The sequence below is a fragment of the Mustelus asterias genome, chromosome 12, assembly GCF_964213995.1.
Source record: "Mustelus asterias chromosome 12, sMusAst1.hap1.1, whole genome shotgun sequence".
Taxonomy (NCBI): Eukaryota; Metazoa; Chordata; class Chondrichthyes; order Carcharhiniformes; family Triakidae; genus Mustelus; species Mustelus asterias.
In genome coordinates, this window is record NC_135812.1 from 90248282 (window position 1) to 90353034 (window position 104753).

The following is a 104753-nucleotide window of genomic DNA, read 5'->3' on the forward strand; positions in this document are numbered from 1 at the left end:
TCACCCTGTGATTTTATTTTCTGAGTATTTATCTAATTTTCTTTTGAAAGCTATTAAACTTATTACTATGCACAGATCAGGAGGGAAAATCCTAATGAAATCAGAGGATGCTGTTCAAGGACCCGGCAACAATTTTTCCTTATATAGCACTTTTATCATAATAAAATGCCCTCAAGTACTCGACAAGACCATTATAAAATTTGACATGGAGACACATGTGGAAACATTAAAACTGGTAATGAGTTAGGTTTTAAGGAGCTCTTTAAAGGCACAATGAGAGATAGAGAGAGAGAGACTCAGGGAGGGATTTCTGAGTTTAAGACCTTGTCAGCTGAGGGAGCGGCAGCAGTTAAAATTAGGGAAGCTGACAGGGACAGAATTGGAGGATCAGAGATATTGGAGGGTTGTGGGGCTGGAGGAGGCCGGGGAGGGGTTGAGGCAATGGAGAGATTTGAAAACAAAGATGAATTTTTTTAAAATTGAGACATTGCTTAAGCTCTGTGGCAAAGGGTGAATGGGACTTAGTGAAAGCTGGAACACAAGTAGCAGAATTTTGGATGATTGCAAATTTACTGAGAGTAGAGACAGGCCAGGAGCCTGATGGAATTATCAAATCTGGAGGTAACAAAGACATGGATGAGGATTTAAGCAGCAGATATGCTGAGGCAGGGTCATGAAATTCTACAGAGTCATGAAATTCTACAGAGCTGGAACTTGGCAATGCTGAGGACATGTGATCATAAGTCCATCTGGGGGTCAATTATGACAACAAGGTTTTGAACTGGGCGGCACAGTGGTTAGCACTGCTGCCTTACAGCGCTAGGGACACAGGTTTGATTCCTGTCTTGGGTCACTGTCTGTGCAGAGTTTGTGCGTTCTCCTCGTGTCTGTGTGGGTTTCCTCCGGGTGCTCCAGTTCCCTCCCACAGTCCAAAAATGTGCGGGTTAGGTGGATTGGCCATGGTAAATTGAGCCTTAGTGTCAGGGGGATTAGTAGGGTAAATACGTGGGGCTATGGGGAAAGGAGCTGGATGGGATTGTGGTCGGTGCAAACTCGATGGGCTGAATGGCCTCCTTCTGCACTGTGGGGATTCTATGAACTGTCTGTTTCAACCTGAGACAGTTCCCAGGGAATGGAATGGAATTGGGGAAGAAGGAAAAGAGTTTGGAAGGGGGAACCAAAGAGAATGGCTAATTGGAGAACATTTCTGCTCATCCAGTATTGGATGCTGGACAAGCATCCTGGTAATTTGGAAACATTGTCACGACAGGTGATAGTGAAGTTGAGCAGGGCGTTGTCAGCACACCTGTACACTGTGTGATTTTTTAAAAGTTTATTTATTAGTGTCACAAGTAGGCTTACATTAACACTGCAATGAAGTTACTGTGAAAATCCCCTAGGCGCCACACTCCAGCACCTGTTCAGGTACACTGAGGGAGAATTTAGCATGGCCAATGCATCTAACCAGCACGTCTTTTGGACTATGGGAGGAAACCGGAGCACGCCGAGGAAACCCATGCAGACACAGGGAGAACACGCAGATTCCGCACAGACAGTGACCCAAGCCAGGAATCGAACCTGGGTTACTGGCGCTGTGGGGCAGCAGTGCTAACCACTGTGCCACACTGCCATCCTTGTCCTCTTGTTTAACTGTTGCACAGTTTAAATTTAACATTACACTTAGCACATCAGATGTACAAGTTTCAAGTATCATTTCAAACAGTATACTTGTTCAAAGGTATCCAAATGCAGTCTACTTTGTTATACAGTATATTTACAAGCGCTTGTCACAGTGGATGTCACCAAGGGACAGCAAGTACATGAGAAATAGAGGGCCAGGATAAATGGTTAGTGTCTGCTCAAGAAAATGATGCAAGTACAAGAAGAGGAGCCACTAAGGATGATTCTTTGGCTCCAAAGAGATAAATAAGAACGTGTTATATATTTAAGTAATTGCATGATTGCTTCGAGAGCTGGTCACATGATTTGATGTTGATGTTATTAGGGTGTTTCACAAGCTGTTATTTAGTTTCAGTTCTGTGCAGAGAACATCTCTTTCAATAAACGTGTCATGTTTTATTTTGAATCAATGTGTGCAAAACAAATCTTTTTCTTTTTGCTAAAAACACACAACCCCTAATATAGTTAGGGCAAAAAGAAAATTGCCGAAGAGGCAGGATATTGTTTCATCAAGCACATCAAGAAAAGATCTTTAAGTTAAAGAAAAAAACACCATGGGTCCTCACACTTTGAATATTAGAAGGTTTGGGAATATCAACAACAGGATTAAAGATTGAAGAAAAAAGCTCTCTGTGTGGTTTTAAAAGACGGGGTATTTCCAATCAGAAAACGTGAGATTTCAGGCAGTATGTGGCATATTTGAATATTAGAAGAGATGCTCTACTATACGCTGGGTCATTTGAAATAAAAAATACATCAAGTCAACGGTCTCCAGGGTAAAAAGGGGAGTACCCAGAAGACAGTGAAAAAGCAATATGCTGAGCAGTCTCAAGTCGTTAATGCCTGCAAGAGAAATGGTGGGTCAATTAGGATCCATTCAATTGAGAAAATGAATCACGGAGTTCCTATGCAGAGCATTTTCAGTAATTGGTACAAGTGAATAAAATAGCAAAAAGGTTGCTGGTACCAGCTTTTCTCAGTACAATAGGAAGTAAAACCTTCAATTTGCTCCAGAGCTTGGTTCATCCAACAAAGCCAATCTATATCAGCAAACCACATATTTTTATTTTTGTTTAAATCCCACAGCCCCCATCATAGTTAGGACATTGCAGCTTTAAACCAGGTGAATGCAGTCCCACCTTGTTCAAAGGTATCCAAATGCAGGATGATGGTGGAGAGGCGTTGGAGGAGGATGGTGCGGTCACCCACATCAGAGGCTGCAGGCAGGTGACAACAAAGGCACAGAGAGTTTAACTTTGTCAGTCACATGGGATGCATTTTGTAAATTTGATAAGAGCTGCTGTGATACTGTGGTGGAAACCGGATCAGAACAAAGAAAAATTACAAAGAGCGATTACATTACATTAAATTACATTAGAGCGATTCAAACATGGAGTTCCAGGAAAGATAGGCAATAACTTGGGTGAAGACATGCTTTTGACTTTGGAGAGAAAAAGGAGCTTGGAGGTGGGGTCCACCCAAAACGTGTTACTGAGAAAAGAGAAATGAGGTGGTAATAAAAGGATTTACACACACTCAATAACTCGAGACAATCACTTCCCAATGGCAACTTCTGTTTCCCTGCACCCCGCCTCTCCCGCACCAACCACTGTTTGTTCTAATGTGTGTGAGAAATTATAGATTTTACCAAAAGAGTGGAAAACAATTTTCAATTGATCCTCAGAACATTTTCTGGGGAAATAATAATTTCAAATCATCCTATTCTGATTTGAGAAGTTGCCCGAGTTACTTGAATAGAACGAAGAACAAAGAAAATTACAGCACAAGAACAGGCCCTTCGGCCCTCCAAGCCTGCACCGACCATGCTGCCCGACTGAATTAAAACCCCCTACTCTTCCGGGGACCATATCCCTCTATTCCCATCCTATTCATGTATTTGTCAAGACGCCCCTTAAAACTCACTATCGTATCTGCTTCCACTACCTCCCCCGGCAACGGGTTCCACCACCCTCTGTGTAAAAAACTTGCCTCGTACATCTCCTTAAACCTTGCCCCTCGCACCTTAAACCTGTGCCCCCTAGTAATTGACTCTTCCACCCTGGGAAAAAGCTTCTGACTATCCACTCTGTCCATTCCCCTCATAATCTTGTAGACTTCTATCAGGTCACCCCCTCAACCTCTGTCGTTCCAGTGAGAACAAACCAAGTTTCTCCAATCTCTCCTTATAGCTAATGCCCTCCATACCAGGCAAAATCCTGGTAAATCTTTTCTGTACCCTCTCCAAAGCCTCCACATCCTTCTGGTAGTGTGGCGACCAGAATTGAACACTATATTCCAAGTGCGGCCTAATTAAGGTTCTATAAAGCTGTAACATGACTTGCCAATTTTTAAACTCAATGCCCCGGCCAATGAAGGCAAGCATGTCGTATGCCTTCTTGACTACCTTCTCCACCTACACTGCCACTTTCAGTGACCTGTGTACCTGTATACCCAGATCCCTTTGCCTATCAATACTCTTAAGGGTTCTGCCATTTACTGTATATTTCCTATCTTTATTAGACCTTCCAAAATGCATTACCTCACATTTGTCCAGAAACTCTGAATAATTCAGAATTTAGAGTCACTGTAAGATTACCTTTAGGAATTAGAGGATTAGTTTGTCAATGAACCTCACGGAATCCCGATCGTCACTCACCTCCATGTATTCATTTTAGAATAGAAACATAGAAACCTAGAAAATAGAAGCAGGATTTGGCCCTTCAGTCCCGCTCCACCATCCATTTTGATCATCAAATTCAATATCCTGATCCCGGGGATGTGTCACTTGGCTTGTCAAAATGAAGACCAGACTAAAATTAATGTTTTTTTTGGTTTTATTATTTAACAGTTACAAATTTTTGTTATAAATCTTCAGTTTGTACCATAAGCCCCTTACCAGCAAAATGAAAGTTGAGAAATTAAACACAATGTGTCCTTGATTCAGAGTTCCCAGATTGAGATTCGGTCCGCTTAATACTGGAAACCGCTGCAAGTGGCTGGTTGTGTAACATGGAGAAGAATTGTAATGAAGATGAGGAAGCTCTTCTCAATTATTGCACATCGCAAGTGGATCGGGCAGAGACCCTAATGTTGGAGAACCCATCACACAAAACATCCCTGTAGCCTCAGCTCCTGATTGTCTTCTTTAGACCATCTAAGGGGAAGGATGTCGGCACAGTCCAAGGAGAGAGTAGAGAGAGAAAGAGAGAGAGAGAGAGAGAAGACGGCCTCCGTAATGCATGCAATATGTTCGTTGTTTTTCAGCTCTGTCCTTTTGGTGTTGAATGCTGGCTGTGAGATTACACCTCAGTTGTCAGATGATTGTCGATAATATTTCGCGGGGAATCTGGAAAAGAAATGAGATGGTGAGATATTTTATAACGTAACTGGCACCGAGTCCAAACCACTCACTGTGGTTTCACTGTTAGATTGTGTTTCACTAAGTAGTCAGAGATTCAGTGATAAAATGAATCTAAATTGTGGCCTTTCACTTCTGGAAAACATCGTCTAAGATATTATTGAAGTCTCTTCTCTCTGTTGACTATAACAACCATTTATTCACTCAGTGGGTTCATTCAGTCCCAAGCAGTCCTGATGCTCACATGTTTTAAGCACAAAACTTAGCTTGTCAGCATTCTCATTTCCAAAGGCTGGAGGTTTAGTTGGTGTGAGCGATGACACAGCTCACACAGACACAGTAGCCGCTGTTCTCACCGGTTGATTTCCGATACAGGAATCTTTCTTCTTCAATGATTCTGTGTTTTTTTTTTAAGTTGGAGAGGGACGGATGCTGACAGGGATGCTCAATGTGAAAAAGTGTTCCTTCAGCCCGATGAACAGGGAAGCAAACAACGTGACTATTTTATTAGATCTTTTCCAGTGACAGGAAATGTGGGATTGATTGGAAAGTTGTAGGCGACTGAGGTGAACCTGTCAGAATATGAACTCCCTGATTAAGGGCCAAATTGATGGGCCAATCAGGGAGCCTCTTGCTTTGTATTTAACCAGGAGTGTCAGTTCCTCTGGGACTCCTTGTGTAGACTGTTCACTGAAAACACTCTGTATGCTGTCGTCAGATTTGTAAATAAAGGGATTTTGGTGAAGGGACTTCTGCCTCCGAGGACTTGTTACAAAAATAATGGAAAAAAAACAAATATCGATATGTTCCAACTTAACAGGATTTCAAAATTATTATCCAGCAACTGTTACTTACACCAAAAATTCAAGCAATGTAACTTGGAATAAAAGGCCTGGTTTCCCAATAAGGAAACCTTCCCAATTCACCTTGAGCTAAGTTTCCAATGTGCTGCAATAGGACAACTAACCTCTTGTGGAAACCCTATCTCTGCTCTTTAAATAATCAAATACACGTCTGTGATAATATTTACAAAGCAGAAATGAAACAGCGATCATTTTTCATCCAGACCCTCACGACCCACAGTCTGCATTATAATCTCTGACTGTCTAAACTGTCCAAACAGTTGATCAAAGGAGAGGGTAACTGTTTCAGATAGACCTGCTCCCCAATCCTGTTTGGAGAATTAATTTTGATTTGATTATTGTCACATGTACTAGTATGTCGTGAAAAATATTGTTTCTTGCGTGCTATACAGACAAAGCATACCGTTCATAGAGAAGGAACAGAGAGGGTGCAGAATGTGTTACAGTCATAGCTAGGGTGTAGAGAAAGATCAACTTAATGGTACTTCCAACACCCTCAATCTCCAGTCAGGCTTCCACTTCCCCTTTTTCTTTTACAAGTCTCGTAGATTTGAAACAGTAGTTTCAATCCAAATATTTAAGGAGTACGCACGCAAAGTACACAAAAGTCTGTTGATTAAGAAGGGATGATGTGGAGATGCCGGCGTTGGACTGGGGTAAACACAGGAAGAAGTCTCACCACACCAGGTTAAAGTCCAACAGGTTTATTTGGTAGCAAAAGCCACAAGCTTTTGGAACAGACTGTCCCTTCGTCAGGTGGGTGGGAGTTCTGATTACAAACAAGGCACAACGACACAAACTCAATTTACATGAATACTGATAGCCAGGTTCCACACACATGAGGACGGCCTCAACCGGGATATTGGGTTCATGTCACACTATCTGTAACCCCCACAACCTGCCTGGATGTGCAAAATCTCACTAGCTGTCCTGTCTGGAGACAATACACATCTCTTTAACCTGTGCTTAATGCTCCCTCCACTCACATTGTCTGTACCTTTAAGACTTGATTAGCTGTAAAGGCTCGCATTCCAATCACTATTCATGTAAATTGAGTTTGTGTCTTTGTGCCTTGTTTGTAATCAGAACTCCCACCCACCTGACGAAGGGACAGCCTGTTCCGAAAGCTCGTGGCTTTTGCTACCAAATAAACCTGTTGGACTTTAACCTGGTGTTGTTAAACTTCTTAATAAGAAGGGATACAGACTGAGTGGCTGTTTCTACTCTTTCCAGTAGATGGAGTGCTGTTACCTTTCACAGTCTGAGTGCTGAGGGATCTGTTACGATAACCATGCATTTTTTCTACATTAACCACATTAAACATGGCTCTTCCAAATAACATGGGATTATAAATCACACAATGATCAAAGCACTTGCATAGACAACTAAGTTCAATTCATTATATTTAAAAAATCATTTATATATTACGGGTGGCACAGTGGTTAGCACTGCTGCCTCTCAACGTCAGGGACCCAGGGTTCAATTCCAGCCTCGGGTGACCGCCTGTGTGGAGTCACGTGTCTGCGTGGGTTTCCTCCGGGTGCTCCGGTTTCCTCCCACAGTGCGGGCTAGGTTGATTGGCCATGCTAAATTCCTTCTTCGTGTCAAGGGGATTAGCAGGGCAAATACGTGGTGTTATGGGGATGGGGCCTGGATGGGATTGTTGTCGGTGTAGACTCAATGGGCCAAATGGCCTCCTCCTGCACCGTAGGGATGCTATGATTCTATGATATTGTGCCTTTGATGACTACATGCAGGACCTCCCAAAGTACTTTAGAGCCAATGAATGTGCATTCATGTTTTTAATTTGGAAATGCGCAACTCCCACAAACAGCAAAGCGACAATGACCAATTGTAAACTGTTTTGTAGTACCTGGATTTATTGGGTGACAAAATATTGGCCAAGACACCAGGGATAACTCCCTTAGTCCTCTTCGGAATAGTGCCACGGGATCTTTTACATTCACCCGAAATGGCAGACGGGGCCTCGTTTTAATGCCTCACCCTTTAGGCAGCATCTCTGACAGTGCAGCATTCCCTCAACTGCAATGGGACTGTCAGCTTTGAATTATGTCCCCATGTCCTGGAAATGGGACTTGGAGCCACAGTCACCCAGAGGTGACCCAGAGGTGAGAATACTGCCACGTGAGCCACAGCTAAGACTAAAGGATAATAAAATTACGAATAAAGATACAGGAAATGGACATGGAGAATTATTCTTGGTAGTGTGGATGTTGGGGACGGACGTGGAATGCAGGGGGTAAGGAAAGAAAATTGAATACCCCAAACAAATGACATTAGAGGTAAGCAGCAGGAAGCAGACACCAGGTTCAGGCAGACATGTGGGGCAGAATTCTTTGGCCCCGTCACAGCAGAGACAGGGCTAGGAAATCCGTTCAAAACTCCATCGATTCCGGCGGGACTGGAAAATTCCGCCGACGGGAACAGCCATAAAATTCCACATTTGGGGCCACAACTGCGAGGCAAATCTACGATGAGATCTGTCGGCATAAATTATAAGCACAGGAAGAGTCAGGAACTGGAGGCTGGTGTGAAATTATGGAAGCATGACTGCTCCCAGTAAATAGCAACAGGTAAATTATGCAACGATTCTCAGCAGAATTAGAGCAGGCGAGAGGGGAGATGGTGTAACCTTACATGTCCCGGTCAGCTGGGAGGTTAATGATGCTGGGCCTGTGGGAGATGGACTGTTACAACTGAACTGCTCTTTAATGTGAAATGGACAATAGCACTATCCTCGACCACTGGTCAGAACAAGGAGGATGGATACCAGCAAGAAGGAGAGTTATTTTAGTGAGTGACTTTGATGAAGTATTAATTGGAAATAGCCACCCTGGTCAGGAGTGGGTCTTTGTAAATGCAATGGCTGACTGCTTCATGTAAAGTCATAGAGAAACCAGAAGAGAAAGTGCATGTCTTGACTGGGTGACGGTAAAGAGCACAGACAAAATGCAGGAAACAGCATCTACAACCACAGAACTGTCAAGTTTGACATGACCTCGGATCCAGGAACTTGAGGACCAGGAATTATTTAATTGATAAGGCTCGTTTCAGAGAAACAAGAGAACAGATACAGCAATTTAATAATACTTCAGTGGCTCGGAAGTGAAGGCATAATTTGGTGAATGGAAGATAAAATTGTGGTTGGGTACAGCAAGCTTACACTAAACAACGAGGCCTTAAATTGATGACAGTTGGTCAAATGCGAGGTGATGTATCTTGAAGCTGTGCCCCCTTGTAATTGACACTTCCACCCTGGGAAAAAGCCTCTGACTATCCACCCTGTCTATGTCTCTCATAATTTTGTAGACCTCTATGAGGTCTCTCCTCAGCCTCCGTCTTTCCAGTGAAAACAATCCTAGTTTATTCAACCTCTCCTTATAGGATAACATCCTCAAGACCAGGCAACATCCTGGTGAACCTTCTTTGCACTCTCTCCAAATCTTCCACGTCCTTCCGGTAGTGTGGCGATCAGAACTGCACGCAATATTCCAAATGTGACCTAAACAAGGTTTTATATAGCTGCAACATGATTTGCCAACTCTTGCACTCAATACCCTGGCTGATGAAGGCAAGCATGCCATGTGCCTTCTTAATCACCTTGGCCACCTTTGTTGCCAGTTTTAGGGAACTGTGGACCTGCATGCCCAGGTCCCTCGATATGTTAATGTTCCTAAGGGTTCTTCCACATACAGTATAATTCACACCAACATTTGATCCTCCAAAATGCATCACTTCACATTTGTCGGGATTAAACTCAATTGGATAGGTAATTGGTGGTTGATGCAGACTCAAAAGGCTGAAGGGCCTCTTTTTGTTCTGTAAAACTCTATGATTCTAACTCTCTATGACACACCCAACCCAAGTGTAATTTCTGTTTTCCTCACACAGGGTCCATGTTTGTAATGTATTTTGTGAGCTGCTATGCTGTACAGGAGGAGTCTGAGTGCAGAAGTGGACTGAGAAGGACCACTTCATATCTTGGAAACAACTGTCCTTCTCTCGTTTTAATTTATAGGCCCCTAAATATCACCGCTCAGCACCCACCCATGTCCACATGCCATTCAATACCCCTTCTTTGCCTCCTCAGATTGCCCATGCTCCTCCATGCCTCCTCAGATACCTTATGCCCTCTCAGATTCCCATGCCTCTCCAGGCCATATGTATCCTCCATAGCCACTCACCCAAATCCACTATGTCCAGTCATCAGAAGCCAAGCAAAGCAATGGGAATTATTTTAACTGTAGTTGAAAAATTTTAAACCTGTGACAATCTAATAAAACTTTCATACAAATACACCACCACTGATACTGAAAAAAACTGTCCTCCATTTGAAAAAGTTAATTCTTTAAAAGCCCATTAAGTTATGCAAACAAATTGCTATGAACACTGAAATCACACCAAAGGCAGAGTATGTTATCACAACCCTATAAAACAATCAAGTCATTTCCCTGAGCAGTTGTGTCAACAGACCTTGAGCATTTAGAACTCAGTCAAGCATTCATAATGGCCACAGCTATTAAAACGTTAACTTCCAACTCCAAAGCATGCAGTTGAAAGGACAGATGATGCCTTTCCCATTTTAAAGCAGATTGTCCATCTATCAACATAGAGGGTCGTGTCCTTGGGTTTGTTTTTAAACATAAGCTGGAGACTATTTATTTTCCCCTGCAGATCTGTCTGTCTAAATACATTCAAGTGCCAAACATGACAACACATTTACCAACACATTTCTCTACATTTCGAATGCATCGTGGGCACTTGCATGTCAATATTTATACAATGGGTGGATGTAATAGTTGACTCATCTTTTCTGGACAGAGCACTGTGAAGAATCATTGCTTTAAAAGCACATCTACATTATAACACAGCATCTAAGAGAGGCATTTGAAAAAGTGTGAAAACAATTTATACTTACCTGTCAGATTATTGCTGATTCCTCAGCAGGCTTTCCTCAGTGTGAATGAACTCCGCAAGGAGGTGCATTTTTTGTGGGGGGGCTTGAAGTACCCGGACCAGCACATTAAAACAGCATGCGGGAGGAAATACAATTTTCCTATGGTTCTCACAACTGACCTCAGGAGAGGTGCAGTTAACACCCAAAGTACACCTGACCGGTGAAACGGCCGCATGAAAATGCTGAGGGTCGGGCAGGTAAAGGAAAATAGTTTCCACAAAAAAAAACATGTCCAACATTTCACATCCCCATTCGCATCTCCACCGGCAAATGTACACCCAGTCCCTAAACTCAAATAGTGGACTGTAAACTCGACATGACTGGATGGGATCCAATTGCATCTTTTAATATTTTGATTCATGCATCTGAAACAGATGATTCAAATCACAAATGAATTTTGCAGCTTCTTTTTTTATATCCCTGCTTCTGCAACTTTCTCTGCGAGCTGCCAAAGATAATACAATCGCACTGCTGGTAAACAAGACCAAATTAGCCACATCTGCCAGGAAGCCAGTAATAGCGTTCTGGACAAAACAACATTTTTGTCTTCCTGATTGGACACACAGAGTTCCTAAACTCAAGCAGGATAATGCAGGGAGCATCTGATGTCAGAGGAAGCCTGTTAACAGTAAAAGGAGGGGAAACAAGATGGAGAGTCAATTGAGCACCCAGACAACCACCGAGATCAGGAAAAGGCAATGGAAATTCATAGAATCGTCATAGAATCCCTACAGCACAGAAAGAGGCCATTTGGCCCATCGAGTCTGCACTGATCACAATCACTGATCACCCAGGCCTATCCTCATAACCCCACTTATTTACACTACTAACCCCCTGACGCTAAGGGGTAATTTAGCATGACCAATCAACCTACCCCGCACATCATTGGACTGTGGGAGGAAACCGGAGCACCCGGAAGAAACACAGACACGGGGAGAATGTGCAAACTCCACACAGTCACCCAAGCTGGGAATGGAACCCGGGTCCCTGGCTCTGTGAGGCAGCAGTGCTAACCACTCTGCCACCGTGCCGCCCTGCTGGGGTCTAAACAAATGGAGAAACAATTACCAAGTAGAGAGAAGATGGGCATCTCCTTATACACATTTTCTTTTTACATGTGATTCCACACACCGTTTTGGGCGAATTACACTTTTACTTTAGAACTTTGAATTGAAACATCCTGATTCACGATGGGAGCTGAAACCCTCATCCATGCCCTGTTTGCTTTAAATTTAACAATGCAATGTGCTCCACTGGCCTCATTAGCTTTGTCTTCCATACACTTGTAGTCATTCAAAACTGTGTCCTAACTTGCATCACACCCCATCTCCCCTGTATTCACTGACCCACATTGACTCCTAGTGAAGCAATGCTTCAATTTTGAAATCCTCATCTTTGTTTTCAAATCCCAACTTGGTTTCAACTCTCCCTCTGTTCTCCCTCCTGTGGCCCTGCACCCCTCCAAAATAACTGCACCCCACCCATTCTGACGTCCTGAGCATCCAATCATCGGCAGCCATGCCTTCAGCTGCCAAGACCAGGTGCCCTGAAATCCCCTCTCTAAATATCACTGTCCGTCCGTCTATCCTCCTATAAGAAGCTCCTTAAAATCTACTTCCTTCACCAAACTTTTGATCCTCTGGTCTAATATCTCCTTCAGCGGTTTAGCAATGCACTTTGGCCATTTTGCGGCCATAGACAACAGGGTTGGCTAAAAGTTTAAATATTGTCTCATTTAAATATTTTAATTGGATGTATCCCAGCTGTTCTCAGTTCATATCAACATCTATCTCATAAATATTTCACAAAGTATTTCTTCACAACTCACATACGTGGAAAACCACAAAAACATAGTTTCAAAGATAAATCTTGTAAACAGTAACAAATTCTACATGTCTCCATCAACTTTATTTATTCAGAGCAAATAACTTGAGGTGTCCGGCTTGGTTCAGGTGTTGAAGTTTCCTCCCAAACTCAGAAGATTGTGCGTTCAAGCCCCACTCCAGAGACTTGAGCACATGGTCTACAATGGCACATCAGTGCACCACAGAGGGAGTGCTGCACTGTTATAGGTGCCATCTTTCAGGTGAGATATTAAACTAAGGCATGTCTGCCCACATGGGTGGGCGTAAAATGTCCCATGGTGCTATTTGAAGCAGCGTAGGTGAATTCTCACAGTATCCTGGTCAATATTTATCCCCCAACCAACATCATTAAAAATAAATGATCTAGTAATTTCTTTCATTGCTGTTTGTGGGAGATTTTGTGTGCAGATTGGTCATCGTGTTTTCTGTATTGTAATAGTAATACACACACGCGCACACACCACACGCACACACAAAAATACAGTGCCTTATGAATCCATAGGGTCCACTGCTTCATCTCTTAAAGATGCTCTTACCTTGGATGATGTCGTGCTAGCTCTGTACAGTTACAGCTTAGATGCTCTCTGATTGATACAGTGTGTAAGGTGAGCTCTTTCCTACCATATCGGTAAGTCAGCTTCGCTATCTGTGCAAATCAAAAAGAGATAACAATATCACTCCGTCCCAATGGCTTCATCCATTGAAGAGTTTGCATAAAGAAACACAAAGCATCACGTCATGCTGTAAAATAAATATTTTTATATTGAAACAAACCTTTGAAGAAATGTACATCTTCAATTCCATACACTTTTGCTTTGACCACCCTTTCAGGTAGTGCCCACTGGATCCACACAACACACTGCATTCAAACAAAATTCTTCATATCCCCTCTTGTACATCGGTTAATTATCTTACAATTGATCAAGGAAAATAATATGATGAACAGTATGCACAGTATGTGTGAGCTGGTTTGAACAGACACAAGTCTCGTCTCCTTTGTTCAGCTCGAGCACCAAGCTGGGTGAATTGCAAAACAGGGTGATGACAGTTTATTTAAACTTTATTTATTTATTAGTCACAAGTAAGGCTTACATTAACGCTGTAATGAAGTTCCTGTGAAATTCCCCGAGTCGCCACAGCCCGGCGCCTGTTCAGGGATCTCCATTCAGGGATCCATGGGATCTCCTTGGAGAGACGAAGGATGAGAGGTGACCTGATAGAGGTGTACAAGATGTTGAGAGGTATAGATCGAGTGGATTCTCAGAGGCTTTTTCCCAGGGCTGAAATGGCTGCTACGAGAGGACACAGGTTTAAGGTTCTGGGGAGTAGGTACAGAGGAGATGTCTGGGGTAAGTTTTTCACTCAGAGGGTGGTGGGTGAGTGGAATCGGCTGTCATCAATGGTGGTGGAGACAAACTCGATGGGGTCTTTTAAGAGACTTCTGGATGAGTACATGGAACTTAATAGGATTGAGGGTTATAGGTAAGCCTATATATAGGCCTAGGTAGGTCGGGACATGACCGGCGCAACTCGTGGGCCGAAGGGCCTGTTTGTGCTGTAGTTTTTCTATGTTCTATGTAGGTCAATGCACCTAACCAGCATGTCTTTCAGACTGTGGGAGGAAACCAGAGCACCTGAAGGAAACCCACGCAGACATGGGGAGAATGTGCAAACTCCACACAGACAGTGACCCAAGCCGGGAATCGAACCCGGGACCCTGGCGCTAACCACTGTGCTACCGTGCTGCCCATGGATACCACCCATGGACAGGGATTTGTTGAGAGTGGGAACTAGATGCAGGGCAGGAACTGGGAGCAGGGCAACTGGATTTGGCTCGGCATGGTATTGACTTGGTGTCGCTCCAGACTAGTTACTGGCTTTGCCATTTCACATGCCACTCCAGCCTGTGCTCTGAGCGATCTTTGACCCCTCCTGATGCGGCTTGACCCACTACCTGAAACTCCTGACCCAAAAGCCAGCAATATCTGAAATCCAGCACAAGTCCTCAGTTCTGAGACTGCTGGATTTGAGGCACTGCATTGTATTCTGTTATTTTGGAGCATGTGGAGTGGAAGTGTAGGGATATGCACACAATATTAGCCCTGGCACTAGATGAATCAACCCTGAGTGCTAGGCACCTGCTATGAAATAATGCAGTTTAACCTGTAATGCTGTCTCGCGATAGGGGCCTTTATATAGAGCATCCCTGTGTGGTAGGGTAGATAAAGGTCAACTAGTAGATGCAATAAATTTGGATTTCCAAAAGGCATTCAATAAGATTCCACATTGGTGGGTGGTAAGAAAAGAGAAACAGAATACTTTTTAAAAGGTGTGAAACTTTTAAATGTTGATGTTCGGAGAGACTTGGGTGCACTCATACAAGGAACACAAAGTTTAGCGTGCAAGTTTAGCAAGTAAATAGGAACAGTGGTTAGTACTGCTGCCTCACTGCGCCTGGGACACAGGTTCAATTTCAGCTTTGGGTCCCTGTCGGTGTGGAATTTTCCCGTGTCTGCATGAGTTTCCGCTCCAGTTTCCTGCCACAGTCCAGAGATGTGCAGGTTAGGTGGATCGGTCATGGTAAATGTGTCGGGTTACAGGGAGAGGGCAGAGGGGGGAAGAGGACCTGGGTAAGATACTCTGTCAGAGAGTCAGTACAGACTCGGGCTGAATGGCCTCTTCTGCGCTGTGGGGATACGAAGGCAAATGGCAGGCTGGCTTTTATTACAAGGAGATTGAAGTTCAAGAATAAGACAGTCTTGCTACAAAGGGCTTTGGTGAGACCACCCCGTGTACAGTTCTGGCCTCATTGTCTAAGGAATTTCTTCACTGCTGGATTGTGAATCTTTGGAATTGTATACCCCAGAGATTTGGGGATGCTCCACTGCTGAGTACATTTAAGAAAGAAATCAATGGATTTTTCACCTCTCAGAGAATCAAGGTGAGCAGGTAGGGAAATGGAGGCTTGATGTAAGATCAGCCAGGATCATATTGGATTGTAGAGCAGTCCAATGCGGCTGAATGATTTACTCCAGCTCCTATTTCTTATGTTCCTGCGGAAGGGATGAGTTGTTGCGACCTTACAAGCATGGAAACAGATTCAATAATAACTTTCAAAAAGTAATTGGATAAATACTTGAAGTGGTTAAATTGGTAGAGCTTTGGGAAAGAGCAGAGGCGTGGGGACTAATTGGATAGCTGTCTCACAGAGCTGGCACAGGCATGGTAGGCCCAATGGCCTGTTTTCTGCTGTATCACTCTCTGATGCAGCAATTTGCTGTAGGGACCATCTTAGATTCAGAAAGAGACTGTGTTTTCGACTAAGTTGCCCGGGCAAGTGAGATTTGAGCAAAGGAAAGAACTAACAAATGAAATTAGCTGAGAGCGGAGATGGCTTTAAACAAAGTCTGGGCTATCATGGGGGCTACCACCGTACGCGTTGAACAGAAGTAGAAATTGAACTGCTCATCGGGCATCAGGAGGCAGGCCTAATAAAGGGCAGGGCCTCTGGGGAGGGGAAATCCTGCTGTCACTCTGCGCTCTGGAGCAGCAACAGAGGGAGGGAGGGAGGCCATTGATCGAGGCTGGCCGTCGGGGTGGGAGGTGGGAAATTGGCCCGCTGGGGAGCAGGGGGCAGGACTGTGGAGACGGTGTGTCTGAGTTGTCAGTGCAGATTGGAGGGTGGGGGAGGTGGGCGGGGTGGGGGGGGCAGTCCTGCACACATCCACGAGGCTAGCAATCGGGTGGTGGCAAGATTGCACGGCCAGCGATACGGGATTGCAGGGCTGGCCAGCAATCGTGAGGCCGGCAGTGCGGGGCTACTGTGCATGCGGCGATCTCTGCTCTGAAAGATCGGCACATGCGCAGTGGCCCAATCAGCACTATGCTGCCGCAGAGACTGATAGCCAAGTTCCGCACACATGAGGACGGCCTAAACCGGGATGTTGGATTTATGTCACATTATCAGTAACCCCCACAGCTTTCCCCCTGGTCTTGCAGAATCTCACTAGCTGTTCTGTCTGGAGACAATACACATCTCTTTAACCTGTGTTGAATGCTCCCTCCAGCCACATTGTCTGTACCTTTAAGACCTGGCTGGCTGTAGAGATTCGCATTCTAATTAGTATTCTGTAACTTGATTTCTGTGTCTGTGCACTGTTTGAGAGCACATTTCCACTCCATCTGACGAAGGAGCAGTGCTCCGAAAGCTTATGGTATTTGCTACCAAATAAACCTGTTGGACTTTAACCTGGTGTTGTGAGACTTCTTACTGTGCTGGCCTCTCCAGCAGGAATAGGCCCCGCCCACAGATTTTAAAATGATGCACACACGGGCTCTCTGTGATATACAGAGTGCGGGATATTCATTTTGAAAATCCTGCTGAAAAAAACTGTTTTAACGCAAGTTCGGCGCTTAGAATTTTTGGGGGGAGAATCCCACCCCTCATATTTATTTCACCGTGGGCAACTTGCATAGGTTTGCATTGCCCAGCCTGTAGCTTCTTTAAATAACAGTGCGCTTTATTATTTATTAATTCTAAGTGCTAAAGGTAATCTGATTCCAGCAAAAATATAAAAACCTTTTATTTAAAAAAAAGTCAGTCAGTTAATACGGTCTAAATTCTGGAAATGAAATCCCCCTTTACGCACATCCAACATAAGCGTGTTCATTATAGAAGGAATTTTTCACAAAGCGCCAAGTTGGTGCAGCTTGGTCAATACTGAGTAGGTGTTGTGTACAAGTACAGTTATCAACAGTTCCTTTCATGTTTTTTGCCCCAGATCTTGACTCAGCTCACTGACTCAACTACCCAAATACATATTTATGTTCTGAAAGAAACAAGTGTGATCAGTTATTCTGCTGAATTCTTCACATTCTATAATTCAGGTTGTGATTTGATTTTTTTTTGGACCCGTTCTTCTCTTTTAGACACCATTGATGTCCCAGCCACTAAGATGTTGAATTAGTCCACACTGTGGCAGTTGGCCACAACTTGCAAAGGAGCCCCTGTTTCACAATGCTGAGATTTCAATTTTATATACTCTTGTGGCTTCTCTGTGAACAACTGCCAGTTTCTTCTAGTTTTTTTTTGCTTTAACCTCAATGCATTAAATTCTCACTTGAGGCTGTCCAAACTTGTTTTGCATTGAATTTGGACATTCATCAAAACAACTTTCAACAGACCTGGAGGTGTTACATTCACTTCCAAGCTCCATACGACTTTCGGCAATGCTGTAACCTACTGCACCATTAACCATCGCCCACGGTGCATTTAATCAAAGTGGTGGCATCAGTCAGTACTGCTCTCTCCTTCAAATCAGAAGGCTACGGTTTCAAGTCCTACTCCAGGGCTTAATGCAGTGACACTTCAGTGGAGTGTCCCATTGTCATGGGTGCCATCATTCAAGTGAAAGTAGGTGTAACTTATCTCATGGCACAATTTGAAGAATTGCTGAGAACTGAACTCCCAAAAAACACCATCAAAAGAGGTTAACTGGTCAATGGCCCGATTTATTGTCTGTGATATTTTGGTATCTCTGCTAAGTTTGCCTACAGAAAAACAGTGACTGCACATTTAAAAAACTGGTTGTGAATCACCTTGCGATATCCTGAAGTTAAGGCAATGTACTATATAAATGCAAGTTTTCCCTCTCAAATCACATTTTATTTATAATAGAAGCAAGACAGTTTTAACAAAAAAATCATTCACAGAATGTGGACATTGCTGATAAAGTCAGTATTTCGTACCCATCCCCAATTACTCTTAAGAAGGTGTTGGTGAGCCACCTTCTTCAGTACCACCTGAGTGGTTTGCTAGGTCATTTCAGAGAGCAGTTAACAGTTGACCACCTTGCCATGTATCTGGAGTTACATAGAGGCCAGACCGGGTAAAAACATCTGATTTCCGTTTTAAAGGATGCACCTTTTTTTGTCATTTTCTACAATTTCACTTAAAGTTTTTTTTCTAAGTTTATTTATTAGTGTTACAAGTAGGCTTACATTAACACTGCAATGAAGTTACTGTGAAAATCCCCTAGTCGCCACATTCCGGCGCCTGTTTGGGTACACTGAGGGAGAATTTAGCATGGCCAATGCACCTAACCAGCACGTCTTTCAGACTGTGGGAGGAAACCGCAGCACCCGGAGGAAACCCACGCAGACACGGGGAGAATGTGCAAACTCCACACAGACAGTGACCCAAGCTGGAAATTGAACCCGGGTCCCCGGTGCTGTGAGGCAGCAGTGCTAACCACTGTAACAGGAGACAGCCACTGACCTTCCATAGAGCTGTAGAGGTGATGCTGTCATCAGAATTAAAATGCAGCGCACTAACCAGCCTAAACACGCTTAAAATGTCCCCATTACAGAATATGTGAAACAACAACTTATGACATACCTGAAAGGGTTTGTAATTTGCAAGAGAAGGAATGCACTTATAGGTTCTGGTGTTACAACAGCCAGAGCAGCGCTGTATTTCAACACATGAAGGCCACAGGAAGAAGCCTACTGAAGTGGGGTCCACTTTGTACCGAGGTACCTCCACCGAAACTATTCGCGTTTTGCATCCAGCTGCTTTTGAATTTCCTTTGGTTGATGGGAAAAGAAAATAGTAAAATTACTGTTCACACTTACAATCTCACCTACATCTATGTTACACCTGTGCCCTTACCCCCGCTCCCCAGCCCACCAGTCTATAGAAATCAAATGTGGCAATAATAAAGGTAATAGAGGTCTATAAAATAATGAGAGGCATAGATCAGCTAGATAGTCAATATCTTTTCTCAAAGGTAGGGGAGTCTAAAACTAGAGGGCATAGATTTAAGGTGAGAGGGGAGAGAGATACAAAAGTGTCCAGAGGGGCAATTTTTTCACACAGAGGGTGGTGAGTGTCTGGAACATGCTGCCTGAGGTAGTAGTAGAGGCGGGTACAATTTTGTCTTTGAAGAGCATTTAGACGGTTACGTGGGTAAGATGGGTATAGAGGGATATGGGCCAAATGCGGGCAATTGGGATTAGCTTAGGGGTAAAAAAAAAAGGGCGGCATGGACAAGTTGGGCCGAAGGGCCTGTTTCCATGCTGTAAACCTCTATGACTCTAATAGTAGCTGTTACTTCCTCCAAAGGATGGTCCTGCTATCTGCAAAACAAGCAGTGTATTACAAGAAGACCTGCTTTTCCTACCAATTACAGTAAGAAGTCGAACAACACCAGGTTAAAGTCCAACAGGTTTATTTGGTAGCAAATGTCACAAGCTTTCGGAGCTTGCTGCTCCTTCATCGGGTGGAGTGGGAGATATCACATCTCCCACTCCACCTGATGAAGGAGCAGCTCGCTCCGAAAGCTAGTGGCATTTGCTACCAAATAAACCTGTTGGACTTTAACCTGGTGTTGTTAGACTTCTTACTGTGTTTACCCCAGTCCAACACCGCCACCTCCACATCATTTCCTACCAATTTCAGAGATGATGCTGTAACATATCTCAGCTCCTTATAACAACCATCCCCACATCGACAATTAACATTCCTACGCTTTTAAAAGAATAAGTCCTTCGGTTAAATCGCAGGTAGTCTGCAATAAAACAACTCAGACCTTATTATAAAATAAAACAAAGTAGTGGAAAATAATAAAAACACTGAAATTTATTTTTTTGAAATTAAGATGATTTTTGTGCATTAATTTTGGGGTAATTTTCTGACACTGAATTCCCAACAGGAAGTCTAAAAGCCCAGCAGCACATCTCAGAAACTGGTGAGTGCTTTGAACACAATCTTCCACGCACTGATGTTCAGAAACTATTATTTAAGGACAATATTTTCCATCCATACGAATGTGAGAACGTAAGAAAAGGGAGGAATGAGAAAGATATTTTGGTAATGGACAGCGCGGTGGCACAGTGGTTAGCACTGCTATCTCACAGCACGAGTTTAGAAGTTTATTTATTAGTGTCACAAGTAGGCTTACATTAACATTGCAATGAAGTTACTGTGAAAATCCCCTAGTTGCCACACTCCGGCACCTGTTCGGGTACACAGAGGGAGAATTCAGCATGGCCAATGCACCTAACCAGTACGTTTTTTGGACTATGGGAGGAAACTGGAGCACCCAGAGGAAACCCAGACATGGGGAAAACGTGCAGACTCTGCACAGACAGTGATCCAAGCCAGGAATCAAACCTGGATCGCTGGTGCTGTGAGGCAGTAGTGCTAACCACTATGTCACCATGCTACCTGGAGGGACCAGGGTTCAATTCTGGCCTCAGGTGACTGTCTGTGTGGAGTTTGCACATTCTCCCAGTGTCTGTGTGGATTGCCTCCGGGTGCTCCGGTTTCCTCCAACACTCCAAAGATGTGCAGATTAGGTTGCTTGGCCATGCTAAATTGATCAGTCGTATCAGGAGGATTAGCAGGGTAAATACATGTGGTTACGGGGATAGGACCTGGTGAGATTGTGGTTGGTGCAGACTCGATGGGTTGAATGGCCACCTTCTGCACTGTAGGGATTGTATGATGCTATAATAATTGAACACAAGGAGACCATATGGCTCACTCGTGACTCAAATAGGTATTTACTTACGAAAGACATACCTCGCCTTAGAGACAGAAACAATTTTTGAAGCTGTTTCCACTAATTATGAACAGTACTTTAACATTTCAAATAAAGAATTCCTCAGATAGTCTATAGGACTCTGCACTGTAGCTCCCATATGATGCACACTGTGTCATCAATTTTGTCATAACCATCCTCCAAGCTCCTTCCCCTCTTGTCCACTCTGGGCTGTGAACAGTGCAATCAGCTATATCTAGTGATGACATACATGGCCTTTACTTTCACTGGATCATTTTTCGGGAAGCTGAAATGGTCCCAAATTTACATCTTCAGGAACGCGTCTGATTGAGCCGAACGTGAATCTCCTTCCGGTTTTAATTTGAAGTGTTCCTCACTCCAAAAGTCATTCGCTTTCTTGGAAATCATGTCATCGCTACTTCTAACCATCATTAACATGCTTCTTAAAACAATCTCCACAGTGGCACTGTCATAACACTGGACGCTACTAATTGCAATGTTGAACGTCTAAAAATGTAGTGAGCCTTACAGATGTTGAAGGGGGAGTTAAAAACTCTTGATCTTGCTAACATTTCTAATTGCTTGAGCTACATTCATGTGGCTTAGCATTTGAATAAATCCTAGCCTTTTGAATCCATCTGTCTTATTCATTATTCTGGATGTCACTAGTACATCATTTTTAACTCACTAAGTCATTTTGATGTTGTAACATTTTCAACTAGTACTATATTGTAGCTTCATGTTCAAACAATGAGTTTTAAACCATTTCTCTTTGCCAGTTAAGCCTCAGTCGTGTTAACTGCAATTACATTTGCTGATAGTTTGGGTGGTTCGTATCAGGGACAGAATCTTCTGAATCTAACTTCGATCTTGTTTGTGAACAGGCTGACCTTTAGCAGAGATGTGCAGGAAATTGGTTGCGGTTATTTTTGGACACATAACCACATGATTGCAAGGACACACCGCAATCAAAAGGCGCAAGGCCTCCAGTAAACCAGGCCATGCTTCTACATACAGGTTCCACATGTTGCCTGAATAAATGTCAGACTGTCCGAGGATAGGTTCCTGAACAGGGACAGAGGGACAGGATGGCATCAAGCAGAGCGGGGGGCGGGGGGGGATGGCAAATATGAATACTGGGGAAACACATTGGTTCCTCCAAATCTAAACAAAACCTCGTCTTTGTTGGCAGATGTTCCTGGGTGGCACAGTGGCACAGTGGTTAGCACTGCTGCCTCACAGCGCAAGGATCCTGGGCTCAATTTCCGGCTTGGGTCACTGTCTGGGCGGAGTCTGCACGTTCTCCCCGTGTCTGCGTGAGTTTCCATAGGTGCTCCAGTTTCCTCTCTCAGTCCAAAAGACATGATGGTTAGGTGTATTGGCCATGCTAAATTCTTCCTCATGTACCTGAATAGGCGCCGGAGTGTGGTGACTAGGGGATTTTCACAGTAACTTCATTGCAGTGTTAATATAAGCCTACTTGTGACACTAATAAATAAACTTTAGAAACAGATGCCAAGACCATAGCGTCCACAGAAGAATCCTGAGTGGCACAGGTCTGATGCCAGATCATTTCCTGTTATGGGCCCAATCCACCTCATTTACCTATGTCAAAGGTGCCTGTTTTAGACAGCTGCCAGGAACACCTGAGAAACAGCCCAGCCCAAAATGAGCACAATGGGGGTCCAATATCTACTCCAGGATATCATGATCCCAACTAGGAAATTCCCTGCAAATCCACTCAGTTACTGGAACTTGTTCCAATCGAGCAAATTGTTTCAGCAGTTCTGTCCACATTGAGTTCATGCTTAATACTTGGAGTTTCAAAAATGGTGGATTGTGTATGTTACTGGAGAAATTTAGTTGGTGACAATCACACAGAGTCTCTGACACAATTCACATACTGTATGTTTTGTTGTTGAATGTATGTCAACTCCCGATCACATGAGCGGTGGACTAATAATGTGTTTTTTCTGTCATGGGATGTGAGCATTTATTGCCCATTCCTAATTGCCCTTGTTTAGAGTCAGCCACATTGCCATGGGTCTAGAGTCACATGTAGGCCAGACCAGATAAAGATGACAGATTTTCTTCCCTCAAGAGCATTATGAACCAGATGGGTTTTTACAACGATTGAAAATGGTTTCATGGCCACGATCAACCTTTTAAATTCCAGATATTGATTGAATTCAAATTTCACCATCTGCTGTGGTGGGATTCGAATCTGGGTCTCCAGAATATCACCCCAGGCCTCTAGAAAACTACTCCAGTGACAATACTACTGTACCACCACCTTCCTTTAAATATATTCTTCTCCATATTATAAAATATGATGCTTCCGCCATAACTTAGACAGTGTCAAAGACCTGGGAAGTAGCATTGATTAAGCTGACACCATATATAGGCAAAGAATAGTCATGTCACACATTGCAAATGGTGCAACATCCGTTTGCAACATTGTCAAGCTCTCTAATCCTGCCCCATTCTCCTAAAGACTGAGCATACACTGACATCCACTCTGCTGCTCCATCTACCCCATTATATATTTTCTGACCAGAGTAACTTGAAAAAAAGGTTAAAGTCCAACAGATTTATTTGGTAGCATGAGCTTTTGGAGCGCTGCTCCTTCGTCAGGTGAATGGTGAAGGAGCAGCACTCCGAAAGCTCGTGCTACCAAATAAACCTGTTGGACTTTAACCTCGTGTTGTGAAACTTCTTACTCTGCCCACCCCAGTCCAACACCGGCATCTACACATCTTTAAAAAAAGGAATGTCCATTGATGAAAATACAAGGGCTTGACTTTGCAATGTAGCAATTCTAAGGCAAGCATTATCACCAGCATCACTCCTATTGGTATTGAGAAGAAAGTTGACTATTAGATCATTGCCAAGGCAACTGATTTGCCATTTTTATAGGGAAGAAATGGACAGAATGGAACTGCAGAAGTCGTTAAAATCCCCGAATTCTATGTATTAAAGATGGAATTTGCTTTATCCATTCAGTGGCTCTGATTATTGCCCCTATTGCTTCTCGGAGATGCTTTTATCTCCACTCTCCAAAGTCTGCTCCTCATTCACCTCCAGAACCACATTCTCTATATTTGCACTCAAATATACTTTGAGTGGAATCAGGAATGAGAAAGGTTCCTGAAAGGCTGCGGCAATATTAACTTCCACTTCAGGAATCAGAAACTTAAAAGGTGCTGCCAGAGATCAAACCGCCACATATCTTAATTATGTGGCAGCACATAGGATAATGCTCTAAGCCAATACGTTTGTAATTGCAATCTGTACAAACATTGAAAGGAAAACAGCATGAGGCCCAAACAAGTTGAAGTAACACCTAGCTCACTCTCACCCAACAGTACTTGAGGAGAGAGGTGCTCCGGTTGATGAGTAGGATCTTGCTGTCAAACAGGGAATGGAAGCTGAGCATGAACTGGTAGTAATACTAGCAGACCTGCTATAAATGATCGCGGCTGAATCTGTGCTGGTGGTTCTCGCTTTACTGCTAGCGGAGAGGGCGAGCGTCCTTCAGTGCTTGCCACGTGTCCAGGGTGTTCATTAGGACCTTTGTGTCTCTCCTGCCTACGTGGCACACCTTAAAAAAAAAACACAAAGCACAAAAAAGCCTGCTCAGTTCAACAAGCACGCAATGCCAAGTCCAAATCTACCACCAGACGTCGTGTGGCTGTGAAAATTACTCAGTTGGCGACATGATGGGTCTGGGCCTGCAACCCCAGCCAGCCATGAAGTCAGGAGATTCCAGAGATTGCTAAATGTGATGCAACTTGAATGAGCAATACCATCAAGGAACCACTTTTCATGAGGCAATATTCCATAGAACTACAAAATAAGGGGTTCTGATTTCAACAGGAAAGTGTTCTCTGTTTAGTATACAAGGCAGTCGGTACACCATCAGCATATGTAATAGGCAATTCACCCATTGCACAGTGGACCATTCGCCACATTTTGGACTCTATAATTAGAGTCGGATATCTATGAACATACAGCTGATTACAGCTGGATTGAGTAAATCATTACATGTTTTTTAATAGCAGGGATGATAGTGATTAACAGAGTAAGAGCAACACATGAAGCTTAATGGACACTGCATATACTTTCATCCCTATTCATTGGAACAACAAAAAGATGGCAATAGCATCAAAATGGTAATATTTCTGATCATCTCCATCACTACATGAGTCTATGCGAACTAGTGATGCACATTGATATCAGAACTGCTAGTCAAGAGTACGACGACCCATGTGGAATATTTAGTGGAATAAACCAAGACCTTGAAATGATACAAGCATTAGTGCACAGGCTCATCGTCATCTGCTCATAGGCCCAAAGGACCATGAGCATCGCTCTCCATTAGAAAGAGAAACTGTCATTGGCAACTCACAGCTTGAGGGGAACCACTCTGGAAGCTCAGGCTAAGGTAGGGTGGCAGGGCCCCCGTGAAATACTACAGCCATTATGGGGATTGAAGATGCACTACTGATATCACACTTTAGCCATCTAGGCGACTGAGCTAACTGACCCCTGTACAGACACATAGGCCTGGGCTTTCCAGCCCCAGCCAGCATCATCGTGGGTAAGATGAGAAAATTTGGGGAGCTGTTGACTTTTAATAACTCTCCAAATTTCCCCATCTCACTCATGATGATGCCCGTTGGTGTCAAGGCTGGAAACTCCCACTCAAGTGGCTACAACTAACGTATTAAACCGCTTATTTTAAATGAAGTAATGCCCCTGTTGAAATAAAGGAATTTTGTATGATCCAATTATTAGGGATGGGCAATAAATGCTGGCCTGGCCAGCAAAGCCCACATCTCTTGAATGAATTTTTAAAAATTAAATGCTTAACAACAAATATTTATATAACCTCAAGGGTCCAACATCTACCAAATAGACCATCAGTGAAAACTTTTCATTAACAAATCCTGGTGGAACCAGGGAACCTCATTAAAGCTTTTTTTAAAAAAGAAAATCAGATCCCAAGCCTTAAGGAGATGTTTCAAATGGTAAAATTATGCGAATTTAGCTAATGCAAATTCCTTTTTAATGGAGCATGTTAAACGGGAAGCAGCTATACTTAACCTAATATTTACCAGTGAACTGAGGTGGTGAAAAACTTAGAGAATTTGTCACCAGTTATCGTAACGTAATTAGATTTAACATGTGATAAGAATTTTGATTAAGAGAAAGTAAAATGAATAAGACAGATTTCAACAGTTGTTTCTAGTCCTGAAAATGTATAGGAATTAGAGACGGGCAAAGGCACAAAATAAAATTGGAATGTTTTTTCAGAATATAATCAAGGTCGATCAGTATGGTGTGCCCATATTAAACAAAATAAAAAATACCAAAATGAGATTTCTTTGGTGTTAAGTGGCTTCAAGATGGCACACTTGACATTAACCGAGGAAGGCTTGTAATCTGATACTGGAGTCAAGAGTACATCTGTGCACTAGTGATGCTGCCAAACTAGAACATTGGTATGGCCTTAACAGACAGGTCTGTTAATGGGACTGAGATTCATCATACTGGACACCGTATTACCCTGCAAGTCAATGCTCTAACCTGCAGGGTGGTCCAATTGTGAAACATTTACCAATGCAAGATGTCAGTAAACCGCACAGTCTTAACCAAGCTTCACCCAAACAGAATCATAGAATTGTTACAGTGCAGAAGGCGGCCATCCAGCCCATCATGTCAGCACCGACTCTCCAGATGAGCATTATGACTTAGTGCCATTTTCCTGCCTTCTCCCTGTAACCATGCAAAATTTTCTATTTCAAATAATCATCTGCAGAGGGCAACAGAGGGCATCGCCCAACCCTTTGAAACAGTGCTCACATATGGGGCAGCACGGTGGCACAGTGGTTAGCACTGCTGACTCACGGCGCCAGTGACCGCAATTCCGATTCCTGGCTTGAGTCACCGTCTGCGTGGAATCTGCACATTCTCCCAGTGTCTGCGTGGGTTTCCTCAGGGTGCTCCAGTTTCCTTCCACAGTCTGAAAGGCATGCGCGTTAAGTGCATTGGCCATGCTGAATTCTCCCTCAGTGTACCCAAACAGGCACCGGAATGTGGCGACTTGGGGATTTTCACAGTAACTTAACTGCAGTGTTAATGTAAGCCTACTTGTGACACTAATAAACAACTAAAATAAAAACGAAATAAAATATCTTAGGTTTCAAGACTTTTGTATTATTATTCAATCATGGGATTTGCTGCAATGACAAGGTCTGCACACATTGCCCATCTTGAATTGTCAATGGGAGGATCGTAACGAACTGCCATCTTGAACAACTTCAGTCCATTAGTGAATGTACTCCCACAGTGCTGTTAGGTACGAGGTCACGGGATTTTGATGCAATGATGGTGAAGAAATAGTGATATATTTCCAATTCAGGGGGACTTGCAGATCATGGTGTGCCTGCTGCCCTTGCTCTTCTACGTGGTAGAAAGCAATGGGTTTGAAAGATGCTGTCGAAACCTTGGTTCCCGGAAACATGCATCTAAATTCTTGAGGCAGGCAATTGGATTGCGTCCCTAGAGATAAAGAGTGCGTAATCCATAATAAGCAAACAGGAGCTTGGTTTTGTGAATCACTACTTTGTCTGTTTTTGTGACTCTCCAGAAAAGTGATGGTTCTTGTGTGTTTGAGACTCTCAGCTGACCATAAAGATATCAGGGGTGCTTTAATATTCAGTAGGCACCAAGACAAGCCAAGACTTCACTGAGCATTGCTTAAAAAGTGAAGGTAGAATGATAGGATGCTCTTCCTGTCCTTTCTTGGCTTTTCCCTGGCTACCTCATGTCATTAGACAAATAAGTAACGTTATCTAGAAAGATAAAGAGGACATTTCTAAATTTCTTTGCTTGGCATCAATATTCCTACTGGGGCTAAAGGGATCAAGGGATCTGGAGGGAAGGTGGAATCAGGGAATGTGATGAACAGCCATGATCATAGTGAATGGCAGAGCAGGCCCAAAGGACCGAATGGCCTATTTCTGCTTCTATTGTCTATGTATGTTTCTATGTATATCAATAGTTGGAAACAAATGGCATCTATAAAGAAGTAAGTAAGTCAAATGTATTTGCTGTTCATTGCTCTTTACCTTTGTCTGAAATCGTGGTATTTGATTTTCTTCTCAGTTACATTTCTCTGAATCAAATTTCTTTTAGAATATCTTTTGAGGTGATCTGTTAGTTGTTTTTGTTGCTTTTATTTTCTGCCCTTGTCTTGTTCCTTCGCCACATAAACTCTTTTGCCCTTTTTCTCTCTCCCTGAATCACACTCATTCCATTCCTCCCGCCATCACCTTTTCTGTCAGTAATGTTTCCCTCTTTATCGAGTTTGAGTTGCTTCCCACTCTTTCTTCAGAGGTGCTGCTTGTGGCAATATTGAGCAGGATCAAGCAAGGGGAGCAGTTTCCACTGAAAGGGCTAAGCAAGTTTGAGCAGGAGACATGGGCCTAGCTCAAGAAAAGATTGAACAAGACTGGGCAGAGAGAGGAATAAGCACAACAAACAGTCAGCTATAAAATGAAAAGAACCCCAGAGCATTTTAATAATGTGGAGGTGAGTGTGAATCAAAGCAAACTAATCTTACTTTGACTTGGATTTTGTACACGCTGTTTTTGATTCTAAAGAATGCAAACACAAACATTATAAGAGACTGGTGCACTGTTGAATGACTGAAGAATGACTGAAGAAAGAGCAGTTTCAGAAGGCTGTGAAGCTGTTTCTTTGGATTATTATGTCAGAGTACAAGAGTAAATTATGTACATTTTTAAAATTAGATTCCTAGGTGCAACAGCTTGTGAAATTCTTGAACTGCCACATGCGTGTTCAAAATCAAGTTGACCATTGTCAGTCGACTGAACCAAACAACAAAGCCACCAGCAGATAATGATCCATTGAAACGTTTACAGAGAACATAGCTTTGCCTAAAGCCATAAAGAATTGAAGAGGCACTACAATGTTAAAAAAAGTACATTTTCGCACTTGGTGCCCAGCCATTCTCCTAGAATTGGTAGTTTTTGTACTGTTCACTGATGAATTTGTTAAGAATTTCCAGATTCTTCAATGGACACAATGAGGAAGTTTCTTTTTATTCATTCGCGGGACATGGGCGTCGCTGGCTGGCCAGCATTTATTGCCCATCCCTAGTTACCCCTGCGAAGGTGGTGGTGAGTTGCCTTCTTGAATTGCTGCAGTCCGCATGTTGTGGGTTGACCCACAATGCCGTTAGGGAGGGAATTCCAAGATTTTGACCCAGTGATTGCGAAGGAACGGCAATATATTTCCAAGTCAGGAAAGTGAGTGGCTTGGAGGAGAACTTGCAAGTTGTGGTGTTGCCATGTATCTGCTGCCCTTGTCCTTCTAGATGGTAGTGTTTATGGGTTTGGAAGGTGCTGTCTAAGGATCTTTGGTGAATTGCTGCAGTGCATCTTGTAGGTAGTACACACTGCTGCTGCTGAGCGTCGGTGATGGAGGGAGTGGATGTGGTGAAGAAGAAGGGATGATAATAAGGTAAAAAGGATAAGAATGAGGCTGCAATTTGCACATTTGTACCCAACAAAGTCCACACAAGAAGATGTATTTAAAGATCATAGCAACTCAAGCAGTTTTGAACACTTTTGATTTTTAGATAGCTGTGAATAATGTTCACTGAAATGACAAGTCAAGTAATTGGGCTGTCCTCATGTTTGTATACCATCCATTGGTTTTAGACAAAAGTCATAATATTGGGTTTCTTCATGGCATCCAAAGAACAAGTAATTTATATTCCGGAAGTCAACTTGCCTTGCTCAGTTCTGTCCATGAGATGAACATGGCTATTAAATGATAATCAGTAACTGGGCAGCATGGAGAAGTTGGGTCGAAGGGCCTGTTTCCATGTTGTAAACCTCTACGACTCTAAAATTCAATTGAGCAAGTCTTCATCACCTTTGACAAGGAAACACACACAAAAGTATGAAAATAAGAGACAGGAACAGACCAAGCTGTCCCATTCTCATAATGACTGGAGCATGACGGAAAGACAATGCCTGGACTCAATCATGCAACCTGGAAATAAACAGGGGAAAACACAGGGCCAACAGGAGGAATAACTGGCTGGAAAGCATGTTGTTATATTGTGGCTCAAAGATAAGGCTTGCGGCATTTGTCAACAACCGAGGTGGGAGCAGACACAAATTCTTTAGAAGCATCTTATTTTGTCAATCCACAGAACTCTTCTGCTGCTTCTGAACATCCTCGAAACTGCAGGGACTAAAGTCAGTCCTCCTCAGCAACATATTTACAAACAACTTAAGATCATCTGACGATTCTATTTGCACGATCTCTTATATCAGTAACTCCCTAGTGGGCCTCATAATTTTTCCATTGCAGGGTACTATTTAAAAAATTGTAACTGTTTACTTTCAATGGCACATTTCCAAACCAATGCACAACTCAGGAGTGCATGGAAAACTATTTCAATTGTATTAACATGATTTATTTTATAGTTTAACAAAACTTCACATTAATGGGTAGACAAAGGTGACATACATTTAAGCTTGTTTAAAAATGTAATATTGCCAGTGATATATATTTTTATTCTTTTGCGGGATGTGGGCATCACTGGCAATGGCCAGCATTTGTTGTCCATTGCCAACTGCCTGTGAGTTGCACTGTTTGCTATGCTATTTAAAGCAGCAGTTAAGAGTCAACCAGATTGCTGTGGGTTTGGAGTCACATGTAGGCCAGAATGGCAGATTGCCTTCCCTGATGGACATGAGTGAAGCAGATGGATTTTTACAACAATCAATGATAGTTATGGTCACTATTACTGAGGTTAGCATTATATTCCAAATTTCTTAATTTAATTCAAATCTCACCAGCTGCCATGGTGGGATTTGAACCCAAATCCCCAGACCCCTGGCCTGGGTCACTAGTCCAGCGACATTACCACTACACCATCATCTCCCCAAGTCTTGTATTGCTTGCAATTCTGCAGCATGGCTGTACGAAAATGGAGGCACCGATTGAGTGATTGTTCCTGTTTGCCTGTTCTGTAGATTTCGCCGAGTTTCTCATCAGCTAATACCAGCTCAACTATCTCTACTCGGAATAAGTTGCATGGTTACCTGCAGAGATTTTTGGCTGCAAAAAATGCTTTAAAAAGACTTTCCAGTCAAATGTATGATGCTTATGGTGCTGAATGAACAACTCAGGACGTCATGGGTTCATGATCCCACCATAGCAAGTTATGAAATTGGCTTCAATACATCTGGAAGCTTTCAGATTGGCCACAGAAAGTGATTATGTAAAAACTGCCAGATTGTGTCTTCAGCAATGGCCTTTCAGGACTGGAATCTTGTAATGACTTCAATCGTTGAGGTTGGCCTATTGGAATATGAACTCTCTGATTAAGGAGCCAATTGATGGGCCAATCAAGGAGCCTTTGCTTTATACTTAACCTGGAGTGTCAGTTCCTCTGGCACCTCCGGTTGTAGGCTATTAACTGAAAGCCCTCTGTGTTCTATTGTCAGAGTTGTAAATAAAGGATTTTGGTGAAGAGACTTCTGCCTTTGTAGATTTATTACAAATCTGCCAACACTACCTGATCTGTCCTATATGTGACTCCAATTCCAGACCAGGAGGGTGGGTAAGAAGTCCTGGTGGTGGAATTGCCAACTCTTTCATTTCAGGAGATAAACCAGTCGCTGGTTGGGATCAGTCGTCTTGTTAGATCAAGATCAGAAAAAGGACAAAAATACTCCTCATCCGTTGTTTCCAATATTATTCCGGAGTAAATAAGTTGGATAGGTTGTCCAGCTAGTGAATACTTGCAGCTAATCCAAGTCAGTTTCACTGAAGCCAAGAGTGACATCACAAGTTGCTTAGAAATGTTGCGCAAGCCCTTTGGCATTGTTAAGTAATACTTAAGGACTTTTGTTAAGCTTTAACTTACTGGCAATGGGTCAGAGATTTAGCTGCTGGGTGGATGGAATTCTGCCCAGTTTGATTCCAGCTGAGACGAATCGCTCATGCTCACAGCTCAAGTCACAAAATCTCGGAGAAGGGGAGATTTGGTTGCGTTTTTCTTATCTCTCCTCAGATTGTTCATAAAATTTAGATTAGATTCTCCAGATATCAGCATATTCCAATGCCAAGTCATTCATTCCCCAAGTGATTATTTTGACAGTTTCTCCTTTGGGTACCTTGTAACATGGTCATCCCTGGAGTCTGAGGGTTGACAAATTAGAAGCAATTGCATCTGTTTTTGGAGCAGTGAGTGCCCACAGAGCTCTAAAGTGGTGTCGGTGGAGATTCACAAGACTTTTGGGGAAAACCATGCCATATTCGTGAGGCCATTCAAGGAAGGAAATGAATGGCCACTGAAAGAGAACAGGGAGATTGTTTTGTCAATCAACATTGGATAACAGTGATGCTGTTTTGGAGCATAATGCCCAGCCAACACCTTGTCTTAACCTCGCACAGCTAAGCATACCTTCATCAACAAGGAGGACTTTCCAGCAACGCTATTTAAAGTGATCGCCAACTATTTATAGCTTAGTTGCTGGTTGACCTCCTTTGGCTGTTGTCTCAATTCTGCAAATGTTTCGTACTTTTCATAGTTGTTTCAAATTGCAGAAATTCTACAGGGAGTGATGTGGCAGATGCTGAAGGAACGTTTGGCAACATCAAGGCTTCTGCAGAAACTGTTGCTTCCAGGCATGAGTACACTAGTCACTATTCTCCTTGCAATATAACATGACTCGGAGAATGAGCAGAGATCACACAGAGCAGGACAGGCTGCTAGAAGAGGGAGAGGGAAAGGATGGGTTCTTAACAGGAGGCCATATCCAGCCAGGTTGTTCAGGGGGCAATGGTTCTCCCTGGAACAATGTGTGAAATGTCTGTGCTACAGTAAATACATCCTCACTGAAATTTGCACATGATGGAGCCATAACTGCACCTGCAGAGCAGAGCAAGGATTGCTTTGTCAGTGGCTATGAAGGGAACTGAGACGATGGACTTTTATGCCTCCTTCCAGGCTGGCGATATTTGCAACATCTGGCAGTTTGCCATCTATTATAATGTAAGGGTGGTCACTAAAACTTTCCAATTCAATGAGAGCTGACTAAACTGCATTATCCCTGGCCAGAGGGAAGGCGGCGAACAAACACAAAGCTTTACTAAGACTGCAGACGTCTCCATGGTGTAGGGGTCATTGATTCATGCACATTATAGGCAGAGCATACCAACTCCAGAACTGAAAACAATTCCACTCCTTTAGCATCCAGCTGGTGTAGGACAATATGCAGCATATATTGTGGTTCATTGCACGATATCCTGGCAGCAGTCAAGGATGCCTTCATTCTGTGCCAGTCTGCTGTGCCAGTCACATTTTAGCCAGCATTGACAATCCAGAGGGTGGCGACATGGTTACATGGGTTACCCACTAACAGCATGACTAATGATTCTGGTATGCAACCCATGCACATGTGGGAAGCATGCACTTAATGAAAGCCATTTGGCCACACGGATATGTGATAGAGGAAACCATTGGTGTACTGAAACAGTGCAGCGGCTGCCCCGATCGCTCTGGAGGAACCCTGCAGGAGTGGGCAGATCGGATGTTAATTTTGTGCCACATACTGCGCACCTCGCCATCATGAGAAGATGGCCCATGCCACCAGCCAAATGGAAAATAGCTGCTAAAGCAGGAGGGTGAAGAGCAGGAGGAAGTGGAAGGAGGAGGAATCTTAGACATCCCCTTTCTGTCCAGGCTGTCCATGGAGAACTCATCAGAATGCAGGAACTACGACCCAAATCCCCAATTCACCAACAGCCCCACACCTTGCTTCCCTTCACTGTCCCCTTGGCCACAACACAAAAATAAAAGCCATCACAAACTGAACATTCCAAATAAATGTACAAAGCAACTGATGCCACATTACACTCAAATATCAACTTGTACATTCCCTTAGTGCCTGTCTTCCATCTGTCTTTGCCTGGCCTAGTGATCCTATGCTGTGTTACCCCAGTGACTGGAACTTGGGATGACGGAAGGTTGTCTATTCAGCAGGGAAACTGCAAATGGTCTTGGTAAACCCTTGAGCAGCTCTGGACCTAGAAGGCCCAATTGTGGACTGCACCAACTCAGCAAGAGTAACAGCCACCTAGGCTGGCTAGCTGGCAAGAATACAAGCAGGGGTTTTCGGGGGTGAATGCTCTCTTCCTGAGAAAGGGCTGGAGATTCTTACTCCATGGAGTCACTGCTCTTTCCTGGAGTGGCACCTCAGAAATCCTGCTGATCTGCTGGAGGGGAGCTTGCTGCTCTAACCGTCAGAAAGCCTCTTTACACACTCTAATCAATAGCCGCAATGGTGGCAGTCTGAGTTTCCCAGAATGCTTACAATGCAGAAGGTGGCCATTTAGCCCATCGTGTCAGCATTGGCTCTCCAAATGAGCATTATGACTTAGTGCCATTCCCCTGCCTTTTCCCTATAGCCCCACACATTCATCTAATGCTTTCTTGAATGCCTCGATTGAATCTGCCTCCACCACACTTCCAGGTAGTGCACTCCAGACCTGAACTACTCATTGAGTGAAAAAGCTTTTTCTCACATCACATTTGCTTTTTTTGCAAATCACTTTAAATCCATGCCCTCTCGTTCTCAATCCTTTTACAAGCGGGAACAATTTCTCCCCTTCTGCTGTGTCCAATCCCCTCATGATTTTGAACATCCCTATCAAATTTTTTCTTAGACCATATGACCATAAGACATACGAACAGAATTAGGCCATTCGGCCCATCAAGCCTGCTCTGCCATTTGATCATGGTTGGTATGTTTCTCAACTCCATTTTCCCACCTTAGCCGCCTTCTCTCCAAGGAGAACAATCCCAACCTCTCCAATCTATCCTCATAGCTGAAGTTTCTCATCCCTGGAACCATTCTTGTAAACCTCATCTGCACTCTCGCCAATGCGTTCGCATTCTTCTTATAGTGCGGCGCCCAGAACTGTACACGATATTCCAGCTGAGGTCTAACTAGTGTCTTGTTTAAGTTCAGCATAACCTCCTTGCTCTTGTACTCTATGCCCTATTAATAAAGTCCAGGATGTTATATTCTTTGTTAATTGCTTTCTCCACCTGTCCTGCCACCTCCAATCATCTATGCATATATACATCAGATCCCTCTGCTCCTACAATTAAGAATTGTACCCCTTATTTTATCTTGTCTCTCCATATTCTTCCTACTAAAATGCATCACCTCATACTAAAAACCATAAGACATAGGAGCAGAATTAGGCCACTCGCCCCATCGAATCTGTTCTGCCATTCAATCATGGCTGATATTTTTCTCATCCCCATTCGCCTGCCTTTTCTCCCATAACCCCTGATCCCCTTATTAATCAAGAACCTATTTATCTCTGTCTTAAAGACACTCAATGACCTGGCCTCCACAGCCTTCTGCGGCAAAGAGTTCCACAGATTCACCACTCTCTGGCTGAAGAAATTCCTCCTCATCTCTGTTTTAAAGGATTGTCCCTTTAGTCTGAGGTCGTGCCCTCTGGTTCTAGTTTTTCCTACTAGTGGAAACATTCTCTCCACATCCACTCTATTCAGGTCTCGCAGTATCCTGTAAGTTCCAATAAGATCCCCCCTCATCCTTCTAAACTCCAACAAATACAGACCCAGGTCCCTCAACCGCTCCTCATAAGATAAACTCTTCATTCCAGAGATCATTATACTGAGCCTCCTGTGGTCCCTTTCCAAGGCCAGCACATCCTTCCTTAGATGCAGGGCCCAAAACTGCTCACAATACTCCAAATGGGGTCTGACCAGAGCCTTATACAGCCTCAGAAGTACATCCCTGCTCTTGTATTCTTGCCCTTGCGACATGAATGCTAACATTGCATCTGCCTTCCTAACTGCCGACTGAACCATTTCATCACATTAAACTTCATCTACAAACCATCTGCCCACTCCACCAATTTGTCCATGTCCTTCTGAAGTTCTACACTGTCCTCTTCACAGTTTACAATGCTCCCAATTTTTATGTCATTGGCCAACTTTGAAATTGTCCCCAGCACACCAAGATCTAGATTCCAGATCATGAATAAATATCAGAAGTCAGAAAGTTAATCTTGAAGGGCACAGTTTAAGTTCCACATCAGCTCACTAGTGTTTGTGCTGCAATAGTAGCTGTAACATCAGCCAACAAACATTGCATCATTGTCAGTGTGTGTGTGTGTGTGTGGGTGAGTGTGTGTGAGTGTGTGAGTGTGTGTGTGAGTGTGTGAGTGTGTGTGTGGGTGAGTGTGTGTGTGAGTGTGTGAGTGAGAGAGACGTACCAGCATTTCTATACTGGAAAAGTTTATTTATTCATTAGTGTCGCAAGTAGGCTTACATTAACATTGCAGTGAAGTTACTGTGAAAATCCCCTAGTCGCCACACTCCAGCACCTGTTCGGGTACACTGAGGGAGAATTTAGCATCCCAATGCACCTAATACTGTGCCAAGTTGCTGCTTGACTCCACCATACTCCTTCACACTTACCGCAGGCTTCCTGACAGGTTTCCCAATGCACCCAAGCATCTCTGGACATACCCATCAACATTCTTTTGTGCCCTGGTGTGTGATCTCATCCACCAGCGAGCTGGCACCTGTGAATTTCCTGCCCGCTGCTTTGGCCACATACATGGAGATAGAGTTTAATTTAGATAAATGTGAGGTGATGCATTTTGGTAGATTGAAGCAGGGCAGGACTTACTCAGTTAATGGTCAGGCGTTGGGGAGAGCTACAGAACAAAGAGATGGAGGAGAACAGGTTCATTGCTCCTTGAAAGTGGAATCACAGGTGGACAGAATGGTGAAGAAGGCATTCGGCATGCTTAGTTTCATTGGTCAGAACATTGAATACAGGAGTTGGGACGTCTTGTTGAAGTTGTACAAGACATTGATAAGGCCACACTTGGAATACTATGTACAGTTCTGGTCACCCTATTACAGAAAGGATATTATTAAACCAGAAAGAGTGCAGAAAAGATTAACTAGGATGCTACTGGGACTTGATGGTTTGAGTTATAAGGAGAGGCTGGATAGACTGGGACTTTTTTCCCTAGAGCATAGGAGACTTAGGGGTGATCTTATGAGGTCTACAAAATAATGAGGGGCATTGATAGGGTGGGTAGTCAACAGCTCTTCCCAAAGGTAGGGGAATCTAAAACTAGAGGGCATAAGTTTAAGGTGAGAGGGGAGAGATACAAAAGGGTCCAGAGGGGGCAATCTTTTCACACAGAGGGTGGTGAGTGTCTGGAACAAGCTGCCAGAGATAGTAATAGAGGCGGGTACAATTTTGTCTTTTAAAAAGCATTTAGGCAGTTATATGGGCAACATGTGTATAGAGGGATATGGGCCAAATGCGGGCAATGGGACAAGCTCAGTAGTAGAAACTGGGCGGCATGGACAAGTTGGGCCGAAGAGCCTGTTTCCATGCTGCAAATCTCGACGACCCTGGACCAATACCCTGGACTCACTGGGTACAATCTTTCCAAAATTGCACAGCGTGTTGGATCAGATGAGAAAAGCTGTGAGAAGCTCACCAGCTTCACAGAGACCTTTTCTCGCCAAGTTAACATCTCTCTGATGCTGGTGAGGATCACACAGCCAGCTGGAGAGGTGGGGCCTAAAAACACCAACAACGCCGAGATTCTGCCGATCTCAATGTTAAACTGAGTGGCATGGTGGCACAGTGATTAGCATTGGTGCCTCACAGCGCCAGGGACCTGGGTTCAATTCTGGCGTCGGGTCACTGTCTGTGTGGAGAAACATAGAAGATAGGAGCGGGAGGAGGCCATTTGTCCCTTTGCGTCTGCTGCACCATTCATCACGATCATGGCTGATCATCCAACTCAATAGCCTAATCCTGCTTTTTCCCCATAACCTTTGATCCCATTCGCCCTTTGAGCTACAGCCGCCTCTGGAGTTTGCATGTTTTCCTCGTGTCTGCGTGGGTTTCCTCCGGGTGCTCCAGTTTCCTCCCAAAAGATGTGCGGGTTAGGTTGATTGGCCATGCAAAATTGTCCTTAGTGTCAGGGGGACTAGCAGGGTAAATACGTCGGGTTACTGGGTGGGATTGTAGTCGGTGCAAGCTTGATGGCCAAATGGCCTCCTTCTGGACTGTAGGGATTCTATGATTCTATAAATTAAACCCCCCTCCCCACCAACCAACAGACATTGTCCCTCCCATGGACATGCCCCATGCGCGCGCGCGCACGCACGCACACACACGCGCACGCGCACACACAGGATATGCCCTCCCCACAGACATCGGGAACCCTCCACACAGACATGGTCCCACCCCACAAATTTTGGGACCTTGCCCCTCCCCCCTCTCCCCCTGCGGTGGATAAGGGGAACATCCCCCAAATCCCACATGCAGAAGAGGACTCTCCACCCACAGTCCCTCTTGGATAAGGAGAATACCCCCATATGGAGAATGGAGGGTCCCTTATGGTTACGGGGAATCTCTCTCCTTTCCTTCTCCTCCAGTAAGTTCCCCAGTACACAGTCTGAAAAGCTTGAAGCACATGCTTTATGTCCCAGGTGAGACTGGCAGCACCTCTCCAGTCACAACGCACCTCCCCTTTAAGAGGTGCAGACTAGCTTTAAATGGTGCTAGCCATATTGTTCATAGAATCACTCTAAGGCAGAAGGAGGCCTTTTGGCCCATGGAGCCTGCACTGCCATATTGTTCCCTGTTAATGTGTCCAACCAATTAACAATGTGGTTAGTGTTGGCTGGATTCTGAAGCCATTGAAATAAGAAGGCAGCATGAAGTTGGTTAGTTGCCTGTGGTGTGATGCAGGTTAATCACTGCCAGGATCCCAGCACTCATTTTTATCTTGATTGAATTTAGTCCCCACACATTTTTTCTGTTCCTACACTCTTCCCTGTATAAAGATGTGTTTCCCTCCCCATTTTATTCTGTTCTCTTCCTCAAAACTCGAGAGTAATTAGTAATTTGGCTTTTGTGCCTTGCCACCATCACCCATTCACTGTATTAAAGATCAGGGTGGCACGGTGGTACAGTGCTCACCACTGCTGCCTCACAGTGCCAGGGACCCGGGTTCAGTTCTGGCGTCGGGTCACTGTCTGTGTGGGGTCTGCACATTCTCCCCGTGTTTGCGTAGGTTTCCACCAGGTGCTCGTTTTCTTCCCATAGTCCAAAGATGTGCGGGTTAGGTTGATTGGTCATGCTAAATTACCCCTTAGTGTCAGGGGGACTAGCTAGGGTAAATATGTGGTGTTATGGGGATAGGACCTGGGTGGGATCGTTGTCAGTGCAGGCTCCATGGGCCGAAAGGCCTCCCTCTGCATTAGAGGGATTCTATGAAATTTTGGACATCTGTAATTGACACTGTTAGCAACGGGCTGCTTAATAGGAGACTTCTACCATCAATTTGCCAATTATAGAGGTACAATTTGAAACCAGCTGGATGTGTGATGGAACTATAAAACAGCTCATATTGTTCTAAAACCAAACTTCAAACACAGACAGCATAACATTAAAAACAAATCACACCATTGAATCTTAGTGCTAAATCATTTACACTATCTGCTTATCTGGACTTGAGCTTGAATCCAGATAATACAATTTAAACCTTCCCACCCACTATTCTTAAACAGACAATCAAACAGTATCTATACAAGGCCTACCTATTTTGAATGTGGGTCTGAAACGAGGAGAATCTGTTGAGAGAAAATAAATTTTAAAAAGTAAGGTGCAAATAGCTGGGACATATGTTTGAAAGATTATCACTAAAATAAATGCAGTCCAATTATGCATAAATGTATTTGAATAACGCGTGTTAATTTGTTGCAATGTAGCTTCAGTATGCCAAGAAGATCATTATTCATTGGCAGAGGATTTTCTCCAGCTGTAGTAACATAAGCAGGGGCATGACACATCTATACAAGTGTACACAAACGAACTTAGCAAAGTTCACACACAAGATTAATACAAAGCAAATGTCTGCATTTTAAAACCACACATAGTATTAATCCTCTGGGCAAATAGAACTGATGTGCCTAGCCTATCAAACAGTTCAACTTGTAATCTGACAGATAAAATATTAGCGAGCTTGTTAGAGAGCAAAAAACGAAACTAAAGTGAAAATAAAATATATCAATGACATTTCCAAGTGACATATTACACCGAGGTTCAAAAAATAAGTTTGAAGGGATTGATTTATTATCGGAGTGAAATGTCTGTTTCCATGTCATAAAGCTGATGCAACTTTGGAATTGTAATGACTGAACAAGTTTTGCGTTTAACCCCCACCCCCCCAGCAATGTCACCGCTTGGTAGCTCTATATTATTCAGATTTATTGCCCAATCTGTTATTCCCTCACCAAGGCAGGTGGTTCCACAGTAGACATTAATTATTAATCACTGATGTAGTTTCAATGCCAATGTCTACAATACTTAACCCCCAGGTATGATATTTCAGGCAACATCTAAAATCAATCACCTCACTCACACAGTGAGCACTTTCTAGAGGAACTGGTCGAATTTGTAAAACTTACGTGAAGTTAAAAGAAAACAGGATGAGTGCAATCAGGCTCCCGGCTCTGTCCTCAAATATGGACTGCTTGATGGAACTGAGCCTACATTAAGAGTAATTGGTTCAGGCCTGGGTGATTATTTCATCTTTTATCTGCAAATGGGGGTTGGAATTCAGCCAAGCTGTTTCTTTCACTGATTTGAAGGAGCCAACTGAGATCTTGTGGTTTAGATTTGGCACCAAGTTGTCTTCTTAACCCAATGGAAAAATGTTATTAAACCTGAAAAGTGTCCGCAGACTGACTTTCAACAGGGCTGGGGAGACACAGCCTGCAGTTCTTCAGTAATTCATCCTTTTGCGCAAGTGTACCGTTCTCCCTTCTCAATACATGTGGGATCATCCAAGATCTGACGAAAAAGAAGCTGCACAAATTCTTCCTCTTCTTTCCTGAGTCAATGTTTGCCATCTTAATTCAGTTCAGGAGTTCATTTTTTAGCCAATCACAGATTCATTCGCTAAAGTAAGCTGGCCAAGATTGACACATGGGCAAGTATTTTAACAAATACATCAACCTGTTTAAAAATAAATGGGTGAATAACAATGTCCGAATTGTTAACAATTTTGCCTAATTAAAGAAAAGAGAATGGCTTAGTAACAAATGGTGCATCAGCAATAAATGACTGACCTGCAAAATAAAGATTAGTTTCACAACAATAGACAACAGTTTCATGTGGCGTGGATTCGAACAACTGTCGTCACTTTCTATGCCCCAGGGACTTCTAAAACAGCAACAGACCAACATTTTCCCTTGCACTTGGAGCCTTGCTTGTTTACATCAAGTGTTACAGTATTTTATGCACGACATTCCTTTCATTTCTTGCTTGTTTTCTTGCTCCAACATCTTGTTCTCATGTTTCCCCCCCATCAAAAGTGACTGCTTCTTTCTCTGAGAAGCTCACAATGCCCCATGAGAATGTCGCCAGTCAGAATATTTAAAATCGCCATAAGCCCAGCACACTTTCAAAATGGACAACTTGTATAACACTCTCATGAATCATAACATTTTAGACAGTCTCTTATTGCTGAACTTATTTATGTAAGGGACTTTTATTAGGTGAACACAAATAGATACATTATCCCTTTTCATATTTCTCGCTTGAACAAAGTTCAGCATAATCTGAATGCTCCATTGCTCAAACAGGTTCATCACATTCCTCAGGTAAGACAGGCCGGAATTCTCCGTCCTCACCCCCAGCTGGGATTCTCCGGCCCTGCTGCAACAAACTGAGTTTCGGCTGAGCGGCAAGTTCTCCGTTCTCGCTGGCAGGAACAGACTAGATCGGAGAATCCCAGCCTCTTACTTGGAGCTCCCATTTTGCACCTACATTGACTTAGTTTTGGTAAAATTATCAAAGAAGAAATGTCTTCCCTCAGAATGCCTAAAGCAGGCAGCAATTCTATTTCTTAAAGGTTTCTGATATGAATGCTTACTCACCAATAAAGATAATAATTTCCCCTTTCTTAAAATGTTGATAATTTCTCAGACAGGCACAATTTGTTGCCTTTGCAAATATAACTTATGACAGTGGCATAGTGGTTACCACTGTTGCCTCAAAGCGCCAGGGACCTAGGCTCGATTCCCGGCTTGGATCACTGTCTGTGCGGAGTCTGCACGTTCTCCCCGTGTCTGCGTGGATTTCCTCCGGGTGCTCCGGTTTCCTCCCACAGTCCAAAAGAAATGCTAGTTAGGTGCACTGGCCATGCTAAATTTTCCCTGAGTGTACCCGAACAGGCACCAGAGTGTGGTGACTTGGAGATTTTCACAATAACTTCGCTGCAGTGTTAATGTAAGCCTACTTGTGACACTAATAAATAAACTTCAAATTTTAACTTCAAGGAACATGCGAGAGCTTAAGGCGTCCTTAAATTTGGATCAATGTGCAAGTTTCCTTGTTTGCACAAGTGACCGACATATTAGCGATATACAAACCATCCCATAAATCAATTGTTTAACTCTCCTACATGTAGACAAAGCTGTTGATAATTTATAATGTAAGGAGTCTAACAACACCAGGTTAAAGTCCAACAGGTTTATTTGGTAGCAAACGCCACTAGCTTTTGGAGCGCTGCTCCTTCATCAGGTGAGTGGGAGATCTGCTCATAAACAGCAAATAGGGCATATAAAGACACGAACTCAATTTACAGAATAATGAATAATGATTGGAATGCAAGTCTTTACAGCTAATCAAGTCTTGAAGGTACAGACAATGTGAGTGGAGAGAGCATTAGCACAGGTTAAAGAGATGTGTGTTGTCTCCAGACAGGACAGCCAGTGAGACTTTGCAAGTCCAGGCAAGTTGTGGGAGTTACAGATAGTGTGACATGAACCCAAGATCCCAGTTGAGGCCGTCCTCATGTGTGCGGAACCTGGTTATCAGTCTCTGCTCAGCGACTCTGCGCTGTCGTGTGTTGTGAAGACCGCCTTGGAGAACGCTTACCCGAATATCAGTGGCTGAATGCCCGTGACCGCTGAAGTGCTCCCCAACAGGAAGTGAACAGTCTTGCCTGGTGATTGTCGAGCGGTGTTCATTCATCCGTTGTCGTAGCGTCTGCATGGTTTCCCCAATGTACCATGCCTTGGGACATCCTTTCCTGCAGTGTATCAGGTAGACAATGTTGGCCGAGTTGCAAGAGTATGTACCATGTACCTGGTGGATGGTGTTAACCTGGTGTTGTTAGACTCCTTACTGTGTTTACCCCAGTCCAACACCGACATCTCCACGTGATAATTTATAAAACAGCCATCCTGATGAAATATTCACCTTCCATTTTGAACTACTGCCAGCTTTCCAAACAATAATAAAGTTAAATGTAAAAATTCTATGCGCAAACCTTTACGTTGCTCGGACGGGCACGTGCCCAACGCAGAAGCGTGTAAAATCATGCGAGAAGGTGTCGAGTTCATGTCCCACTGTCACCGTGGCCTCGCATGACAGGTGGGATTTTATGGCCTCATTCATCCCGAAACTGTAAAATCCCGCCCGAGGTCAACGGATGTTCCCAGTGTTCGCCCCTCGCCCACTCCGATTCTCGTGGGCGGCGGGGCAGTAGAATTCCGACCAATATTTCAGTCAATGGGCATAGAAGCGAGTCGGAATCGTGCCCACCGACAATCAAGAAGCCAATTTAAATTAATTGAACAGCAATTGACGGGGTTTTACATTGTGGCCCACCCATCTGTCTTTAAGGTCAGCCGATTGGCCCGGCAGCCTCCGGGCGGGATTCTCCGATCTCATCCGTACCCCACCCCCACCAACCAGCATGGAGAATTTGGCAGTCAGCCAAAATTCCAATGAGTGCAGTGGAGAATCCCAGCTGCAGACGAGGTCGGAGGTTTTCGGCATTTATCTTTGATCCAGGATGGGATGAAAGTCAGGGCTCAAATAAAATTAACAAGTGTGCCTGGGGACTGAGATCTGTGTGCAATAGTGCGGCCCAGACATTCATGGCATAGTTTCTCCACTGATATTTATTATTTTTTTTAAACAATAACTATCTGAGCTCCCTGAGACAGTTCCGCAGCAGATGACCCCCTGAGAGAGTATGTAGGAAGCGCCGGCCTGCACGTTCATTTTTCCCACCCCCCTCCCGCCCTCCCCGGTGGCACTCAGCCTTTCACAGAGCACGTTTCACACTGGATGGCCATTAGTTGACCAACCAGTGTAATATCGTGTTAACAATGCCATCTCTGTTGGGTTTCACACGCGCTTCTGCCAACTTCAGGCGTACTCTGAATATAAAATTCAGATCTATGAAAAGTTACATAATAAAACTACAGCAACATCATCCTGTCTGGAATACTTACTGGAAACAGTAAGTAATGTTATGCTAATGAAGAAAGAATTCAATGGTGCAAGCTTAAACACAACGCACTCAGCAGTGGTTGAGAACTCTCGGCAGAGGATTTTAAATGTACACAAAATTACTGAAACGTCCTTTTCATTAAAGATCCATTTAAGTCCATTTTGGAGTTTAAAAACAGGGAGGCTATGTTGCAGCTGTATAAGGTGCTGGTGAGGCCACACCTGGAGTACTGTGTACAGTTTTGGTCTCCTTACTTGAGAAAGGATATATTGGCACTGGAGGGGGTGCAGAGGAGATTCACTAGGTTGATTCCAGAATTGAGAGGGCTGGCTTATGAGGAGAGACTGAGTAGATTGGGGCTATACTCATTGGAATTCAGAAGAATGAGGGGAGATCTTATAGAAACATATAAGATTATGAAGGGAATAGATAAGATAGAAGCAGGGAAGTTGTTTCCACTGGCAGGTGAGACTAGAACTAGGGGGCATGGCCTCAAAATAAGTGAGAGATTTAGGACTGAGTTGAGGAGGAACTTCTTCACCCAAAAGGTTGTGAATCTGTGGAATTCCCTGCCAAGTGAAGCAGTTGAGGGTACCATATTGAACATTTTTAAAGCAAGGATAGATAGATTTTTGAACAGTAAAGGAATTAAGAGTTATGGTGAGCGGGCGGGTAAGTGGAGCTGAGTCCACGAAAAGATCAGCCATGATCTTATTGAATAGCGGAGCAGGCTCGAGGGGCCAGGTGGCCTACTCCTGCTCCTAGCTCTTATGTAAGTCTTCCCTGGGCATTTTGGGATAACACATGAGAATTTATTAATTTAAGAGTGAGGTTATTTCCATTAATAAATGTTATTTATCATGAAATACATCATTATTTGGCTTAACCACTTGTAATTTCTTGTTTCTAAGAAATAATACAAATTATTAGGTCTTTTCAAACTAAAATCTACTTTGAGAAATTATTCATCCTATTTTTGGCACCATCTTGGCTCAAAAAACATGATGTAATATATATTTGCAATCTGGTTGCATCCAAATCAGTATGTGCTATTTATTCCCTACCATTCCATTTTAATACCTTGTCATTTACCAAGCCACATATCACCCTCCTCACCAAGATGTTCTTCTTTAGTTGCTGCATTGAACAATTCCTCATTAAACAGCGATTTCAACTTGCACCTCAGACCCTCTAACACATGCCCCACTGACTTGGCCACATTCCTGTACTATCCCGGCTCACCTTTCTTGAGAGCTCCCTTTTCTCCCTGTGTTCAAGATTGTTCTAGATCACTGAATTAACCTTCTTCATCGGTAAGTATCTTGTGACCTTGTAAACATGTGGCAGTCTTTTCTAATCGGATCAAACATAGTGCTACTTTCCTCCTGCCTGGAGCTGGAAATCTGGTTTTGATTTTCAGTTTGTTACGCAAGTCCAGTCTGATGGTTAAGCTAAGACAGCCCTGAAGGACTATGAGAACAAGGGCATTGAATTTCAGGAAGTTCTGCGGAGCACTGCTCCCATATTCTGCTAATCGAGCGCACATCAAGTTAGCCAGAGTCTCAAAATCAGGGAAGAGAATGATAGCCAGCGTTGTAGTGATTTGGGCTGAATTATTAAATTCATAGAATCCCTACAATGCAGAAGGAGGCCATTCAGCCCTTCGAGTCTGCACTGACCCACAATCCCACCCAGGCCCCATCCCCACATATTCACCCTGCTAATCCCCCTGACACTAAGGGTCAATTTAGCATGGCCAATTCACCTAACCCACACATCTTTGGACTGTGGGAGGAAACCGGAGCACCCGAGAAAACCCACGCAGACACGGGGAGAACGTGCAGACTCCACACAGACAGTGACCCAAGGCCGGAATTGAACCTGGGTGCTGTGAGGAGGCAGTGCTAATGATTGTGCCCCCCCCCCATCCCCCATTCACTGAACACATTCAAACCTCATTTTCGTATCAATAACCTTGCAGCCCTAAATACACAATATCCCTCTGTGAGTTCTGTGGGCTTTATTGCAAACTGGTAACAGAGGAGAAAAAGAGATCTCAACTGCTTCAAACCTCAGCCAAGTATTGACCGCCATAAAACACTTCCACTGGCTAAAGAGTAAAACAAATGAAGCCTGTACTTTTTTTAAAAAGAAACAATCTTCTTTGTAAGGCTCAAATTATGTTCTTTTAATTATTCCCAGCTAGAGCAAGAAAACATTTTCAGAATAAAAATAGAAAGGGCCAGAAACAAATCTACCACAAGTTATGTTTATATTCTCATAAGATCCATACGGCAACATTTGCTTTCTGAAGCAAACTCGAAGAACCTCTTCAGACAACTGAAACATTGCATTGAAACAAATTGAGGATATTTGACTCTTGATTTGTTTTTAAGTTAAAGCCTGAGGGTTAGGCCCCTCAGCAGAATCCACCTCTTACTTTCAAGGTGAGCTCTGTCAATTGATTTTCCGCCACTGTTTCCCAAGGGCGCCCGTTTGAAAAGGCAACCCAGCAAGGGAAAGTAGCATTTCCATCTCTCCAGGTCCTGCTGCGTTTAACGGCCGTTGAAGGAGTGGCCGTGGCGGCAGCGATGGAAACATGCAGCCCTCCCAACCAAAAAGGAAGGAGTACTAATGGATGATAACTGTGGAAGAGCAGATGAGGTGGGGCGGGATATGGACTGCAGAATGCCTGATCTGCTAGACCCTTCCCAGTGGCACACAGTGGTTAGCACTGCTGCTTCACAGCGCCAGGGACCCGGGTTCGATTCCTAGCTTGGGTCATTGTCTGTGCAGAGTCTGCACGTTTGCGTAGGCTTCCTCCAGGTGCTCCAGTTTCCTCCCACAGTCTGAAAGACATGCTGATTAGATTCATTAGCCATGCTAAATTCTCCCTCTGTACTCAAGCAAGTGCCGGAGTGTGGCGACTAGGAATCATACCTGGAGTGAAACATCTTGTACTCACCCCAATGCCAAAATCAAATGTAAAAACTTAGGATCTAGGCTATCTTCATAAAACACCTTGGAATTCCAAGGTCATAACAACAGTAATACACGAGGGTTTCTATGGGTGAGACACTAATGGAGTGATGCAAACCTCACTTCCACATAGTAAGGAAGTATGTGAATTCTGGTAGCACAACCTCATTATCAAGTTCTGAAGATATTGGACAATAGTCGGGTGTGCTACAAATCAGGTTTGCAAGGCCACATACCCAATTCCTGAAACACCAGCAGGACCTCTTAAAACTCACTCCACTGTGTTTCACATGCTAGCTAATCAACCTTGTCTCATACTTTGCTCCTGGGTGGTCAAATCGAATCACCTGTACATCTGAAGAGTAGTTCAACTCACCAAATTATCATTTACTCTGCAAGGGTGGCACATTGGTTAGCTCTGCTGCCTCACACCGCCAGGGACACGGGTTCAATTCCTGGCTTGGGTCACTGTCTGTGTGGAGTTTGCACATTCTCCCCGTGTCTGCGTGGGTTTCCTCCGGGCGCTCCGGTTTCCTCCCAAAGATGCTAAATTCACCCTCAGTGCACCCGAACAGGCGCCAGAGTGTGGCGACTAGGGGATTTTCACAGTAACTTCATTACAGTGCACTTATGACTAATAATAAATGAACTAAAAAGACCTTTCTCTGGACTGGAGATAGCTGAGAGTTCAACCTTGAGCCCCACAAGACTAACCAGCAGCATGGGTTTGAAGAAACACCATTTTTGATTCCCTTTGTCTTGGGAACGCTTGAACTCCCAGCAAGAGGAAATCCCATCCGGAGTTATTGAAGCAGCCAGCTGACTGACTTCTCGCCCAGGCTTGTTACGGCTTCTGAGATTTTTCTCATACACAAGAAGGGAACACAAGTTAAAAATTGTGTTAAAAACAAAATGTGTAAATGCCTGTGTCGCCAATTTTAGTAAATAGTTATACTGTTAAATTATCAGTGAGTATTACTTTGAACGCATTAACTCAAAGGACAGCAGAACAATATAGTGGCCTGACATGATATGTAAAATCAGCAAAACTTAGACAAGGATTTTCACCTGGTTCAGGTGCATAGAGTCAGGACATTTCCCAGCACCTCAAACCCAACCTGGGAAAACAGGCATGTGGTTGGGATTTTCACATTGCAGGGGACTGGGCAGGTGCAGAGACGGACTGAGCAGAAGGCCTACCTCTGTGTACCGACCCATACATCTCACACCCCACACATTCATTACACCCCATGGACTCCCACACCCCCATTTCACCCATGGCCCTTTATAGATTCTATGCCAATTCATGCCAACCCATGACCCCACTCACTACCCTTTGCCCTTACCCTCTCCAACCCACCTGGTATCCACACTGAGCAAACATCAGGGGACATGCTGACCTAAATAAAGTTGTGTGTTTGATGATTATATCACTATTTAAAGAAAAACACTCATTGATTTAGAAAAAAAACATTTAGCACATTCAAATTCCTTTGACTAATCTCTTGTAAAAATAATCATTTAATTTAAGTACTTAATCTCTTATAAGAACAAACATGTCTTTCCTATAACCCCTTGGAGCTATCAATCAAATTGCTCAATTAACAGATGACCCACTGTGAGAATGTTAGGTCATAAGATCTGTCACACAGCACAAATCCTATAATGATAACTCTCAAAATGATTAAAACTGAAGAGTGAAATAGCCAGCACTGATTTTCTTGAACTCTACACTTAGCTTTGACATTTCCAATGGATTTTGACAGTTAGAATCCCTACAGTATAGAAAGAGGCCATTTGGTCCATCGAGTCTGTACTGGCTCTCTGACAAAACATTTTACCCAGCCCCTCTCCTCTGCCCTATCCCCGTAACCCTACACATTTATCATGGCTAATTATTCGAACCTACACATCGCGGGACACTAAGGAGCAATTTACCATGGCCATTCCACCTCACCTGCACATATTTGGACTATGGGAGGAAACCAGAACACCAGGAGTAAAACTACATAGACACTGGGAAAATGCACAAGCTCAACAGTCACCCAAGGCTGGAATTGAACCCGGGTCCCTGGCACTGTGAGGCAGCAGTGATAACCACTGTGCCATCATGCTGCCCACTTCTTTGATGGTTTGACAGTTCTTTGACAGCTTTGACAATTTCAATGAGTTTAGGCACTTTTTATGCACACTGATGTCTACTTCTAACAATACCAGAGGGCACTTAGCCTCTCCCAAAGGATTCGTTACCTCTCCCAAAGGTTAGCTGGTCTCCCATGATGTGCAATTTCGAATCTGCCCGAGACAATGGCGGAGATCTTGTTCAGGGCTGGGAGTTTTGGATTCGGGCCTCTGCCGGCATTTCCACACAGACAGAGAGCCTGTCCATCTGCAAGAAAATTCAGTCCATCAACTCAAAACCAAACCAGTAGGACGATGGTCTTTTCTTTGACGATGGTCTGCGTGGGTTTCCTCCAGGTGCCCCGGTTTCCTCCCACAGTCCAAAGATCTACGGGTTAGGTGGATTGGCCATGCTAAATTGCCCCTTAGTGTTCAAAGATGTGTAGGTTAGGTGGATTAGCCATGGCAAATGTGTGGGGTTATGGGGATAGGGCGGGGAAAAGGGCTTGGATAAGGTACTCTGTCAGAGAGAGTTGGTGCAAATCCGATGGGCCAAATAGCCTCGTTCTGCACTGTAGGGATTCTATGAAATCATCGAATAAGTTCTTATTCTGACACAAGCACTCAGCCATCATGAAGCAACTCTGTCGCCATCTTGGAAAGAAATAACCCAACAACATTTGCAACAAATCTGACAGTTTTGAAAGGCAGATATTTAATCACATTAAAAAGGTCTCGTTGAACCTTTAAAGTTTCTTAAGCAGGTTATTATTGCTAAAGATAAATTTCAGATGACAAATAGAGTGCACGAAAGCTTTGCTGTGTGCAGAGCATTCAGCATTAAAGGACAGTTATATAAATTTGACTTGTCACTTAACCCTCAATGTTCTAAGTTGAAAATGCTATCATAAAATTTATCCCAGATGTGTGCCTAACTGAATAATACCATAGGCATGCGTGGTCTGCATAAGTAAAAATGACAGACTCAGCAGCTTATTATTGAGCATTCTAATTATACCGCAAGCTTTTGAAAGGATTTTTTTTAATTTGTTTGTGGGACATGGGTGTCACTGGTTGGCCAGCATTTATTGGCCATCCCTAGTTGCCCTTGAACTGAGTGGCTCTCAAGGCTATTTCAGTGGGCAGTTGAAAGTTAACCACATTGCTGTGGCTCTGGAGTCACTTGTAGTCCAGGTAAGGATAGCAGATTTCCTTCCCTAAAAGGACATTTGTGAACCAGATGGGTTTTTCCCAACAATTGACAATGGTTTCATGGTCATCTGTAGATTCTTAAATCCAGATTTTTTCTATTGAATTCAAATTCCACCATCTGCTGTGGCGGGATTTGAACCATTCTTCCCAGAACATAACTGAGTTTCTGGATTAATAATCTAGCGATAATACCACTAGGACATCACCTCCCCAGAGATGAAATTAGAATGAATCGAAAGTATTATATGGTTGGGGTTTCTTTGCACTCTTGTCTGAAGAGATCAAAAGGATCGATAATGTTGGAAAGATGCTAAGTGTGAAGAATCCTATATGTGAATGTCTCTGTCTGTGTGGGTAGTAGAATAACAGTCAGCTAACTGTGGTATCTGTGGTCTTCCATAGGAATGTAGATTGTGGAATGAGACAGGGGCCTGTGGATGGCTGTAAAGGTGGGGGTGGCACAGTGGTTAGCACTGCGGCCTCTCAGCACCAGCAACCCGGGTTCAAATCCCGGCTTGGGTTTCTGTCTGTGCGGAATCTGCACGTTCTCCACATGTCTGCGTGGGTTTGTTCTCGGTGCTCAGATTTCCTCCCTCAGTCCGAAAGATGTGCTGGTTAGGTGCATTGGCCATGTTAAATTCTCCTTCAGTGTAACCCAAACAGGTGCTGGAGTGTGGCAACTAGAGGATTTTCACAGTAACTTCATTGCAGTGTTAATGTAAGTCTACTTGTGACACTCATAAATAAACTTTAAAACTTAGAGGTGACCAGCCTGTTGGGTTCGAGATTTGCAGCATCTTTCATGGCAATAGTGACAATATACAGCAGAACTACTATTTAACGTGAATGACAACAGTGGTCGAACCATACTTTATCTATCATGAAAATACTGTAACAGTGATAATACTGTAACAGCAGTAATAATACTGTACAGCGATAATACTGTAACAGCAGATCTAAAGCTGGCTCAAGTTAAAGACTAAGGAAAAAAATTACAGTCTTTAAAAAAGTAGTTGTTGATGGAGAAATTCAAAACTATTTTTACTTTTATCAAATTTGCAGCAACTTTCTTGGTGCTGATTGTGGAAGTGTTTTCATGTTTTTATTTTACAGTAAACTGTTCATGATTTATATTTCATTGTTTGTTGATGGCAGCAAGTTTATTCAATATTTAAATAGTCTCGAACGAAGAGTAATGGAATGCCAGGTTCACAAGTTGGTTTAAGTTGATGATTAATGGTTATGGTGAGACTCGCTGCTGATAAAAGATGGTTATTGGAGTCTTGTGCTTGCAAGCTTATTACTGCTTGCAAGCTTCTCTGGCTACATAAGTACTTTGGATTGTCGGTACTTCTACTTCCTTCAGGTTGGTATGAGAAAAATGAACATTCAAAAACCATGCAGAGTCTTCACTGCGTCTGGAAATTTTCCAGCCTGCTCCAGAGAGATAAACAAAGTACCCAGTGCTGCCCTGTCCTAAACAATGCAAAAACACACTGCGCTCCCCATAACACATTCCACAGAATTTACAATGACAATATTCGGGATTTCACACATAAGCAGGGAGACATCAAGAGTTATCACCCTGATGATCCCAGATTGTTCACTCCACTCTCGCACCTCAGCCAATGATGATTGCAAAAATTACTTCATGGAGTTAGTAGTAGGTTTAAATGTCGCAGCAGTCTAGAAAATAAATATCACGGCTGGTGTTCAGGATCTATATCCACTTTTATTGCAAAGTTAAGCACTGTGCAGATCTTTGCAGAGTAGACATTCAAAGGTGGTTGTGTCAAAATCAATGGTGACTTATATATTTTCACACTATATTAATAGTTTCTCAGGTGCGTTGTGGAGTTTTTTCTCTAATATTAGAAATAAAGATAAAAATCTATTCCATGAATACAGAATCCTCCTTCAGTGATATAATGAATTTCCATTCCAATGACATGTCACTGGAACAAAGGTTAATCATCTACTTAAGTGTAACATCTGCTCCCAGGAAACCTTTAACAATGAATTTTAAGTTATTAAAATGAGAGGCAAGTGAGAGCCACCATCAAGTGAAATTACACCAATCTTTCTGTATACAGTATCGTCATATCAGCATAAAAGGAGACCATTCAACCCATCAAGTCCATACTGGCTGTAATGATGCACACGCACAGATTTCGTCAAAGGGTATTTATTAACAAGGAAAATAAACTGCACAGAGGCTAGAAGCCCCTAGCTGCCCCAGAGCAGCCCACAGGCTGCCCCAGTCCCTACGTGTCTTCTACATGTCTTCTGCCTGGCAGAGGACTCCACCCTCTGGGGTGTTTATCCACTCTTGGCCCCATTTGGTCCCCCAAAACAGGTTACCCTCTTCTGCTATGTTGCCCTTAAAGGGACAATCACTACATCCCTCCCCCTTTAACTTCTTTATAAAATGTTCAATAACCAAGTTACTTCAGCCTAAATTCTAACTAAACATTATACACAAGTTGAACAATTGTAAATTGAGTCTTTGAGGGGGTCTTTCTGTAGAGAGGTGTAATTCTGAGATGCTTCCACCGGATCAACAGTAACAGGAACTGCAAATAACAGGTACCTCTTCTGGCACAGACAATTCATTGCTACTTGCTTCTACAGAGACATCAGTTTTGTCCATAACAGGTCGATCAGACACTTCGGTGCTTACAGGTTTGAAAATATTTCTTGACGGCAACACTAACTGCTGGCGAGTAACTCTATTCCTCAAGTGATCCATATGTTTCTGAACAATCCGATCTATCCCTCAATGTCTATTGGGTATGACAGGAGTCCGATCTCTGAGTCAATAATTTCAGGAATCTAATTTGATCCGCTATAGAAGTTTCATATTAACGACACCATGTCATGTAGTTAATGTATTTTTTTATTATTGCAGTGGTGATGGTACATTGATGGAGGTCTTCTGTGTCCAAACATAAACACTTTCATTGGTGGGCTTTAACCATGTACAGTTCCAAATACAGTCTCGCATGGAACTCTTCCAAAAGGCTTGCTGCTTTTCCATTCACGTAATCACTTCAGCAATCTCGTTCTGGCACCTCATCCCAGTTTCTCTCTCTGTCTGGATTGTTGATTCTGCTGTCAATTTCAACGTTTTTACCTCTTCAGTTAATTTCTCATGGCCAAGTTTCCTTCTTCAAGCTTTTATTCCCCTGAATCAATTCTTCACAGGACTTGATCTTTTCTGGTTGTTCTTCATGGGAGTTCAGCCAATTTTCCATTGTCTCATTAACTTCTTCTTCTTAACTTCATTTTGTCAATTTTTGCACCTTTTTTTCAAGTTTGCTATCAGTCATTTTATCTTTATTGTTTTAATGTCTTCTCTAGAGCTTTAATTCTTTTCACTGATTCCTCTTTATGTTCAGTGGTTCCAAGTTTGTTGGAAGTTTTTAATTTCTGTGTTTCTTCCAAGGTGAATGCACCATGTTCTTACTGGACATATACATTTCACAAATGGAATCTTTCTTTCTACTTGTTTTAACCTCAATCAAAACCCCTTTTAGCTTCACTGTTTTTTTCTTTTCTTGGGACATGGGTGTCACTGGCTGGCCAGCATTTATTGCCCATCCCCAAGTTGCCCTTGAGAAGGTGGTGGTGAGCTGCCTTCTTGAATTGCTGCAGTCCACATGCTGTGGGTTGACCCACAAAGCCGTTAGGGAGGGAATTCCAGGATTTTGACCCAGCGACTGGGAAGGAAAGGCGATATATTTCCAAGTCAGGATGGTGAGTGGCTTGGAGGGGATCTTGCAGGTGGTGGTGTTCGCATGTATCTGCTGCCTTTGTCCTTCTAGATGAAAGTGGTCGTGGGTTTGTAAGGTGCTGTCTAAGGATCTTTGGTAAATTACTGGTGAATTGTTGGTTAAGTCTGCCTATGACAAAGTGTTAACTTGTTTCCAATCTGCAATTCTCTCATTGCCCTTCATTTGGTCACTTAGTGTCTTTCATTGCCCTCCTGGATACTTTCGGTGTCCTCCTTTCAAGGATTTTTCATGGTCTCCTTTGAGATCTTCCATTGCTTCTTTCCTGAGGTTTTCATTGCCTCCTTTCAGGTCTTGTGTTGCCTCTTCCTTGAGGCTTTTGTTACTTATGGACCTTTTTTGAGAGTTGCCTCTATCTGGGTCTTCTCCAATTTTCGTGTCCGTTGCTGTTTTTGTCTCCTTGTGGCTATCATTTTAAGTGCATTGCCACATTAAACGTATTACCGCTTTAAATGCATTACCACTTTAAGACTGCCATTTTTTTTCAAACAGTTAGCAACTGCCGGTTCTCTCTCTGTGCTTTTTGGCGCGAACTTGCTGCGTCTGTGGGGAGTAACAAGAGTTAATGTTTCAGGTTGATGTCCCTTCATTAGAACTCATACGAGGTGGCAATAATTAATGTCGGTGGTTCCATCAGGGTATGAAAGAAATACATCAAGGGAATTATAGTTCAGCTTCTGTGGAACTACACTACCCAGAATATGCTGTAATAACTCACACCACATGACAACTAAACAAAAACTTAAAAGTAACTGTCATGTACAAATGGCAAAAATCCATTGAAAAAGGAATTTGTTTTCAGTGTTTTATGGGAAGTTTCTGCTCTCGTTGACAAATTCTGATATTTCTGATTGTGTTACGGTGATCCTTCATATTTTACTCATGATGTGGAGATGCCGGCGTTGGACTGGGGTGGGCACAGTAAGAAGTCGCACAACACCAGGTTAAAGTCCAACAGGTTTATTTGGAATCATGAGCTTTCAGAGCACTGCTCCTTCATCAGGTTCATTGTAACATGAACATTCATATGTAACACTACATTCTGCACTCTCTCGTTTCCTTCTCTTTGAACGGTATGCTTTATCTGTATAGCACGCAAGAAACAATACTTTTCACTGTATGTTAATACATGTGACAATAATATATCAAATCAAGATTCGAAAGCAATCTGAAGTCACACACACTATTAAAAAGCTTCTCTTCCCTTCGTTGACCTGGTAAAATCATTAGACTGGATTTTATGGACAGCGGCAAAGCAATTGTGCTTGCCATGGACCTGGAAGAAGCTCTGGCCATTCCACATTGCCTGGATTTCCCCTTTAAAACATCAGGCACCAAGACAATGGGGATCGCCAAGCATCCAGCAGCAGTGATGTCATCAAACAAGTAGCTAATCACAATGAAGCATTCTCACAGGTATCACTCCAGGAAATCAAAAACCACTGAATCCCTTCACTTTTGAATTTAAAGCTTTTAAAGATAGCAAAATAAATGATTAGGACATGTGTGGGGGATTAAGATAGAGGATGAAATACTAGAAACAATTTTTATATAAATTGAAAAAATGTGGAATTTCTTACAATGGAGAAATTTGACATTCAACAGACATAAAATTATTAATTCAGGGCCAGTGGGGCTGGTAATTATAACTTTACTAATCTGTTACAAACCCAAATTACACTACATTCAATAAGGTATAACTTCTTCAAGCATTTTTGCATTGAGCCCAAGAGGGAATTTCTCCAATTCATATCTTTCCAATTAGAACTTGGTAGAACTTAAACAGTGCACTGTCTGCGTTATGTATGTTGGGACATAGTCCCTTTAAGGGAATGGGTCAGGTGACCTGGGGTGTGGGGTGAGCTAGTTGGGAACTTATCTGAGTGAGAAGTCAATGTTTGGAGTGTGGAGCGAGTAGACTGAATAAAGATCAATGTTCCCTGATGCCTGACTGTGGAGCAGTTCTCGAGGAGAAGCAAAAGTACTCAAATTTAACAGTCTGGAGCAGTATTGAATCAATGACAGTAACATCAAGATTTCCGGGCACATGTGCAGACTCTGGAAGTTGCTCTTAGCCTCAGAGAAGTACTGACGGCACAGATGCTGACAGTTTCACCATCATCAGCACCGCAAAATCTGGGCCATTAGACTTTTTCTAGTATTTTTCCCAACTGCATCATGTGGTGCTCATCGTATCCATCACCCAATGCCATTGTGTATGACCAATTCCCTTGGTGGGTCCAAAAGTGCACACTTCTGAAAATGGCCAAACCCACTGGCTGACTTTCTGCAGATGAATTTCAATAGCCTCATCCAAGACCCAGTGTTTAAATCAGCTACAATCTTTATAGATATCGCAAAGCAAAGAACCAGACGGCAATCAAAACAGGAAAACAGTGTCTACTTCTTCTCTGTTAAGAAACCTTTAAATCCTGCTGCAGCACTGGGTTCCTCAACTACCCATGATGTGGAGATGCTGGCGTTGGACTGGGGTGGTCACAGTAAGAAGTCTCGCAACACCAGGTTAAAGTCCAACAGGTTTATTTGGTAGCACAAGCTTTTGGAGCGCTGCAGATGAAGGAGCAGCGTTCCAAAAGCTTGTGATACCAAATAAACCTGTTGGGCTTTAATCTGGTGTTGTGAGACTCCTTACTGTGCCCACTCCACATCATGTCCCTCAACTACCGACAGACACTCCCAACCACAGGCATTTTAAAGCCAGGAGCTTACCTATGTTATGTTAACTAGGTTCACTGTCAAACTACAAGTGGGAATAATGCACTAAATGTCCTAGTCTTCTTTCCACATCAGCCAATCTCTGGTCAAGTCTTTTCCGAATCTGAAAATCTGGATGTCATAAAATGGCAATACACAATTCTCAACTATTCATCCATCGCAAAGTAGACTGAGAATGTTGAGACTGTTGGATCTCATTTGACAGCAGGTTCTCAGCTGATGGAAGATTATCGATGTGAATCTTTAGCTGTTTCCCTTTCCGCAGATGTTTCCTGCCCTGATGAGTGTTTGCAGAATTTTCTGTTTTCATTTCCAGCATCCACCATGGTTTGTGTTTGTCCAACCAGATTGAGACTTCACTTCCAAAAATAAAAGATGTCATTCGCCTCTTTTCTATCACTAAAACACCTCTCCTGGAAATTTACTGTCAAAATCATGCCCTCAGATGGATTAAATTACAAGTTACATAGAATCTTACAACACAAACAGGGCATTTGGTGTTTGTTTCCACACCAAATTCTTCCCACCTTAATCTCACCGTATCAGCATATTCTTCTGTTCCCGTCTTCCTTCCATATTTATGTTGTTTTCTCTTAAATGTCACAATGCTGTTCGCAACTTGGTAGCAAGTTCCACATTTTTCTTCCCCTCTCAGTAAAGAACTTACAGCCGAGTTTACTATTGGATTTATTAGTAACTATTACCTCTAGCTTTGGATTCCTCCACAAGTGAAACATCTTCTGTTAGTCCACACTCATCCATCATTTTACAAACCTCTCTCACCTCACCTCTCAGTCTTCTGTTTTCTACAGAAAAAAAAAGAGTCCTCCGACCAACCTACTCAGGTTTTCCTGGTTGTTGTACCCTCTCAGTTGTGGTTCCATCTTGGCAAATCCTAAGTAAAATATTTGTAGACAACTGACCTTTGACCTCAACATCCAGAAGGTCTTCCAGATCATTGATACTTCTGATGTCTGCTTGAGCGATCATCCTCAGCACATCCTCTGGGAGACCTTCTTCTGTATTCATGCTTTTTGGCATTTGCTGTTGGAGACACAACACAGTTTAAAGTTTGTTTACTAGTGTTACAAGTAGGCTTACATTAACACTGCAATAAAGTTACTGTGAAAATTCCCTAGTCATCACACTCCGGCGCCTGTTCGGATATATTGGGGGGCAGGGGGGCTGAATTTAGCATTGCCGATGCACCTATCCTGCACACCTTTCGGACTGTGGGAGGAAACCAGAGCACCCGGAGGAAACCCACGCAGACACAGGGAGTGCGTGCAGATTCCTCACAGACACTGACCCAAGCCAAGAACTGAACCCGGATCCCTGGCACCGTGAGGCAGCAGTGCTAACCACTGTGCCACCATGCCGTCCAAATTATGAATGCCGAAAGACAAAAAATTACATGGAGCCAGCAATACAGATTGTCCCTGAATTTCAATTATATCCCAATTTAATAATGAGAGAGGTTGAGAGAAATCATAGAATCCCTACAGTGCAGAAGTCCCAATCGACTCTGCACCGACTCTCCGACAGAGCATCTCACCCAGCCTTATCCCCATAACCGCATATATTTACTCCACTAATTTCCCTAACCTATAAACCTTGGGACACTAAGGGACAATTTAGAATGGTCAATCAACCTAACCTGCACATCATTGGACCATGGGAGGAAACAGGAGCACTCGGAGGAAATCTGGAGCAGACACGGGGGGGGGAACGTGCAGACTCTCCACAGACAGAAGTTCTTCAACAGTTCTGTAAACAAGTCATACAGACTTGGAGCATTAGCTCGGTTTCTATCTCTACAGATGCTGCCGGACCTGCTGAGTTTATCCAGCATTTTCTATTTCAGCAGACATGTAATACCAGAGAGAGAAAAAAACTCGGAGAAGGATGGGTGAAAAAAAAAACAGTTCCTCTCTAACCTTCCAGGAGATCACCACAACATCAGTCCCGTCCCATAATAATTTTTAAATGCTTTGCCAGGAGCCACAACCAGAACTTGGTCTGCTCCCTTCCAAATTCTTGTAACAGTTATGCATTCACTGCATGAGCTAACAACAACTTGTTCCAAAAGTCATCAACTCTATATAAAAGAGACACCTCCTGGCATATAATCTCATTCTATGGTATGTGAACACTACCATCTGAAGTTTCCCCTCCATCTCCCCTCCCAGAGTACTTAAGGAAGTGGCCCTGGAAATAGTTGATGCACTGGTGGATATCCGCCAAGACTCTATAGACTGGAACAGTTCCTACAGATTGGAGGGGAGCTAATGTAACCCCACCATTTAAAAAGGGAGATAGAGACACTATAGACCAGTCAGCCTGATGTCAATGGTGGGGAAAATGCTAGAGTCCATTATCAAAGATTTCATAGCAGAGCATTTGGAAAACAGTGCAGGATTGGTCAGAGTCAACATGGATTTAAAAATGGGAAATCATGCTTGACAAATCTACTGGAATTCCTCGAAGGTGTAACTACTAGAGTTGAGGAGGGGAAGCCAGTAGATATGGTTTATTTGGACTTTCAGAAGGCTTTTGTCAGAGTCCCACATAAGAGATTAGCATGTAAAATTAAAGCGCATGGGATTGGGGGTAGTGAATTGAGATGGATAGAAAACAAGGACTGGGAATATAATTCCGGTCACCCTATTATAGAAAGGATATTATTAAACTAGAAAGAGTGCAGAAAAGATTTACTAGGATGCTACCAGGACTTGATGGTTTGAGTTATAAGGAGAGGCTGGATAGACTGGGACTTTTTTCTCTGGAGTGTAGGAGGCTGAGGGGTGATCTTATAGACATCTATAAAATAAGGAGAGGCGTAGATCAGCTAGATAGTCAATATCTTTTCCCAAAGGTAGGGAAGTCTAAAATAGAGGTGAGAGGGGAGAGATACAAAAGGATCCAGAAGGGCAATTTTTTCACACAGAGAGTGGTGAATGTCGGGAACAAGTTGCCAGAGGTAGTAGTAGAGACGGGTACAATTTTGTCTTTTAAAAAACATTTAGACAGTTACACAGGTAAGATGGATACGGGCCAAACACAGGAAACTGGGACTAGCTTTGGGGTTAAAAAAAAGGGGAGGCATGGACAAGTTGGGTTGAAGGGCCTGTTCCCATGCTGTAAACCTCTGTGACTATGAATAAATGGTCCCTTTTCCAAATGGCAGGCAATGACTAGTGGGATACTGCAGGGATCAGTGTTAGGACCCCAGCTATTCACAATGTATATGAGGGAAGATGAGGGAACTAAATGTAATATCTTCAAATTAGCAGATGACACAAAGCTGGGTGGCAGGGTGAGCTGTGAGGAGGATGCAGAGATACTTCAGATTTGGACAAGTTGAATGAGTTAGCAAATGCATGGCAGATGCAGTATAATGTGGACAAATGTAAATTTATCCACTTTGGTAGCAAAAATAGGAAGGAAGATTATTATCTGAATAGTTATAGATTGAGAGAGGGGAATGTGCAATAAGATCCGAGTGTTCTTGTACACTAATCACTGAAGGTAAGCATGCAGGTGCAGCAGGCAATGAAGAAGGCAAATAGTATGTTGGCCTTCATAGTGAGAGGCTTCGAATTCAGAGCAGGGATGTCTTGCTGCAATTATACAGGGCCATAGTGAGACCACACCTGGAATATTGTGTGCAGTTTTGGTCTCCTTATCTGAGGAAGGATGTTCTTGCTATTGAAGGAGTGCAGTGAAGGTTTACCAGACTGATTCTCGGGATGGCGGGACTGACAAATGAAGGGAGATTGAGTCGGTTAGGATTATACTCTGAGTTCAGAAGAATGAGGAGGGATCTTGTAGAAACCTATAAAATTCTAACAGGATTAGACAGGGTAGATACAGGAAGAATGTTCCCAATAGTGGAATTTCTTCACCCAGAGTGATGAGCTGTGGAATTCTCTACCACAGAAAGCAATTGAGACCAAAACATTGTTTGTGTTCGAGGAGGAGATAGAAATGGCTCTCAGGGTTAAAGGAATCAAAAGATATGGGGGGAAAGTGGGAACAGGTTACTGAGTTGGATGATGAGCTATGGCAATAATGAATGACGGAGCCAGCTCAAAAGGGCCGAATGGGCTGCTCCTGCTGCTATTTTATAAGTTTTTACGTTTCTAAGTCACTGACCATCCTGACTTGGAACCAGATCACTGTCACTGGGTCAAAATCCTGGAATTCCCTCCCTAACAGCACTGTGGGTATACCTGCTACTCAGGGACTGCAGCAGTTCAAGAAGGCAGTTCACCATGACCTTCTCACGGGCAACTAGTCTCGCCAGCAACTCTCACATCCCGCAAAAAATAAATGTTTAAAAATCCCAATTCTTCAACTAAATTTCCCCAAAATCTACATCTACAGAGTAGAAAGAACCAACTCTCCAGCCGTATCGAGCTATTTAAGATCTTTGAACTAGCAGCTAAATTCTCTAAATCTTTTCCAGCATCTTCCCAGTGCCAATTCTGTGACTGCACCAAAGGTGGACACACTGTTCTCCACGAGGCCTAGCCAAGGTCTTTTTAAAAGATCATAATGTTTTTACGTTTTGTCCAGGATTATTCTACCGGAATGCTCTATTTCTAATTGCTAGGGAGCACTGCTCGTGAACCCTCAGAGACTTGTACGTTATAGAACACTTAAATCTCACTCCTGTTGAACAGATTTTAGTTGGAATGCTTCATGGCACACACATGCTTGGCATTAGGCGTACCTGTGTGCATAACACTACCATTTAATGTAGATGAACATAATGTGTCAGACATGGGCCCATTCTAACTGTAACATTTATTTTTTGTCTCTTTTAAGGTTTTAAAACTATGATGAATTTTTGTGTCATCTACGAACAGCACCTTCAACCAGGCCATTAATATATATTTTTTATTCATTCGTGGGACATTGGTGTCGCTGACTGGGCCAGCATTAGTTGCCTATTCCTACCTGCCCTAGGAATGGCTTACTAGGCCATTTGAAAGTCAACCACGTTGCTGTGGCTCTGGAGTCACATGTAGACCAGACCTGGTAAGGACAACAGATTTCCTTCCCTAAAGGACATTAGTGAACCAGATGGGTTTTTCCAAAAATCAACAATGGTTTCATGGTCATCAGTAGATTCTTAATTTCAGATACATTGTATTGAATTGAAATTCTACCATCTGTCGCGGTGAGACTCAAACTTCGGTCCTCAGAATATTAGCTGAGTTTCTGGATTAATAGTCTATCGATAATACCAGTAGGCCACCACCTCTGCTTAACATGGATGATGAGGAAGTTCAAAGATATGCAGGTTAGGTGCATTGGCCATGCTAAATTGCTCCTTAGTGTCCCAAGATGTGTAGGTTACATGGATGGCAAATGTGTGGGGCATAGGGATAGAGTGGGGGAGAGGGCCTGGGCAAGATACTCTGTCAGAGTTGGTGCAGACTCAATGGGCCGAATGGCCTCTTCTGCACTGTAGGGATTTGATGATTCCATAATTCTAAGAACAATGGTCTTCGAACTAATCTGTGCGTTAGCTAAAGGTTTCGTGCAGAACCATTACAAGGTTCTAGCATAGCAGCTGGGACTTTGCCCTTTATGTTTTTAGCCTCATTGTTGAGAAAAATTGTAATGTTCATGTGGGAAAAACCACAGACTATTTTTGACCCAGTCTACCCAGTTTATATGCACCGATCAATTCTATAAATGCATCTCCTATCAGTTAATGAAACATTGTGCTGTACAGTGGCCTAAGGCTTTATGCTATCATTTTACTTGTAATTAGGTCATTCGGCCTGTATTAGACGGTCTGACAATTTAGTATTTTCTGCTACCTAAGGTAATGAGAAATACCGTGATCATCTTACATATTCTCTCGCAATCAATTTACTGTAATCAGATTTATACCTACACGACACTAATGCAATATTTAGGGCAGCACGGTGCCACAGTGGTTAGCGCTGCTGCCTCAGCGCCAAGGACCCAGGTTCAATTCTGGTCTTGGTCACTGTCTGTGTGGAGTTTGCACTTTCTCCCCATGTCTGCATGGGTTTCCTCCAGGTGCTCCAGTTTTCTCCCACAGTCCAAAGAGTGCAGGTTAGGTGCTACGTTGTCCCCAAGTGTCCCAAGATGTGTAGGTTAGGGGGATTAGCGGGGTAAATATGTGGGGTTACTGGGATAGGGCCTGGGTGGGATGCTCTGTTGGAGAGTTGGTGCAGACTCGATGGACCAAATGGCCTCCTCCTGCACTGTAGGGATTCGATGAAAATATTGCAGAGAATCAAAGCCTAAATTTCAACCCATTTATGGCAACGGTGGTTTAACAATTTACACAGGGAGAGGCAAAAAGTCCAAACCGGAAAATTCCCTTTCAAATAAACGCTTCTGTTCAGAGAATCTCTCAACTTCAACCATAGTTTCCTCTGACGGTCCTCTCTCTCTCCTTCATTCCCCATACACCCAATCTCCATCCACCGCCCCTATGACTAATGATGAGCTGGTTGTGTTCAAACTTGTTTGTAATGGAAAGTTTCCCTCCTCACAGACCAGGTCAGCCTCACAGTTACAATGCCTCTCTGTAAAACTAATAAGCTGGAAGGATTGTGGTTACCCCTTTAACTGGCACAACCCTATATTGAGGTTTGAGCCTATTGCCTATGAAATGTTTTAAACCTGCATTTGGGTTGTACAGCTGTCTTTTCACATTTGTACTGTCAAAAGAGCATTTCTACAGCACTGATGAACAGAATCTGCAAAGTAGGAGCTGAGCTGTATAGTAAAAGTTACAGCACAAGAAAACACTACTTTAAAAAATAGTTGACCTTATTGAGACGCCCCAACTATAGTTTGCATTTGGAACTATTTCCTCAGCATCAGCCTTTAAAGGAAGTTGAGGTCTCATCCCTGAAGGCTATTAAGTCACATCTAGTGGTACAAAGCAGGGATCCACACCAACAAAGTAGGAACTTCACACCAATTCCCTGAAGCCAGTTGCATAATTAAGTACATGCTGCAGAGAGTGCACTAACAGAAATTGATCATAGAACCATTGAATCTTACAGTGCAGAAGGAGGGCATTTGGCCCATTGAGTCTGCACCGACCACAATCCCACCCGGGCCCTATCCCCATGCATTTACCCCAGCTAGTCCCCCTGACAGTCAGCGACAATTTAGAATGGCTAATCCACCTAACCCACACATCTTTGGAACGTGGGAGGAAACTGGAGCACCCGGAGGAAACCCATGCAGACACAGGGAGAACATGCAAACTCCACACAGGAATTGAACCCAGGCCCTCTGGCACTGTGAGGCAGCAATGCTAACCACTGTGCCACCAATCAGTCGTATTTCATTCCTGCGAAACATGTAACCATGTCTCTAAAACAGAGAAAACGTCACAGATAAAGATTCAGAAAGTGTACTTTGTTTCTCCAAATTACAATTCAATGTTCTGATGGACAAACATCACATCAACATCTGGTTAAAAATCTGAACTCCAAGAGAATGGTGATAATGACTGGAAAATTGTGATGATCACTATAGAGATGCCATTAAGAAATATTATCAAAGCTAAAGTTCAAATCGACATGATCAAAATCAAAAGAAGTCATAGAGCGGAATTCTCCCATCCAGGGACGAAGTTCAGTACACAGTACCAGGTACACGGTACCTACTCTTGCAACTCGGCCAACGTTGTCTACCTGATACGCTGCAGGAAAGGATGTCCCGAGGCATGGTACATTGGGGAAACCATGCAGACGCTACGACAACGGATGAATGAACACCGCTCGACAATCACCAGGCAAGACTGTTCTTTTCCTGTGGGGGAGCACTTCAGCAGTCACGGGCATTCAGCCTCTGATCTTCAGGTAAGCGTTCTCCAAGGCGGCCTTCACGACACACGACAGCGCAGAGTCGCTGAGCAGAAACTGATAGCCAAGTTCCGCACACATGAGGACGGCCTAAACCAGGATGTTGGATTTATGTTACATTATCAGTAACCCCCACAGCTTGCCTCCTGGACTTGCGGGCTATCCTGTCTGGAGGCAATACACATCTCTTTAACCTGTGCTTAATGCTCCCTCCACCCACATTATCTGTATCTTTAAGATCTGGTTGGTTGTAGGGATTCGCATTCTAATCAGTATTCTGTAACTTGATTTTGTGTCTCTGTGCCCTGTTTGAGAGCACATTTCCACTCCATCTGACGAAGGAGCAGCGCTCCGAAAGCTAATGGTATTTGCTACCAAATAAACCTGTTGGACTTTAACCTGGTGTTGTTAAAACTCTTACTGTGTTCACCCCAGTCCAACGCCGGCATCTCCACATCACGAAGTTCAGTGACAGGGACCAGAACATAGAGTGTTTCCCACTGTTAGCAGGAAGACACGCCATATCTCCCAACCCGGTTAATTATGTAACCAGATATTTCATGCCATATTTCATGGCGGTGCAGGCCTGGATACCGCACAGTCCACCATTGCGTCCAAGTGCCATTTGAAAAGTCGCCAAATATCACTGACCCAGTATTGAAGAAAGATGGACCTCTGGAAATGAAGATGGATCTCTGGGAAAATTCTGAGCCGGAACATGGACATGCAATAGGTTTTGCCCAGCATTTAATACGAGGGAACGGTTTGCAACTTTATACCAGGAAGACCGATTGCATTGCCCCTTTTGATAAGTATGATAATATTTTTTGTTGAAGTGTACATGAGCAGAAAATTTAGACAAAGTATGTCAAAGCTGGAAATTAACCACAAGAAGTAATATCCATCAGATAAAAATGATCAGAGTTTAACCAGGACAGCAATAGCAATGTTACTCTTTGATTCCAAGTCTCAGTCACAGACACTCCCTTCTGGTAGTTCCCGCACCAAGGTCACAGTGCTATTCTGAGGGTGGGTTGGAATACAGTGGAAATCTCCTCGTCCAACCTTCCCCCATTTCATTTCATTTCTCCCCATCTTATTCTCTCTGCCCAATTCACAAATACACCAGCAAGGATTCTCCAACCTCGCCAGCAGCTGGAATTCTCCAGTCCCGCAGCAATAAATGGAGATTGGGCTAAGTGCCAAATTCTCCGTTCTCAGTGGTGGGGCATACGACATCAGAGCATTCCAGCCACAGTCTCACTGCCATTTCCAAGTTTAAATAGACACCCATTCCCCATATCTTTAAGAACATATGACATAGGAGCAGAAGTAGGCTATTTGGCCCATCGAGTCTGCTCCGCCATTCAATGAGATCATAACTGATCTGATATACTAATCCTCAACATCACATTCCAGCCTTATCCCCAAAACTCTCGATTTCTGTACTGATTAAAAACCTGCCTATCTCAGCCTTGAACTTCAGCTTTCCTCTCTTGGTCCTATTTACAAAGAACATGCTATCCCTCAGCCTCTGTCCATTAATTATAGTAGCCGGAACTTTCTCTTGGCATCACATCCAGCTTTCCATCTCTCCCTCCAGTACCACTTCCGGCTCCTGCCTTTAGTTGCTGCTGGCCCAAGGGATTGGAAGCCATCACTCTAGGATGGGAGTTCCTAACCATAAGAGGTTTCTCACTGGCAGCATACAGTCTGGAGAAACAGCAGTAGGAGAGAGATGATGAGTGTTGCCCTGAGTAAAAGTGGCAGCTATTGATTTCCATCCAAAAACACAGGCAAACACTTCCTGAAAATGATTATCCCAGGAAATGTGAATGCGTGTAATTCACTGCACAGTCAGATACTGCTAGCTTCCTAGGGATACGTACGGGGAAGACAGTATGCTACATCTTTAAAGTATGCTTTCATTAACCCCAAAGTAATTTTCCCCACTTTCTGTAATTCCTCTTCCACGCAGTGTTCATCGTTCTCTTACAAAGATAGCACACAAACAGCAGAACCAGCTGCTCCCAAATTTCTGCCAATTTTGCCCCAGAGGCAATCTGTCATGGAGTGTAAGAATTGGCTCTGATCTCTGTTGTTCGGCCTGAAGAAAGGCCTCACCTCCCTGGCAGCCCAGGCAAGATCAGGAATTCAGGGACATGATCATGTATATGAACTTTCGACTTACCATGCCATAGAACCATAGAATCCCCACAGTGCAGAAGGGGGCCATTTGGCCCATCGAGTCTGCACCAACTCTCTGAAAGAGCATCCAACCCAGGCCCGCCCCTGTCCTAGCCCCATAATCCCATGCATTTACCATGGCTGATCCAACTTACTTACACATTTTTGGACACTAAGGGGCAATTATTTAGCATGGCCAAGCCAGACCCCCCACCCTCCCGCCCCCCCGACCAACTTAACATCTTATGCGGAATGGACTGTTTTGACTCAGCAAAATTCTGGAATGTAGGGTGCAGGTTACGATATTAAACAATAACCAAATTATTGTGCCAAGTTTTAATTTGCATGACCTATCAGTTATCTGAACAATGAAAATACTCTTGATGTTTAAGTTGTTCTGATAGACCCTAAATAATTAATCTTAACTAGTCCTACAAAACATTACAGCAGCTTTAAAAATAGAGTTGGTAAAATACAGGAGAACCAATGCACTATGTCATTGGTAGTGGGAATAATGTTTTGCCTCCATAGTATCGAGTTCCCACTCTCAGCCATTACTGTTGGGAGGCACTAAGTAGAAGTCATTGAAGGGCAGAAATAAGAAGACTCATTCCTGGATCGTTCATACATTTCAGTCATCTGCTAGCTCAGGCTGGGATTGATGGACGTGGGGAGCAAGGCCACCCACTGGAGACCACCAGAAAAAAAGGGGAACAAACAAGGCTGCAAGAGCGATTTGTACATTTATTAAAATGAGAAGTAGCTTGTATATTTTTCTGGTGATGCTGTTCACCTATGTTTAGGATGAGTCGTTTCCTGCACCAAGTCATTTGTTACTGCCTTCACTGCATTTGGGAATTTTAAAAGGAAAATTGTAGTACTTAGGCAGCAAACCAAACTGGACATTGTAACTGCAGAGATCAACAGCAGCCACGCTGAAGAGGTGAAAGAAAAGCAAACAGCTAATCTAGAATCTCTTCTGCTGCCATTCCCTGTGTTAGTACAGATCGCACAAAACGCAATAATGTAAAATCCCGTTAGAGTACAGATCCAAAAACAGAGGACAAATTACAGAGAGGCAAAGGTGAAGCATACAGGTGTGTACATGTGTGTGTGTGCACACGACATTACTGAACACCCTGATTGTCTTTTGCTTCCATAACTATCAGGGACATTGTACCCCATTTCATGACTACCGCACATTTCAAAATGCTTAAAATAATCACTAACTGGGGTCGCACCAGGCGGCACAGTGGTTAGCACTGCTGCCTCACTGCGCCAGGGACCCGGGTTAGATTCCCAGCTTGGGTCACTGTCAGTGCAGAGTCTGCACATTCTCCCCGCGTCTGCATGGGTTTCTTCCAGGTGATTCGGTTTCCTCCCACAGTCCGAAAGACGTGTTGGTTAGGTGCATTGGCTGTGCTAAATGCTCCCTCAGTGTATCCGAACAGGCGCCAGAGTGCAGCGACTAGGGGATTTTTCACAGTAAGGATTTTCAATGCGAGCCTACCTGTGACACTAATAAATAAACTTAAACTTAATAAAGAATTCAGGAGAAACATCTTTACCCAGAGAGTGAAGAATGTGGAACCACAAGGTTCAGATGTACTCTTACCAAGTCTAATCGACACACTTTGCTTTTCAGACACCGACCTCACCAAAAGTGCACAACTGGAGACAACTGCTGATTCATTGGGGAAACTGCCTCCATGAATGTAGTTGAGTTCACTGGCATGGATTCATTTAGGTGGAAGATGGAGAAGTACATGAGGAGATGGGTGTATGTTAAAGGGTTAGATGATGTAGGAAGGGAGGCTGGTGTGGAGACAAAACACCAGCATAGACCAGTTGAGCTGAAAGACCTGCATAGGTGCCCTATATTCTATGTTAGTCTCACAAAGCACAGCTGTGACACCAGCAATTGACTGTTGTACAAGAAAAAACATTTTTTTTTTAAAAAACGCATCTTGGAAACTGAGCAGAATGAGTAGACAAAGTGATGGAGTACCAAAGAGACAACGGCAAGTAAGAGAGATGAAGTAACAGGAGTTGGGGAGAAACAGAGGCAAATGTTTCACATAAAAGAACAGTTTGAAACAACGCAGTGGGACACAAGAACATAAGAAGTTGCAAGAACAGAAAATGTCGCAGAGAAATAGGAAAGTTACAGCCAATACTTCTGAACCTCTTTCTTCTCTTGCCCAAAAAACTGAGCCAAACCATGGTCTCACAAAACTGAAATTAACTTCGGTGGAAAACTATTTTTAAAGGCCACATTTAAAGTAAATGTGATTTTCCTGAATAAGCTATAATTGAAATCAGAATGATAAGTTCTTCAACAAATGTTACATATTTCTAAATTGGACTGATATCTCATGAAATCATGCATCTTATACTTTGACAACAGTCCAGTTGTCTCCAACATACTTGCAATATAAGCTAATCAATTCACACTCTGGTATCAGACAAAATATATAAATATTCTAAAATATGGGGTTAACTTTTTTGATTCCACAGACTTGCAGTAAAAAGTCTTATGACTGCATGACACTTCCATCGTAAATTCCCATTATACATTAAAAGGAACAACTGTTGTAAACTATAGACCATCAGATTGTGGGAGGAGATAAAGGGGCAAATTTGTAGGCAAGAAATAAATAGTAGTAACATTGGGGGCTTCAGTTGCCTTAACAAGGACTGGGATAGTAATAGTGTAAAGGACTAAGTGAGAGGATCAAGGGTTGAATGGCTTACTCCTGCTTTTATTTTCTATGGCTGGAATTCTTCGGTCTCACGCACCCCACTGCTACTGCCAGCAAGAATGGAGAACTTGGCATTCGGCCATGAGGAAAGAAACATTTTTGGATCTAGTTCTGGGGAATGAAGTGGAACAAACTGAATGTGTTTCAATGGGGAAGGACTTGGTGATCATTGCATCAGGTTTGGGACCATAATGGAAAAGGCCAAGGAACAAACAATCAAGCATAAAAATATCTAATTGGAGGGGGGGCTAACTTCAATGAGTTGAAAAAGGATCCAGCCTCCGTAGATTGGAATAAAATTTGGTAAGCAAAGCAGTAAATAACTAGTGGGAGGCCTTCAAAATGGAGTTGGTTCGGGTTCAAAATAGACACATTCACATGAAGGGTAAAGGAATAACAATCAAAGTTAGAGTCTTCTGGATGATGAAAGATATGGAAGTAAAAAAGACAAGCGTGAGGTTTGTAATACAGTCGAGAACCAAGATGAATATAGAAGTTATAGAGGGAAATAAGGGAAATTCTCTTGGGGGCAGAGGAGCTTGGTTAAGGTACTGAACAACTACTTTGCATCTGTCTTCACAAGAGAAGAGGATATAGCCAATGTAGCAGCACTAGGGGAGATATTGATATTAGATATGATAAAATAGATAAAGAGATGCTTAAAACGTTGGCAGCTCTCATGGTAGAAAAGTTAGCTGGTCTGGATAGGGCGCACCTGAGGTTGCTGGAGGAAGCAAGGGTAAAAATTGCAGAGGCTATGGCATGAAATGTGACAGGGAAATGATTAGTATTATATTTAAAGTGATGGCGAACATGTACATATTGAACTGATAGAGGAAATAGGAGAACAAAATAGATACATGTAAATGAGATACATGTACACACAAAGAACATTGGCAATCCAAGAGCATTTTTCTGCAAATTAACTGAAGTAACCACATTAGTAAAGGAAAGTTCAAAGATAATCCACTTAGAGATAAATTCATGCAGAATCCAATATTCTACAGCAAATGCAGTTTGTTACCTGCGTAGCAGTCAGAGGGATCCGATGTGAATTGTGTCACTTGTTGGCGCACATTCACATGACCTGTGTGGGAGTATGTTTGGTGCATGCAGCATCTGTTGTGATGCTTCTAAGCAACAAGAAGATTTACTGCAAGTTATCAGAAATGAATAGACTTGTTTCTGAAATACAGAACCAAAATACCAGAAACCCTGCCCTTAGTTTCATCAAAGGGTGCACTGGAATCAAAGACACTACTGTCCATCAAAAATACATTACGCATCATCTATAAACCATCTTTGCCTCAAATGTATATCAATATCACAGCTAAGTGAGCACTGAAAGAATCAGTCAGCAATAAGTTAATAGTCCAAAAGATGTACTGATTAGCTGCTTTGGCTATGTTAAATTCTCCCTCAGCATAGCCGAACAGGCGCCAGAGTGTGGCAACTAGAGGATTTTCACAGAAACTTCATTGAAGTATTAATGTAACCCTACTTGTGACACTAATGAATAATCTTTAGTTAACTTCATGGATTCATCTTCCCAATGGCAGATTAAGAAGAAATAGATTTTTTTAAAATTACAATCCCCAGGGAATTGAAAAGGAATGAAAGTTGGGGATTGAAATGCTGTAGATCTGGGGACAGGAAGATGAAGGTAGCTCATGTGTACATTGCACAGTAAGATTGAATCTGGATATACTTTGACAATTTCACAATTGAACTGTGATTTGGCAGCTCAAAGATGTGCAACAAAGTCTCGAAATAATATTTTCCAAATCTATTTGAGTTTGTGGTAAAAATTTCAGCAACTACTTAATGGGTTAGAGAAAATGCTCCGAAATGGTAATTACTGCAACTGTGAACAATTTAGTTATTAAATATGGAACAATTCTATCTGTTTAACAACGTTCCCCAGTATTATTTTACACAACGATGTGGTGGCTGCTAAGACTACAATAATAACTTAAAATAGACCAAGCCTATACAATAACTTTATATAAAACATCACCCAAAGAGACTTATTTGGCCCACTTTGGGGGGGAAATTAAAAGTCATTGACATGTTTGGCTTTGATCTTTATGTCGTCATTGTCGGCAGGAATAGTGCCAGAAGACTGGAGGATGGCAAATGTTGTCCCCTTGTTCAAGAAGGGGAGTAGAGACAACCCTGGTAATTATAGACCAGTGAGCCTTACTTCTGTTGTGGGCAAAGTTTTGGAAAGGATTATAAGAGATAGGAATTATAATCATCTAGAAAGGAATAATTTGATTAGGGATAGTCAACACGGTTTTGTGAAGGGTAGGTCGTGCCTCACAAACCTTATTGAGTTCTTTGAGAAGGTGACCAAAGAGGTGGATGAGGGTAAAGCAGTTGATGTGGTGTATATGGATTTCAGTAAAGCGTTTGATAAGGTTCCCCATGGTAAGCTATTGCAGAAAATATAGACGCATGGGATTGAGGGTGATTTCGCGGTTTGGATCAGGAATTGGCTAGCTGTAAGAAGACAGAGGGTGGTGGTTGATGAGAAATGTTCATCCTGGAGTTCAGTTACTAGTGGTGTACCGCAAGGATCTGTTTTGGGGCCGTTGCTGTTTGTCATTTTTATAAATGACCTGGATGAGGGCGTAGAAGGATGTGTTAGTAAATTTGCAGATGACCCTAAAGTCGGTGGAGTTGTGGACAGTGCGGAAGGTTGTTTCAGGTTACAGAGGGACATAGATAAGCTGCAGTGCTGGGCTGAGAGGTGGCAAATGAAGTTCAATGCGGAAAAGTGTGAGGTGATTCACTTTGGAAGGAGTAACAGGATTACAGAATACTGGGCTAATGGTAAGATACTTGGTAGTTTGGATGAACAGAGAGATCTCGGTGTCCATGTGTATAGATCCCTGAAAGTTGGCACCCAGGTTGATAGGGTTGTTAAGAAGGCGTACGGAGTGTTAGCTTTTATTGGTAGAGGGACTGAGTTTCAGAGCCAGGAGGTCATGTTGCAGCTGTACAAAATTCTGGTGCGGCCGCACTTGGAGTATTGCGTACAGTTCTGGTCACCGCATTATAGGAAGGATGTGGAAGCATTGGAAAGGGTGCAGAGGAGATTTACTAGGATGTTGCCTGGTATGATGGGAAGGTCTTATGAGGAAAGGCTGAGGGACTTGAGGTTGTTTTCATTAGAGAGAAGAAGGTTAAGAGGTGACTTAATAGAGGCATACAAGATGATCAGAGGATTAGATAGGGTGGATAGTGAGAGCCTTTTTCCTCGGATGGTGATAGCTAGCATGAGGGGACATAGCTTTAAATTGAGGGGTGATAGATATCGGACAGATGTCAGAGGTAGGTTCTTCACTCAGAGAGTAGTAAGGGCATGGAATGCCCTGCCTGCAGCAGAAGTGGACTCGCCAACATTAAGGGCATTTAAATGGTCATTGGATAAACACATTGATGATATTGGAATAGTGTAGGTTAGATGGGCTTTAGATTGGTTTCACTGGTCGGCGCAACCTCGAGGGCCGAAGGGCCTGTACTGTGCTGTAATGTTCTATGTTTACAAAGATTTTTCAATAGTTCAAAAATGCACAAAGTATCATTATGTTAATGAAAGCACGCAACAGGGATAGATAACTGTTACAGGCTTTGATACGCCAAACATTACTTTTGTAAATATCACACAATTATTACAGCGCAGAAGGAGACTATTTCGTTCATCATGTCTGCCAGAGATTCTGTCAAGAGTGTAGTTTTTGGGCTATTGAAAAAAAACTGGAGTGGATTCACATTTCATAAATCACAGAATCCCTACAATGCAGAAAAGGCCATTCAGCCCACAAAGTCTGCACCAACTCTCTGACAGAGTACCTTACTCAAGCCCTCTCCCCCGCTACCCCTGTAATCCCACACATTTCCCATGGCTAATCCATCTAACCTGCACACCTTGGGACACTAAAGGGCAAGTTAGCATGGCCAATCCACCCAACCTACACATCTTTGGAATGTGGGAGGAAACCCACGCAGACATAGGGAGAACAAGCAAACTCCCCCAAGGCGGGAATCGAACCCGGGTCCCTGGCAGAACCCTTAAGAGTATTGATAGACAGAGGGATCTGGGTGTACACAGGTCACTGAAAGTGGCAACGCAGGTGGAGAAGGTAGTCAAGAAGGCATACGGCATGCTTGCCTTCGTCGGCCGGCGCATTGAGTTTAAACATTAGCGAGTCATGTTGCAGCTTTTTAGAACTTTAGTTAGGCCGCACTTGGAATATAGTGTTCAATTCTGATCGCCACACTACCAGAAAGATGTGAGGCTTTGAAGAGGGTACAGAAAAGATTTACCAGGATGTTGCCTAGTATGGAGGGCATTAACTATGAGGAGAGGTTGGAGAAACTTGGTTTGTTCTCACTGGAACAAGGGAGGTTGAGGGGCGATCTGATAGAAGTCTACAAGATTATGAGGGGCATGGACAGAGTGGATAGTCAGAAGCTTTTTCCGAGGGTGGAAGAGTCAATTACTAGGGGAATAGCTTTAAGGTGCGAGGGGGCAAGGTTTAAAGGAGATGTACGAGGCAAGTTTATTTTTACACAGAGGGTGGTGGGTGCCTGCAACTCACTGCCGGGGGAGGTAGTGGAAGCAGATACGGCAGTGAGTTTTAAGGGGCATCTGGACAAATACATGAATAGGATGGGAATAAAGGGATATGGTCCCCAGAAGGATAGTGGGTTTTAGTTCAGTCGGGCAGCATGGTCGGTGCAGGCTTGGAGGGCCGAAGGGCCTGTTCCTGTGCTGCAATTTTCTTTGTTCTCTGTGAGGCAGCAGTGCTAACCACTGTGCCACTCTATTTTTTCCTCTTAATATTTTCTACTCCATTAGAAAGATTTCCTAAAGTTATGTACTCTTGTGATTTAGAACGGTCTAATAGAGAAATAACAAAGTGTGCACATACTGGACCATTGGTTTGTGCAAACTATGTTATGATTATAGACTGAAACTTTCCCCTACTTTTGATCAATTAAACAGTTCTCCCAAACCTTATGCAAGGGGAAGAAAAATCTCAAAACTATATCCTGAAAAAGGAAAGAATTTTTTTAAAGTAAAATTTTAAAAACTAAGGCTGCATTATTTGTGGTTATCTACACCATCCTGTGAGGATAAAGTCTAGTACAGAAAATTCAATTTTGCACTAAGAATGAATTATTCAATTATTTGAATCAAATAAATAAACAGCAAGTTTTGAATTTAACGTCAAAAAGTTGAATTATCAGACAATTGGAATTAAATGACAAGTTCATCCCAGAGTACTTAAGGAAGTGGCCCTGGAAATAATAGGTCCATTGGTGGTCATTTTCCAAAATTCTTTGGACTATGGAATGGTTCCTACAGATTGGAGGGTAGCTAATATAAGTCCACTATTCAAAAAGGGGGATAGAGAGAAAACAAGGAACTATAGGCCTGCCTAACGTCGGTAGTAGGGAAGTTGCTGGAGTCCATTATCAAGGATTTCATAGCACAGCCTTTGGGAATAATCCGACAAAGTCAGCATGAATTTACATAAGGGAAATTATGCTTGACAAAGCTACTTCTTTGAGGATGTAACTAGTAGAATTGACCCGATAGAACCTGTGGATGTGGTTTATTTAGACTTTCAAAAGGCTTTCGACAAGGTCTCAAAAAGCAGATTACTATGTAAGGTTAAAGCACATGGGATTGCGGGTAGTATCTTGTGATAGATAGAAAGTTGGTTAACAGGCAGGAAGCAAAGAGCAGGAATAAATTAGTATTTTTCCGATTGGAAGGCAGTGGCTAGTGAGGTACTGCAGGGATCTATGCAAGGGCCTCAAATGTTCACATTATGTATTAATGATTTGGAAGAGGGAACTGAATGTATTAGCTTCAAATTTGCAGATGATACAAAATGGGCTGGGAGGACGAGATGTGAGGAGGATGCAGAGATGCTTCAGTGTGATTTGGACAGGCTGAGTGAATGGGCATATGTATGGCAGATGCAGTATAATGTGGATAATGGTAGCAAAAATAAGAAGGCAGATTATTATTTGAATGGGTGTAAATTGAGAGAGGTGGATATCAGTAAGACCTTGGTGTCCTCATGCATCAGTCGCTGAAAGTAAACAGGCAGTAAAGAAGACAAATGGTATGTTGGTCATTATAGTGAGATGATTTGAGTATACGAATAGGGATGATTGGCTACAACTGCTAGGGCATTGGTAAGGCGATACCTGGAGTATTGTGCGCAGTTTTGGTGTCCTTACCCGAGAAAGGATGTTCTTGCTATAGAGGGAGTGCAGTGAAGTTTTAGCAGGCTGGTTCCTGGGATGGCAAGACTGTTATATGAGGAGAGACAAAGTCCGTTACGATTATATTGGAGTTTAGAAGAGTGAGAGGGGATCTCATAGAATCATATAAAATTCTAACATGATTAGACAGGTAGATTCAGAAATAATGTTCCCAATAGTGGGGGGAGTCTAGAACTAGGATCATAGTTTGAGGATAAGGGGTAAACCTTTTAGAACGGAGGTGATGAGAAATTTCTTCACCCAGAGAGTGGTGAATCTGTGAAATTCATTACCACAGAAAGTAGTTGAGGCCAAAATGTTGTGTGATTTCAAGAAGGAATTAGATATAGCTCTTGGGGCTAAAGGAATCAGGATATTGAATATGATGATCAGCTGTGATCATAATGATTGGTGGAACAGGTTCGAAGGGCTGAATGGCCTCCTCCTGCTTCTATTTTCTATGTGTGTTTCTATGCAAGTTAAAATTAGACTGTACAAGATGAACTCTGAAATGTATGAGTTCATATTAACAGATTTGCTTATTTTAAAATTCCCATGGAATGTTAGAACAATTTATCCCTTCGGATAGGCTCTTTTGGGATTTAAGTGAGTTAAATTTATTGAACCACATTTTTGGATAGAAAGATTGATGAGGCTAACAGCACTCGTGTTATTTATGTAGAATGAGACAGCAACTTCTAGCAACCGCATAAGCGTAGGTAAATGCATACATTAGGAAGTTACTGTCCAAGATGCCTTGTTCCTTCAAATATTGAGGTAACAACAGCTCAGTGAGAGACTCATCATGGGAATAAATGGAATGGCATGAAGTTGTTGCATTTCTCTAATTAATATTTACTAAACATGCCATAATAAGTGAGGATTCCAGTCAAAGTACCCTTCTAATAGCATGGTACATTTTAACTGTTGATGACCACTCTCTCCAGCACTGAAAATTAACTTTTACAAGTAGGGAATCTAATTTCTTAACTTTTGTTACTTTTCCTTTGCCTCGTTTATCTTTCTCTCAATCCAATATTACTTTCCTTCTCTTTTTGCTTTATATACTTGATTTGTTATTGAATTAAGTGTAAAAAAGAAAGATTTGCATTTTTACAGCACTTTTCATGATCACCAGATGTCTCGATGTGTTTTACAGCCAATTAGGCACTTTTGAAACATAACACTGTTGAAAAGTAAGAAATCTAGCCTCAAATTTGCACACAACAACCTCCTTCCCATAAACAGCAATGTAACTTTGTTTTGTTATGTTGATCCAAAGATAAATATTCGGCAGGATATGAGGGATAACTCCCCTGTTCTCCTTCAAATAGTGCCGCAGGATCTTTTACATCCACTTGGAAATTGGAAAATGGGACTAGCAGGGTAAATACAGGAATCGTGCTTTGATGGGATTATTGTTGGTGCAGGCTCGATGGGCTGAACGGCCTCCTTCTGCATTGTAGGGATTCTATGATCCTATGATTCATTTGAGAGGGCAGAAGGGGCTTCTGTTTAACACCTCTTCCAAAAGACTAGCTCTGGCCATGCAGCACTCACTCAGTACCACGCGTAAGAATCGGCCTGAATTTTTATGCTCAACTCCTTCAGTGGGACTTGAGCCTGGAGACTGAGAGGCAGGTGTGCTACCCACTGAGCCACTTCTGACACTATTCAAATGGAAGCCTCTTGGTTCAGATTCGGCACTGCTCATTCACAACTCTTCAATCTAATCGGGTAAGGAAATATATAAGTGGGTTCCCTGTTCACAGGGGGCCAAGATGCCGTGTTGCCAGCACAATACTTTTTGGAAGTATTGTGAAAGTTCCTGTGCAAAACTTGATTTTTAAAAAAAATCTACAACCGAGTGTGTTGAGCAGCTGGTATCATTGGTGCCAGTGACAGCAAATTATTTTTGGTGCACTTTTATCATCTTGTAGGTAAGAAATGTAAAGATGCGATCAGAGGTAGTAGTGCTTCTCTTTAGCATTTTGAGTGTGACCTCTCACCTCCATTCCATGTTGCACCTTAAGGCTCAGCTAATATTAGTCACTCACTATCTGACTGAAACATGACTTGAATGACAGTCTCCCACACACTGGAACACTGTGTTATTTCTCTCGTGAGCTACAGAAGACTAATAATCACTCCTCTCTCAGTCTGGCATTCTTTGCACTGACATTATAAAATAATTTATTTTTCACAGTACTGCAGTTATTCCATCACACATTGTCCAGCACCACAACTCATCTCCCTTTTCTGTACATCTGTGATCGGCATTGATAATTAGCAGCTTTTCTTTGGCATTGATTATACTTTCCCCATATGGATTATTTCACATAGCATTATGCCAGCATATAAACTGCATTCTGCACTTCTCCACCCATAAAGGTTCAAAGCAAAAATTATACTTCACCTTTGTATGTTTTTGAAAACGGGTATATTCTCACACATTTCAATTTCTCTTATCAGAACATGAACACTAACTTCTCTAACCATGCACTCGCATTACCAAAGTGACTGTACTTCAAAATTACTTCATTGGCTGTAAAGCGCTCTGGGAAGTCCTGAGGTGATGGAAGATGCTACGTACAACCACAAGCCTTTCTGACTTTCGCTTTGCATTGTACTATTGCCACCACTTTCTTGCAGCTGTCCTCTACTAAGGTCCCTCTCACCAATGTAGTGAGATGTGCCCTAATGCGAGGTCTCTTATCTGTAGATCGCCCACCGATTTTGGAATCGTACACGTACTCTCAGCTTCTTGATTTGTCCACATACTGACCCTAACCAAACCCCAGCACCATCTATTCAATCCTAACCACCTCCTATTCGATAAAAGCAAGTTATATGTTGAGCATCACAAACAACAAAGCACACAGAGTGTGCTCTGCAATACACGCGGATGTACTGGTAAATTGCTCATAACAGCTTTGACGCACAGCAGGGCTGACTATAATTTGCATAGATCAAGGCATTGCAAGCTTTTCGCTTCTATCGCAATTGCATCTGCTGTTGCTCCCAACTATACTTAAGAGTTGCATAACAATTAACAGTACAGTACATAAACTCAAGAAAGAGCAGATGCTGAGACATGCAAAGATTCCTAGACATTACACACTGTTAGGTCTCAAAGCAATATTTATTACCTCAGAGATGACAGTCCAGAAACAGAAGAGAGATAAGAAAACAAGGAGCTGGGATTTCATGTTGCTTTCAGCTGTTTTCTGCAAAAGATCCATTTACAGCGAGTATGTGGTAAAGAACTGAATTATAATCTAGATAATTACAAGTATTTAGTCCCTTTTTCCTAGGCAACCCAGCAATGTTTGTAAATGAGATCCTTACATACTGCTCCCGCACTAAACCCACGCCCACAAAACCCCAGTGGAATTCGTTAGTGAGGACTTCCCCTTTTAACCCCCAGACTGCCAACTTGCATTACTCAACGCATCACAGAAACTGCATGGCAGCATTTTTTTAAACAATTCCGTTTTTACTAGTTAGTATATAACTTAGTGAAAAATCGGAATTGTTCTAATCGAGACTGATAAGACTAAACCGATCTGAAGATCAAATTTAAATTAAACCTTTTGAACACTACATTTTCGGAATTATTAAGAGGAGGATTTCTGTGTCTCTCTTGATTGCTCAGTTGATTAAAACACCGCCCACTGTATCACTGGGCCATACAGACCGGTGTTCTGCAGCAACTGGGATCCTCAATTGGTCTTGGCGTCTCTTGGCTAGAGAGGGAGGAGTTATTATTCCCGATTGCTTCTCATTATAATTAATGGCCCACCCCTTTTCCCAACTCTGGCAATGTCAGTGGGGGAGGCATGGGTGAGGTTGGGTATTTGTGTCAGACCTTACACATTCCTTCTCCCTCCCAGTCAGGAATATTTTACCTCATAGCACCTATATTGAGGCATGAAAATGAGCAACAAAGCATCAGTGCCATTTTAAAATATTCATTCATGGGACATGAGCATCGCTGGCTGGCCAGCATTTATTTATTGCCCATCCCTAGTTGCCCTTGGAGGGCAGTTGAGAGTCAACCACATTGCTTTGGCTCTGGAGTGACATGTAGGCCAGACCAGGTAAGGACAGCAGATTTCCTTCCCTAAAGCCAATTCCCGTTGATGAGGCCAGCAGCATAGTGCTGAGTGGGCCACTGTACATGCGCCAATCTGTCAGAGCGGAGATCAGCACATGCGCAGTAGCCCAAATTGCCGGCTTCCTGATTGTTGGTTAGCTCGATTGCTCGCCAGCCCCCCGACCCCTACATCACCGGCTGTGTGACCCCCCCATAGCCCAATCACTGACCCCCCCCCCCGGGTGTGTCTGGGCCAGCCTCACCCCTCTCCCCCCCCTGCCCCCGCCACCACTGCCCTCGGCCTGCCTCGACGTCTGCCCCCCCACCATAGCCCCAATCTCCCGATCCACCCCCACCGGCAGCCTCGATCCCCACACTGATCGCTGGCCTCCCTCCCTCTGTCACAGCCCAAGTGCAGAGCGGCAGTGGGACCCCTTCCCACCCCTACTAATCACCCCCCAGAGGCCAAATCCCATTAGGCACAACCCCTATTAGGCTCCACCCCCTCGGCACTACACAATGCCTGGAGGGCACTGCTAAGGTGCCCCCTGGACATTGACACTTTGCCCCTTGCGCAGTGCCAGGGGGCCTGGGCTAGCACTGCCAAGCTGGCAATGCCCAGGGGGCATGCCTCACACTCAACCCTCTGGGGGAGGTCTCGATTGCCCCCCCCCCCCCCCTTCACTCCAGTGGTGTCGGGCTGCCAGCTCCCTGCAAGTGGAAAGCGACAGTAAACCCTGCTGGAGTGAACCATTGCTGCCAAGGGGCAGGGGGAGATGTTAGCGGGCCTGGAGATTTCTGTCCCGGGCCTGCTAATCAAGTGTAAAGTAGATGTAAATTGCCATTACCATAAATCATGCAGCTCCACACCGATTTCTGGCTGACGGTGTCAGAAATCCAGCTGCCGGAGACTCGCCGAGTCCGGGGTACCCAGTGGGGTCTGCTGGCCTGCTGCACAGTGGGCCGGGGGAATCATCCCCATTATATTTGTTGCCATGTTATAGTTTGAGAGAAACTGGGGGCCAAGAACTGATCCGTTAACCAAACCTCCCCAATGTATCACCCCCAATCCTATTTGTTTACTAACCTCTTCGGTGGGACCTTATTGAAAACCTTCTGAAAATCCAAATACACCACATATACTGATTTCGCCCTTATCTATTCTGCTGCATCCTCAAAAAAACTCTTAACGAGTTTATCAAGTAGGATTTTTCTTTCATAAATCTGTCTAATCATGCCATTAGTTTCCAAGCATTCAATTATCACATCCTGTATAATAGATTCTAGAATTTTCCCTGCTACTGATGTCAAGTTAATTGGTCTATAGTTCTTTGGTTTTTTTCTCCCTCCTTTCTTAAATAGTGGGATCGGGAATGCTCTGCCTGAAAAATCCAACAGTAACTTTCAAAAGGGAATCTGATATGTCTTAAAAGGAAACATTTGCAGGGCTGTGGGGAAAGAGTGGAGGAGTGGAACTAATGGGATCTCTCTTTCAAATGGGCACAAAGGACTGAGTGAGTTCCTTCTGTGGTTCCTTCAATCAGATGCCTTTAAAGAAATGAAAGGATAGAAATGGAGGAACATCAAGCTCTGAAGATAAATGGCACAGTGGTTAGCACTGCTGCCTCACAGTGCCAGGGACCCGGGTTCGATCCTCGGCTTGGGTCACTGGCAGTGCGGAGTCTGCACGTTCTCTCTGTTTCTGCGTGGGTTTCCTCCGGGTGTTCCGGTTTCCTCCCACAGTCCGAAAGACGTGCTGGTTAGGTGCATTGGCCATGCTAAATTCTCTCTGTGTACAGGCGCCGGAGTGTGGCAACTAGGGGATTTTCACAGTAACTTCATTGCAGCGTTAATGTAAGCCTACTTGTGACACTAATAAATAAACTTTAAACTTAAAAAAGGGTAAAGGGTACAATAATCTAGTCATTATGATACTAGACCAGTAACCCAGAAGGTCACTATTTTGCTCACAACCAGTGAAATTGAATAAATCTGGTAATAAACTATATGTGACTCTAGTATGGGTGGGATTTTCCAGCCGCGCTCACCCCAAGACCGGAAAATCCCATCTGAGGTCAACGGACTTTTGTATGGTCCATGTGCCACCCACTATAATTCCCATGGCGGGCGGGAGTGGAAAATTCCATCCTATGTCCAAAGATGTGCGGGTTAGGTTGATTGGCTGTGCTAAAATTGCCCCTTAGTGTCCTGAGATGAGTAGGTTAGAGGGATTAGTGGGTAAAATATGTAGGGATATGGGGGTAGGGCCTGGGTGGGATTGTGGTCGGTGCAGACTCGATGGGCCGAATGGCCTCTTTCTGCACTGTAGGGTTCTATGATTCTATGATGTGACTGACTCTTGCTCCCAAGTTCTCAGGAATATTTTTTTTAATTGACAGATGTGTACATTGTGACACATTTCCTTCAAGTGATAAAGAGGAGCTTAGTCATAAGGAAAAAAATATTTACAAGAAACATTTACATTGGTGTAAGTTCTGGTTTAGTGATAGTGTGCAGTGAGCTGTGGGTTCTAACCCCACTCCAGCATTTAATCATGTAACCCCAGTTGCTGCTTTGGTGTAGCACTGAGGGAATGCAAGGTGGTCAGAGATACTGTCTTCCAGACGGGATGTTAAACGGAGGCCTCTCCACTCTCAGGGTGATAGAAAAGAACTATTCAAAGAAAACAAAGGAATTTGTCTGCTGTCTAAGTTGTTATGTATCCCTCAACCCAATGTCAGTAAAACCAATTCATCGGTCATTTTCCATTTGATTGTGGGATATTGCTGGGTGAGAACTGGTTTCTGCAAGTCCCTGCAAACAACAGCATGTACAGATCAAAAATAGTCAAAGCCCTGTGTCATGTAAGGCACAACAAAAATGCAAGTTCTTTGCTTTAGTAAATGTTACGAATTTAGAGAATTTGGAGCAAAAGATTATTATTGAAGTTATTTCTCCATCATAATCTATGTTAAGATTCTGTCCTTAGTGTCTATCAGGCTGTTTCAATAGGCTCCATTACATGGAATGTAATTACTTCTACTTTGAAGACTAGATACCGTTGTGCATAATTTGCCTTTTACACATTTAGTAATTATTCATTTTAAGCAGGTTAATGACTCTGGAAATGTTAAGCAAAATAATTTTATGTATTTATCAATTATCTTGGATAACCTTTGATCCTAATGTCCAAAATGGGCAGACGAACTCCAACAGCATACAACTGTGACCGGCTAACAATATAACAAGAGTTGGTGATCACACTGTTGAAGTGGAAACTTTCCTGCTTCTTGGCTGTGATATAAAGACTCAAACAAAATTTGTTCCGACAATATAACAAGCATTTATTTACGAATAACTGCATGCAGTATATGGCTGAAACTTGGGGTCAGAGAGCAGTTGGTACAACTGCTGATTCCTCCTCAAATCTGCAATTACACAGAGAAACTGTTCAGCATTTATACATAATTATTATCAGTTTTCGTGACCAGAGCATATTCAGGAATTCGATTAGTAATAGAATCGTGAGCAATATCATTAATCAGGTTTTAACTTGCAGACCTCCCAGAACTCTTTGTCTCATTATTCATACCCTTATCTTGTCCTTTGATGGAACAGAAGAAGGTCGGTGACTCCCTCCTCCCTGACCTTATCTTGTTTTATTTACTCATACAGCCTTATTAACTCTTACAGGGGTCTGGCATTTTGAAATAGCTTTGGTCAGCCTTTCTTTATATTGTAACAAATAGTTGACCAATTTTCCCATCATGCCCTTACTTAGTTCATACAACTTCACAACACCCCCACCTCCACCACAACCGCTCTCTCTCCCCCCGCCAACCACACCCTCCACACACAGACACACACACACTGTGCGCAATAATATTTCATGGCTCCCAATTCATAAAAACACACTCTAACACATTTTCTAACTTTTCTATTTCCTAGATGATCAATACCTGCAGTAGCTCTGTGTTGGGTGCACTGATTTAAGTTATCTCAATTCATTATTCCTAACAAACAGTAAGAGTTTCTGCTTTTGATTGGCCTTGGCCTCTCTAACTGCATTACCACCACCTTTACCGTCATCATCAGCTACATTTCTGACAAAAAGTCTCTGAATGTTCACTTTTTCCTTAATTCTCTGAGTAGAACTTATTTGGAAGCTTTCTCTCTAAATTCTCCGATTCGCCTGCCTTTTCCCTGTTTAACTGTCAGGAAACATTATCAAAATGATCTGTTTAGTATTGAAGTCTAAATAGTGGAGTCCACTATTTTATGAAAGAGACAATGTTTTGGTGGTGTTGGTTAATTTCCCTATGCTGCTTTCTTTTTTTTTTAATGACTCAAGTCCATTGATTCCCTAAATCTTAACCTGAAGCATGAAAAGTCAACCTATAATATCCCTTTGCAAATCTTTATTGAGTTTTCAAACTTCTTGTAATGGGCTTCACCTGCTTGCTAATATTTAAGGCATTAGTTTGTGCAAAATTGAGCTTGGGATATCGATGTAGATTGTCATCGAGTACTTAGAAGATAACCAAGAGTGGTGAGAATGTGGAACTCGCTACCACAGGGAGTGGATGAAGTGATTTTTTTAAAAATTCATTCATGGGATGTGGGAGTCATTGGCTGGGCCAGCATTTTATTGCCCATCCCTGAGGGCATTTAAGAGTCAACCACATTACTGTGGGTCTGGGATCACATGTAGGCCGGACTAGATAGGACAAATTTCCTTCCCTAAAGGACATTAGTGAACCAGATGGGTTTTTACGACAATCAATAATGGTCACCATTGGACTTTGTATCAATTCATTTAAAGGGATGCTGCATAAGCATATGAGGGAGGAGAGCAATAGTAGATTTAGATGAGGAATGATGAGAGGAGGCTGGAGTGCAGCATAAACACCGGCATGGACTGATTGGGGCAGTTGACCTGTTTCTATGCCATATAACTTATATAATCCTGTGTAGCAACTTAACCCCCAAGATCCCAAATGGGAAGGTGTCTACAATACTTTGTATTACTTACTTTAATGAATTAAGCATCATAAACAACTCAACACGAGTCCTCAGAATAATCATAGAATAGAATCCATAGAAACCCTACAGTGCAGAAAGAGGCCATTCGGCCCATCAAGTCTGCATCAACAACAATCCTACCGAGGCCCTATCCCAGTAACCCCACGTATTTGCCCTGCCACTAAGGGGCAATTTAGCATGGCCAATCAACATAACCTGCACATCTTTGGACTGTGGAAGGAAACCGGTGCACGCAGAGGAAACCCACACAGACACAGGGTGAACGTGCATGCTTCACACAGTCATCCAAGGCCGGAATTGAACCCGGGTCCCTGACGCTGCGAGGCAGCAGTGCGCTAACCACCACTTTGAAAATGAAATAGGCAATTTAATAATCTGAAAGTTAAAAGAAAACATCCTAACAAAGTCCAGAACATCTCATTTGTTGCACTGCTGGTTATGAGCTAATTGTTCCATTGAATTTTAATGAAGCTTTCATCACAGTTGGGGGTTCTGGAAATGACGCTGCAATGAATTCGAGTCTTTGATTCACAACTTCACAGGAGGATTCACACTGATTCCATGGTCTAAATCTTCCTTAAAAAAATAGAAGAATTGTTGTTCCGCACAGCTTCAAAATGGAATGCTTTCTAGATAGATTTAGATTTAATATGGAAATCCATAAAGATTATGTCCATTAAAAAATTAAAACACAAAGAATTTCATCATATATGATATTGAACACTACATATGATCTAGCTTGCACATGGCTTTTGCAAAAATAGGTTGTGGATTTAAAACGCAATTATAATGGGATAAAAACAAATTGATTTCAGATTTGCCAAAATATTTCAATTAAAGTACATAAGCTTTTTAATTTCCATGTGTCTTCTTTGCTACAAAATCTCTTAAAGTATTTTCAGGGAAATCTCTACAGAAAATGTTTTTTTATAAAATGTATTATTTATTTATTATTTATTAGTCACAAGTAGGCTTACTCTGCAATGAAGTTACTGTGAAAATCCCCTGGTCGCCACACTCTGGCATCTGTTCGGGTACAATGAGGGAGAATTTAGCATGGCCAATGAGCCTAACCAGCAGTTCTTTTGGACGATGGGAGGAAACGGGAGCACCTGGAGGAAACCTATGCAGACACGGGGAGAATGTGCAGACATGGGGAGAACGTGCAGACTCCGAACAGACAGTGACCCAAGCCGGGAATTGAACCCGGGTCCCTGGCACTGTGAGGCAGCAGTGCTAACCTGAAGCACTGTGGGAAGTGAGTTATGTGGATGGGGGCAGTCAAATTTAACAAAAAGAAAATCTCAAGAAATGGATTTTCTCCGACACGATTGTAACAGAGCTCCACCGCACTTTGTTTAAAGACTCATTTTATCTCATTGTGCTGCATTTTTAATCTTCAACTCTTATTATAAGTCAAGCCCTAAAATTACAGAAATAAAGCACATTTGAAGACTGGGTTACAGTAACAATAATTACCCCTGCAAATAAAATATCCTGCAATTCAAACAACATTAGACTTTTTATATTATGGTTAGCCCCATCACTCCTACCGTTACTTCTTGCTCACCATCTTTCTCTTCTTTCATTTTGATTTTATATTTCCAGGTGGCGATAGCCTAATGGTATTATCGCTAGACTATTAATCCAGAAATTCGAGCTAATGTTCTCGGGACCTGGGTTCAAATTCCACCTTGGTAGTTGGTGGAATTTGAATTCAATAAATTAATTCAATAAAAAATTTGGAACTAAGAGTCTACCGATGACCATGAAACCATTGTCAATTGTTGGAAAAACCCATCTGGTTCACTAATGTCCTTTAGGGAAGAAAATCTGCCGTCCTTACCTGGTCTGGCCTACACAGCAATGTGGTTGACTCTCAACTGCCCTCCAAGGGCAACTAGGGATGGGCAATAAATGCTGTGATGTGGAGATGCCGGCGTTGGACTGGGGTAAACACAGTAAGAAGTCTCACAACACCAGGTTAAAGTCCAACAGGTTTATTTGGTAGCAAAAGCCACTAGCTTTCAGGACTTTTGTTGGACTTTAACCTGGTGTTGTGAGACTTCTTACAATAAATGCTGGCCAGCCAGTGATGCCATGTCCCGTGAATGAATTTTTAAAATGTGTCCTATATTCTACAACTTCCTACTTATATTTTCAAACTTTTACTTCATTGCTTTCCATTGCCTCTTGGAACTCATCATCTACTTTGGAGGGAATGTTAACATTATGAAAACCGAAAGCGAATTTATGGGATTATTTTCTCAATAGATCAAGATCCAGAAGTCAGTAGATCATATACACCAATGGGTTGATGTTTGATATGTTCCAGAGAAACCAACCAGGAAGCAATACCACACGATGAGTTACCTCATCCTTGAGGCCAATAGCATGATTGTACCCTGACAAGATCTCATTCACAACCAGCTGGGTGGTTAAAGCAAAATCCCAGTAATGGCACAAATGCAGTTCAGACATTAATGTGTGATATATCAGTCTTAGCCATTTTCCATTATAGGGTGTCCAGAGGGAAAAAATGTTAAAGATATGGAATGTCATTTTCGATAACATAACAATGTTATGTTATCGGGTGGCATAATGGTATTGTCACAGGACTAGTAATCCAGAGACCCATTAACAATTTGAATTAATGATGATCATGAAAGAATAATTGGAGAAACCCATCTGGTTCACTAGTGCCTTTTAAGGAAGGAAATGTGGCCTACATGTAGAATCATAGAATCCCTACAGTGCAGAAGGAGGCCTTTCGACCCATCGAGTCTGCACCGGCCACAATTCCACAAAGACCCTATCCCCATAACCCCATGTAAGTCTAAACAAAGAACAAAGAAAATTACAGCACAGGAACAAGCCCTTCGGCCATCCAAGCCTGCACCAACCATGCTGCCCGATTAACTAAAACCCCCTACCCTTCCAGGGACCATATCCCTCTATTCCCATCCTATTCATGTACTTGTCAAGATGCCCCTTAATAGCCACTATCGTATCCGCTTCCACTACCTCCTCCGGCAACAAGTTCCAGGCACCCACTACTCTCTGTGTAAAAAATCTGCCTTGTACATCTCCTTTAAACCTTGCCCCTCGCACCTTAAACCTATGCCCCCTAGTAATTGACTCTTCCACCTTGGGAAAAGCTTCTGACTATCCACTCTGTCCATGCTTCTCATAATCTTGTAGACTTCTATCAGGTCTCCCCTCAACCTTCGTCGCTCCAGTGAGAACAAACCAAGTTTCTCCAACCTCTCCTCATAGCTAATGCCCTCCATACCAGGCAACATCCTGGTAAATCTTTTCTGTACTCTCTCCAAAGCCTCCACATCCTTCTGGTAGTGTGGTGGCCAGAATTGAATAATATTCCAAGTGCGGCCTAACTAAGATTCTATAAAGCTGCAACATGACTTGCCAATTTTTAAAGTCAATACCTCGGCCGATGAAGGCAAGCATGCCATATGCCTTCTTGACTATCTTCTCCACCTGCATTGCCACTTTCAGTGACCTGTGTACCTATACACCCAGATCCCTTTGCCTATCAATACTCTTAAGGGTTCTGCCATTTACTGTATATTTCCTATCTGTATGAGACCTTCCAAAATGCATTACCTCACATTTGTCCAGATTAAACTCCATCTGCCATCTCTCTGCCCAAGTCTCCAACTGATCTATACCCTGCTGTATCCTCTAATGGTCCTCATCACTATCCGCAAATCCACCAACCTTTGTGTCGTCCGCAAACTTACGAATCAATCCAGTTACATTTTCCTCCAAATCATTTATATATATTACAAACAGCAAAGGTCCCAGGACTGATCCCTGAGGAACGCCACTTGTCACAACCCTCCATTCAGAAACGCACCCTTCCAATGTTAACCACTGTCTTCTTTGACCAAGCCAGTTTTGTATCCACCTTGCCAGCTCACCTCTGATCCCATGCGACTTCACCTTCTGCACCAGTCTGCCATGAGGGACCTTGTCAAAGACCTTACTGAAGTCCATGTAGACAACATCCACTGCCCCACCCTCATCAATCATCTTCGTCACTTCCTCGAAAAACTCGATCAAGTTCGTGAGATACAACCTCCCCTTCACAAAACTATGTTGCCTCTCACTAATACGTCCACTTATTTCCAAGTGGGAATAAAGCCTGTCTCGAAGAATCCTCTCCAATAATTTCCCTATCACTGATGTAAGGCTCACCGGCCTGTAATTACCTGGATTATTCTTGCTACCCTTCTTAAACAAAGGAACAACATCTAGATTCACAAAAGTGTGATTGACCCTTATATAGACCAACATAGATTTTTAAAAATTCATTTAGGGGATGTGGGCGTCAGTGGCTAGACCAGCATTTATTGCCCAACTCTAAAGGCAATGAGGAATGAAGAATAAATGCTGGCCGAGCCAGCGACACCCACATCCGATGAATAAAAGAAGTGTCAACATGCTCAGTAGTTGATCTTTCTGCACAACCTGTTCATTAGAAAGTGTCACGTCATGGGAGATCTCATGCAGACCCTGTTGAAATCCAAATGGCTGGGACAGGGAACATTGGGCGGAAATCTCCATCTTTGAGACTAAGTGTGGTGGTGGTGGGCAGCTCTGGCAGCGCCTTTCCCGCTGGCCAGAATAGCAGGATCCCACACCAGATTCTGCACTTGGGACATCATTAATTACGCAGAGGCAAACCGGCAGCTGATTCGCCCACCCGCTGTCAGACAAGGTTCAAAGGTCCTGAAGCCATATTGAAACACCAATCCAGCACACTCCTATCACTCTCTCCAGCCCAGCTGTCTTTGCCAGAGTGTGCAGTATGTCAGCAACCCAGCGGGAAAAGGCTAGCGTCCTCAAGAAGAAATCTGTTCCTCAATTCAACCACCCTTCCCTTGAGTCCATCACCTGTGAGGCCCCTTGGCCCCACTTAGACCTTTACCCACCTTCTCCCTGCATCTGGAGTCTTTGTGCATCCCCTTCCAGCAAACAATGTGGCATCCCTTTGACCCCCTTGTTTTGGAGCTTTCAATGCAGCCTTGTTGGGATCTAGCTTCCCTCCCATCAGTCTTCCCTCTGCCTTCCATTGTTCATCTTCTTCATTCATCGCCTTGCCCCTGCCATCGTGAGTCCTCACCCTGCTCCCTTTCCTTGCACAGTCCTCTTCCACATTTCCACCCCTCCCCCACGAACCAGCTTTCAACTCACACTCCACTCCCCCTCTCCCACCACAGTCAAAAATTTTGGTTCTTTGGTGCAGTGGCTACACGAGTTCCGCAGCACTGTGCTGTCCAGATAGACATTGGGAGACTCCTGTACTCCCCAGCCCCAAGCACAGTACTGATCCAAGTTGGTGATACAGGAGGATCAGCACGGTGCTGACCATGAACACCAGCTCAGCATGGAGATGGAAGGCAGGGACCAGTCTGCCCCTGCAGACTGATGAAGAGTGCATCATGAGCAGTGCAGCACTGTGGCAGAAAGGCTTTGTTGCACTCACCTCAAAACCTCTTGTGAACTGAGGACTGCCTTGTGCATGCCACTCTTTAACAATCGGGTCTTAGACAGAGGCAATTTCACTCTGGCGTGATGCAAGAATGGAAGTCCTGACAAGATGACAATGGGCAGCTGTTTTAATGAGCATTGATGAGATACGAATGAATGCAAATGGTGGACCACAGACTGTCCCAGTGACTGCATCCTTATTACCCCAGACACCAGCAGATCCACCAGAACCATCAGTCATCAGCCAGTCTGAGAACCAGGCTCTGAAACTTATCAAACAAGTAGTCAAACAGCCACAGTGCTCAATCTGTTCCAGTTTCAAAGTTCATCTGAGAACTAATCTCCTAAACAGTCAACCTCAAGAAGCCTTGTAAACTGCTGTGAATCCTTCACATTACAAGATCCTCACTTCAACTTTAGATCAACAAATGCATTCAAGAAACTACAGGTCTGCCACATGAGAGACCGGAAATCAGACATCAGAAACTGAATTAACTGTAATCTGTAAAGGTGCATAATATCTACCTGTATCCAATGTGTGTGTGTGAGTGTGTGCTTGCAAAGGACTGAGTGTGCAATGTTACATTATTTCAGGGTAAATGTGTGAGGATAAATAACCATCTTTATTTTATACTCACAAAAGCTTGCTGCTGAATTATTTAATTGGAATACAAGCTCCAGGGGTAAGAAAAGGCACACTTCTTTCCACAAAACATACTGATTCTGAGCTGTAAGAGAGCAAATACATTGTGTTTGTGACAATACTTAACAATCATTTAAATTATATGAATTCCCAAAGATGGGTGGATGGATTGGCCTGATAATCAAATTATTGGTTGAACTTTTATTTTGTACAAAATGGCAGAAGGCTAGAAGTAAACTTCAGTAAAGAAACTTTGTAAGGTAATTTCCTGCAGGTTTCCCTTAACCCCAATTATAAAAGTTTGTCAGCAGCAACATCATCATCTATTTATCCCCAGAACCAGGTTAGCTGAATTATATACAGATTATATTTGTTCAGTTTTCTATTGATGTCATTCTTTTGTCAGCGCAACTTGGAAATGGGCCCTTCCTATAAAGATAAATTATTCATTATTTCAGCATATTAGGCACTTGGCTGTTCCCTTCAGCAAATCTGAAACCAATTCAGCTAAATCAACACATTAATGCCACTCAGATGGATTGGATTTATTTACTATAAGTGCAAAGATCCTTTTGTCCCCAGTGTACTTCACCCCAGGTACAAAACAAGAAAGGGCAGGCTCACCAAAATAACTCCTTCAATTATCAGACTTTCTTGCATGTAGGAAAAGCGAGTAGATACCTACTTAAAAGCTGAATGGGGTAGTTTTGTACCCTCCCAGCCGTTCATTACAAAGAGTCTCTCCAATTGTGAAAGGGATCAACATAACTCTTCACTGCTGCAATCTGAATCATTGGATCTGGCTGCACCTGGAAACCATTTGCCAATAACATCTCGCTTCCTAGGGCAGTGCAGGGGCGAGTGAGCAGGAGAAAGGGAGTAGGAACATGGGCGTAGCATACAAAATTATTCCACTGTTCCAGTCACAAAACGTTTGATCATTAATAGAATATGATGGCGAATAAACAAGAACATTCTGAACAGTGTGATGTACAAAATGCATATTAACAAACCACAGATGTTAATCATATGATACAGATATGCATGAACAATGACATATGAGGAGCGTCTGAGGACTCTGGGTCTGTACTTGATGGACTTTAGAAGGATGAGGGGAGATGTCATTGAAATTTACAGAATACTGAAACGCCTGGATAGAATGGACGCAGGGAAGAAGTTTCCATTAATAGCAGAGAATAGGATCCGAGGGTGCAGCCTCAAGGTAAAGGGACGACCCTTTAGAACTGAAATGAGGCGGAATTTCTTCACCCAGAGGGTGGTGAATCTATGGAATTCATTGCCACAGAAGGCTGTGGAGGCCAGGTCATTGAGAATATATAAGACAGAGATAGATAGTTTCTTGATTGGTAAGGGGATCAAGGGTTACAGGGAAAAAGTGGGAGAATGGGGTTGAGAAACCTATCAGCTGTGATTGAATGGTGGACGGGCCAAATGGCCTAATTCTGCTCCCATTTCTTATAGTCTTATGGAACTCTAAATGAAACAAATTCCTCGCCTTCCAGCTGATACTGTTCAGTTTGCTTCATTGTAGTCTGATTGCATTCCTTGAAAAGGTTAATAGCCAAAAAACTAAAACTTCCAATATCATAACTTGTGAATGTTCTCTCTGTGGCAAAAGGTAAACATGCCACAATTGTAGAACACTGTAAAATCTGCCTTGCTAAACAGCTGCATTCATTGATGATTTAAGATGTTATTTACATAATTATAATCATGACTGCTAAACACACTGATGAAAACATCCCTGAAGGTGTTCTGAACTTTTTGGCAACTTGTGCTAAGAGATTTCCTCCCTCCATCATGTTCAATAACCCCTCTCCTTGTTTCCTCGGTAATTATGTTCGAGAATAAAGATTGCCAGTTTATTCAGGTTGATAATTCAGCTGTCAGTATCGGTCATATCCATGTCTTTTCTGACAGCTCGTCAGCAGTTCCATCAGTCACGGTGGCACAGTGATTAGCACTGCTGCCTCACAGCACCAGGGACCCAGGTTTGATTCCTGGCTTGGGTCACTGTCTGTGTGGAGTCTGCACGTTCTCCCTGTATCTGCATGGGTTTCCTCCGGGTGCTCCGGTTTCCTCCCACAGTCCGAAAGATGTGCTGGCCAGGTGCGTTAGCTATGCTAAATTCTCCCTCAGTGTTACCCAAACAGGCGCCTGAGTGTGGCGACTAGGGGATTTTCACAGTAGCTTCATTGCAGTGTTAATGTAAGCCTACTTGTGACACTAATTAAAAAAACTTTAAACTTAAAAAACTTCATCCTTAGACCAGATGAATGGCTCTCTCCCCGGACTGCTTTCATCTGTAATATCAAAGTTCCAGGTTCATCTTCTGATTTTAGTCACAACAGCAATAGGGTTGCTATAGTTGTTCAAAGTGTCCTCGCTAGTGAAGAAGTCAGTCCAGATTCCCACCCTCGGAATTTATACATTATTCCCATTGGAACTGAATGAGTACCTGGCAAGGAAATGATCAAGCTGAACAGGAATGATCTCCTGAACTAATTAATCAAAGAGCAAAAGTACTAGGAGCTGCATGAGGGTTGGAGAAATACAGAATTCTGAGAGGGTTGGGAGGATATTCCAAAGATACGAAGAAGAGACGCCATCAAAGGATTTGAACACAGGTGTGAGAATGTTCAACTTGAGCTTTGATTTTCCAAGAGTCAACATTAGTCAGAAAGCATTAGGGTGACAGGTGAGCAGGACCTGGTGCAAGATGGAATATAAGCAGTCAGGTTTTTGATGAGCTGAAGTGTATAGAGGGTGGAAGATGGAAGGGTAGCCAGAACAGCATAATACACTCCTGAAACATAGAAATATAGAAGATTGAGGCAGGAGGAGGCCATTCGGCCCTTTGAGCCTGCTCTGCTATTCGTCACGATCTTGGCTGATTGTTAGACTCATCAGCCTAATCCTGCTTTCTCCCCACATTATTATACAGTTTGGCCACTTGGACTTTAATGATTGACTGTAACACCTTCCTCCAAGACAAAAGTCAAGCTATCTTGACTTATAGTTTCCTGGTTTATGCCTTCCTCCCTTCTTGAATAAAGGGGCCACTTTATGCTGCCTCCCAATCTGATGGAACGTTTCCAGAATCTAGCAAATTTTGGAAAAACACCAACACATCTACTACCTCAGTAGGACCCTACAATGAAATTTATCTGGACCCGGAGACTTGTCAGGCTGTAGCTCCATCAGTTTGTTCAATACCGCTTTCCTATTGACTGTAATTTCACCAAGTTCCTCTCTCCCTTCCACCTCCTGATTTACAGCTATTACTGGAATGTTTTTGTACCCTCTATAGTGAAGACAGGAGCAAAATATTTGTTCATTTCATCTGCCTTTTCCTTATTGTCTACAATTAACTCCCCATTGTCATTCTCTACAGGACCAACATTCACTTTACCTACTTTCTTCCTTTTTAAATACCTGTAGAAACATTTGTTATCCATTTTTACATTTCCCTCTGGTACTCTTCTTCCTCCTGCATGTCTGCGTGGGTTTCCTCCGGGTGCTCCAGTTCCCTCCCAAAGTCCAAAAGACGTGCTGGTTAGGTGCCTTGGCCGTGCTAAATTCTCCCTCGGTTTACCTGAACAGGCACTGGAGTGTGGCGACTAGGGGATTTTCACAGTAACTTCATTGCAGTGTTGTGAGCCTACTTGTGACACTAATAAAGAAACTTTAAACTTTAAAGAATAACCTTTCAGTCATTCTCTGCTCTTCTTTATATTCTGACCAATCATCTGTCCTGCCACTAATCTTTGCAGTTATATCCTTTTTCCTTACATTTGGTGTTTTCCTTACCTTTATTTAACCATAGATGGTAAGTCCTTCCTTTAGACTTTTTCTTTATAGTAGGAATATACTTATTCTGAATATTCTGAAATCATAGGATCATAGAATCCCTACAGTGCAGAAAGAGGCCATTTGGCCCATCGAGTCTGCATCGACCACAATCCCACCCAGGCCCTACCCCCTTATCCCTACACATTTACCCGCTAATCTCTCTAACCTATGCATCTCAGGACACTAAGGGGCAATTTTAGCATGGCCAATCAACCTAACCCGCACATCTTTAGACTGTGGGAGGAAACTGGAGCACCCGGAGGAAACCCATGCAGACACGAGGAGAATATGCAAACTCCACACAAACAGTGACCCAAGCCGGGGATCGAACCCAGGTCCCTGGAGCTGTGAAGCAGCAGTGCTAGCCACTGTGCCACCATGCCGCCCTTAATTTTTTGCCACTGTTCCTCTATTGATCTATCCTCTAACTTAGTATCCAAGTTCACTTCAGCCAGCTCAACTGACACACCCACATAGTTGCTCTTATTTAAGTTTAAAACACAAATCTTAGATCCACTATCCTCCCTTTTCAAACTGCATGTAAAATTTAATCATATGCTGGTCACTGCTACCTCGGCGTGCCTTTACTCTGTCACATTACATACCAACTAATATAACCTACTTCCTGGTTGGTTCCAGAATGTGCTGCTCTGAGAAATTACTTTGAAAACATTCCATGAACTTCTCATCCAAGCTAGTACTGATTTTCCAGTTTCTACGTGGGTTAAAATCACCCATTATTATTGGCATCCCTTCATCACAAACACCCAATATTTCTTCTTGTAAGCTTTGTCCTACGTTGTGGTGACTGTTAGGCAGTCTGTAGACCACTCCCACTAGTGACCCCTTTACCCAATTGTTCCTCATCTCCACCCAAGCCAATTCTACATCCTGATCTCCTGAACCAACATCATCTCTTAACTATCGTACCAATGCAATCCTTGATAAACAGTGCTACCCCTCCACCTTTACCCAGCTCCCTATTCTTCTTGAATGTAATATATGTTAATCACGACAAGTGGCTGTGATGGAAGAATCAACCCAGACTGGTCTCTTAGGTTCGAGCTGGTTTATTGTAAGACAATTTCTCAGTGTTACAAGAATCTCTCCCTGCCAAAGTGTTCCAGCTGTCTCTATTTATAGGACAATAAATGTCACATGTTTAACTAATAATTCCCTTAAAGTAATTGCCATACATTGTGATTAATAGTACAGTGACAATATACCCCTCAGTATTCAGGATCCAATCCTGGTCATCATGCTGCCGTGTCTCTGTAATGGCTATCAGATTGTATTAATTTACTTCAATGTGCGCTATCAATTTACTTTGTTATCAATGCTATGCACATTCAGATACAGAGCTTTTAGTTTTGCCTTTGTGTTATTTTGGGGCATTTAGTTTTGACTGTTGATAAATTCTTAGGTATTTTTCTATTTCCTTTCCTGCCACTCTCTGATCCTCATTTCCCATATTGCTATTTTGTTGTCTTGCCTTGACTCTACTGCTTGATTTGCAACATCTACTCAAGCTTGATCCCTCACCCCCTCGTTTAGCTTAAAACCCTCTCTACTTCCCTAGTTATTTAGTTTGCTAGAACAACTTGTCCCAGCCTACGTGAACCGTTCCAATGTTACAGCCTTCACTTTCCCCAATGCAAATACCAATAATCCATAAACAAGAACTAACTTCTTCCGTACCAGTTTTTGAGCCACTTTAATCTTATTTGTCCTATGCCAATTTGCACCTGGCTCAGTAATAATCCAAAAATTATTTTCTTTAAGGTTCTAATTTTTTCTTTAATACCCAACTCTTCATACTGACTATACAGAACCGTTTGCTCATCCTGCCCATGTTATTGGTACCTACATGGACCACAACTACTGGATCATGCTGGTTAGGTTAATTGGCCATGCTAAATTCTCCCTCAGTGTACCCGAACAGGCACAGGAGTGTGGCGATTAGGGGATTTTCATAGTAACTTCATTGCAATGTTAACGTAAGCCTACTTGACATGAATAAATTAACTTAAACTTAAACTTAAAACTTAATCTAAACTTCCCATTCCAAGATCCTCTCCAGCCCTGAGTAGATGTCTGAACCCTGGCAGGCAATACAGCCATCAGGACTTTCAATCTTTGGTGCAGAGAAGCATCAATTCCCCTCACTATATCATCCCTTACTGCCACAACATTTCTTTTTGCTCCCTCTGCTTGAACAGTGTGTTGCCCTTTAAGAGACAGTGGTGATTGTCCTTTTAAGGGCATGACAGCAGAGTAAGGGTCATGTGTTGTCCTTAAAGGGACAATCAGCACTAACAGCTTCCTGTATCATGGTGCCATGCCAGCCTGCTTATCTGCCTTGCAGATCTCACTTTCGTCCATATACGTTTTGAGAACCTCAAACCTGTCTGACAATTGCAAAGTCTGAGGCTCCTCCACTCCTGTGTGCTTAGTCCCTTTACCTGTCTCACTCACAGTCACATCACTGCTGGCCAAAACAGTCAACCCTATGCTAAGAGGAACAAGAACCACAGGGCACAGATCCTAGTTAATTGTGTGTGTGTCCTGGTATTTCTCCCTCTCCTTTACGTTGTGCAGTTCAGCTTCCCAATCAATAATCCCGATCTGGAATTCCTCTGCACTTACATTTTCTGCAGACATGTTTGCCTTGAATTGCTTTGGCGTCCAAAAGCCCCCACATTCCACAGCTGCAACATTGCACTGTACTGCCAGTGTTACCTGTGTTATTTAGTTAATTTAATTACTTTCTTAATTAGTTTGCAGGTAGAAAAGGCCGCGTTCAAGTCCCCGGGCTCTATTTATGCCTCTCCCAACCTCTGTCTCTGTTCAGCTCCCAGGTAGGAAAAGGGCAACATAAAGGGCAAAGTGGAAGTAGAGTGGAAGATATGGAATCAGATACTTGGCTCAGGGTCCAACAGGATGCCGAGGTTACAAATAGTCTGGTCAATTTGAAATAAGCAGCAAGTTACTGCAGATGCTGGAATATGAAAAACAGAAAAAGCTGGAAAATCTCAGCAGGTCTGACAGCATCTGTGGAGAGAGAACAGAGCCACTGTCTAGAGTCTGGATAAAGCTCTAAAGGTGATCCAAATTCAAAACATTGGCTTTATTCTCTCTCTACAGATGCTGTCAGACCTGCTGAGAATTTCCAACATTTTCTGTTTTTATTGGTCAATTTGAGACTTTGCCGAGAGAGGCACGAAATTTGTGACAATTTGATTTGATTTATTATTGTCACATGTATCCTGGGCTTTATATATAAGCCCTAAAACATTGGCTTGGCCTCAACTTGTATTGCCTCCAGTTTTGTGCATTGCACTTTAGGAAGGATGTGAAGCATTAAAGGGGGGGGGGGGAATCATGAGAATAGTTTCATGGATGAGGAACATCAGTTATGTGGATAGATTGGAGAAGCTGAGATTGTTTTCCCTAGAGAAGGTCAAGAGGTTTGATACAGGAATTAAAGATCATGAGGTGTCTGGACAGAGTGGATAGGGAGAAACTGTTCCAACTGGTGGAGGAATCAAGAACCACAAGGCACAGATCCTAGTTAATTGGCATCAGAAGCAATGGGAACATGAGAAAAAAAAGGTACACAGCGAATGGTTAAAATCTGGAACATACTCTACTGCCTGAGAATGTGGTGGAGGCAGATTTCGTTGAATGTTTCAAAAAGGGAATTTGATCATTATTTGAAAAAGAAAAATGTGCAGGGCAATGAGGAAAGGACAGAGAGGCAGTAGGTGAATTGTTCCTGTCAAGGGCTAGCATGGGCATAATGGGCCAAATGGCCTCCTCCTCTGCTGTAACCATTCTGATTCTATGTGTTCTAGCCAGATAATGTGCAACTAGTTGTGAGCCCAATATGGTCAAGTTTGCATCTTTCAACTTGAGGGAGTAAACCAAGGTGGGAGAGGGTAAAAGTTTTGCCAGGGATAAGGGCATCAAAGGTGGGATGAAGGAATGGTCGAGCAGATGGACAGCAGAAATATTGTGACAATTGAAGGCCAAAAGGTAGACAGGTGAGAATTTGTAAATGTTGTTGGGACTTCAGGCAAAGGTTTTTCCAGGGACAGATCCAGAAGGAAGTAAGATGACCCACTTAAAAGGTTTTAAGGGAAGTAAGATGTGCCACTTGAAAGATGATATACTGGTACAAAAAAACCCTTCAGATTCATATCATTGTCTTCTTTTCTTCCTGCTTATATCAAAGAGAATAAAATTAAATCATCCACTTTTCAGTGAAATACTGGATGACACAACTGTGCATAGAGATCATTCATAAGATGTTGATCTTTAATATAACTAGCAATACCATCTCAAATAGTGAAGAACAGAATCAGTATCTTTACGGATTGACTACAACAGCTGAGGTAGTGTAGGCTGGGAAATTGGCTTCAAGACATTTCAAATATTCTCAGCAACAGCAATACAGGAGTAAATAATTCCTGACACCATTGTTGTTGATTCACTATTTTCTTAATGATATAAAAGTGATCAATTGGACAAGAATAGGAACAAGTAATGAGGGCCTACACTTTTGCCATATGTCCAGTGATTGCAAATTTCTACAGCTTGGGCTTCAAGCAAAGAGGGACAAAGACAACAATTGACTTCAGTTTGTGGCTGAGACCTGTGTTTAATTTACATGACAATGCCATTAAATGTGACAAAGGACTTGGTAGATACCTCTGAGAAAAATCTTGAAGATCTTCCACATCTATGGGCAGCATGGTAGCACAGTGGTTAGCACTGCTGCTTCACAGCTCCAGGGACCTGGGTCTGAATCCCGGCTCGGGTCGGTGTCTGTGTGGAGTTTGCACATTTTCCCTGTGTCTGCGTGGGTTTCCTCCAGGTGCTCCGGTTTCCTTCCACAGTCCAAAGATGTGCGGGCTAGGTTGATTGGCCATTCTAAATTGCCCCTTAGTGTCCCGGGATGCATAGGTTAGAGGGGTTAGTGGGTAAATATGTAGGGATATGTGGATAGGGCCTGGGTGGGATTGTGGTTGGTGCAGACTCGATGGGCCAAATGGCCTCTTTCTGCACTGTAGGATTCTATGATTCTATGATCTGTATTCAATGTCAGTCCACGATCCAGTCAATTCATTTGATAAATCCAGGTTGTTTTAGATACACAAATCTTGAGGCCGGTGGACCAATTAGACCTCATCCACCCAGAAAGCCAACCTTAACATTTCCCCATTACATCCTGACAGCATCTATTTGTTAATTTTAAAAACCTGGCATCAGGATTTCACTCACTCTTGCTGACAGCCTTTACCAACTGTAGACCAACTTCTTAGATTTGTCCTAAATTTATCCTTCATAAACTTGAACTTTTGCCTTCAGTTTTCGCTGTCCTTGCAACATCTGTAAACACAACTTGGATTCACTCTCCCTTTTCCAGTACATACCTTTCTTGCATTTGTCTACTTATGTTCCCTCTGCAAAATTTTTCTTCCAGGCTTTAAAAGCTCCAGCCCATCCTTAATTTATCAGAGCTAACCCTATTAATGTTGGGGAGCCAGCCTTGTACTCTGAATTACCTCTCGGGCCTAGAACACTTTTAGGCCACAACAACCAAAACTGTGCGCAACCGCAATAGCCAGATATGGCCTGATCAGAGCATTGTAGAGTTTAGTTTATTTATTAGTGTCACAAGTAGGCTTACATTAACACTGCAATGACGTTACTGTGAAAATCCCGTAGTCGCCACACTACGGCACCTGTTCCAGGTACATTGAAATTAGCACGGCCAACGCACCTAACCAGCACGTCTTTCAGACTGTGGGCGGAAACTAGAACACCCAGAGGAAACCCACGCAGACATCGGGAGAATGTGCAGACTTCGCACAGTGACCCAAGCCAGGAATCGAACCCGGGTCCCTGTCACTGTGAGGCAGCAGTGCTAACCACTGTGCCATTTAAGAACAACTTCTAAAGATTCTGATACAACAGATTTGGCAATTTACTCCAGTATTGTATACAGCACCAAGTGCTGTGTCAAGCAATACAGTCACTTTCAGCGTTCCAGCCTGGCTTATTATACCCACTCCTCCCCCAACATTGGTTACTTGTGCCTATCTTTTTACTTTTCAATTGGCATGACTTGGATTGTCCATATTGAACTTCCTTTGTAATCTTAATACAATTTAGGTACAAAAATAAACTGGGAAGATAGGCTGCATAATTCAGCAGATCTTTCACATGTTTTTGAGTAAGAGTTCCCAGCTGTTTTGGAAAGCTGTGGTCTTTTACATGTGGTTATGGACACAGGAATGCAAGAGCATTCATTAAGAAAACTCACTTGAATGCCCATCAAGTACATGCAACTTAATAAATCTGTGAAATCTACATTTCTTTACAATTTATTTTTCAAACAATTACGCACTCGGTTCCACACTTAATTGAGATAATTTACAGGTCTTTAAATAATCCATTGGGTTTTTTTTGTAAGGAGTTCTAAGTAATTATGCAGCTTTAAATATACATGAAAGCACTGCCAAATTGTGGCATTTTTTCCACTGCTCTAATGCCAATTCAGTAACATACACATCTCGAATTACTATGTATGAGCCTACATGACGGTTTTAAAACTAGTGCCATTCATTTACTCTGTACTACGTACAACTCAAATTATGGCCTCTTCAAACATCCCAGATTTTCATCACTTTGCCACCGGTGGTCATATTTTCAGTTGCCTTGGCTCTAGCCTCTGGAATTCTTTCCCTAAGAAACATAGGAACATAGAAAAACTACAGCCTCTATGCCACTCACTATTCCTTTAAGACGCTCCTCAAAACTTTTGGTCATGTGTCCTCATATCTCATGTGGCTCAGTGTCAAATCTTGATTGCTAACACTGGCAAAACAGCTTGAGATGGTTTTCTAGGTTCATACTTTACAACTGTATTTCGAAGCAAAAATTGCACAAGTCATTAGTCATGAGCAACTGGACCAGTGATTCCAACCATCAGGGGAGAAAGATACCAACTACGCAGAAGACCTGTACAGAGACAAGGTTACAGCTAGCTGAAGGTGACTCTGCAACACAAACAGATGTCCAAATGGCCTGTGTGAATACCCTGCAGCTAGAATATATGTATTTGTCCTTGAGCTATTGATGCATTTGGTGGTTGTTTTGCTCCCCGCCACCCCATATCATCTAAGAAGCAATCTATTTAGAAGAAACACCATCAAAAATAGCAAGGTGGGTCAAATTCACCTACAATGCTCTATTCAAGAAGTTAACTGATTTGATTGTCACGGGTATTAGCATACAGTGAAAAGTATTGTTTCTTGCACGCTATACAGACAAAGCATACCATTCATAGAGAAGGAAAGGAGAGAGTGCAGAAAGTAGTGTTACAGTCATAGCTAGAGCGTAGAGAGAGATCAACTTAATGCAAGGTAGGTCAAATCATTCATTCACCATGTCAGGAAACACTGAGGGAAAAAATATGGGAGACAAGATTCATCTCAACAGCTCGGAGCCAATCATTAAGTGCTAACTTGATTTACTATTCCACGAGACAGATTTTCTGAACGCCACCTTGCTCAGAGAAAAAAAAATTGGCTTGCAAGGGATTTTTTTCTGTTGTTGTAAAAATGCCTTCCCTTGAATTTGCTGATTCAACTAAAGATAAATCATGGCCCATTCACATTTGCAGCTGTTAGCAGCCAAATTCGTTTTCCTTGATAGTGAGAAATGAAGCCATGGAATGCATAGAAATCTGCAGGGCCAGATGGGACTCATGCCCAAGATACTATTTGAAAAATTCTCACATAATTCTATATATATTTATACAAAACATTTCAAATACACATTTATACTGTGCGTTATTAGGAGATATATCTTATGGGAGAAAAAGCCATTGTTAAGAATCGGAATTGTAACAACTGGAGTATATATTTTTTCCCATAAGAAGTGATGTACTTGTTAGTGTATGTACACCTGCAGTGAACAATAAGCTCCTCATTCAGCTGATAAGCTAACTGGAAACAGTACAATGAGCTCCATATAGTCCTTTAACCTATGGATAAATAACTGACAGACCAAATGTATTTATAAAGTAAGAAAATTAATTGAAGCAAAAGTGAAACAAAGATAAATCGCAAGTGGAATATTGCTTCCAAGTTGGGTACCATCCTTATTGCGTCACAGTTTGCCATTCCGTCATCACTGGGCAATGTTCGGAAATTTCCTAACAGTAATGTGGAAGCACCAGCACCACAAGCAGTGTAAAAGTTCACATCCATGTCCAAACGTGACCTCTGCAGTGGAGCAAAGAATCAGAGCTTGAATTTTTTTCACCCTCCTGGGCATAGACTTAGCAATTAACACTCATTACAGTCCACCCAGACAGCAACTGCACACCGTCACAATTCAGGATTGTTTGGGCACGTTTTCCACAGAACAAAACTTGGATACGAGTTCTGTGTTTTCAGCAAAATTTGTCTAAAAGGACCTAGTTTTCCCAAGGCATCTTACATTGAAGTTGTAAATCTGCAAGCAAATAAAAGATAATGTAATGTCTGGTTATTTAGAAAAACACTTTCCAACTAGGTGTTGGATGAATATTTTTAAATCTCTGTGGGGTTTGAGACAAAGGCTTTCTTAGTTGAGCAACAGAGGGCTGCGCAGGGAGTAAACCGTTGTCATAGGGAATAGGACGAACAGAGTTTATGCTCTTAAATTGACTTTAGACAGCCCACCATTTTTGTAGCAAAATATTAATAAAATTCTTCCAAGTCTATGAAACTCTTACTTGGGCAAAGGACTTAAATACCCATTACAAAGTGGCTCGGTAGCACTACTGACCAGTGAAGAGCATAATCTAGCAGATATTATGTAAACCTTT

At 42.8% G+C, this 104753-nt stretch overlaps 1 protein-coding gene across 4 annotated transcripts; it reads right to left on the bottom strand.

Annotated features, from left to right (window-relative positions):
* Positions 1-4523: 4523 nt before the first annotated feature.
* On the bottom strand, positions 4524-80089 carry LOC144501688 (platelet-derived growth factor subunit A-like). Of its 4 annotated transcripts, XM_078225619.1 has the most exons (8): positions 79853-80067; positions 76680-76751; positions 58519-58639; positions 40045-40077; positions 24769-24909; positions 19142-19329; positions 13281-13390; positions 4524-5026 (listed from the first exon to the last, which is right to left on the bottom strand). In XM_078225619.1, the coding sequence occupies exons 1-8, from the start codon at positions 79943-79945 to the stop codon at positions 4987-4989; spliced, it is 798 nt and encodes a 265-aa protein (XP_078081745.1). In that variant the 5' UTR covers positions 79946-80067; the 3' UTR covers positions 4524-4986. The 4 variants fall into 4 exon arrangements, with proteins under 4 accessions (XP_078081745.1, XP_078081746.1, XP_078081747.1 ...); XM_078225620.1 differs by lacking the exon at positions 76680-76751 and having other exon boundaries at positions 79853-80073; XM_078225621.1 differs by lacking the exons at positions 76680-76751; positions 79853-80067 and adding an exon at positions 79120-79241.
* Between the last annotated feature and the right edge of the window lie 24664 nt (positions 80090-104753).

Excerpts from the sequence above, each read along its gene's own strand:
- LOC144501688 (XM_078225619.1), bottom strand. The coding sequence starts at position 79,945 with ATGGATCTTTTGCAGAAAACAGCTGAAAGCAACATGAAATCCCAGCTC. Across the intron at positions 58,640-76,679 it reads GCAAGAACATCCTTTCTCGG|CAAATGCCAAAAAGCATGAA; the intron begins GTAAGGACACCA and ends TGTCTCCAACAG. Across the intron at positions 5,027-13,280 it reads CTAGCACGACATCATCCAAG|ATTCCCCGCGAAATATTATC; the intron begins GTAAGAGCATCT and ends TTTCTTTTCCAG.